Source organism: Drosophila biarmipes, chromosome 2R (assembly GCF_025231255.1).
Source record: "Drosophila biarmipes strain raj3 chromosome 2R, RU_DBia_V1.1, whole genome shotgun sequence".
Lineage (NCBI taxonomy): Eukaryota > Metazoa > Arthropoda > Insecta > Diptera > Drosophilidae > Drosophila > Drosophila biarmipes.
In genome coordinates, this window is record NC_066615.1 from 12,069,390 (window position 1) to 12,200,061 (window position 130,672).

The 130,672-nt window shown below is 44.9% G+C and overlaps 14 protein-coding genes across 21 annotated transcripts; 8 read left to right on the forward strand and 6 right to left on the reverse strand.

The window, feature by feature from the left end:
* Positions 1–301: 301 nt before the first annotated feature.
* On the reverse strand, positions 302–10,477 carry LOC108030283 (protein suppressor 2 of zeste). Of its 2 annotated transcripts, none has more exons than XM_017103112.3 (6): positions 10,181–10,477; positions 7,403–7,625; positions 6,687–6,942; positions 6,355–6,595; positions 2,413–5,758; positions 302–437 (listed from the first exon to the last, which is right to left on the reverse strand). In XM_017103112.3, exons 2-5 carry the CDS (start codon positions 7,572–7,574, stop codon positions 2,420–2,422), a joined length of 4,008 nt encoding a protein of 1,335 aa, XP_016958601.1. In that variant the 5' UTR covers positions 7,575–7,625; positions 10,181–10,477; the 3' UTR covers positions 302–437; positions 2,413–2,419. The 2 variants fall into 2 exon arrangements, with proteins under 2 accessions (XP_016958601.1, XP_016958602.1); XM_017103113.3 differs by lacking the exon at positions 10,181–10,477 and adding an exon at positions 9,767–10,161.
* Positions 10,478–29,972: 19,495 nt separating this feature from the next.
* Positions 29,973–45,049, forward strand: LOC108030267 (polycomb group protein Psc). Its single transcript, XM_017103090.3, has 5 exons — positions 29,973–30,899; positions 32,569–33,436; positions 36,576–36,666; positions 40,558–40,761; positions 40,887–45,049. Exons 2-5 carry the CDS (start codon positions 32,629–32,631, stop codon positions 44,533–44,535), a joined length of 4,752 nt encoding a protein of 1,583 aa, XP_016958579.1. The 5' UTR covers positions 29,973–30,899; positions 32,569–32,628; the 3' UTR covers positions 44,536–45,049.
* A 12,754-nt stretch (positions 45,050–57,803) lies between these two features.
* Positions 57,804–59,250, reverse strand: LOC108030425 (uncharacterized). The gene is made up of 4 exons (XM_017103311.3): positions 59,130–59,250; positions 58,477–58,868; positions 58,246–58,407; positions 57,804–58,178 (listed from the first exon to the last, which is right to left on the reverse strand). Exons 1-4 carry the CDS (start codon positions 59,134–59,136, stop codon positions 57,879–57,881), a joined length of 861 nt encoding a protein of 286 aa, XP_016958800.1. The 5' UTR covers positions 59,137–59,250; the 3' UTR covers positions 57,804–57,878.
* A 1,293-nt stretch (positions 59,251–60,543) lies between these two features.
* Positions 60,544–62,578, forward strand: LOC108030348 (uncharacterized). 2 transcript variants are annotated; one of them, XM_017103213.3, is made up of 3 exons: positions 60,545–60,681; positions 61,069–61,101; positions 61,627–62,578. In XM_017103213.3, exons 1-3 carry the CDS (start codon positions 60,678–60,680, stop codon positions 62,481–62,483), a joined length of 894 nt encoding a protein of 297 aa, XP_016958702.1. In that variant the 5' UTR covers positions 60,545–60,677; the 3' UTR covers positions 62,484–62,578. The 2 variants fall into 2 exon arrangements, with proteins under 2 accessions (XP_016958703.1, XP_016958702.1); XM_017103214.3 differs by lacking the exon at positions 61,069–61,101 and having other exon boundaries at positions 60,544–60,681.
* Positions 60,544–65,047, forward strand: LOC108030347 (uncharacterized). The gene is made up of 2 exons (XM_017103212.3): positions 60,544–60,681; positions 63,134–65,047. The coding sequence occupies exons 1-2, from the start codon at positions 60,678–60,680 to the stop codon at positions 64,534–64,536; spliced, it is 1,407 nt and encodes a 468-aa protein (XP_016958701.1). The 5' UTR covers positions 60,544–60,677; the 3' UTR covers positions 64,537–65,047.
* A 2,120-nt stretch (positions 65,048–67,167) lies between these two features.
* Positions 67,168–73,196, forward strand: LOC108030274 (multidrug resistance protein homolog 49). The gene is made up of 8 exons (XM_017103100.3): positions 67,168–67,289; positions 68,048–68,204; positions 68,271–68,464; positions 68,525–68,770; positions 69,077–70,638; positions 71,070–71,518; positions 71,635–72,243; positions 72,311–73,196. Exons 2-8 carry the CDS (start codon positions 68,097–68,099, stop codon positions 73,058–73,060), a joined length of 3,918 nt encoding a protein of 1,305 aa, XP_016958589.2. The 5' UTR covers positions 67,168–67,289; positions 68,048–68,096; the 3' UTR covers positions 73,061–73,196.
* Positions 73,197–74,384: 1,188 nt separating this feature from the next.
* LOC108030253 (multidrug resistance protein homolog 49) lies at positions 74,385–82,338 on the forward strand. Its single transcript, XM_017103072.3, has 8 exons — positions 74,385–74,492; positions 76,057–76,180; positions 76,248–76,441; positions 76,502–76,747; positions 78,378–79,939; positions 80,217–80,665; positions 80,803–81,411; positions 81,479–82,338. Exons 2-8 carry the CDS (start codon positions 76,073–76,075, stop codon positions 82,226–82,228), a joined length of 3,918 nt encoding a protein of 1,305 aa, XP_016958561.2. The 5' UTR covers positions 74,385–74,492; positions 76,057–76,072; the 3' UTR covers positions 82,229–82,338.
* LOC108030254 (pre-mRNA splicing regulator USH1G) lies at positions 82,302–85,898 on the reverse strand. Of its 3 annotated transcripts, none has more exons than XM_017103074.3 (6): positions 85,710–85,898; positions 84,161–84,236; positions 83,931–84,074; positions 83,648–83,869; positions 82,567–83,565; positions 82,302–82,499 (listed from the first exon to the last, which is right to left on the reverse strand). In XM_017103074.3, exons 2-6 carry the CDS (start codon positions 84,181–84,183, stop codon positions 82,334–82,336), a joined length of 1,554 nt encoding a protein of 517 aa, XP_016958563.1. In that variant the 5' UTR covers positions 84,184–84,236; positions 85,710–85,898; the 3' UTR covers positions 82,302–82,333. The 3 variants fall into 3 exon arrangements, with proteins under 3 accessions (XP_016958563.1, XP_050743278.1, XP_043947935.1); XM_050887321.1 differs by having other exon boundaries at positions 85,704–85,898; XM_044092000.2 differs by lacking the exon at positions 84,161–84,236.
* On the forward strand, positions 84,273–85,081 carry LOC108030255 (uncharacterized). The gene has a single exon (XM_017103075.3). It carries the CDS (start codon positions 84,399–84,401, stop codon positions 85,014–85,016), a length of 618 nt encoding a protein of 205 aa, XP_016958564.1. The 5' UTR covers positions 84,273–84,398; the 3' UTR covers positions 85,017–85,081.
* Positions 85,899–86,298: 400 nt separating the features above from the next.
* LOC108030420 (DCN1-like protein 3) lies at positions 86,299–88,641 on the forward strand. 2 transcript variants are annotated; one of them, XM_017103307.3, is made up of 5 exons: positions 86,299–86,531; positions 86,582–87,089; positions 87,163–87,300; positions 87,363–87,696; positions 87,753–88,641. In XM_017103307.3, exons 2-5 carry the CDS (start codon positions 86,915–86,917, stop codon positions 88,108–88,110), a joined length of 1,005 nt encoding a protein of 334 aa, XP_016958796.1. In that variant the 5' UTR covers positions 86,299–86,531; positions 86,582–86,914; the 3' UTR covers positions 88,111–88,641. The 2 variants fall into 2 exon arrangements, with proteins under 2 accessions (XP_016958796.1, XP_050743696.1); XM_050887739.1 differs by having other exon boundaries at positions 86,299–86,517.
* A 289-nt stretch (positions 88,642–88,930) lies between these two features.
* Positions 88,931–92,052, forward strand: LOC108030363 (uncharacterized). The gene is made up of 5 exons (XM_017103232.3): positions 88,931–89,326; positions 89,395–89,552; positions 89,638–91,210; positions 91,275–91,414; positions 91,474–92,052. Exons 1-5 carry the CDS (start codon positions 89,259–89,261, stop codon positions 91,647–91,649), a joined length of 2,115 nt encoding a protein of 704 aa, XP_016958721.1. The 5' UTR covers positions 88,931–89,258; the 3' UTR covers positions 91,650–92,052.
* Positions 92,053–92,841: 789 nt separating this feature from the next.
* LOC108030319 (zinc finger protein GLIS2 homolog) lies at positions 92,842–94,721 on the reverse strand. The gene is made up of 2 exons (XM_017103162.3): positions 94,237–94,721; positions 92,842–93,703 (listed from the first exon to the last, which is right to left on the reverse strand). Exons 1-2 carry the CDS (start codon positions 94,629–94,631, stop codon positions 92,959–92,961), a joined length of 1,140 nt encoding a protein of 379 aa, XP_016958651.1. The 5' UTR covers positions 94,632–94,721; the 3' UTR covers positions 92,842–92,958.
* A 4,494-nt stretch (positions 94,722–99,215) lies between these two features.
* LOC108030320 (uncharacterized) lies at positions 99,216–100,035 on the reverse strand. Of its 3 annotated transcripts, none has more exons than XM_017103164.3 (2): positions 99,552–100,035; positions 99,216–99,473 (listed from the first exon to the last, which is right to left on the reverse strand). In XM_017103164.3, exon 1 carries the CDS (start codon positions 99,960–99,962, stop codon positions 99,552–99,554), a length of 411 nt encoding a protein of 136 aa, XP_016958653.1. In that variant the 5' UTR covers positions 99,963–100,035; the 3' UTR covers positions 99,216–99,473. The 3 variants fall into 3 exon arrangements, with proteins under 3 accessions (XP_016958653.1, XP_050743672.1, XP_050743673.1); XM_050887715.1 differs by having other exon boundaries at positions 99,548–100,035; XM_050887716.1 differs by having other exon boundaries at positions 99,533–100,035.
* Positions 100,036–100,325: 290 nt separating this feature from the next.
* LOC108029866 (eukaryotic translation initiation factor 4 gamma 2) lies at positions 100,326–109,748 on the reverse strand. The gene is made up of 4 exons (XM_017102355.2): positions 109,728–109,748; positions 103,236–105,928; positions 101,247–103,084; positions 100,326–101,190 (listed from the first exon to the last, which is right to left on the reverse strand). Exons 1-4 carry the CDS (start codon positions 109,746–109,748, stop codon positions 101,012–101,014), a joined length of 4,731 nt encoding a protein of 1,576 aa, XP_016957844.1. The 3' UTR covers positions 100,326–101,011.
* Between the last annotated feature and the right edge of the window lie 20,924 nt (positions 109,749–130,672).

Consider the following 130,672-nt stretch of genomic DNA (forward strand, 5'->3'; position numbering starts at 1 on the left):
ACGCCAGCGCTTTTGATTATTATTCTCCTCCTCGCTTCGCTCGCTCGCTGTCGCGCTATTGGATTATTTATTAATGAGTTTTGTTGCTGGCATTTTTGAAATTTGCTTGGATTATTTATTTAGTCGCGTACTAATTCGATTGCAAATGTTTGCTCATACGTATGCAAATGATGCGGCCTCCCTATGTGTAGATATTGCTTGGCGTTGAGTGTATTTCGGATTAGTTCTAAGGCTTACGATCCATGCTACTGATTAATTAAATTGCACTTCTTCTTCGGGAGCGAGGTTGGGGAACTTGTGCTGCAGGTGTTGGATTTACTCATCTCTGTTCCTACGCTTTTGTAGTTATTCTTCATCGCCTCGGTTGCTGTCGGCATTCTGCAGATTCTCCAGCGGCGCCACAAGATACATTTGCGTTCCGCACAGCCAAAGAAACGCTGCAAAAGAGACGAAAAAAGCAGAGAATGAATGAAAATGTTATTCGCCTTTCTATGGGTGAAAATACAAAATGATGTAATGACTCTGCCCGGCCGATGTTCATTAAAAGGCCAACCAAAACGGAGAAAAGAAAAACACAACACGAGGGAATGCGCTAAACCAAAAGCCGAAATACTACAAAAAACAAAATGGAAATTAAAACAAGAAAGTATCTGAAAGTCGAATGGCACGACTATAAGATACCCAGGATCTTAAATGTCATTTGTTATGCTACTATACCTTTCTTAACAGTAATTCGATTAACATTAGTTTTGGTATACGAAATTGTCACGACTATAAGATACCCACTACTTAAATGTTATTTGTTTTACTAAATAACTTTCTTAAAAACATTTGATTAACATTATTTTTGGCATATGGGTAGATAGGGGTACTAAAAACATGTTCCGCCAAAATAAATTCCTATATCATCAAAACATTTTCTTGTTATCATATCATATTGATCAAATATTCGAAATACGTTGGGGTTTTGTATGGTTTGTAGATAAACCTATAGTTTACAATGTACAATAAAATGTTAGATGGTATTTGTTGGATTGTGATGATTGAAAATAAGATTAAGATTTTCAAGTTCTATGGGCCTAATAGTTCCATTTCTTCAAACGGACGAGTTTAAATAGCCTATGTCTGATCGTCATGCAACTTTTTGGCCTGTAACAAACATAGAAACGTGTTCAATATACCCGTTCATTCGATTAGCGGGTATACAAGAGTCAAACCTCAGTGTAGTAACGTCTAAAATAAAAGCAGAGCCAAAGAGTCGTATGAATGACCGACCACGACCGCTGCCGAGTGACGAGCGACAAACAGAGCGAGATAGCTGGACGGTGAGGGAGCGAGAGGGGCAGAGAGAGTGCTGGTACGTAGCAGAAGATACATTATTTGTGTATAATGACTACTTGAGAAAAGCCAAAACAGAAAATAAACAGAGACACACACAACAACGATGGCAAGAAAATCGAGGCAAGGAAAACGCAAAACACGAAATGTAATTTGTATAATTTGAGTCTCAATTCCATCAAGTGTGGGAAATGCGCCAAAAAGAAAAATTATATGGCCAACTCATAAAGGAAGTGGTAAGAAAGAGTGGGGGAAGCCAAGAAGAACGGGCCCAGTTGCCGGGTTCAAGAAAGCTGGCTCTAACAAAAGAGTTTGCTTTGCTAATGTAGCGTAGAGCTTGAAAGGTCACAGTAGATCGTTAAAAGGAAAAACAATTAAAAGAGGAGAAAAAACTTAGGATCGGTCGAGCTTATTCAGACGATAGCAAAGAGGTTTATATGTGAAAATAGAGCAATTAGCAAATGATGAAAGCATAAACTTATGTTGGTAAAGATCCAAAAACCAAACGTTATAACAAAGAGAAATGGGGTATTTCGGTAAAAAGATAAATATTACTTGAAGTTGGGATCTAGTGTTAAAGAACTAAAGAGAAGTCAAGTATCTATATTAGGGAAATCCAGAAATGCCTCACTTCTTTAAAACATTATTTTATTAATAAGAATAATAATCGAGTTAATGAAAGCTAAGTTTAATAAGAATAATAATCGAATTAATCAAAGCAAAGTTAAGTTTTACAAACTTGATAGTTTAATAAATTATTCTCAATTTAAGGGTTTTTTATATGATTTAAATTGACCATTTAGAATGACAAAACCATAAAAATAATTCAAGCCAAAATGTGTTAGATTTTAAAATATATTTTGAACATATTTTTCAAATTAACATTAAGTTTTTAAGTAAATCATTTAGAATGACAAGACCAAAAAAGAATCAAGAAAAAATTCATGTAAAATTTCAAAACATATTTTAAAAACATTTTCCAAAGTAAAAAAGCTCTGGTAATAATCCAAGAGTGAAAATTGAACATAAATTTCCCAAGTGCTTAGCCTAGATATAGCCAAAAGTGACACTCACCTTGTGACTAAGCGGAACTCGCCACCGGGGCATTGGCAATCTTGGCCAGCGACTCGGGGACGCCGGAGGGCATGGGCAGCAGGGTGCTGGCCGCCGAAACGGTGATGGCCGTCTCCTTGGCTTCCGCCCGCGAAGCCGCTCCTCCCGCCGTGGTCGTGGTTTTGGCCAGTTCCGGCGACTTGGCCGCATTGCTGCTGAGCACCGGGGGCGCCTCCTCGGCGAGGGCGGCGGCCTTGGCCTCGGCGCGAATATTCAAATTGGCCGCCACCTGGTCAATGGTCGTGGCCTTCTTGGTCATGGCCCGCGGCGAGGTGGCTGCACTGCATCCAGAGTTGCTGCTATTGCTGCCAGTGCTGCTGGTGGGACTGAGCAATCCCGGATTGCTTGGGCCCCCCGATGTCTTGGGCTTTTCCTCGGCCCGCACAGTCAGTGGTTTGCTGATGGTGGTGGCCGCTGCTGCACTGGAAGCCACCGGCTGGTTGCGAAAAGCCAAAGCCGAGGGATTGGGTATGCTCCTAACCGAGGCATTCTGTGGTCTCACCAAGGCATTGGCACTCTTGGGTTTCGCGGTGGAGGCGGTGGTGGTGGTGACGGTGCTACTACCACCACCGTTGTTGTTTCCACCGCTGCTCGCCGTCTTTATGGAGATCTTCTCCCTGGACGTGGCTGAATCCGAGAGCATATGCAGATTCTGCAGATCATCGCAGCCGTTGCCGTTGCCGTTGCCATTGCCATTGCCGTTTGAGTTCGAGCCACCACCCGATGTGGTGGTCGATGGTCCACCATTGCTGTTGGCGGATATGTTCTGCTTGATTTTGTTCAGGGCTGCCTCCAGGCTGTTGCTCGTGCTGTTGTTGTTGTTGTTGTTGTTGTTAGCCGCGGGCGGTGATGTGGGCGCCAATTTGGCGGCGGTGTTCCTGCCCGGGTTAGCTGATAAATCAAGTATATCGGCATCCTTGGCTGCCCCGGCTGCTCCTGCTGCTCCCGCCGTTGATGTTGCGGTTACAACGGCCTGAACTGCCGGCCGAAACTCGCGCAAACTCGTTTTCGACTTGTCCAATGCGGCAGTGCCATTGGTTTTGCCCTGGCATCCAGCTGGCGGGGATTTCTTTGAATTGGCCTCTGCCTTTGGGCTCGACTTTGATGGAAACGAGTGTGGAGCTGCGGCCGTGTTGTTGCGCAGATTTATTAATGCAGGCGGTGATGTGCGATAAGCGTTTGAGTTGGAGCTAGCGTTGGAGATGGAGCCGGCGTTGCTCTTGTTCCTTTGGCTGCTAAGCGCAACTGACAGCGGCGGCGACTTGACAATCGCTGGAAACGTGGTCATCGGCATGGGCATCGGCATCGGTGGCGACTGGCTGGTCCTCTTGGCCGCACTGTGTCCCGGTGGCTTGGGCAGAGCCGCCGGTGGTCCCATCAGACGGCCACCGGACGTCGCCGGCGGGCTCAGGGGCGGCATCGTTAGACTCTTACCGCCCGCACCTTGCTTACCTGGCGGCAGTCGCACTATTTCCAGGGCAGGCACATGGCCAGTTGGCTCGGGGAAGGCATAGACCGACGGCGTGGCTCTGGGCCTAGACGTAATCGTCACTTGAGCGGAGCTGGCCAGGCTTAGGCTTAGGTTGGCGGGGCATGTTGGGGGCAACGTGGGCTTGCTGCCCATTTCGGGGCCATAGGAGCGTATCTGAGGATTGGGCAAGAAGGCGGCCGCCGGCGTTTTGTGCATCTGCATTCTGGCCGCGTAGCTGGCCATCGCCTGGGCATGGCTCATCCTGGCCTGCTTGGCCGCTGGATGCGATTCGTCCAGGGACAGGGAACGCTTCGGCTGCTTGTTGGCCGCACTGGCGATGGAGCTGGGTGTGGACAGGTAGCGTTGCATGTGGTACAGATTCCGGTTGGCCGGCACTTCGGGCACCGCAAAGTGGCCGCTGTTGGGCTTGCGATTGTTGTTGCTGCTCAGCGGCGGCTTGACGGAGTTCGTCTTAGCCAGGGTCGGCTGTGCCACAGGCTGATGTTGCTGTGGCTGCTGCTGTTTGGGCTTTCCTGCCACCGTTTGCGGAGCAGTTGGCGCTGTGCTGGGGGTATAGGCCTTGAACAAACTGGGCGGCAGAGGTGGTGATGTGGGCAAGGTCAATTCCTTGGTTTTTGGCACTACCACCTGCTGTTGCGGCTGCTGTTGCTGCTGCTCTGGTTCCGTTGTGGGCGTGGGCGGTGGCGTGGGTGCTCCACCCACCACCAGGCTGCTAATGCTCCTCGCCTCCTCGCCCAACGTGCGATTCAGAGCCTCCGAAGTGCTGGTACCGTCCAATTTCAGCTGCTGGAGAGCCAGCTCCCCGCTGGCCAGCGAATGGGACCTCTTTAATTCCAACTTGTGATTGGGCTTGGCCGTGATCTTCACCTTCATCTTGCCATCCGTCTGCGAGGAGATCTCCGCGTGCAACTTCTTGCGCTTACCATTCGCGTCCTTGGGCTCCTTGGAGTGCTTCTTCTTGCGCTTCCGATGGGAACTGGATGTGGCTGTGGTCGAAGTACTGGCGTCGGCAGTGCCCAAGCTGCAGGTGGATCCATTGGTAGAGCTCGAGCACGAGGACATGGGCGAGGCATTGGGACTGTATTTGCTATCGGGATTGGCGGCCACACTTTGAACCAGGGGCTGCTCAATGGGCTTCAGGCCGATGTTCTTGGCATAGGTCTCCAGGTCGAGTTGTTGGACCGAGGTAGACGACGCAGAGGTATCCTCCAGTCGCGGACCCGCCGACATGGGCATGCTCAGCTTGCTCTTCATGCTGTTCAGCTCGATCTTCAGCTTGGGCAGATGGCCCGCTCCGACGCCCTTCCGGTTGGCCGTCTTCAACTCGAAATCCTCAGCATCGACGTAGGATTTGCCCAGTTGCGAGGGGGGAATGCTGACCACAATGTTCATGTTGGCCTCCAGAGGCTGTGGCTCCCGCTCCCTCGGCAGGAGATCCGGCTCCTGTTCCGGCTCACTTTTAACCTTCGATACGGCATAGTCGCTGTACCGCATGTCGTTGCTCCGGAGACTCTTGAAGGTGCTCACGGGAGACTCGGGTTCTGGCTCCCGTTTACTGGTGGCCACACGCTTGTTCTTCGACGAGGGCGAAACCTTGGGCGACGTCTTGCTACGCGCCTTGGAGGCGCGCGGGGAAGCGGCGTCCATTTCGGATTCCAGGTCCTCGGCAAAGGTCACCGATTTGGCCGACTTGGAGCGACGCACCGAGTGCTCCGGTTCAATGTCCTGGTTAATCCTGGATAGGTTGTTCTCATCGTTTTTTGCTCGCTCGTTCTCGTAGAGCAGAATGCGGTAGCAGAAGGCCATGGGCGATTGCTAAACGGATTCGCAGGGGGAGAAAAAGATGGGAAAAAAAGGGCAGGTTGACAAGGGTGGAAAATTGAAAGTGGACATTGAACGCTAAACTGCCGGCACAATTGGATTGGGTTTCCCCTGCCAAAATCTATCGGGTAATTGAGATAAACCACAAAAAGGGACAATGGACCGACCCACACAGGGGGAAAAAGGGCGTATTCTACACTTAATACTGACCAAAGATGGATCGGTTTTTACGGTCTGCTCTGGCAGCTGCTGGAACACCGCAAATCAGGTTCTTTTTAACCCCAGTTCCCTTCGAAATGCAACGAGTTTAAGATTGGCAATAATTTTACACATTCATTTTTTTAATGGTGTTTGTACTAGTCGATTCTATAAGCATTTATATGGGTTCATATCTCTTATACTTCAAAAATTAGTAAGAACCAAGTCTGGTTTCAACTGGGATACATCTCTACAATACTTCTTATCGCTATAAGCCCATTAAAAAAATATATTTTTATCTTCCTAAACAAAACTGACTGATTATCCGATAGATATATTTCCACTTTTTCGCTCTGTGCAGGGGATAAGTATGATTAAAAAACATCACTTACCCTACTCCAGTTGTAGCAGTATCCCACGTCCATCAGCGTGAAGTTGGAGGGCAGCACCTCGTCCTCGTACGTCACCTCCACCTCGACCAGCTTGTTCTCCGGCTCTATGTTATACTTGGAGCAGAGGAAGCGTTTCAGCAACTCCACCCGCAAACCGGCGGCGCACTGCAGGTAAATGGTGGGTGGCACCTCGCCAGGACCGCACTGGTGCAGCATGGCAGGATGGTATTCCAGGGACAAGCTGTTCGATGGAGAAGGTGGAGAAGAAAGCACAAGTGTGGCTTAGCTCAGCCCATCAACGCTTCACAATCCCCCACGCGATGGAAACTTACCTGACGAGTTCCGAGGTGGTGAAGAACTCCTGCTCATGTGTCGCCTGCTCGTCCACCAAATCCTCGTGCTGCTCCTCGAAGTCGGCCAGCTCCTTGCACTCCCTTTGATAAAGACCCGGCACCAGCTTATAGATCAGCGATCGCAACGTATCGTCCGACTTCAGGTTTAGTTCGCTGATTTCCTTGCCTCCGCTGGCCTTGCAGTCCGGACAATAGACCGTTCGCAGCAGATGTTTCAGTATGCAACTGCGGCAATCTGTTGAACGAACGGAAGAGGATATAAATAGGGTTCTGAATGAGATAGGAATATAGGTATGGCAACCTTTTATTACAAAGATAAAGTATCCTTGACTTAAGATATTACGTTCTAGAGAAGTACAACTGTCCGCTAAGGTTAAAAGATACATACTTCAGGATATTGTATCTCAAAAGGAACCAACTTTAAACAGAAGTTATATATTCAAAGCAAAATTATAAAATTTTGAATATTTCCATTAAATTTATAAAATAAAAACAAAAATGATGAATTTTAATGTTACGATATAATAGAAGTGATCAGGGATTTATAAATTAAGCTTTCCATGATCAAATCTGTTGCTTATTCATACAATTAAGATAAGTATTGAACCATTCATGCAGAATATTCAGTTAAAAACTTGCTTTAAAGCAGTAAGAATATACTTTTTAGATTGGTTATAAAGGTCAGAACAACTTACAGGTGTGGTAGCAATGGTCCACTGTGGTTGGATCGATCATGTAACCGCGACAAAGCCGGCAGGTTATCAGATCGTGGAACTGCCGCACATCCCGGCATGCTGGCGATGTGGAACCCATCTCCGAGTGCTGCGCCCGCGGTTCCGCCGTTTTGTGCGTGATTTTTAGGTGCATATTTGTGCCTATCCCTCAATCCTTACTCGTAGTAGCCTCTTTCCTGGGGTCCTGCAAGGGGAGACCAAGACTGGGGTTAGGGGGCGGCGTTTCCATGTATGGCATGTGCTCAACAAGTGACGGGTGACAACTGATGATGGCTAATCAACTGTTGGGGTCTCCTCGCAGCGACGACAAAGGCGGGCAGAGAGCGGGCACAATGGCGAAACAAAAAGTAGGGAAAAGACACGGCACTGTGAGAACCAACAATCCCATCGCCTAGCCATCGTCACATCGTCATCATTGTCATCATCATCATCGCTGTCGACATTTGTGGTTGTGGCTCGTCAACAAAAAGCCACAGAGGCAGATACATCAACCGTGTATCTGTATCTTGTCCCAAAAGATATGGCAACGTCAGCACACTCGCACAACACAGAAAACTTTAGACTAGTAAGGCAGCCATCCATATCCATGAATCGGAACAATGTGCTGCGAGCTTACAAAAATATGAAAAAGAACACAAATGTAGCAACTCGCCTGGGGGGTGGGGGGCTCTGGGAGGTGGGGTCTTTGGTCTTTCGGACGCCCTTCGTGCCACAGGGGGCACCTAGCCGAGAGAAGCCGAGGCGGGCCGAGAGAAGAGCCCAGAAAGCGGTGCGATGTGCACTCGACGGCGTACTTGAAGCTAGTTTTAGCTTGGCGCCCCTTCTCCTCGGCTCTTCGGCTGCTCGGATCTTCCGACCCCTGCCCACTTTTCCCCCGTAAAACTACGAAAATTACGCTTTTGTGCCCTGCACACCAGTGGAAACTGAATTTCCATCATTATGGCGATGCCCTGACGATGATTACGAGTTGATGGCAGCCGAGAGTTCAGGGCAAAGTTCAGGGCATTGTGGATCAGCAGGTTGTTCGGAGAGCTCGCTGGAGAAGCAGGAATAGTCTGAGATTGGAAACTTTATCCAAATTTTAGGTGTACTTCCGTAGCGAGTTCCAAAACTTATCATATTTTTGTCTAGCTCAGTTCCCTTTTTAGATTTTTAGGTATCTTAAAGTAATATTATTGTTTTCCCAACTAAATTTGTTAGAGCTAAATGAAATGTGTATTGATGCATGAGAAATTAACATTTTAAGCTAATGATATTCATAATAATTCTATGAATGGTTTAGATGAAATATGAAAATCTTAAGATTGCCTTTTATGAAGTACGAGAAAAAATGGCTTTAACTTATTGTTTCTGTTTGATAATGTCCTCAATTTTCCCGAAACTACCTTTGTCCGTATAAACTCCAAGGACTTCAAATTTTATACGGACATGATAGGAATGCTTGTAAATTATATATGATGGGTATTCTAATCATTTCTATGATGTATATAGCTCTGTATTCTATATTCTTCTGTATTGTATATAATACAATTTAATATTGTAAAAATATTCCACCCTATTATGTATTCCCAAACTCAGTCAAGAAATTTGATATGTCAAATTGCGACATTATTATGCATTACAGCGTGCATTTTTCATTACTCAACAGAGTGTTTTGCAAACAGAACCACCTATTAATCCCAGAGCCACCCCGAAAAGCCGCCCACTTGCATAGCGCAACCAAAAGTCGCATCGCTCGCCCATTTTTTGTCTCCGGTGCCTTTTGATGCTTTTCGCCTGCCGCTCACGCGAAATTGGCACGCAAAGCGGAGAGCGCGAGGAATGGGGAGCTGGGGGAGGGAGGTAGAAGGGGGAGAGCGGAGGCTGTGCTAGCAAAACAAAAAAGCAAACAAAACAAAAACAAAAGGCCGAGCGGCTCGGACTGAAAAGTGGGTGGCATGGGTGGCTTGGGTGGCTTGGGTGGCTTGGGTGGTGGGTGTGCCGACGCCCACTCAGCTGGAAAATGACAGTCCAACATTTGATGACGCTCTGAAATTGATGACGTCGCTGGCGAGCGCTTTTCTTGATTTTCTTTAGCCCGCTTTCTGTTTATACGCCGCAATTTCGTAAAAGGCGCGCACTTAAGCACACACACACACTCGCACACATGGTCACAGCTTGAAAGTGTCGGCAATAACAACAATTACAGTTAGGCCGGCACGAGCGCCCGCAGGGTGGTTACACACACATGTACACTTTCTCTCCCACTCTCTCTCTCTCTCTCTCTCGCTGCGTCTCCCCCACGAACACACACACGCAACAAGCTGACGCGAAGAAGAGACTCACAAAAAAAGACGAAAACATGGAAGAAAATGCACGAAAATATCGTAACAGCACTGGGGAACGATTTTTCCGCGGCCGCGTCCAGAGTTCAACTGAAATCCAATTCGAAAAATCCAAACCGCCACTTGCGCTCAATTCGCCGTCGCAGCGAGAGCGCACGACACACACAAATTTGTATCTATTCGCCGCGGCGAGAGAGACGAAGTCGGCGACGACGACGACAAACAAACTTTCTACTTTTGCGCGGGCGCAATTTCGCCGCTAGTCGTCGTTTTCGCCTCACGACGAAAATTCCAATACGCGGCGAGAATAACACGCACGCACACCAGGGCATTTGTGTTTACAAAATTTTCACCCATACACACACACAGAGGGAAATTTTCTTGTTTTTTTTTTTTAATTTTCCCGCATACGTACTCAAAGCAATTGCGTTGTTACTCGAAGATTTTTCCTCTATGGCATTTTCCTCCTGGATTTTCCATTAAGCTTAATCCATTTGCCGACACCCACACACACGCGCTTTCGATTACTCCGCTGCTTTTCCTCTTCTTCTTCTTCTTCCGCCACTTCAGCTGCTGTTATCGATTTCTCGTACACGCACAGATTTGCGCTGCCTCTCTGTCGCACACTCTCGCGCCCTCTCCCTCTCTCACGGTTTTGAGCTCGCGCCGCGAAAAATGTTGATTCTCCGTTTCACAAAGCGTTCGTCACGAAAAGTTTCCACAGACTGATTCTGATTAGACCTGCTGGCGCTGTCGCTGCCCAAAACGCGCTGCTCGCTCTCTTCTACGCATGAGCGCGAGAGCGAGAGAGCGACACGAGGCGGACACGAGAGAGGCGCACGAACAGAGCCGAGAGAATAATCAGCCGCTGGCCTACCGCAGCGCTGCGCGAGCGGGATGGCGCGAGGGCGCTCGGCAACAGCAGGATGTCTCCCTCGCACTCCCTTGAACTGGGCCCACGGTGCGACTGTGTGGGTGGCGGCGTTCCTAATTGAATCCAACTGTCAAATGAGCGGGATTAACGCACATATTCGTATGTATGGATGTATGTATGTAGTGTGGCCGTGTATTGGCCTTGGCGGTTATAATTAGCGCAAAAATGCCCGTTTTCGCCGATTTCAGATTTTTTCCCGTTTCGGCCTGCGCTGGCATTTCATTTTGTTGGAGTCCGCGGAGAACCTGTTTTTGGCCATATGCAAAGTGCGTTCGCTCGCCTCATTTGCCGCCGCCACTCGGTTTTCCGCCCAAGAAAAGGGGAAAAATGCCAAAAGGCAGGAAAAGCAAAAAGCGGCCACGCAAAATTTGCATTTCAAAGGACTTTGCCATTGTCCTTGAATAATTTGCAGCACGTCTCTCACAAAATGTTTCATGCTCGCCTGTACGTGAAAACAAAAAGGGGCAAATTATGGCCGAGTATCACGTTGGATCGAGTGACGAAGACAAATGATGACAGCAAGTCCGTGATGTGACGCCCCATTGGCAACATTTCGGCAAAGGTGAATACATGTATCTGCACACATATCATTTTTTATAACAATTTTAGTTAAATTGTCCTATTACAGTTAATAGACCCTATAAAGTATGTACAAATCAAGTCGAACTATAGCCATGTCCGTTTGGCATTTTCTCTGTCCGTCCGTATGAACGCAGAGATCTCGGAAACTATTTAAGCTGCAAAGTTGGTATTAAGATTGCAGATTCTAGAGGTTCTAAGACAATAACCTGTCCGGCGACCACAGTTTTGTTTGATTTTGTAAAATTGGAAGAATCGTGTTTTCATAATCAATATCTTTATTCATAACAATATTTTTTTAAATCGGTTAATCCATTAAAATACACGCTAGGTGTCGTTGTTTCGGGGTGTTTAATATTCGAACGCTCTCTTTGCTGCTTGCATATCACCATATCCCTCGGTATCTGATAGTCGAGGTCGTCGACTACAGCGTTCTCTCCTGTATAGTAAAAATATAAGATCGATACTTTTCATTCAATTCATAGATACTACATACCTGCTTGATACTCTGCCGATATAATTTAATTGAATTAATAAGGTTAGTTTATACATGTTTATACGATATGCTACAAATATTTACTCGAGTGTAATTGTACTTATGCGTGAAGGGTCTCTTAGAAACGTCACTGTAGCACAGTAACGAAGTCAGACAAAATACATAAATATACAGAGGAAATAACGTAACAATACCCGTTTGATATAATCTCTTCCATTTTTACATAACACAATCTTTATATCAAAACGATACAAATTCGTATCAATATAACACAATATCAAATCAATTGCAAGTGTTCATATGAATTCGTATCAGACTGATAAGAACACTTAAAAAATGTATATATTATTTATAACAAAAGCCTATTGTTCTCATCAACGAAAACAACAAGCTAACTATAAGAGGGAGCAAGAGGCGAAGCATTTCGTGGGGTCTGTTGTTCAGCGCGGTACTCAGATGAGTTAAGAAAATACCAGAAAAATACCAGATTTAGTACATTTTGATTGTCGCCGTTTGCCGCGGCCCTGTGTTCGTTCGGAAAAGGTGTTGAAACAAAAAATTAGAAATGGAAAGAAAATTCCATAGCGCCTTCAGGAGGTCATTGAAGAGAAAGAAGTTAAAATCGAAATTGCCCCTTATGGTGGGACTTGAACCAGAGGAAGCAAGAATAATACAGGGCGAATCATGCTTTCTTTGCGTGGCCACTCTCGGCTGGATGGTGGTGCTTCCTGTGGGTCCTGTAGGTTTATTTATCTTTACTAGGCTTTAGAAAACTGTGGGTCTCTCGGTTGTCATGAGCGGCGCTATGAAGCGGCAATGGGGTACAAGTGGTGTTTTTTTCAGCCTTTAGGTTGGAGGTATACATACATACACGAAAAATAATTTTGATTTTAAATTAAGGCAATCCAGTTTTGATGCCTAAATAAAGCTTTTATACACGCGTTTGCAATTAGATGATAACACCAACTTAAACATAAATAACCAACCCACTAATATTGATGTCCAATCTGGTAGTTTTCGAGGAGTTTTACTGGTTACTTATATATTAAAATAGCATGTTAAATTTGCCAGCTAGTATGTAACATACCCTTTAGCCATGTTCCCCCGTTCGATTAAACGCTCTTAACGTGGAACCGATAAAAGCTAGACAGTTGAGACTTTGTGTTGTTTTACCTTTCTAAGAATTCTAAGATATTTATAGAATAGTTTTTTAACTGCAATCGATGGGTTTTAATGGTAATTTGTACTTTAACGTAGCAAAGAGTGCTTATTTGCGTACCTCGTCAAGAGGTTTTTTGCTTAGTTAGTTTGTATATATAAATGTATAATCTGTATTTGGGTGTTATAAACTAATTGATGTATTTAGATTTAAGTGCTATATTTCAGGTCACTTAGTTTGTTAGAAGCTTTTAAATAGCTACGAGCTTCAGTACCTAGTTTGAAAACGAAACTAGTTCTCGTGGTTGATTCAAACCTGAAAGATAAATATAAAACTTAATTTTTTCGTTGTCTTTCTTGTGAATATTTGGTTAACCAAAGAAGTAGAAAATAATTAGAATAATCATTGGAAAATATTCTTTAATTCTCTATTTTGCAGGTTCACTCACTAATTGAGTTTACAAACATGAAGTGTGAGTCAGTAGACTCAAATCTGCGGACCGGACCTTCAAATACATAAAGGTAAAAGTTGACCTCTTCAAAGTTGCCATATCCAGGATAAAGGCATTTTTAACCTTTTACTTATAAGCCTTTCAATACTTTATTTTAACTTTTTAAATGCTGTTTAGCTGACATTGGCCTGTATCAACGATGGAATGGTTATAAGCCCTTTCTCTATAATATAACTGTAGATGATTTATAATTAGTTCCACACACCTCCGACCCTAGCACGATTCCTTTATTTGCTAAATCCTTTGAAATAAATAGTCAGATTAAACCACTTTTTTTCCATTGAAATATGTTTTCATAATATGAACCAAAAAAAAGAACACCAGACATACAGAATAAGCGTTAGAAACATTGTTAAAATTGTGCTACGCAGGAATCCCTAGAATTTGCATGTCTAACTCAAAGTTAGATTTTCCAAGACCTCAGCGTTCATTCGGAGAGGCAGGCAGACTGATGACACGGCTATATCGATTCGCCTAGTGATGCTGATCAAGAACATAAATATATGAACATAATAGGGTACAAAACTGTATCTTCTAACAAATAATCAAACCGGGTATATTAATATATAATTAACAAACAAATTTTTACATTTTCGTAAGATTTCTTAGATTATTTTTATAGTTGCGCACTAATTTGATTACAAATGTTTGCATTAATGATTTTTATAAACGTTGGGCAATTTTCACTATTAAATATTGATTTTTAATAGATTTTTTTTAGTGCTATCTATCTATAGTACCGCTAGCATTCGTTAGGTGCCGTTAAGCTGGCATCTATAGTGTGTGCACGCTAAAGGAAATGCTTTTGAATTTTCTTTTAAAACAGAGTAGTGGGTATCTGTTAGTAGAAACATCGACTATAGTGATTCCTCTTGCTTACAATTACTTTTTGAAAAGTAAAAAATATATAATTGAAACACAGCTCGGATAATAACATAGGTCATCCAGTTCATTTTGAGCATGTATTTGCCTTCCGGAAAAGGTAGGTGGTTTATCATCTCTGTGGAAGCCTTATCCACCACAAGGTTATGCTAAAGCGGTGATTTAGAAATTAGTAAAGTATATGTTTCTTGAAGAAATTTACTTACGTTGTGATGGTTCATATTGGAGAACTGTTTAAATAAATTATAAAAGTGTATAGTTACTGAGTTGGATTTTAGATTCATCAAGAACTATAACTATAACCAGGTTCTTGAAAAAGCCATTGCCAAGCTTATAAGGCGCCAAGACCACCTGGATTGTGCTAAAAAGGGTTTAATATTGTGAAAAGAGTAATATATAGAGTAATATATATCTTGATACTTTAACATAGGGTATCCGAGTTTTGTAGAGATTTACTTTAAAAGAATAGTACCTGTAGGTCCTGTTTAGCGATTCTAGACGACAATACTCAAAATTGCAGAAGTCCTTTTCCACAGCCTCGCACTTGATATTCTTGAGCTCGATTCAAGTATGTACCTTTAAAATAGAGCATGTCGTTATGTTTTTGAATAGTCATAATCGTAGGAACCCTGTATCTCTACAACTAATTGGCAGCCAAATAAAATATTTTCCATTCCAGTCAACATCGCAAATCGATGAATCTCTGGTAACTGATGCATGTAATACTTTTTGGCTCGGAGCTACCGGCTGATCATCAGAAATATACTGATTGGAACGCTGATTTACTAAATTTTGATTGTGATTACTACAACAGAACATCCCTAATTGTATTGGTTATAAAGAGTGCCAGCACATGTTGCATTTATTATGTAAGCTTAGATCATTAAAGAAGTTCCACTGTAATGTGTAGGTAGGCATTTTTAAAGAGACAAAAAATAAAATTTTGTATTGATCAGAATGGTTTAAAGAAGCGAAAATAAATGATATGATTACCAAAAACAACACTTAAAAGGGCGCATAATAGCAGCAGTAAAGATATACATGTGTATTCCCCTGAAATAAATTAAGCATTTCCGACCTTTTTGCGTCCGCTTGGCACTGCTTGACCCCTCTGCTGTGTCATAATTTTAATAAACCCATCTCAGTACGCCTCGGCAAAGCGATTACAAATGCTGTCCCAAAAAGCGAGCTGCAGTGGCACCTACACCTACCCACGCGGAACGGCAGACACACGTTGCGGCTGCGGGCGAATCCTTTAGAATCCTGTGGCAAAATGAATAATTAATGTTGCAACTGCTCTGTGGTTTTGTACGTGCGGTTACCAAGTACAAACGCAAATACCCGGCGGTTGGGTGGGTGGAAATCGGGTGGCCCGATACTAATTGCATTTACGGTTGCACGGGCTTTAAAAAGGGGGCTTTGGGTGATTCATTGACCTTGCGGGAGCTTAGAAAGTAATTTACCATCGGAAACAAATACCAAATGGGTTTCAATTGAGTCCATATACAGTTCAGTGCTGATGGAGTTTACCACAAAAATAATAGAAGGTGTCACCAAAAAAAACCCAAATATGGATGGGAACATGTCTATTTCGAAAGAACGCTTCCTACGCATTACTTTTTACGTGAAATGCACAGTTTAAGGAAACAGGTTCTTAAAAAAAAGATAATGTTCCTTTTTTCTCATATAAAAGACATTATTTACCATCGGAAAGAAATACCAAATGGGTTTCAATTGAGTCCATATACAGTTCAGTGCTGATGGAAAGAAGGTATCCAAATATGGATGGGAACATGTCTATTCCGAAAGAATGCTTCCTGCACATTACTTTTTAGCATGAAACAGAATTAGATTCTTAAAAAAACCTAATGATTTCATCTTTTCATATAAAACTGAATTACTAAAGTTATTGGTATCACATATTTGTAACAAATGTAGTATTTTAATTTTTAAAAATTTTAAATTTTATGTTTTATTTAAGAACTACTTTTAAGATTGAATGATTTGGGAGTCTACAAACACAAAAGGTTATTATTTCAAAGGTCGAAAGACCATACTTTTTAATACTTAACCAGACTTACCCAAGAAACCCTCGTCCCAATAGGAATAATTTTGACAGGTGCACTTATTACGCGGCTTTATGGCAATTACTTTCTGCCCGCCCACTTGGCAACCCACCCTGCCGCAATTAGTCGGCAAATGCAGGCTCAAAGTGACATTTATGAAAAAAGAAGGGAGCATAATTTATTTGGCCGCTCATGTGTGCGAGCGAGAGAGGGAGAGAAGCGGAACTGGAGTCGCAAAAGGGGATTTTGTTAGGGGTTTGAAAGATGAAAGATTTGCATTGCCGCACTGAAAACATGTACTTTTCCCACTAACCCCCCGAAAAATCCGCAAAACTTTTCTCTTCGGTCTCGGATTTTCCTTTTTTCTCGCCGTGAATTCGTAATGAGCACTTGCGGTACACGATAATGCGGGGTATAGTGCCTGTGCTTATTCCGATTTCGAATCCGAGTCGAGTCTCGGCGCTCGAGTGCAAGATACCGAAAGGCAAAACAACAGCCGTCGCTCACACAGATACACACGCACACACTCGCACTCCCATGTTGTGCTCACCGTATATTCGCCTGTGTTGGCTGCCTTTTTGTTGTTGCCCTGGCTCTTGCCACTCGTTCATCGTTCCATTTACAGCGCCAGCATGCCATCCACAGCACAGCACAGCTCAGCACGGGCACAGCATAGCACAAGCACGAAAACAGCGTGCCCCGTGTCCAATTCGGTGGTGATGTTCGAGAAACTCCCAATCCGGTTTAGTATGCTTCTCAGTATTGACTTTTTGTGATTGTTTTTGAGTAAAAAATTGAGCAGATAAATTATACTTGTTTTCTTATAATTATTACTTGACATGCATTGCACTTTTAAGTATCTATTGAATTGTATTATCTATTAATTATATTTCAGTGTTACAACCTGCGAATTCTGAAATTTTGGTTATGCTTAGACAATTGCGATTTTGGTAGGACAAAAGTTCTTAAAGCCCACTGTTATTGTAATCTGAAAAGCTACAGCAAAGCGAAAAAATCTGTTCTCCTCATCAACATCAAGTCAGTGGGAAAACCCCACTTAATATCAAGAACGACTTAAGCTTGTATAAGAACATTTTTGTGATTTGAAGTAGATTCGATTCTAAGGCACAGTATGGCTTTTGTGTCATAGGTCCCCAAAAAGTATGCACTTTTTAACAAACTGGCGAATATTTGAATTTTTCATTTTATAAAATAATAAACTGGTATTCATTAAAGCAAAGATATAATCATCAAATGTTTGTATGTAAGAGACGTATTTTTAAAGAAATATATATATATAAATATATATATTTTTAATCTATCAACAAAAATACATTTAAATAAAATACATTTAAAATAAAAATATAACAAATTCGTTGTGATTACAAATAAAATTTTAATTATTTTCTTTTTTCTATAAAATATTTAAGATATTTATTTAAGATTATACAGAAATTTACAATAGAAATCCACAATTTATTACAACTTTACTGCCATTTCCAACTGGGTCCTATGTTTTTCTCAATTCGCTTTGCGTGACGTGTCGGCTGGGGGAGGGGAGGAGTAGGGTGGTAGTTGCTGTTGGGCCAGGGGGCGGGGGCATGGGCTTTGGTATTGGCATATTCTCTGCCGACGGCGGCAGCGGCGTCGCGTCGTGCGCAAACATGGCGTTGCTTTTGCTTTTGCTGTGCCTGTTTCTGCTTCTGCTTCTGCTGCCTTCTGCATTGCTGCGCCAAAAGTGCGCTGCCACACACACACGGAAAATATTTACTTTTGGCTTGCAGGCCGGCCAACCCCCTCGCCCAGCACCAGCCCACCCCACCGCACCGCTCCCCCCGGCGAGCGAGGGACTGCCGGGGAATATTTACATTTTGATTGGGAAACTGCTGAGGCTCACTTTACGGCTGCACTGGTGTGTACGTGGGTGTAGTTTAGCATTCAGCTCTTGTCGTTGTTTTTCTTGCTCCTCTTTTTCTCCCCGTTCGCTTCGATTCGCCCCGCGCGCGTGTGTGTGTGTGCGCGCTATCCGCTTTGTCCAATTATAATTTGTTTCGATTTATCACACGGCGTTTTATTGAGACAAGGCAGCACTGCAGCAACAACAAACGGTGCCTGGCGAATGATTAATTGCCGCCGAGAACCGAAACGCGATAATCTTATGACAATCGGCCATCTATTTGTTACGCCGAATTGAGCTATTCCAAATATTTTCCCAGCGGATAAGCCGCCTTGGGGCAGATGCAGCTTACGCAACACTTTCGGTTTTGGCTTGGCAGAGAAATATTTGGGCACTTACGATCTCTGTCTGCCATTTTAATGGCTTTGCAATCGCTTTTTATCGGGTTATTACGGGTTTACTCCTTGATGTTTGCCTTAAAAGGCTATAAATGAATTTAAATTACTACCGTAGTCTTAAAGTATCTATTAAATAAACCCAAAACCTAAGCTTAAAAGGTATATATATCATTATAGCCACTAAACCAGCTTTACAACCACATTTTTTAATTTTTTTTAAATTTTTAAATGAGATTTTGTTCTAAATATCAATGGCCATCTTCATGTCAAAAATTGCTAAATTCTGCCTATTCAATAAAAAGTTATAAGCAAATAAACTGTGCAATCTTGGTTTCTGTCTCTTTCCTCCTTGTATCTCTTTCTCCATCACACTCGCCTTGGCTGAGTAAGCTGATCGTCGACTCCTTATCTTCTGCTTTTTTATTTAAGTGATAAAGTCCTTCAAGTTTTGAAAGGTTTTTTGTTTCGAAATTGGGCTATTTTAATCTCAGCAGTACAATAAATGTATCTACGATTTAGAAGTGAGTGAATAATCAAAGCTAACTTATAGTAGCACACTTCTTAAAAGCTTGTTTCCTTTAAAATTGTTTATCTGGGGCACTACAAAGGTATTTTGAAGCACTTGCCGACGTAGGTCTAAGGGTCTGATCTTAGGAAAAGTTTTTTCAAAACCTTTGGTTTATTTAGATAAATCATCGGTTTCCTGTGGCAACGAGAAATGGAATTATATCGAGAGAGATTAAGACCGTTAATAGACATGGTTACTTTTTTGCTATGATACCTTTGTTTAACTTTTAGAAAAACCTTATAAGCAATAAATTTGTTTTTAGGCTTTTACAGGCTGGCCACCTTAATAATATCGCATCAGTTTCTTCTTGTTTGAATGCCAGATGTCCAACTACTCAAGCTGAAAGCTTCAACAGTTGACCAACGAGCAGTCGAAAACGTATATTTAATTTCCTCCGACGTCCGACATCTGCCAATCCTAATTTGCCAAGCGTGTTTCAGTTAAACGACGGTTCTAAACCTTTTTTCGAGGCGTCCTAAAATTGAATAGAAAGACCGTAAAAGCCCGAATACTTAGTGGGAAATAAATGAGTTACTTAAAGCACTGATTTGTTGTACCTTAAACAAAGCAATTACTCCCTGCCAACGGGCCTGTTTGCAGCCATTATCGAAGGGAACCTGAGGATCCGTGTAACGACAAAGCAATTTTTCATAATTATTGTGTAATATAATTTGGTTCGCCTTTGACAACCTGCGGGATTTGTCACACCCCTCAACTTGGGCGACCGGTCGCTGGAAAACCAGTCGCGACTTTTTGAAATTATGTCACTAATTAGTTTACGCCAGCGATGTTCCGAAGCATTTTAAAGAGGGTTTCGGTGGGTGGAAATTGAAATATGCCAGGATGATGGGGGTGAAAATGAGAGCGACTTTTCCCCCCAGCTTCTGGTCGTCGGCCTTTCCTTCCCCGGGGATATTGCGAAATTTGCAATTTAAGAGCTCAAATTGTTGTTTGTTGCTGCAGCTTAATCTCTGACGCTGTTAACTTTAAAATTCCAATTAAAGTGGATTTAAATTGCTCGCACAGCAAACAGGCCTTCGTCGGGCTTTTTGCGAATGCGCGTCGCCGAAAATTTGCATAATTATGGGCCAAACTTTCAATATAAAATGCCCAGTGACTCGATTCCGCCTTGATCAGCATTCAGACTCGGCCCGCGTGGCTCTTGGCCCGGCTAATGATAAGTCAAGAGGAGTGGGTGCGGCTCACGGACTTGTTTTCGAATAATGGCGCTCATAAAAACATGCCTCATGAATAAATCCTTCATTTGGATGAAAATGTAGCCCTAACAGAGCTTAAAATTATTTAATTTTCTTAATATTTGGTAGTGGTACTTGTGGTAATGGGTACCCTTCTTAAAAAGCATAGTCTCTTCGTCTAATTTTATTTATAAGTAATTTAATTCATAAGTAAAAGTAAAGTATACCTATTTTAAAAACTACTTCATAAATTAATCACAACCACTAATACTTTCCTGTAACAACACCTCAAAAAACTTTCTTCTCAAAAAATGGGCTTCGGATTAAATTTGATCCGATTTGTTGGTTGAATAAATCGATAAATCGTCGGTTCCGGTGATATCAAGATATTAAATTCTTGTTGCAATTTTTCAGATAAATATTCTTATTAAAAATGCTTCGAATAGTTAGTTGTTTTATCCTTACAGAGAGTAAAATTATGTTCGTAAAAGACTTTAGTAGATTTCTGTTTCTATAAAGTATTTGTACATTATTTAGCATGAAAGAGGAGTTCATTTAGACACTGGCAAGACTAGTTTAAAAGTTTAAAAAACTCGATTTTTTTAGAGTAAAAGCTATCGATATACGATATGATGATGTACAGATAGTTTTTAGGCCCTTTACTTGTAGAGTATAACTTTATATTGTTGACGTGTAGCATGTAACAGGTGGGAAGAAGTGTTTCCGACTCTATAGGGTTATTTGTTTGTAATAGGGTCTCTAACAGAGTCTGTACACCCATGTCAGTCTGCAACCATATAAAAATACTTCTTAAAGCATACAGATTTTAAAAGTTCTAAAGCATTTTGTTTCATAGATAGCTTCCTACATGCTAGTTATTTAATGTTATTAATAACCAAGTTAAGTCAGTAGTATCCTTACCATCCGTTGCAAAGGAACTTTATTTTAAAGTGTTCAACGGAATAAGAAAATAATAACGAGTATTGATAATTGGGCAGTCGAATTTTGACATTGAATTTGGATTGAACTTATTTATACATTTTACCATCTATAGTTCATTTTGAAAAGTTCGTTGTTAGACAAAAATGAAGAAAATTAGCTCTTATTTAAACGAAACCCAAACCACCCTCTCTGTAAATTCCGCCTGATTTTTTCTGTTTAACCCTTAGGACGCCTATTCAAACCATGTAATTGAAATAATCCTCTTACTTTCAATGTCTCTTGATTTTGGTTGAAAAAGGAAATCTGCAGTTGTCGGAGAGTTTGATTGCCCTTCATCGTTACATGAGGGGTCTTATTTATTGTTTTTACCTTCTCGGTCCCGTGGTGCATTAAAAGTATTTTAAACAAAAAGAAAACGGATGTAAACATCAAGTTTAGTTTTAAAGTATTGTTTTGATTTTAATTTAGGGAAAATTTTAAGAATACGATATGGATTTGAATTAGTGGCTTATGAATTATCGTCTTGACTATAATGGAAATCGAAATTAGATCATATTGATCAGCCTCACGAAGAGTCGATCATGCCAATCTGTCCGTCCGTCTGTCCGTCCGTATTGACGCAAACTTGTCCCTCAGATTAAAAGCTATGGGAATATAACTTTTCCAAAAGTGGTCAGAATATGTTTAATTTTGTTGTTTCTGATCATTATTTTATTTACCCTGGGGTACAGAATTATTTTATTTATTTTATTTTAGAGTGTAACATTTTGTTACGAATATCGATTTTTGTATGAAAGAATCGGACGACTGTATCATAAAGGTGTCCTAGGAACTAGCATTCTTGTTGTTACATCTAAGTTTTAGTTCAAGCAAATAACCCTTTGCTTTACGGGAATTATGGAGAAATATGTATATATTCTAACAAATATTAATTGAATAAATACTTAAGCGGTTTTGGGCAACTTGAAACCTTTAAGTAAATAACATTTTGCCAAACTGACAAACAGAAAGCGTTAATGGATGGCAAACAAAACTTATGAATATGTCGAAATCATGCGACCGAAACAAATGACAAATGATGTTAGTTTAAAAACCTGATATCTCTCGAGGGCTAGCGCAGCAGTGTTTCCCAAGTTTGTCTGAAATAAGCTGGAGCATTGATTTGTTTATTGCGATACTCCCGCTTTGATGTTGCTGCGCACATGAACACGTGAGTCAATCGCAAGGAAGTTGCGAGTAATTCAATAAGCCCTTTGCCGGGAAGTTCATCGCCGTGCTCTTAGTTCCCGCGAAGGTTAACATGCCGCCGCTGTCAAATCCGGCAAATTGATTTTGCATCTTTAAGTGCGTTCCAATCCGCTTTCAACTGTGAAATGGGCTGGCTGCCTCGCCTTACGGCCTCCGTCCGCCTGCCATCTCAAAGTTCCGAACCGTTCTCATTGATCCGCTGCCGGATTTCCTTTACGCGTTGCCTCGTATCCCCAAAAGCCCCAGGTTTTCCCCGCTCAACCCAAGCCGTTTCCTCTTTCTGGCAAAGACATCGCATAAAATCGGCGTGAACATAAAAAGTTGCACGACTTGGAGTGAACTTTGGCTCGGCTCGTTCAAGTTTTTAGGTAACTTTTTCTGTTCAACTTTGGCGACTTGTATATAAGTTTGAGTGTTGGGTATGGGTAAGAGCACATGGACGGCGAGCAAGGTAAATACAGTCGAGGTTCTTGAAGTCCACCTCGAACAAATATTGAAAGATCATTTGAAAATTTCAATAGCCTGGGAAAATAGATTTTGTTCCATAAACCCTAAATCTTTGCTGTCAATATTCGTTCTTCCCTCTGCTTATTCCGTTCCCTCTCAAAATTAATCAAAGATACAAGCTTGCTTACTTCAATTTTTATTATTATTCTATCGCTATTTTAATTTATAGGCATTGTCACAGATTTGAAAAGGTAGTCAGAATTGTAATACTAAATTGTAATGACAATATTCTTGGAAGCAAGGTAAATTTTCGGTTAAAATGTAAGACACCAAGAAAACACGTTTTATAAACATATATAGAGTACAATTTTAATAAATATTGTTAAAAATAAGTACTTAAAGGAACCTCTCTTTTTACACATACTTTGAAATATTTTTCGAACTCCATTCTTAAAAAAAGTTAAATTCGAATTAGTCCACACAGCAAGATACGAATATTTTGCATATTTTTGGTTGTTGAGATTATTTGGTGCTCAGATTTAAGGTTTCTAGAATGATGGGCTCAAACATTAAGCTTCGATTATGTTCCATGAATAGATTTAGACATAATAATTAGTTTAAGGTAATCGTATCGTATCGGATCGTATTTTTACACCATCTAATATTCCAAAATGTTTGTTTTGGTTTTTGTATTACTAAATAATTTTTATCTGAACAAATTAATTTTTCGACTACGTATCTATTTACTTTATTATTTTAAACAAAGTAAGTATTGAAATTGCACCTTTTATTAGTGCAAAATGTATGTTTGACTTCTGTAAACCTGAAGGAAAAGGTATGAACTTTTTATCTAAAGTATGAATTTCTCCTTCATCTGAAATCAATCCTAAAGTTATTATTTTGAAACAAGTAAATATTAAAATTGCACCTTCAAAACTGTAAACTAGTTGCTTTGGCTTCTGTAAAACGGAGAGAAAAGGTAACAGGACAGCTGGAATGAATGGAACTCGGCGGCAGTTAATCAAATAATTAAATATGAACCTAAATATTTTTGATTAATTGAGGGCCGGGGTCCGGCAGGGCGGGCAACAACAAGAACAGCGGCGGCTACCTTTTGTTTTCACACAGCGCTCAGCATGAAAGCGTCGCTGCCGCCGCCGGCGTCGCAGCCGACGTCGCTGCTGGCGCTGGCGTTACCCAACCTTTTGGCCTCCCAGTCTCGAATATTTCGGTCTTATTTATCGGACCCTCCGCTTTGCGCTCGTTTCCGCCTTGCTGCCCGCATTCGTTGCTGCTCTCTTGCGCGCTCTCCCTCCTCCACTCTTCGCAGGCGCCAGAGACCCTCATACATAAATACATTTCGGAGTTTGGCTTTGCTTGCCTTTCGCCTTATGCTCGCTTGCTTCTCTGCCTCTCTTCACCGCTCTCTCGCTCGCATATGGCTTCGCTCTGCCGGCGTTATTTTGCCCTTCTCCATTCCACACATCTTCGTGCCCTCGCTGGCAACCAGTTTGCTATTGTACGTACATGTATGTATGTATGTACTGCATGTGGCCCGTTCCGTTTGGCCGTTTGTATATCTAACTGGCATCTCTGGCAACCTCACTTTATAATTCCAACATTATTTCGCATTACGCTGTCCCTATTCCTGCTTCCCTTCTGCCTATTCCCTTCTATCCCATCCCCCGTTTTCCGACCGGGAAAACTCGTGGTGCGAGGAAAGTGGTGGCGAAGCGGAGGCGAGAAAACTCATTATTATGCTCGCTGCGACGAAAGCAGCAGAAATTCTGACTCGACTGTTGGCCTGTGTGCGCGTAGATAAAAGCAAAGCAAGGCAATAACAAATGGCAGGGTTGTCGAGTGGCGCGATTAGATGGGGGTGTGAGGTACATTTTTAAGGTTGATATATGAATTAAAAGTTTTAAAAATAACATATTTATTCATATGAAAAAAAAATTGTACTAAAATATTTTATACTACCAAATAAGTTATTCCGTTTAAATTTATTTATGTATTTAATTTTATATATATATATAGCAAATGCATAGCCCGCATTTGCCTAAAAAGTACAAGTGAGTCGACAACCCTGCTCGCACTATTTGCCGTTTGCTAGCACATACAGATGCACCTTTGCACATACATACTCTCTACCGCACACACACTCACTCCTCTCCTTCTCTCTCTCTTCACCGATGGCACATTAACATCTGCTGTTGCGTTGCTTTTGCTTTTGTGGCAATTGCGATGCGATGATGAACACGATGATTATGCCGATGCTGCTGTTGATGCTCGTGACGTCAGAGCACTGCGTATTGGGAAAACTCAACTGGCAGAGAGATAGCTGCGTATGTACATCGATACATACGTGTATGTACGTGGCTGCGAGTTGTTGCTATTGCTTTCGGCATGCGCCCTGAATGCACGACAACAACAACGAATACGAGTACGGTCTCAACGCTTGTGGGGATTCGTTTTACGCAGAAGGAGGAGGCGACGGAGGGTGAGGAACGAGGGGAGAGCGAGAGAGAGGGAAACGAACGAGTGGCGACGACGGCGGCACACAAATTAAACTTAAATGCCCCCCATTCACTTGGGATGCTGCTACCGGAGTTGCTGTTGTTGCCCCAATCCTACTGCTTGCTCTTGTTGTTGCTGTTGTTGCTGCTCCCCTTGCAGTCGCCCGATTTAGTTGTTGTTGCTGCCGCTGTGGACACGACTTTGGCTTGGCTTGCTCTCGGTTCCACCGTCTTTTCACTCAGCGGCTCAAGACGACAGTGGAGCTTCAGTAGCATGGACGGATAGATCTCACATGGGATATGCAGAGAACTATAACAAATCTGTCTTGCTTTTCATTGATGTTCAAAAGCCGTCACAACTTTTATTGCGTAATATTTACACTATAAAGTCAAAACATTGGGTTTCCCTTTTGCAATCTTCAGTAACTCTGAAATACCACAAAATGCAAAAACTAAATAATATTAAAGTTTACAGTATTTTGTGTACACAGAAAATGTATACTTTAAATGCAAGTCTTCAAGTGAATAGAACATTTAGGTTATTTGATATTTTATTTTTTATTTAAAAATTATTTGATACTGTTTTCCAAGGAACTTGGGAAAATAAACTTATGTAAAACTAACAATTTTTAACCACAAATGTATTGATTTATTTTAAAATATTTTTTGTACGATCTTGTACTTATGAAGTATCTAAAGAGTAATTCCTGGAAGTTTGCTCAAAAATAAACTGTTTTTAAAAAGTTATACTTTAATATTGCTCTACAACTTGAACCTATTTTTAAGGCCTGACATCGAAGCCCTTATAAGGTACTCTTATAGAGTAAAGTATGTTAAAAGAAATCAGAAACAAAGTCAAAGTTACCCTTCCGCCCCGCTGTTTCATTTCAAATTGCGATTAGTTTGCCCCTGGCTGGTCAGACTGTAGTTTATCTTTCCCCAGTTTCCACGACTTCGACTCCAAGTCCGAATCCGAGTGCAAGTCCGTCGCTTTATCGCATTTATTGCTTCATGGGGTCTCAATTAAGCTGTTAAAACCAGTTGGGGCAATCTATTGCCGGGCATTAAAGCCAATCAATAATTTACGGCTCGGCTGGCGGAGTGGCAAAGACCAGTGTCGTCCGCTGGACAGGATGAGCTCAATCAGCCGCCGATGACGGCGGACTTAAGATGGCGACCGCCCGAGAGGCCAACCTGCTCCGGCTATCCAGAATCCGGATACAATCCACTTCCACATATGTACATGTATCTACACATTCGCCTGATGACGAGCGCGCGCTTGATGATTCCGCTCGGGGATTAGCGTCAGTTCGAGTGGTTCTAATTGCCCAGAGAGACGGATAGCTGATGGCGAATGGAACTGATACTCCTGGTGTAGCTGGTACCGGGGAAACTTGGGCAAAATCGCGGGACATTCAATACACGTAATAAAAACCAGCGGGGAGTCCGAATTCTTCATCCTGCCAGGGAAAAACTAAAGGGGAGGTACAGAAAGATCGGCTAATTGGATTTAATGTCCACTATTGGAAGAAAAAGTGACCTTTAAGGATATATTTCCCATCCTAATATGGATATAATCAATTTTTTGAATATTTGCGAGAGTAGAAAGCATTAAAAAAACACATCGAATAACACACCCTCGAACTTTTGTCATGTTTTTGTAATCCCTGAACCATGTACTTTCACAAAACTTCTTTTTACTTTCCAACTACAATATTTTGATCTATCTCCTGGAATTGAGTTACAAAAATCCGTCAAAAAACTTCACGTTTTCTGAAGGGATCTGACTCGTTTTTAATATAAGCAACAAAAGTTATTAGTAATGAAAATTTTGTGCTTTCCTTAAGTTTAACATTCAAAGTATGACTTAATTTTAATCTTAATCCTAGAATCCAACTTATGATATTTTGATTAAGGTTTCCTCAAATCAGAGAAATATAATATGTTTCGTAAGTTTACAGAGAAAATGAAGCCGTTGCATGAAACTTGCGCGCAAAAGGTATAAAGAAAAAATTCTATAGAAATACTTTTAAATTATTTTTTTCCATTAAAAAAGTAATTTTGCGCTTTGGATTTGGACAGAACAAATCATAAGCGTTTATTGTTTTTCAAACAGATTTATTTTCCCTGTCATTCTAAAAAAGTATCCTGTTTTTGTCATAATCTAATGATAAGTTATAAAGTAACCCTTTGAAAATTCCCAATAAACCATACAGTTCATTTAATCATGCAGCATAAATCACATTTTAAGTAGACAAATTCAATCCTCTTAAAAGTATTACTCATTCAATTTCATTATCACATTTTGTTTCTGATTCATGAGCTTGCGAACTTATCGCATTGGATTACTTGAATGAGTCATGAAATTCGATTCAAAACTCCTGAAAAGTGGATCGTTATCAGATTCATTCGCAACCATATTTGTTTTTTTTGCAAAAATGCTTGTTAAAAAATTCTTAATAAGTATGATCTGTAACGGTGGCTTAATTATGATTTTGTTGGATTTTTCGGAACAATTTTTGGAGTTAGCAAGCTCTTTGTTTTTATTCGTTGCATTTTTGAATTTAGAAAGTGTCTTATTTTTTGTAATTTTTGATGTTTTTGAAAGAAACTATTGCCTCGAATGTGCATATTAACATAAGATTGACAAATCTAAGAAAAACAACTTGAGATAATAACGCTTTAAATTATTAAATGATTTATGCCTTTCAGCAAAAATACCAAAAACTTTACATCGCTTCCAACATATATAATTTCCTAAAAACAACACAAACAAGAAAACAAACCCATTTTTTCTACATATGGCACCCTTCCTTTAATGGGGCGATTCATCCATAAAAATTTGCCTTTTTTACTAAAATAGAGGCATTCGCAATTTTTGTTTAAGTCTCCCATGATAGACAGTGACTTCTTTAGTTGGTTAGATGTCAAAATGTCTTGATAAAAATTAGTCCTCTTTGATATTTTATATTTCTGTATTAAGAACTAGTTCCAAAAACAAGAAAGTATATCAGAAATGTCTTGGGGATATAAACAATCTTTATCGTTTAACAATAAAGGAAGAAGGACAACAATATTAGTATACGAATTCTTAAGCATATTCATAAGAACGTTCTTAACTTCTCTTCTGAATCAACACCCACGTCCTCAGTGTTGTTCTAGATGGGGGATATGGAGGATACAATTAAATATGTATTTTGTTCGAAATTTTAATTATCTTGTACTAAACACATTTTTTGTATGTCCCCTTCACAACCAAATCCTAAAACGGCTTATGTTTTGTAGTGTTTAAAACCATAATTTTTAACGATTTTATCTACAGATTATGGATCGAGTCTTCTAAGCCCAGCAAACAATTATATTTGGAAGGGTAAGTATCATCAGGATCTTATATACATGTGTTTTAAAGTAAAAGTACTCCATAAACTTTGTTTTCAAAAACGTTCATATTTTTACTTTAAAGCCTACTTTAGTTTAACAAGCGGATGAGAAAACGGTTCTTGGAGTTGCAACGAAATTCGAGTCATTAAATGCTAAAAAATAGGTACTTTTGTATACATTTGTAGCTTTGGGAGACAGTGATTGTTGACTGTTTATAAAGAGTTCCCTTGCAAATTTCTAGATAAACATGGAAGAATCTTTTAGCAAAAGATACACGATACTCCCACGGACAAACTCATTATGCCGCTACTTTGCATGGAAAGTCACGGTTCGTTTTCTCTCGCAATTTATCCGTTAGATCTGCATTGTTACGTTACGTAAGCCCCAGCGTCTAACGGTTAATTCGCCAAGACGGAAACGAAGTTGCTGTTTTTATTGTTGTTGGCCGCCACTGATTGGAGAGCTCTCTTGCGCTCTCATTGTTTTTGTTGCTTCGCAGCTGTTTGTGGGGGGCAAAAAGGAAGAGCCGAAGGAAGAACAGATCCAATTTGGAGGCGTAAAGTGCGAGAGAGCGAGAGGGGTGCCGGTACAGCCGTACGCCTACGTGCAAATATGCGATTGCTGACGGAAATTGCAAGTTGCGATTGCACGGGCGCTATTCTACCTTGTTTGCACATGGTCTTATGTGCTTCAAACTGTTTGTATATGGATAAGAGGCCGAAAGAGTCATAAAACCTCTGCCATTTATGTACAGCCCTTTTTCCTCTTTCTCCTTCTCCCTCTTCGCCTCTTCCCCTCTTTCAATGCGTTTGTACATACAGCCACGAACAAAGAAACGGCTGGCAAAGCAGAAAAAAGAAAAGAGCCAAACGCCAACGCCGCCGCCGACGGCGACGCCAACGCGGGCAGCGCCCGACGAAGTGGCGACCGAAAACAGAGCCCGGCCAGAGCGTGTGCTTCAGTTCAAAATTTGCCTTCAACGAGAGGGGTTCGCCGACGCTGTGCGGAAGAAACAGAGCGAGCAAGCGAGAGATAACGCGAGCGAGAGCGACGCCCCGCAACGAGAGCAACAAAAGAGCCGAGTGCGTGCGAGCGAGACAGCCCACGAACTGTCCAGTGAGAGGCCGGCGAGAGCGAGACGGCCGATCGGTGTGCGAACGAAAAAGAAAACAAAGACACTCGCCCAGAGCAGTTGGCTACCTGCCTAGCCAGCACATAAGCGTGTGTGCGAGTGCGAGAGCGTAAATAGCGGCCGACGCGGGCAGAGTACATAGACGAAAAGCAGCGTGGTCGTCAGTCGGAAAAAAATACCCAAAGCGAACGGACGTGTGCGGTCGGTTGGTCGACACTCTTACTTTTATCGCAAATCAACCAAAGTGAAGCGACCACTAAAAATAACCGAGCATAAAACATGTGTTCACATTGCAACCGCAAGCTCAAAGCTTAGGCTGGCAAATAATACTACAAATAAAACGGGAAATTTGAAAGTAAATTTCCTTTGTGCGAGCAAATGCCAAAGCAGCAGTAACAACAACAAGCACAACAACGTCGGCTGCCCTATGTACGACGCGCGCGAGTGTGTGTGTGAGTGCGCGCAGAAAACATAGAGCAAAGCATAATACACAATAAAGGTGCCCACGAAAGCAGAGCAGCCGAAAGTGCCAGCGCGTGTTTGTGTGGTTAGCTGCCTGCAGTTTGGGCTTGAGCAGTGAAGAAGTAAAAATAAAATAAGAAATAAAGTGAAGTACAGTGCGAAGAGAGGGGGAAAGAGGGGCGAAAAACGCTGACTCAAAACTCTGTGGATTATTTACTCGGATTATTAGCCTGCCATTGGATTATATATGTACGCAAGGCGACCACCGCGATGCCAATTAACTGGCTGGATTATTAGTGGATTAAAAATTGGATTCCGAGGTAAATGACTGGCGTTTACCAACACTGCCCGCGACCGGCAGCTGTTGCGCGCTCCTCTCTCTCCGCTGTCTCTCCCCCTCTCTTTGTTGGCCCCAACAAGTGAGAATTTCGATTGGACACACGACAGTCGCCTGAAAGGGGAGCAGGAGGAGGGAGCGGAGTGTGTGCGACTGATTTTTACAGCTATTTCATTTTGCAACGTTTTCGTTTTATGTTTACGTTATGTACTCGTTTGCTTTGAATGAAAGTTATGTGCAGGCGTGTGTTTGCGAAAGAGGAGATAAAGCCGCAGTCTCGGGTCTGCATTCTCCGAATTTTCGCCGTTGTTGTTGTTGTTCATTGTCACAGTCTCGCGTTTCCCTTCTTTCTACTTCCCTTCGCATCCCTTCTCCCATTCCCTCTCCAACCCACACACACACACGCACACCGCACTCAAATGAGAAATTCCGCTGCTTGCGTTTTTTTTTTGTTGGTGTTATCCTTTTCATGTTGGTACTCACTCACATCTTTTTTGCGCGCCAGAATCCCTGAGATCTTAAAGCATGGGAATGGGTTCGAAAAAAAGGGTAAGGGTTCTCTCCTCTTGCATAACACTTAAGAGTGGTGTAAAAGGGGATTTAAAGAGCCTGCTGGCGGCTCTTTTTCGCCCTCTCGCATACTCACTCATTCATATTCCATTCAAATTCATATTCATTTTCATTTTCATCTTCTCCACACATATAATCCGCAGAGTTGGAAAAACTTTTTCGGAAAAGTTCGCCGTACGTACCTTGGCTTTTTACTGGCGCGTTGATGCAAAAACAACTTGAAATTGTTTGAAATACACATTTTTACGCCCCCTCCTTGCACGTACTTGGCATCTGGTTAAAACTCCACTCGGCTCCGTAATAAAACAAAACACCCCCTGCAACTCCTTCCCGCCCTCCCCTGTTCGCTCCCCCGAGTGCTGTGCATTTCAATATATTCGTATTCGACGTAGGCATTCCCATGGCAACTACAGCATCCATTATCGAAGGCCCCGCATCCATCGGATGATTGCAAATAATAGCTGGCAGATTGCTTTATGCCCGGCGACTCCTTTCAGTCTGCTGCTCAGGTCCCAGAAGCTTTAATTCCGGATGCCAAGTCTGCTTTTAATGTGTTTGGTGATATCTTTGGGTTCGATCATCAACTAAACTAACAAGAAATGTTAGAAATGCATTCCTACGATAGACATTTCTCGGCATAAAAATTAAGAATAATTTCTTAATTTCAGTTTAATTTAGTCGTAAAAACAGTAAATTCCGAAACGATCTATCTTGTTAGATAAAGAAAACATAGTATTATCAAACGACCTACTACATGAAAACTAATTCGCAAAACGACATGCAAAAGAAAAGATTGCGCTACACAAAAGTACGATCCCAGCGAGTTCATTAACTCGACAAGTTTTCCCAGAAAGCGAACATTTCCCCTGCCCCCATTATTCTTTTGTACAATTTTAAGACCGCGGGGAGCGAAGCTTTAAGCTTTTCCCCACTTCAGCTTATTGCTTTCCGCGCTCAGCCGCTGATTTATTTATAATCTCCAGCACACTCTCCGCCCGAAGTCGCTTTTCATTTTCCATTTCCCATTTTCCATGCGCTTTACTCGCATTTAATTTCAACTTGTTCCATTATCTATTTTGCAGATTGACGCTTGTGCGAAAAACAAAAGCGAATTTTAGCAGCGAGCGAGTATTGTATCTACTATGATGACGCCCGAGTCGAAGGCAATATCGCCAGCAGCAGCGAAAACAACAAAAGCAGCAGAGGCAGCGGCGGCAGCGACAACAACCATGGCTCAAACACAGCAGAAGTCGCAGTTGTCAACGTTGGCAAAGGCAACAACAACAGAGGCGGCAGCAACAACGACCACTAAGGTGGCCAAGAGCGTTGTCAGCAATGCAAATAGCAATGGCAACAGTTCCGGCAAAAAGCTGGCTTTGTCTCAGAAAGCAGCCACAGCAACAGCAACAGCAACAGCGGCAGCGACAACTGCGGCAGCAACAACTAATGATAAAATGCAAAAGCAACAGCAGCTAAAGCAGCAACTTTTTGCCGCCTGCAGCATTAAAGTAAAAAGTGAAAACACATTAGCAACTACTACAGCGGCTGCAACAACACTTGCCACCGGCAAAGCAGCAAAAACAATATTAGAAAACAGCATCAAGAAGGAATCGACGCCTCCGGGAGCGGAGTCCCTTGAGAACGCCGCCGCCTCCTCCTCTTCATCATCCTCCTCCTCCTCCACCTCCTCCTCATCATGTTCCTGGTCCACGACCAGGAGAGCTCCGTCCGAGGATGCCAGCAGCAATGGGGGCGCCTCCGCCGACGAGGAGAAGACGGAGGAGGACCAACAGGCGGCGGCGTCTTCGACGGCGACAACGACTTCCGATTTGGCCACAACTTCAAGGCCACGCCCCGTGCTCCTGACGGCCGTCAATCCGCACATCATCTGTCACCTGTGCCAGGGATATCTGATCAATGCCACCACCATCGTCGAGTGCCTGCACTCCTGTAAGTACATCTCCCTGTCCTAACTAACCCAGCTCGCCAGGTCAGTGACCTTTAAGCAGCCGAAAGTTGCCAAGTCCTTACAATTCTTTCTGCTCTACTCCCACCTCGCAAGGGCTCTAATTCGAAACTACCCTATTAGAGGAATGAAAACGTTGTCCTTAGCGCCCAATTCCCTTCACATCAACTGATGTAAAAGAAGAACTTGAAGAGATTAACTGGTGCTGGATCTTAGTCTTTAATGAAGGGCTTTAAATTGAAAAATAAGTTTAAGTTTCCATGGGACAACCGATTGGTATAGGGGGTTAAACATATAAACCCATGCATCTTTGACTCTGAAAGATATATAAGATTTTCTTTGGCACTGGATTTACTTAAAAAGGTCTTCACAACCTACAACAACCTTTTAAGAACTTATAAATATAATGATGCCCATAATATGATAAGATTTAATATAAAATGATATGATATGATATAATATAATATAATATATATTACTATGATAGGATATGATGGTACGATATAATATGATATGATATATAGTACCATGATAGGATATGATGATATATGATATATAACATATATATGATATTATTATATACAATGATATGTAAATTCCATTCAGTCATTCGAAATTCAGTTACCATCCTACATTATCCTTTAAATTTATGCCGTAGATCAGAGATTGAGATACTTGGACTTAATCTGCGGCTTGTAAATTCCGTGCAATGGCCAGGGATTAGACGATGCCAAGTTGCAGCGCCTAATCGCTTTGCCTTAATTAGAATGCCAACTGCCGACTTGGGCACCCCGCCAGCCCCTCACCCCTCAGCCAATGGCAAATACCAAACACCGAATGCCCATCCAAGTCCCAGCCTCCGCCTGTCTAGATGCTCTGCAAAATTGCCTAGACGCGATGAGTTATGTTCGCTTCGGGGGGCGGGGGAGTTCGCGAGGGGAGGCTTTCCTAGGGGGAGGTGGAGGAGTGGGCGGGGCAGGCAGTGCCACAGACGACACGCAGATGTTGCCGGGCGATAAGTTTGTGGGCACATTAATGGTCCCGGCCGCGGAGTACTTAGCGCGATTGATTGAGAAACTGTTGAGGCGGCGCAGGGCGAGAGATGATCTCTTCGAAGCGACCCCCTCCCCCGGCTGAAAAAACCCCGGATGCTTTATCAGCGACACAGATATTAACACAACATTAGCATTCAGGCGGGGACTAACTGCCATAAAACTAGCGAATGCGGCCATACATCACCGGAGACATTAAAAGTTCCCCCTTTTGCGGCGTAAGGTTAATTTTCCATTCAAGCGCTCCTTGTTCCCCGATTTTTTTTTTGCCGTTCGTAAATCTGGCAACCAATGTGTTGATAATGGACACTGGATACATTTGGTCAGGCTCATTTAAATCTGTTGGCCGGCAGGGACAAAACGAACCGGGGGCCCAGACACAGAGATACATGCTTACGTATGTAGAGCACCCGGGAGTCCCATCTAACTGTCAAACGAACCGAACCGAACAGGAGTGGGGACTGCGGACAGAGGACGGTGGACGATGGACGGTGGACTGTGGACAGCGGACTGCTTACTGGTGACCGGACGGAGGGACCTAGGACCGAAACTGGGCACCCAGACCCAGGCCAACCAAAACCAAAACCAAAAGCAAAGGCAACGGCAGAGCAAACCAAAGCGAAAACCGGACTGTGGCAGCAACAGCTGCCTTCGCAGGGCTCACTGCGAGAAATTTAGGGTGCCTAGAGGGTTTTAAATTGATACATAATATGATAGAATATACAATATATAAAAAAAGCAGTGATAATAGCTAATTCATGTATTAAAAAACTTATAAACCGATTACTGCATGCTTCCTTTGCGCGACTAGTATGTACACTGTATGTGTGGCGGTAGAGAACAGGCAGAACTATTGGCTATGGCCTTTTAATGGAAGCCTTTCACTTTCTGATATTGAGAAAAGAATTTGTAATGGTGGTCTATGTTCTTCAGATGTATCTAAGGCTTAGTAATTTATATTTTAATTATTTTGAAAGTGGTTTTTGAAGTATTTAAAAATGGTATTTAAATGCTATACTCGTTTTATTGATAGATATAAATTAAAAGCACAAAAACTTTGGCATAATATAGTAAGCTATTGTATTTAGGAGAGTGTAGAAGTGTGTCGATATTGAAGTAGTTGTACGATTATGTGAAAGATTTAGTGCGGGATATAAAACAACATAAATAAGTTATCTTTTTTACTTAATATGGGACTTCATTAACAACGACTAAATTAAAAAAGATGAACTAAATAAATCTGATAATTAGAACAGTGTATAAAGACAAGAAGTTAGTTGAGTTGGGATTTTTCCCCAGTGTTCTGATGCCGCTGCAACTCCTGCAGAATGCTGGCCGCTGCTCTTCCCGTCCGAGGCCATTTGGCGGGCAGTAACAACAATTTTTTTGCTGGCTTGCACACGCCACCACCCCACGCGCCCGAAAACTGCCAACTAACCCCCCCGGTTTTCCTCATCAGTGCGAATTTTTCCTTTTATTTCGCTCTCCCTGTGTGTGTGTGCTGTTTTTTTATTATTATTATTTCGGCATTGGAGCAAAACTGACGGACAAGCGTAACAGGCGGCGGGCCAGCTTGGACTGACTGACTGTGCGACCCCCTGGAAGTCTGTCCCTCGCTCCTGCCTTGTATATACAACCCCCCAAGCCCCAAGCCCCTGCTTGGTCTGCAGTTGGGTGACAGTTGTAGCGGGCAGGATATCCAGGGGAAAACTGGGGAAAAGTGGAAGAGGCCAGGGGTTGGGGGGCGGCTACGCAGACGGAGACACTGGCATTGACATTAAAGTCAAAACAACTTTTTTGCAGCACGGCACGGCACTCACTCCGCCCTGAAGGCTGTGTTTCCCTGTTTCTGTTTAATGTTTTCCCTTGCAACGTTCTTTTGCCTCCTTTTTTGGGTACGTGGGTGGGTGGTTTGATTGCGTTTCCTTGCCACTTTGTGGGGTGGCGGAATCGAATCATCGAAATCTGTTGAGTTTATTTATTTCGAATGCCGCCGTGTGCATCGTAATTTGCCTATTTCGCTGCCAAAGCCCTCTAATTTATACTCGTTTTTCTCTTCTTTTTACTTCAGTCTGCCACAGTTGCCTCATTAATCACCTGCGGAAGGAGCGCTTCTGCCCGCGCTGCGAGATGGTCATCAACAACGCCAAGCCGAACATCAAGTGAGTATGCAAGAGCCCTTTTCCAAGTATCTGAAGCTGTAGCTGTAGCTGTGTATCTGTGTAGCAGCAGTAGCAATCGTCTGCCTTTGACAACGAGCGATTAGATGATAGATACATAATGCAAGGTCGTGGGCTGCCGGGGCTTCCCCCAGGTGCTCGAGATTGTCTGTCTGAAAGTAAGTGGAAAAAGCAGTGCCAAACCTTTCTGACAGGCCCAAATGGGGCTTTAATGGGGAAAGCTGCTGCTGCGACGGCTGATAAAAGGGAGCCAAGTAAATTATTCAAGTTCTTGGCGAAATGGTCCCACTCAATATTTGATGTGCCGAGCATTCAAAGAACGAATCACAGGCTTTTCACGGCTTTCATTAATCAATTTGGCTGCTCTTTATGATCTGTTTTTCATAACCAGTCGGGGGGAGAACATATTGATTGAGGGGAAGCTGCAGAACATAATCTTTTCTGGTATCAACACTTATTAAAGCTCGATAAAAGCGGAATTAAAACACCCTCAAATGGAATACTTAATCCCAGTTTTGTCCAGAGTCAAAGGGCCAATTGTGAATGACGTTTTCCTGGAAGCTTTCTTCCTATTATATGATGTGTCTGCCGACTAATATAATCAGAAAATCAGTACAAGATTAGCTTTCCTTTCATTTTCCCGCCTCTTTCCCAACCACAGACGTCACGGACCGTGGCGACTCGCTGTAGCTTATAGCAATTTTGTCTTAGATTGATTTTCCCCAGGGGGAAAGGAAGGCACTCCTGAACCCGAGTAGTTTCTTCCTAAATGTTTCTCCACTTGGACCACACAACTTTTGGTATCTCTGGTGGATGAGTGGCGGCGGTGGTGCCGCCAAAGTTGGAGGTAAACGAAAGTTGATCAAAAACCTTTGGCCCTTGGTGTGGGCCCCAGAAAGAGCCTGCTCCTGGTCTCATTTTCCACCGCTGCGAGCAAAGTTTTCGCCTGTGGTTAACTTTATTTGACGGAGCCCAGGCATTTTCGGGAATGTCTAACTGTCTCGTCTGAGGCACGTTTCAATTCATTCCATTCCATTTCGCTGGGCGTAATGAAAAACACGTTTCACGTTCCGAGAGCTGAACCAGCGAATATATCTATTTAAGCCTTGGGCCCCCGAGCAGCTTTAATGGGAGTCTGTATATAGAGAAAACCACCCGCTGGCACCCCTCCCAGCCCCCTTCCTCCTCCCGTAACAAGTGGCACGTTGTAATCGCTGCCACACACAAAGAGATAATGAATACAAATTCAAAGAGCGGCGATATCGTTGGCACAGGGCTGAGCAAATGAAGACCAGGTGAGCAGGTGAATGAATGAACCTTTTCGGGCTGCCGACCAAATGGTGTGAAGTGGTGCCCTATGGATTGGAGCCGGTTACACGGAGATAAAATGACGAGCTACGCATCAAGTCCGCGTACCAACTTGCACTGGTCTATAGAAAATGGAATTACAACCTTTGACTTGCATAGTTTTATCTTGAAAAGCTGAAATTCTGTGTATTTTGCACTGTTATTAGTGTATGTAATCAAGTTTTCTAACAATAATAGCCTTTGGTTATGTAAAATACGGACAGCATCCTTCAGATTTGAGAAGTTATTTCAATTTAAAGCACCTAGTCTGTTTAGATTGTCCAAAAAACCACCTCTGACCATTCTTTTTCAGTTTATCTAACTGAAATATTTGGTTTCTCAATATTTATGATGCTGGCAAAGCAAACATTTTCAGTTCTGGGGCTAAAAATTCCTCTTATGGATCTGTTTCAATAGCGTAAGATGAACAATGGATTTCCGAGAATCATAAAGATCTGAAATGTTTGATTAAGTTAGCTTGCTGGTCATAGTTGGGATCCTCGTTTCTCGCCGTGTAGATATAGAGCCGAAGATATAGCGGGGATTTCGGTGGGTTCTACAAACAAGTGCCCTTTGTATGCCGCTGGCCATGTTTTCCATGAATTTTTAGTGGTACTGTAGTGGTAGTCCCGGGTCTCCAATTAAATTTATTGCAAAAGTTTATTGTTTGGCCCACCGAAAGGCGGAGAGGCAGGAGCAGGAAAGGCGGAGAAAGGCGCGGCGGGAACACAAAAGAAAACTCGCTCAGTTTGTCTTTACAAAGGTAAACACAAAACAACAGCGCTGAGAGAAAAGATGAAGAAAAAATAAATGAAATGAACTAAACCCAGAGCTTGAAAGTTTCAACAGCTACAGCTCGAGCTCTTTTGTATGTGTGTCAGGGGCCGGCCATGTTCTTATTGCTTTACAGCCCCCAAAATCATCTGATATAAACTGCGAAGAGGCCAGAGAGGAAAGAGCAAAAAACCAGAAGTATAAAGAAACTGCAACGACACGCATTTCCAGGAAAACCGAAAACAAATCCAAGTGCGGCTGAGATAATTAACGGGCGGGTCTTGCGCCGGCCCGAGTTTGCCGTCGGCCAGAAGCAACGACGACTGGCAGCAGCTGACAACAACAAGCACGAGTGCGAGCTGGCCAAGGGAACTACCATGCCATACTACCACTCCGTGCCACTCCATACCGCACTATGTACCATAATAGCAACTGGGCTGGGTGACAGGCGCGCGAGGGAGAAGGAACGTCTGGCTTCTGTAGGATGTCTTTTTTCCATAATGTTTCCTTCATCCTTGCAACTGGCATCTGAAAGTGGCAGTTGAGGGGAATACAAGTTGCTCTGGCCCAAGTTTGATCGAGTTATAAAAAAATGGGCAGCAAAACGGGTTAAAACTCACCAAGTTTTAACGTTAATTGAGACATTAAACTAATCATGAGCTATCAAAGCTGACTTTATTTGTAATAGGTTAAACGGTGCTAAAACATATGATCTAATACCCCATAAAATATTTATTATAGATTAGGGTGTTCCATGGTAAAATTGAATAAAAGGTAAACCTTAAGGTAGACCTTAACATAGTTACATTGTCACATTTACAAGGCTTTTTTATATTTCATTATTGTACCCATAAAGAAAACGCAGATAAAACACACTGTTTAAGGTCCTATTATCTAGTTAGTGTTTTGGCATCCCGCCATTACCTTAATTAGATCAAACTCCTCTTTATCACTCATCTCCAATTTCGTAGTTAATTAATACGACTGTGAGAGGATGCTCCCAAATAGATCGATTGGAGATAGCCTCCCGGCAGCGATCGATAAATTTACGGCCCGGGGCTATGTAAATGAGAGCCATTTCATTCCCAGATCCCGAGATCCCGAGTCTCCGATGACTCGGCCCTACCCTTACCTAATTCCCCGACCTCCTCCTCCTGCCATCGCCCCGCTCTGTTCTATTCAAGACCTTTTTCGGTCCTCGTCTTTCGTTATTTTGGTTGAAATGATTGAAGTGAGCGCCTGGCTGCCCGGGGCCGTAGATGTATTCAAAGGCGTCTTAGGGCCAGCGTTGCTCGGTTCCCGTCTCAGATGGTGACCGTGTGTGAGTATCTGGGGGAAACCACCACCACACCATCACCACCACCGGGAAGCACTATCACCACTATAGCATCGTCACCAGCGCATGCCAAGGAATACCTAGTCGTCCGTCCCCTCCCTTATTTTTTGTACGCTTTTTGTGTTTGTTGCGTGCCATTGAAGCAATAGAAAATTGCATCTGCCGCCTAATTTGTACAGGCTGGTGTGTGCCTCTCTCTTTTGCTCCCGGGGCAAACAAAGCCTCATTTCCGCGCCAAGGAAGTCGCCAGTCCTGGTCGCCCCGACTCCTTGGCTTCTGGGTACGGTGACTTATTCCATTTCCCGGCCTTTCCTTTGTCTGCGTTCCATTTCACTGGGCCCGATGCATCTTCTTCCCCCTGAAAACCCTTAAGACTTGCCATTCCTAATCCGTTTCGTCATCTTCTTCTCCTGCAGATCGGACACCACGCTCCAGGCGATTGTCTACAAGCTCGTGCCGGGCCTCTACGAACGGGAGCTGATGCGCAAAAGGGCCTTCTACAAGGATCGGCCACAGGAGGCGGCTTTGGCCACGCCCGAGCAGCGGGGCGATGACACGGAGCATCTGATCTTCAGTCCCTCGGACGACATGTCGCTCTCGCTGGAGTACGCAGAACTAGGGTATGTATCTTAATGGTTTAGCTAGTTTAGGTTTCTAAAAAGTGATATATGCCAAGAGGATAGACCGTTCTGTTATGACAGATTTACTAATCTATGAATATCATCCCCCCTATTCTCTTCCTCAGCGAACTGAAAGCGGATTCCGAGTCCGAGTTGGTGGACACACTGCGTCCGCGGTACCTTCAGTGTCCGGCCATGTGCCGAGTGAGCCACCTGAAGAAGTTCGTGTACGACAAGTTCGAGATCGATGCCCAGCGCTTCAGCATCGACATTATGTACAAGGTCAAGACAATCGTGCTGCTGGACTACTACACTCTGATGGACATTGCGTACATCTACACGTGGAAGCGGGATGCACCCATGCGGTTTTACTACCGAGTTTATGAGTCGCCGCAGCCGCTGGTGAAGCCCGCTCCTCGCCGAGTGCTGCCACTGAAGCTGGAGAAGGAGGACAAGGAGAATCAGGAACAACAGCAGCTGGCAGTGGAAGCAGCCGCTCCTCAGAAGGCGGAACTTGCTCCTCTGCCCGAGGTTCAGGCTTCGATTAAAGTGGAGCAGCAGGAGGCCATCAAGGAAATAGTGAAAGAGGTGGTCAAAGAGGCGACGACTGCACCACCATCACCCACGACGGAGCCACTCAAGCTGGTGATCAATCGAAATATGCTGGAGAAGCGCGATAAGAGTCACTCGCCGCAGACGAGCTCGAAGTTGTCCTCGAAGAATTCCCCCCCTACGCCCGTTTCCTCACCCTCAGAGCCCAACATCAAGCTGAAGATCGATCTGTCGAAGCAGAACAGCGTGACCATTATCAATATGTCTGATCCTGAGCGCAGGGAGATTGTGAAGCCGCTGAAACCCGAGAAGGAGTCGAGGTCCAAGAAAAAGGACAAGGACGGTAGTCCGAAGTCGTCGAGCAGCTCGAGTTCCGCTTCGAGTGCAGAGCGCAAGCGCAAAAGTCCCAGCCCCCTGACGGTTCCTCCGCTGACCATTCGCACGGAGCGCATCATGAGTCCCAATGGCGTGAGCACCCTGAGTCCAAGGGTCACCAGTGGAGCTTTCTCCGAGGATCCCAAGTCTGAGTTCCTGAAATCCTTCGCTCTGAAGCCCATCAAGGTAAAGGTGGAATCCCCGGAGAGGATGATCAACAGCAGGGCCATTACCCCGCCTTCGGGTGCCTCGCAGCAATTACCGTCACCCAAATCCAAGGGTAACTTGGACGATAGCATGCTAATGAAGCCGCCCAGCTGTATGCCGCCAAAATCGATTGCTTCCTCGAAGAGGAAGAGCAAGGACCCAGTGAAGGCGGTGTCCAAGAAACCGAAGCTATCGCCCCCACTCCCGACGGTGGACTTTAAGATACGCCTGCCTGCCACCAATGGCAATCCTCCCGCATCGGCGACTCCCAAGATAGAAAAACCTTTGATGCCGCCGCCGCCCAAGCCACCAATGCTGGCTCCCCGCAAGATGTCCACCTCCTCCCAGTTTGCCACGCCTCCCTCGCCCATGCATCATCATGGCGGAGTGCAGATGTCAGCTCCTGGTAATCGGACGCCCATTGCCAAGCGTTATCAGCCCATTCTGCCGAAGGCTTCGCGTCCAAATCCGTTCGCCAATATTCCAAATGATGTCAATCGCTTGCTCAAGGATGCCGGAACCGAAATAAAGTCGATTGGTGGAGGATCCGGAGAGAATACTACACAGAAGTCGCATGTGTATGGGCCCAAGAGCGATACAAAGATGGGACCACCGCCTCCGCCAGCAATCTCCGCCAATGGAACCGCTGCCCTTCAGGGTAACAGGAGCCTGGGAAAGCAGGGAAGCAACTCGCCGATGTCGGGCCCCAACAAGAGCAACAGTGCCAACAACTATCTGAACCTGGCGCTGTTCAATTCCAGCAAGTCCAAGGGCAAGGAGGCGCCTCCTGGCTGCCGCACTCCCATGTACACGCCCAACTCGCCCATCTACTCGCCCAGCTCGCCGCAGTATGTGCCCAGCTACAATATCCCAACGATGCCCACCTACAAGTACACGCCAAAGCCAACGGCAAATGCCGGAACTGGAAGCGGCGGTGCCGCCAGCTACCTGCAGAATATGCTGGGTGGCGGCAGTGGAGGATCTCTCGGTGGACTGTTCCCCTCACCGCCCACCAAATCCGATCAGAATACCAATCCAGCTCAAGGAGGCCCATCTGCGGGAGGCAACGGCAATTCGAATGGCAATCTCTACCTGCCCAACGAAGATGCACCCGAGAAGCAGCAGGTCAAGGTCAAGTCGCTGCTCAACTCATGCAACATCAACATACCCTCTTCGCTCTCGATCACCATCTCCCGGGACAATGGAGATCCCTCGTCGCCCAGCAATGGCCAGCATCCCAAGCACAAGAGCCCGGTTAATAACTACATTGAGATCGTTAAGCTACCCGATCAGCCACAGGATCAGGCTCAAGCCGCCAAGGAGGCTCAGAAGCGACAGTCGCCACCTGTTGTAGCTCCCGGACCCCTGCCCGCAAAACTGCCACCTCCGCCGCCATCAAAGGCTATTCCCTCGCCGCAGCACCTAATATCGCGCATGACGCCGCCCCAGTTGCCCCAGGTGACCACCCCTCCGCCGCCAAGTGCTCCTCGTGTGATCTCTCCACCGAAAACATCACCTCCTGCCAATGTCGCCAAGGGAACGCCCTTGAAGGCAGTGCTTACGCCCACGCAGGGTGACAAGAAGACACCCAGCCCGGAGAAGCGGACTGCCGCCCAAATGGGTAGTCATTCACCAACGGCCAGTGAAAACAAGTCGCCCAAGGGAGGAGCAGCAGGAGGAGCAAATGCGGGAGCGGCCAGCCAGAATGGAGATCCTGCGGCCAAGAAGTTCCGCCCTATCCTGCCCCGCCAGAATGCCATGCCTGAGCTGGCACCCAAGCTGCCAACGCTGGCTCCTCCGTTTGGATTCAACCCACCACAAAATCCGGCCACCGCCAAGAAGGTGCCACCTAGCAAGAAGTCACCGAATGCTGCAGCCACTGGCCACCAGCAGCCTGGTCAGCAGAAGCTAGCTAACGGAGGACCCCAGCAGCAGGCGCCCCAGAAACCCAGTCCGCCACAGAAGAACCTACAGCAGGGTAAAAAGGTGGCGAAGAATCCGACGCCACCGCCTCCATCCCTGCCGGGAATGGGCAAAATGTTGCCCCACCCCGTCATGCACGGCCAGAATGCCCCGCTCAGCATTGCCTCCAGTGCCAGTGCTGCGGCAGTCGCCTCCGGAAAACTGGACCTGACCAACTTCATCAAGGAGAACCTGATGAGGGTGCAAGCGGCGCAGGCTGCCCAGGCGGCGGCCGCTGCTAACCAGTCTAATATGATGTACAACTTTGCCCAAATGGGTCACATGTCCCCGGCGATGTACGGCTACCAGCAGGCGTATCTCATGGAGCAGTTGTCGCGGATGCAGCGCGCCGGAAACGAGGTGTTCAACGATTACCTGCAGAAGCTGCAGAGCGCCGCCGCCACCGGGGGTACAGGCGCCGGAGGACCGGCCGAAGCAGAACTAAAACCGATGCTACCCACGGTGACGTTGCCCAGTCCGGGTGCCACTCCGCCGGCAGCCAGCCCCAAAACATCGCCTCTGCCGGTAGGAAAACTTGCGGCAGCGGCGACGGCGCCCCAAACCAAGGGGAACAGCAGCAGCAGTGGAGCGAGTGCACGGCCACAGACGGCGGCCACTGGCACCAGCGGGGCAACAGCCTCTGCCGCCTCCTTGCCACCGGCCACCAAGAGCAAGTGAAGGAGCGGAGTCGCTGCCACTGCTGCAACCCCCCACGTAGCTCTAATTAATTTTTAAAGACCTTGTTTTAGTTATTCATTTGCGTTACCCGTTCGTTCGTTTGGGCCTTATCAGGGCCCACGACCAGAACCAATTCCTCGCCCTAATTACGGTGGCACGAAATCCAACCCCTGCACCTGGGGGTGGATTCTGCTCACCCAAAAAATGTTACGCATCCAGCCGAGCGTAAGCTGCCCCTGGTAGTGCGCCAGTGCTCTGTAAATATATACATTAAACCAAGCAGATTAGATCTAGACTAAGCACTGATGTTGAATTGTATTAACAAGAAGTATAAGAAACGGAGGATAAGACAGCGATTCAGAATCGAAATAAATGCAGATATACGAATTATATTTATTCATTTCCGTAAGCTAAGCTAAGCCTAAGTGTAAATACCAGCTGTAAGATACCATTTTGTATAATCTGTACTAAGCAAAATCAAGCGGAAAAATAGAAATCTAATTTATGCCAAAAAGTCGACGTCTTTTACTGCCACTTCCTGGTTCTCCGTGACTTTGGCTGGGCTCCGCGCACACACAGATACGGGCTCGGACAATGGAATGGCCCAATCCCAATGCTAATCAACTGGCCAAGGTCAGAGGGCGACCTTCCCCGCAGACCGACCGCTGCGTTTCAAGCGTTTCGAGCGTTTCTAATCTGCCAATTCCCTCTGACTGTCTGGCGGCAAAAAAAGTAAATGTCAAAATGTCTTTAAAATGAAAAATGTCCGAACATTTTGAACATCCGACCGTTCGAACCGTCGGAGACAAAGGGAATAAAGATTATATTGGGTTTCTCGCCTGCACGGATGCGAGCCACGGAGCCGAGAAAACGGACGGGATGGCTGGATTTTCACGATGTCCGTTCGAAAAATTCAATAAAAACGATTGGAAATTCTGTGGCCTTTGTTGTTGGCTCGCCCTTTTACCTTTTCCTCTCCTTTTCTGCTTCTTTTCTGCCGGTTTTTGCAAAGTTTCCGATTTCAAAACTGGGCAATTTTCACGAATGTGTCCCAAAAGAAAACCAATCCGACGTCTCGAATCTAATTCGTATAATGAATGTGATAAGATAGAGGCACTCGGAGAAGGGATGAAAGAAACGTATGTCGAGAGGGGTTGAGATTAGGTGAAAATTGCTCTTCGCCCCGAGAGATTTATGCTGCACATGCGGTATGCGGTGGGCGGTATGCGGCAACTTGCGAGGGCGGGCTCCACTTTGCTCCGAAAACAATTAACGTATGATGCCCCAGAAGGAAAGTTATCTTGGGGATCATCATCTGGCCTCCATAATTTATACGATTGTGCGGTTTAAGCCGAAAACTCCAATTACAATAATTAAAGCTCTGGCGCAAAGTTTACCTTCTCTCGCCCGGCGAAAAAGGAGAAACCACACGAGCGAGCCCCCAATTTCCACCTCCACCTCCACTTTTCCACAGCCCGGTGCAAAACGCCCCAAGTGGGCAGGGCCCATGCGAAAACCAGCTTAATACGAGCGGCTTTTAGCGCATTAAATGGGCATTTATAAATCACTTGGGGAAGTACGAGTGCGCGCTCTGAAGATGCGAAAGCGGGCAACGCAGTGGCAATTACAAATGCAGCACTTCCCTCAGGTAGCCCGTGGTCCTCACACGTGGGACACTTCCCATATGCTTTTCGGTATAATAATAATGAATATTACATTTCAAAGGCCACGCACAAGTCATAACTTCATCCTCGAGTGGTGGAACACATGCGTAGAACGGACCTGAGTGTAGGGCCACAAAGTATCTACTAATGCTCGCAGATGGTTCCCCAATGTATGATTAATCGGAAGCAGCAGCAACAAATGCTTAACACATCATTTGGCAATAAATTATTCAGCTCTTCGCATTGTTTACTTCGGTAGTTAAGCGGTCGAAGTTTTCTACGCTCTATGGCCCAAAAGCCAAAATATAAAAGGAATTTTTTAGAGCAAATTTTCCCTATCATGGTAATAGTGAACCCTATTCGAAACAAAACATCTTGATTGAATGAACATCATTTTAACCTTTCCCAATACTGTTTGATTTAAAATGATTTTTCACCATATTTTTAATTCTTGAATAACCCAGTTACATTTATCATAAGTCAATGGTAACTCCAAAGTAAGTGACATATTTCTAAATATGGTAACAAAAGAAATTTTGGGTTTATAATTCTCAACTGGTTCTAAAAATCCCAGAATAATTTCTATCAGTTCTTATAAAGGCATTTAAATGGTTATCAGCGGTAGTCCCATATTTTTGTGTTAAAAACCATTTTACTTATGAAAAAAAAACTGATTATAATTACCCGTTTTTCGAGTTTTCATAAAGATCATGTCCTTAAGGGCTGTCCAACTTTGCCAATTTTTGACATCCTTAAGCGCGCAACCTCTTCGTGATCACAGAATATGTCAACAGCTCTTATCTAAGAATTAGTAATAGCTAAAAAACATAATGCTTATCTATGAATTCTCCAGAGAGATCAATCTCTATAGGCTTTAACAATAAAATTATAAAACAAATTCAAATGTCCCAAAAGCATGACGAATGAATGAACTTCCGATATTACTCATTTTTCTACACCAAGTACATTCTGCACATCGGAATTCCCGCTTTGTCAGCTTAAGAAAAAAAGAGTTTAGAAATTCCGATTTAATTCTATAATCATTTCGGTTCTCGAAAGCTGTCGCCAATAGTTTTTCAATCAATTAGTAATAGAAAAAACTGGACTGTTTGCCATCAATAAAAGCGGAGCCAATAAATCTAGCGGACACTTTGAGGCTCTCACTTCACAACATTCCGGTGCCTTCAACTTGTTGATGCTAACTTAAATCTCTTACTGCTGCGTTTGAATGAATTAATCCAGTTCAGTCGGCTGGATCTGAAGTGCCTCACCGGCAATTTGTCGTTGACATTGGAAAACTGGCGCAGTTCATTGACAGCCCGCCTTACTTTGTGGTTCCTGAATGTTTTTCCTGGCCCAAGGGCATAATTAAATTCACTCTTGGCTAGATTAATGGCATAAGGGAGCTTTTAGTGGTGGTAGAATATTGATTATGCGCTTCATGAAAATATTATATTACTGTGGTGCACAGATTTTTGCGCTCACTAAAGAGATTAGTACGTATTTTCCTTACAAGAATTGGGTTTACTTTAAAGAAGAAATTGAAAATAGTATAGTGTTTTGCCTACCAAACAGATGCTTGGTTCTACAAAGTTTGGATATACGTGGGATTCTAGTGGTTCTGATGCAGCGCAATCACTCATTATCGTTAGACTCAACTATTTTAATATCTATACCCGAAAAATATTTCAAATCGGAGCATGTACTAAAAAGTTATAAGCAAATAATAAGTGAAACCTCTGAAACAGCTGATTTGCTGCATGCATATTTCCATCTCCCTCGCACTTTATTATGGTATGTTTTAGAAGGGAACTACAATAGCGAATTATTTGAAAACCTACACTTGTAAATGTCAAAATTTTCAATAAGGATCAGCGACCTTTTAAAATAATATAAGCAATAGTTTGGTATTAAAAACTTAGTTTTGAGTTATAGTTATAAGGACTGGAATATGGTTGTGATGGTTATTCCTTTCTAAGATGACCCCTGGTGTACCCAACTAATTAAGCATGCCCAAGATTATGCTTTTGCCCTACTAGAATCTAGACTTTAGGAACTCAATCAACAAGTCAAGTGGCACATCGATCATCCATCAGTCACTTGTAGAGTTCGCCATCGACGGACAGCCGTGTGATTGCTAATTAAATTTCATCTGCCGAGCACTTGAACTTGTCGTTGTCGTCGGCCCAATTTATCGCCATTATGTAACAAATGCTAAGCACATAAACTGCTGTTTAAGAGCAGCGAAAACAAATTGCCATTGGACGCAGAACGTGCTGAGTTTCTGGAGCGGAGGGCTAAACTTTTTCCCAGCCGAAACTTTTGTTTCCAAATCAATTAAAGCCAGTTCTTGGCAACTTTTCCCCTCGGCTCGTTTCCATGTGTGTTGCAAGGAGGCAAACGGGGGCAAGCCGCTCAGCACAGGTTGTCCGTGTAATTCCATCTGAATTCATTAATCACAAACAGTTGGCCAGCGGAACTGGCGGAGAATATGCATCTGATCAAAGCAACTGCGCCGAGAAAACTAGAAAACTGGGAGGATCGCTGGTTTAGATTGATATTAATTTACCCGATGGTTGGCCGCTTCCTGCTTATTAGAGGAAAAGATATCAGTTACCAGATGACAAACCAAACACCCCCCGTTTTTGCATTTTAATTGCGTAATTTCGCAAATTTGCTTAGTAAGTGTCAGTGTCGGTAACACTTTTCTCGATCTGCCTGCCGTCACTCGCTAATTCAATTCATCAGTCCATGATTCGGTCGTGTAATCAAATAAAATGCCAGAATTAAGATCCAATTAGTGCTCCATTATGAATATGGATGGCCGCGTCGTCCGCAGCCCGAGTCTCAAGTTGTCCCGCTCCCTGTTGCCTTATTTTTTGCGTGCCTGACAAAAAATGCGAATCCCAAAGACCGAAAAAAAGTATCAATTTACCAGCGGTGGTGGCGGGCAGAAGGAACGTTGCGTCAAGGAGACGCCGGAGTTCTTCGATGGACTCAAGACAAGGCGAAATCAACGAAAATCCTGAACCGGAAACAGGAATAATAACTGCGAGAGTGCACTGTGGGAATAAGGGTAGCCCAAACTGAAGCGTTGCATTAAAGGAGTTCTCTCCATATAAGAACGTCTTTACAATGATGAACCATTTATATTTTTACGTTAACTTAGATTTAAGAACTTTAGTTCAATCCTTTCTTTACAGGGATTCAGATGACAACCTATCATTAGGTTATGATTTGTTTTACATTTTTAAAAGTTCTTAAGGTTAAGAACCAAGACTTGTGAGTATTTAGATAGATAAATAGATATAGATAGATATTTTCACTCTTTTCATTCATTTCAGAAACCTTTACAATAATCATTCAAAAGATTTGATATCTTTCCTTGTTTTTTTTGAGTTTTGACAGAAACCTTTATAATAATCATTTAAAACCTTTACTAGTCCAGGTTTTTCTTTTAAAGAAAATCTTTTCTTTGATATTAGGATCTTTAATCAACCAAAAGAACAAAAGTTTCTTATTTTTTCATTATTATTTCACATTATTTCATTATTAAATCTTCCATGCATTTTAAAATAAAATGGTACTGGGTAAGTCTTGACCATTGGGAACTTTTTCCTTTCTTTTGTTTTTGAGCTTTTCAGGACCACTTTCCCGCAGTGCTTCGATTCGGGGAACTGCGGGAGCAATAAGTATTATTCTTGGTCGGGGCTTACCATTGAGTGGATCTGAGGACTGCGGAGAATTGATTGATTTGAGTGGGGCAGGGCTGCTCAATTGTCTCAAACTGGCGGAGACTTAGCTTTCATTTTCGTTGGGCAAAACGCTGGCAAATGCTTAAAAGTCACTTTGGCAAGACAAATGAGTGGGGTGATGGGCGGTTGGGGTGCTGGGGTGCTGGGATGTTGGGATGTTGCCTAATGGCGCCAGCTTTGGTGGCTGTTGTAATTAGTTGATTACACAACTGAAGCGAAGCTCCACTCGCCGAGAGGTTTTTCTGTTTGCATTGCAAATGAAGTTGCAACCGTCGCCTGGGTGGCGCTTCCAGGGGCTCGAGGGGGCCAAAGGGTGCTGGGTGGGTTGCTTTGGGTGGCTTGCCATTCCGTGTGGTGTGGTGCAAAAAGCTGATGCTGAGACAGCTGCATGACATTGCTATTTGCACGCTGCTCAGCCGACTGAACGAGTGAGTTTTTCCCGTTCCCCTGGCCATAATGATGTCGAGTGTTTGGTCGAGAGTCCACACAAGCGCAAGGAATACGGCAGAGTACACAAAGTACTTGTGCTTTTTCTTGCGGTTTTATGTACCTTACAGCCTCTATAACCCGAACTTTACCAGGTCAAATGTTCTGTAATTTGCAAAAAAGAAGAGGAAAGTATGGTGTCCGTTTTCCCAGCTCAAACTGTCAACATCTTCAAACATTAATCTTTTAAAACATTTTTATAAATTTTTTTTTTTAGAAATAACTTTTTTAAAAGAACATAACTTTCTTGTTTATTTTTTTTTTATTTTTCAGTAAGGTAACGATATAATATTCTTTAAAATTTCATTATTATTTTTACTCGAGAAAATTTTGTTAATAAATTACTTTTAGCTTTAAATTTTGTGTATTTATTGAAAAACCTGAAAATATTCTTTGAATCTCAAAAAAAAACATTTTCTGAATCAAATTTAAGCGATTTTAAAGAAAATGGCTTATTACAAATAATTATGTTTCATTAATTTGATTTACTATATGTTAGGACTCAAACTATATACAACTAGAATTAAATTCTCGATAAGGGCTACAAAAATAAATAAATAAACCTTTGTCCCCAGATGATTTTTTTTCTTTATTTATATTTTTTAATTAGAAAAGATTTAAAGGACACGTTTTGCCACTTACGATACACATTTTTTTATTTCATAAAAAAACGACAGTAGTAAGGGTCTCCCTTTTAAAACCCTTTTTTTTAAGAAAATAATATTTTTAAATAAAAAATAAAAGAGGTCTGTATTTTAAGGCCATCCATGGACGTAGGACTGTGCTTACGCAGGAGCGACTCATCAACTTGGGCTCAAATATTTTTTTGTGGGCCCTGCTTATTGAATTATCAGCATGCCGCAGCGTTTTGAAGGGCTGTTTTTGCGGGGTGCGGTGAGGGGCTGGGGCTTCTGCGGCGACTATGTGAACCACTCAGGCGAAGCCTGACTATGTACTGCGTATGTACAAAAAAGCCTGAAACCGCAGTGACGAAGGCAGTGACGAAGGCAGCGCGCAGCCAGTGAGCCGTGCGGCTTACATAGGCGATAAGCACGCTCGCAAGCGCACACAAAGATACAAATATACAATGTACAATCTACACACTCGCCCGCCCACTTGACGTCCAAGAACAACAAAACGGGCTGGGGGCAGGGGCATGGAGTTGGAACCGGGAATCCGAGCCCAAGGAGCTGCAAGAAGGGTGCTTTTGGCCACTGGAGCGGCAGAAAGTGTATGAAGCTTGTGGAAGGGAAAGGAAGCAGGCGGCAGCGGCAGCGGTACTGCCAAAGGCAGCAAATGAACCTAATTTGGTAGCGCAGCGCACACAGACTTCTTAGCCCATGTGCAGATACTTATGTATCTGAGGGCAGCAACAAAGGGCTGCGTTGGGCTGGCAACGCTCATTAAATACTCTTTCGGCCGCCGATTTCGTTACGTTACGTGCGGACATTGGATGGGAATTTAAATTGGTAATGCGACCGTTGCCGAACTCTTGGTCGCTCTGGTTGTTGGTGCCGCTGCTGCTGCTGCTGCTGCTGCTGTTGCTGCCTTTCAACGTTAACGTCCTCGACACTATCGCACACTTGAGCACATACCTACAAGCGTACATGCAGCTACATATGCACAAGCGTACCTACGCCGAATGCTGTACATGGCACTTTGTACATACAAAGTCGCATGTGCCTGTGTGTGCACAGCAAACTGCAAGATACAAGATACTCGACCAGGGGCGGAGTGTCCGGGGGTTCGAGGCTAAGGGGGTGGAATGTCACCTTCGAAATAAGGGGTGGGTATTGAACTCTGATCAGTGATCACTCTGAATTAAAATTTATTTCTAAAAAATCTTTTTATTGTTAATTTAAAATTTAAAAAAAATTCCAAAGAAGTAGTTTGGCTTTTAAAAATATATCAAATTAAAAAAACAGCTTAACTTAACAAAAAATAAAGCGAAACAGATTCACAAATATTTTTAATTTTACATTTTTTTATTTAAAAATAAATAATTATAATAAAAACATATTTTTGTAAAACTCAATCCAGTTATAATTAATATATTCTTTTCTTTGCACCTAAAGAAGGTTCTAGAGCAACCCCTCTTAATTTGACCCCTCCTGCCTGCGCCCCTGCCAGCACTCAATGTCCCATGCCCATGCTTCATGCTGAAATATGTATTTTCGAGGCGCACAAGCTGCGCACATAGAGCCCTCGACCCCGTCCCCATCCCCCTCCTTCTCCTCCACCTCCTCTCGCTCTGCGTTCCACTCTGCAGCACCCCTCCCACCCCTCTCCGTAGAGTATTTGCTTCTGGCTCTCCGCCTCTGCTTCTGCCTCTGCCTCTGCCCTCGCTCTGCCGGCGTCGTGGCTGCCTCGACCGCTATTTTTATGTACCAGCACAAATACATGCACATAAATTGTTGCCGTGGCAAAGGCGGCAGCAGCAGCAGCAGCAGCGGAGGCAACAACAACTTTCTGTTCCTGCCACATCCACGTTGGACAGAAAAAAAAGCGAACAGGGTTGCATGCAACATGGAATGGACATGGACATGGATGGTTTTCCTTTCCTCTGCTCCCCTCCTTCGCTCTCTCTCTCCGCCTATTCCTCTTTGCTCCGGCCTTTCTATTGAGCAAAGACACTCTCTCCCTCGCTCCCTCCCTTTCTCTTTTGCCCCCTCCTCTTCCGCCTGCGCTTCCGCTGCAACGCCGCTGCAGCGCCGCTTGTTGTTGCTGCTGATTCACACATTTCTAATTGAATTATCACGCGGCAGATGAGAAGTATGTACTACATCACTCTAACCCTCATTCGCGCCCGCTGCCCCGAAGTTCCAGTACTTCCAAACCTATTTTTGGACTCCGAAAACTAATTAGAAGAAGCGCAGTCGAAATCTTCGCTCGGCGGCTGCACTGGCAGAAATTGGAGCACATAGTGCGGGATTATAATGGAAGCAGTTAGAACAAAGATATTTGATTTGATATCAGTTTTTCCAAGTTAGTAAAATCTCGATCATACATATACCATCATTTTTTAAATTACTATGGTATTGCCTTAAAGATTGCCTGGGTAGCTAGCTACACTGTAAAAAATATAGTTATTTTAAGGCCTGAAATTTAACATATTATTTTTGTGGTTGGATCAATCAATTACACGGCAAAAATAATTATTCGTATAATAAATAATATTTATATCTGTTAGAACACTCCCTAAACCCATATTTTAGGAATCACCTTGTTAGAAAAGGGTTTTTATAATAGCTCTTCGGAGAACGCCGCAATTTGTTCGCGTGTACAGCCTCACTCGCTGCCTGCGCCGGCGTCGCTGCCCGGATCGACGTAGGCGGCGAGCGGCGGGGTTTTAAATTCGAGAAAGGTTTTCGGTTTCGGTGTCGATTTATATACCGAAACGCCCATCGCCGGGCGTTTAACAAAAGCCTCTCATTTCCATTTTATGTACGTTTTCAGTCGTTCGCTTTGCCCCGTCGTTCGCCAACAAGGCAGGATGAAGACCCCGCACCCCTCTCCGAAGGGAAAAAACCCATAGGACCACGTCCTAGTGCCGTCGCAGCGTCGGCGGAGCGAACCCTTCCCTTCGCGCGGCAGCAGAGGCAGACCGACATCGAATCGCACTTGGGCTTTTCAACTAATTGTATCGCCTTTTGTGGTACATAGCCGTTTTCCCCTATATACTCGTGGGCATATGAAAAGCGTACATGCTGGAAGACCCCGTCCCCGAAACGGCTTCATTCGTTGCCAGCTAACCGCTGGGCCCGGCAAATAGATACAGATAGCGAGATGCCGAGATACGGATGCGTTTATCTGGCTCTGGCGCAGAGGTTCAGATACTGTGACAGCCCAGAGGCGAAATTTTGTCATTCCTCGCGTCTGCAGAAACTGATAGTCGTCCCGTCCCCGTTGTTATTGTTGCCTGGGCCCCGGAATGCCGAGCATTTTCCCAGTTATTCCGAGGGTTGGCGGCAAAAAAGCAGCCAAAAGCGAAGGAAGCTGGGCTTCAATGGGGTCTCCGATAGCATCGGAGTTGCCTTTTAATATCTCTCCACTGGGTCTTCACTGGGACTTCACTGGGACTTCAGTGGGACTCCACGTGGATGGCCGGATTACGGGCATGTGAGTGCGCTTCCCTTGCAATAGCAAAATTAAATTACAAGAATTTATATTGGCCGAGCGGCATGTGGCGAGGGTGGGTAGCTCCGTGCATCCCAAACCCCACATATATGGCTTTAAAATTATGACTGTCGTTGCGAAGTCTGAAATTGACAGGGAATGGAAGAGCTGGTGCGTGTACTTGGGGTGTCGTGTCGGTTGTTCAAATTGAACGAGTTGAACAGGAAAGGCTGCATCCACAGCCAGGTAAATTTATTAAATTGGTTTATTTAATCTTAACCTGCGTTTTATTTGAGATGCATTTTCCCTTTCATTTCTGTTTACCAAAGCCTTACTGTAAGTTGGATCTTACCTCAATAATATTTTCGGTCTATAGACGTTATATACCTATTTGGTAAAATTGAACAATTTAATGGTTAAATGGGCATTTTCATCAACGATTTGATCCACGAAAAAGTTACTCTTAACGTAATGGTCTCTATACAAAAGAGTTTTGCACCAAAAGAATGGGCCCAACTTAGTGACCGTAGTTTAAGACCAATTTTTACTCTTACAACCGAGGTTTTGTAAAGGTAATTTGAAAATGGATTCATTTAATAATGACGTATTTAGTATTTTATATGTTTATAATATACAAATAGCTTGCGCTTATCTTCCAGAAAGTTTGGTTGTATCTTAAGGAACTTGCAGAAGATACTTACCTATGCTTTAAGCAATGACCTTGATGGACAGGATGCTACAGCCCATTTAGAATTTTATGTTGTGACAACAATACTATTGTAAAATTAACGTAATGTACTATTTATTTTTGGTAGTTAATAAAGATGGTTGCCTGCTTTAAACGCTGGTAGAAAGTAAACTTCATATCGAAACGAGACAAAATGTATTTTATTCGGGATAAAATTCTCTTCGAGTTGAACCCAAAAAAATTTTAGAGAGTTATGATTAAACAACCTAAAAACATTTAAAAAAAATAGCTTTTTTAATTTGATATATGTTTTTTTTTTTTAATTTCTCACTTTTTGTTCAATCTTATTAGGCTTTTACTAGAAGCTACACTATTGAAAATATAATATTTTTGGTTTTGGTCCCGCCTCACGATATATGTATGTATGCACACTTCATGCGCTTTGGCGAAATACTTCTACCAGGCATAGTATGACATATATTTAATTGAAATAAATTTGAGAGGACTGTTGAAGTATATAACAACAAAACCAAAAAGTTTCATTTCAATCGAATATTTCCTTCCTTACCGAAAAAAATGTTTGAAGCTTCTAAAGCAAGCTCCCCTTTAACTACTTACTAGTACCGAAACCAAACACACCGATGACATAAACATTAATATTTTAATAGTGGCTTAAGTATTTGAAAACCCAAAACAAATACATACAGCACTTAGTATTTACATATGTAACTATCTAAATTGATCAATTTGACAATGAAAATTATATTAATATATTAAAAAAGGAAATAAAAACAGGAAATATAACAATTTAAAACATTTTAAGCTGTTAATTGTAAAACAATGGATTCCACTTTTATACATAAAGAAAAAAATCTATTATATTATGCAGGTCTGTCGGGTATATTAAATGAAGCAATCATTTTCTTTCCAGAACTTCGACTTGTTTTTGTGAAAGTCAGCTACCGCCTGCTTACAAGTTTTTAAAGTTCAAACTGCTTATACAATCTCGTCTTGAAATGTTTTCCATGTAGTTATAACCTGTTTAGGTGGAAGCGGAAGAAGCGACGGCATTTTCATGGCCCAGGTAAGCGGCCTAAGAACCTGTTTGCAACGCGAACATTTTGTAAAAGGTTTTATGAAGTAAAAAAAACAGCAAAACTGAGTTTTTAACTTTCTACTAACTTACTTATTTTGTCAATGATGTTAAGTAACGTTTATCAAGTAATGCAAAATAATACGTTTTATAAAGAAGGTACCGCCTCTTCTTGGTATCTTGCCACATCCAGTTGGCCACGTCCACAAGCCGAGGAACTTGCCACGCCGCGGAAGGCCAGGCCAATTGTGTTGCACGTATGGGGAGGGCTTTACTTCCAGTTAGCCAATAAAAACAGCCGCTCTATTCCGACCAATGGCAGGCGAGCAGCGAATGCGAACGCGAGTAAGAGGGAAAGCATGCGCGAGAGCGAGAGAAGGCGACAATGTGCCACTTGGAAAACAACGAACAGATACCAACAAAAACGAAAATGTTGCTGACAAATACAAAGGAATGTTGCGCAACATGCTGCGCTGCAAAGTAAGCTCTATGTAATTTCCATTTTATTTACTTGGCATCTACACCCCCTGTAGAGAAAGAAAGCTCTGAACAAGCCTGGACCCAAACCACAATTGAAAATTTTAAGAATTTATATTTCTTGATTTAAGAACTACTGCGTGTCACTAGCAAATTTAGATATTCCGTGTTTCCAAGTTTTATTCTAACCTCAGGATAAGAAATCGGAACTCAGAGTTTGAATCCTGCTTTTGTCGCTTCCATCTGAATATTACAAGTTAATTCGTTAATGACAGTTTTTATTAGACTTAACCAGTACTACGATAAATACATATAAATTAAATTAAATCGATTATAGTAAACAGTTTTACGATAAACTAAAGTGCATCGCTTGATTATTAATACCCTATTGAATTTTAACTTGCTTATCAACTGGATTTATATTTTTTTAAGCATATGGCTATTGTTGAGCCTGGGTCTCTAGCAAAAATTTCAATAAAATATATTGAAGTTATTTCTGGGGAATTTGTTCTAGACAGCCCAATTTACCGACTTTCTCAACACACTGAGCTTAAATAGCTGTTCAGCTAATCAATGTAAAATATTAGTAAATTTTGTTATATTTCCTTGAATTATATATTCTATAATTTTATAGACAACTTCATAGATTGTACAAACCTGGATGCATCTGCGGGACAATCTAAATTGTTGGGTATGTCACGGGAAAACCCTATTCTTTTGGCCGTCCAAGGCAAGAGCTGCAATGGGCTCCAACAGCTCTGAGATACTTTTGGCACTGAGCACTCAACGGATTACCGGGAAGGATTTAAAATGTTACGCAAAAACTTTATTCGATTACCGCCCAGCAATAAGAGTATTGAATAAAATGTCCCTGACCCAAATTCTGTTGTATACGGATATAAACTTGTCTAATTCTGAAAGTACGGACGATAAGGTGGGCTTATATAATATAAGCATAACGTATTTTCCCCTTGAAACATGTCGGCAGGTTCAGTGGAAGAAATATTTAATGAAACAAGATGAGCTATAAATTAGTGGGCAGACGAAGCGGGCGCGGGGGCAGCTTAGCCCTTGACCAGGACCTCGTAGTGGTCTAGACGGACCTCCTCGCCGCCGAAGGGGATGTAGAGGCAGTGGTGCGACTGGTGGATCTTTCCGGGGGTCAGGCTGCCGTGGTGGTGGGCGCGGCCGATGAACAGGGGCTCTCCGTCGGAAGTGCGGCCGCAGAGCACGGCGTTGCCGGGCACATTGCCGTGGCTGTCGTGCACCCAGCCGTATCCGTAGCCGGCCAGCAGCTCGTAGTCGTGCTTGACCACCTCACCGCCTCCGTAGGGCACATAGGCACAGCCCTTGTTGGGAATCACCTGGTGGATACAAGCGGATACATATGTATTTTAAGGGGTTTAATCGCTGTCTTTTCAAGCCACTCACCTTGGCTGGCAGCAAGTCGCCTTCGTGGTAGGCGCGACCCACGTAGATCTGATCACCGTCAGAGTCGTGACCGCCAATGACTGTGCCGGGCACAATGCCGCGTCCGGAGGAGGCCACCCAAACCTCCGGCTGGACAAGGACTTCGTAGGCCTCCAGGCGTTCCTGAAACAGCAAAGGAGTCGTTACATTTTGGGGATCGTCCACAAGTGGCGTTCGATGAGTTGGACCCACCTCCCTTCCGCCGTAGGGGATGTACAGGCACTGGTGCGAGGGGTGCACCTTGCCGGGCGTGAGGCTGCCCTGGAAGTAGCCGCGACCCACGTACAGGGGCTCACCCTCGCCGGTCTGGCCCACGCGGATGGCGTGGGGCGGGACGAAGCCGCCGCTGGCCGGGATCCAGGAGTAGTGGTCGCCGACGAGCACCTCGAAGTCGTGCTTGTTGATCTCCTCGCCGCCCCAGGGCACGTAGGCCTGCTGCTTGCCGGGCACAATCTTGGCCGGCAGCATCTCGCCGTTGTGGTAGGCGCGGCCCACATAGATGGGATCCTGGTCGGAATCGTGGCCAGCTAGGATGGCGCCAGGTGGCAGGCCTTCGTAGACGTTCGAGCTAATCCAGGTGTAGTCTGCAAGTGAGTGGTGTAAGTGGAACAAGGTTAGATGTGTCGATGGGTTAGCTCAACTAGGAGGCCCAACTGTACCCCATTAATCAGACCCACTCTGTCTGTTTTGTTATCTAGCCGGGTGTGATATCGCCGGATCTGCGGAAAGCTTCCAAAGCTCCCAGGGATTTGGGCTGTCAGGTGAGCGGAGTATCGATGACACCTCGGCCAATTATGGCACCCAGTTTTCGCAGGAATGATCTTAGTCACTAACTACTTTCTCACCTCCCATGTTGCTTTTGAGTGTGTGTTCCTTGCTTGATTTAGGTCTGGAACGTGGTGGTATATGCTCGCTGGCTCCGCTCTGTTCGGGCTGAGTTTAACGACTGTTCTCCAGCTGCACAACGCTTGCGCCTTAAAAGCTGTTGTGCCGTCTTATCAGTCGCCAGTGTTAACCGACTTTGATAAGATATCTTAGTCACACTGGCTTGGACTATGAGTACATGTGTGTTTCACAAAGGGTTCCTCATATTCAGAGGGGGGTTCGTCATTGCGACCAACTGACAGGTGTGCCAGATTGGCGGCTGGTTAATTTAGCAGTGCCAAAACAATTTAAATTTCGTGTTCTACAGGAAGGGCAACGACAATTTCTCAATCGATCTTAAACGTATATTTGTCTACTGCATACACCTTGCTGTTTTATCTATGAGAAGTTGCCCGCGAATCTTATCGCCGGCAGTCAAAAATAAACTTGATCAATACGTTCGTAAAAAAGTATATGTACACGTATGTTGCTGTCCATGGATCAACTTCAAAGTTAAGGAATGTACTTCTAGAACAAAAATAAGTCCCAGCATGTCAGCAGTTACGGAAAATATTTGGAATATGAATCGATATTGGTTTTACAGGTCGGAAATCAGCTGACTTTCAATTTTATGTGCATCTATGCGGAAAAAGACACTCCTTTTCCCGACGAAATAAGTCAATTGCTATGAACTTTGTTCATATGACAATCATAGGCGCCATGTTGACTCAGATTTTTATAATGAGAAAAACGTTTCATGAATGTAATATAGAGGTTATTGCCCTTAAAGACAAATATTATTAATGGGAAAAGTGATATCCACACAGAGAAAACAAAAACAGGGTCTTAAGAAGAAAAGTACATACAATCCTTTGATAGATTTTGAATTACCAAAAATGTCCTTTCATTGTAATGTATTTTAAACAAAACCTTTAAAATTGTAATTGTATATACGATCCCTCATTATAATCCTTCGGTCGTGGAAGATTTTCCCAAGATCACTTGGTGTGGATGTTTCGGGTGCCGCTTATCGACACTTCACCGGGGGATTTTTCGAAAATTGGCGCTTCTGGCAGGCGTCATTTTGTTTATGGGTTCACTAAATTGGGGTTCCACCTGTTGAGTGCCAACAACAGTATCGGCAGCAACAATGTCCACATGTTTCGCTTTCCTTGCCTCTAAAAGTACCGCCGGTTTGGGGTAATGATTCATTCTCGATCGATAAAGGGAACGCTGTTCTGGAAATCGAGCTTTCGAGACTGGAAGTAAATGACGGAGATATCATAGACCCCAATATCAGTTGCACTTGTTTTGCAATACAAATACCAACTGATAGATAAAAGCTCGCCGATAAGAGGCGGTGACAAATCGGTCTGGGTCTGTTTTTAAACGCCAGGCTACTCGGATCCAACGTTTTAGTGAAAAGTCCAACCTCAGTCTGTGCAGACGCTTCGTGGAGGGATAAAAAGCAAATATTTATAAAATAGAATTTACCGGAGGAATAACCCCTTATCTATAAATTACACACAATGGGTAAGTCGAATGAGTAAGCGCTGAAAGTGGCGAAAAAGTATCTCACAGATTGCCAAATTCACCTGCAAAATCAAAGTTAGTCCAGGAAAAATCGAATAAATTGTGCAAGCATGTGACTCAAAAAGAGATTTTAAAACATGTGTGTTAAAAGAAGTTCTAAAAAGGTTATAAAATATTACTTTTTTAACCTGTGAATGCCTTTAAAAATACCAAAACTTCTATTAATTGCTGAGGTGTAGATAAAACCCTTTTTACGGTCGAAAAAATACACCTTTCTGACCACTCGAGGTGGCTTTATTATTTTTTCTCTGTGTAATATACCGAAACCCCTTGCAAAGAGCATTGAGTGACTTTTACGGTTCTCCGCCTTTCTTTGCACTCTTCCAGGCGCCGTGCAGCCAGGAGCAGTTGTGACCGTTGGTAGGACGAGTGCAGTGAGCCCAGGGTGAAACCCTACGCCTCTGTGAACCCCCTAATCCCACTGATCCCCGCCCCAGACCACCCAGACCCCACAAACCGAACAGCAAGCCAAGTAGCTACACAGAGAAAAAACTGGCAGAGTATGGTTTCCAATGAATAATTTTAATTTTATCTGGTAAATTAATCTGAAATAAGTTCTTTTTACTATTTTTAATTATATGATGACACTTAATCTGTAGCTTTTTAGAACGACCTAATTTAAGCCTTCTTGCCCACTTTTGTATTAAATTTAAAATACTTAAATAGTAATTGGTTAAATATTTATAAAAAGTAATTCTTAGTCAGAAAAAGTAGTATCTTAACTAAATGACAGCAGATACATTTTGAAATCCGAGCTCCAAGCTCCTTAAATCGATAGACCTGGAAACCATTTCCCAGCTATACTCTCAGTTTTCCCTCTGTGTACAGGTAGCTTATCTTATCGCGTGGTGCCAAGCTTATCGCCTTCCGCCTCTCTCCTTGCAGAAAACACCTGGGTGCACTCGTCTCCCTACGCCCCCCTGCCCCCTTACGCGGTGATCGGTGGCCACGACTCGGACCGCACGCCCATCTATGTGGGTCGATCCTTTCACGAGGGCGAGAACCTCCCGGCCAAGGTCATTCCCAGCAAGGGCTGCGCCTACGTGGCCTACGGCGGTGCGGAGCACCAGAAGACCCACTACGAGGTGCTGGTGGGCCAGGGATTCGCCTGGGTGCCCAGTGCCAGTGGTGGCGTGCCCCCCAATGCGGTGAGGAGCGGCACGACCCGCACCGGAGAGCCCCTCTACGTGGGACGAGGACACCACGCGGGCAGCTTGTCCGTGGGCAAGGTGCACCCCTCGCACGGCTGCCTGTACGTTCCCTTCGGCGGCCAGGAGGTGCGCATCAACACCTACGAAGTGCTCATCAAGCAGCAGCACGATGTCTGGGTGCCTGCCTCGCCCAGCTACACGCCTCCGGGAGCAGTGATCGCCGGACACGACTCCGATCGTACACCCATCTACGCCGGCAGGGCCTTGCACGAGGGCGAGATGCTGCCCGCCAAGGTGGTGCCGAGCAAGGGAACCGCCTACGTCTGCTTCGGGGGATACGAGTTCCAGAAGCCCACTTACGAGGTGCTCACCGGATGCGGATATGTCTGGGCCCATGCCGGCCACCATATTCCCCCCAACGCCGTCTCCACGGGTCGCGCCCGCAACGGAGAGCCCCTGTACTACGGACGGGGTCACTACCAGGGAAGCCTCACTCCCGGCCTGGTCTCGGCCAGCCAGCGCTGCCTGTACATCCCCTACGGCGGCCGGGAGATCCGCATCAACTCGTACGAGATCCTCTGCAGGCAATAATCGCCAACGGAGGGGATGCCCATAAATACCATATGCATTTAGCCCAGATCAAACTGTAATCGCACCCAATAAACCGACTGTCAACACCCAAGAAATCTGTTTACATTTTCCGCGTCCTTGGAAACTTATCAAATCCCTTATCGGGTATTTATAACTATGCATTTATATGGTATTTCACATCTATTACAATGCATTCTTAATCTTCAAGTACATTTATTGATTGGTACTTTAGTAACCTAATAAATTACCCAATTATTGATTGCATCAGACGAATTTTACGAATTTATGACATAAGATAAGATGGTTTTGGCGCCTTAAAGTAATCCTAACTTATTATAACCTCTAAGAAGGCAACTTCTAGTTATACCAGTTAAAGAACTCATCTTTAAGGTCCAAGCCCATGTGTACATTGGTAGACATAATTGATTTTTTGTGTCAAAAAAGATAGATTATACGTTCGTACTTATCAAAAAAGAAATCAATTAAAAAATACTCATTCATTGTCATAATTTTGGGATATAAGTAATGTTTAAAAAAAGTATAAGTAAATGTTTTAACAAATGCTTTCGGCAAAAGAAGTACCTGATTTATTTTTATTTTTTTAATGATGTATTAGTACACTTACTAACTATTTTCTCTCCCCTTTCCAGCCTACAAGTGGGTGCAATCTTCGGCCTACTCCTCCCTACCCGAGGAGGCGGTGGTGGGCGGCAACGATGAGGACGGCGCCATGATCTACGTGGGCAGGGCGGAGCACGAGGGCGACATGTTGGTCTGCAAGGTGGTGCCTAGCAAGCAGCTGGGATTCATTTCGCAGCGGGGCGAGGCCCTGCCCAAGGACATCTTCGAGGTGCTGTGCGGCCAGAACCTGGTGTGGATCAAGTGCTACGATCATGTGATCCCCGAGAACGCGGTGCTCTGCGGACGCACTTCGCTGGACCAACCGGTGTACATTGGACGTGGTCACTACGAGGGTCACCTGATCATCGGCAAGATCTCCTCCGTCCACCGAGCCCTCTTCATTGCCTTTCGTGGGGCCGAACGTCGCCTCGATTCCTATGAGATTCTTGTGGAGGAGCGCCGAGTGGTTCCGGGTTGGCAAATGCCGCCTCCACCGCCCCTAGAAGAGCCGGAAAAGTGCCCGCTTACACCGCCGCCACCACCTCCTCCGCCGGCGATGGCTCCCCCCCTGGCTGCCAAGCCGTATCCATATCCGGATCTGGCTGCCATGCCTTTTCCCTTGACCGACAGGCCTCCGGCATATACACCCACACCGGATCCACTGCCTCCGGTGGGTGGTGTGATGGCGATGCCACGACCTACTCCAACACCGCCGGCCGGAGGAGTCCTAGTGATGCCACCTCCGCCTCCTCCCCCAGCATCTTTCACACCCGCAGAGGTTTCTGCGGCGGCACCACCACCCTTCGTGGCCGCAGAGGTCACGGCAGTATCCGTTCCCGTAGGACCATCGTTTACACCAGCCTCCACCTATAACCCATATGAGGCAGGATGCTCCTCCTACACTCCGGCTGAATGTGCGGGTGCTCCAGCATATGATGCCTATGGCTATGGCAACAGCTATGACGTCTGGGTATCCGCTGAGCCGGGATACTATTACTCCCCCGATGCCGTGGTTGGAGGTCACGACAGCAACATGGAGCAGTTGCTTGTGTGCAGAGCCTACTATCGGGGTGTCCATGTGCCGGGCAAGGCGATTCCCAGCCGGGGATGTGCCTACATAGCCCACGGAGGCCGGGAGATCGTCGAGCCCTCGTACCAGATGCTGGTGGGCAAGGGCAAATACCACTGGGTTCCGTCCTACGGCGGAAACGTTCCTCCCGGAGCAGTTGTGGCCGGAAGGACCCCGGGCGGGGAGCCACTTTTCATTGGGCGGGGTCACTACTGCGGAAGTCTGACCCCCGGCGTGATTGAAACCTACAACCGGTGCCTGCAAATCCCATACGGAGGTCAGGAGATCCGGCTGAGCAGCTACGAAGTCCTGGTTAGGAGCGACATTTTTCACGGACAGCAGGCCATCTGCTTGGTGTATTGAAGGGAACCCATAATACGTAAACTGAAATCCGAAAGCAAACCATCCAAAGAAATAATACTATACTATACTAATGTTAAGGAACTGTTAAACTGCTAAATATTTCATTTTTACATTTATATCAACTTAATATGGCAATGATATTTATCTCTCTATATTTCATCTCTCTATCTATCTATCAATCTATCTATGTATCTATGTATCTATCTATCTATTTATCTATTTATCTATCTGTCCATCTGCTAATATCTATCTACATAGCTAAAGTTCTCAAACTTGTTTCCCAGTGCAGCTTCCTCTGAAATACCAAAGAACTAACCGGAATCAAAACAATACCTGTTTAATCTTAATTAGCAAATAAAAGTATTTATTATTTTTAACCCACCGAGTTACTTGTGCACTATATACATTTATTATTTCACTGAACACCTATGTTATTATCGCTTTGAAAGTTGCATATGATAATCATTACGTTCTGTACTTACTGTGTTATTTATTAAATGACTTGCGTTTAGATATTATACTTTGTTTCGGTTTGGGCTTAAAAACGGTTTTTATCAAACAACTTGTATCTTTACTGCAGCCTTACTGCATCTTTTCAAGACTTGCATGCTTTTTGATAAGTGCTGACATAATTTTAAGAAAAAAAGATACTTACAAACTAAATGCCAGCAGTACATTGAAATAAATTAAGAATAGTGGGCAACTCTATAGGTACTATAGTACTAGTAACGCGGCATTAATGTTGGTTCTTTGGGTATCTTGCGCCTCTTTTCAGCTATATAAAAAGTATAAGCCAACTGTGATTAACTAAAGCTACTCATAGAGTCGAATGCTTCCAAACCTTATATGCACCGCCATAAAGCCCAGATTTCTTCCGCTTACCCGCTAAACTACAATTAGTTGATGTTGACCAACCGATCTGCGGGCACGGAAGCCTAAGGTCAAAATAAAATTGTATCACGTAGAGTATAAAAGGCAGTTTAATGTGCGGAATTAAAAACGCCGTGTTTCCAGCAAAGAACGCGCTTGAAACTTCCTTGAACCCATATGCGGTCTCTGATTAGGCCAACAGGCATTTCCCACAACTACCCGTTATTGGTCAACACAAGATTTCTTCAAAACGAATCTGGTTTTTTCGACGCCAACACCAGGCGAAAGAGAGGGGAGAAAAAGAGAGAGCAGGTAAGAGTAAATACGACCGCCGACGTCACGACTTGTTTTCCGAAAGTACACTGGCAGAAGAGGATGGTCAACTATGGTCAACTTATGACATTTTTTAAAAATATATAAAATATTTTGTATTAGATCTTAGGAAATGCTAAACTATATACCTAGTCTTAGATGAAAAATTCAAAGTCTTTATTAACATTGTTATAACATGCATCATTATAGTTTAGTTTAACTGTTGTAAGTATCTAAAGTCTTAAAAATAAGCTGTTTATACCTAAGATTTTTAAGTCTTATCAGTTCCAAAACGTAAAAGAGGAAATACAGATCTCGCCAGACGAAATGCATCACTGATATGATTAAATTGGAACACATAAAATATTAATGGCTTGCGAAAAAACAAAGCCGAAAGTCAGATTAACAATATACTAAACTGTTTGCAATTGATTTTGTCCCACTCACCCCTCACATCTATAAATATGCACGAGTTTCAATTATAAAAATTCGGTTAACTAGAGATAACACAACCGAATCAAACCAGGACCGTAACCAAGAGAACATTTTTATGGGTTCGATTTCAAGAGCCTCCACAATCATTTCACCAGCTGATCGCAAATGGTCGAAAACACCAGGCCGAGCCGCAATTATCTGTTCGAAAACCTTGTCTAAATTGGCCACAATTCGACTTATCTGACTTGCTGAAAAACACATCACTGCGCGGGATGTGTTTGTTGCTCGATAGAAGCGCACATATATTTTATTTGACTGCGGTTGTGGGCCATACGAGCGGGCCTTACAAGCGCCGATTAGATTGGCGAAGAACTCTTCGGAAAGTTTCCAATTCCGCCCAATCATTTCGCTTACAGAAATGGTGAAATCTTACGCATAAACAAGCCAATTGAATATATTTGGATTGGGGAAGTCGCTGGGCAACGTGGGAATGCCGCCACCACGCTTCCACATCCAGGTAGTTCACGGCGCACCTGAGCGGCGAGATGAATCACGGCCTTCGCACGCGATACAGATACAGATTTCTTCTCGGTTAGTCCCCCGATCTTACGAATTCTCCTTAAAAACCTCTCACGAGGGGAAAACCATGCGCGCAAACGCATTACGCTGAGTCGGCTTAGTCTGGGCCTTAAGTGCGCCATCTGTAGATGCAGCTAAGAGTAAACAAATACCGGTTACGAGACTGATAACAGGCGAGCGTAACGCCGAATCGATGGCACCTATCTAATCGGTCTAATCTGCATTACCTGGCGCAGGTAAAGAGCTCTTTGGGCCGCCACAGGATGGGGCCAGGAACCAGTATTGTCCGTTCGCCGGCCGAGAGGCGGGCGGTGGCCAGGGCAATCCCGATTAGCCATGCGGTCGGGTTTATGGCCGGGCCGAGGCCCGAGATTCTGGGACCGAGCTGTCTTCGCAACCAGTCGAGTGGAGGGTTGGCCAGTTCAGATCGCGCACTCGTCGGCTCCAGACGTCTCCTGCACTTGCCAGTGCTGAAAGGCCAGAGGCGACATAGACTCCCCAATCGATCGCGCGTTCTGCCAGTCACTTAAGAGTCCCCGAAGATCAGCACGTGCTAAGTAAGTGCCGCACGGCAGGTGAACTTTAATTGAGTTGTCGAGGAACTCTAATGAGTGGTACTTTCTCAACAAGTGAATCAGATGCAATCGAGAGTATCTAAGTGCTGCTAGGGGCGGGCACTACCCACTTTCGCGCGGGCCGCTCACAATTGACAATCGCCTTAAACAAGAAAATATCTCGCTTTCCAATTGCGCTTAATTTATTAATTTATGGACGCTTTTTTTTCTATTCGCGCAATCGAACTAATTTCCTTAAATTGACTCGGGAAAATTGTTTTTGCTGATTAATCAGCCCTTTGCACCGCGTTTAATAAGTTCTACAATATTGTATGTAATATAGTATTAATTATCACACACTTAAGCGTGATAAATGGTGCCACAACTATCTGTAGTAATATTTTTAATGGTTTATTAATGAGGTATTCCCAAGATATTAAGATACATTCATTTCCATTTAACTAAGTGCAACAAATTAGTCTAACAGAGCAAGCAAACAGACTTTTATGGAAATATGAATTATAAATAAATATGAATATACTTTTTAAGATGATCTAAGGACGTGCGGATTATAAGTTATGATGGTGGTCTGACTTTTATAGCTGCTTTGATAGATAAAGCACAGCAAACAAATGGGCATGTCAACGGTTCTTGTGCCTGAATGCTTTAATTGACGGACTCTAAATTATAGACCCCAATTCAAACGAAAGATATGAGGCCAGCGCAAAGTGTCGTTTACTGATTGCTTACTTTGTTCTTAGGTTTTATTGCTATAGCGATCATATAGATACATAACTACAAGAAGACACAATGGTGAAAAAGGAGGAATCTCGGCTTCCTCAGGCTGGTGACTTCCAGCCAAAGCAAGGATCGGTCCTTGGCGAAGGCACCACCAAAAAGTACAGCTACTTGGATCTGGTGAGTAGTGATTGTACCTGCTTCTGTGTGAGCATGCCCTACATCCCTTTTTTCTCGGCTACATAGTTCAGATACTCCACTGCGTGTGAGCGCTGCCTGTTCGTATTCAGTCTGCTGGTGGCCACAGGTGCGTCAGTGTTCATCCCCTACTTCATGATCATCTATGGAGAATTCACATCGCTGCTCGTGGACCGCACGGTGGGCGTGGGCACATCCTCGCCCTCCTTTGCCCTCACATTGTTTGGAGGCGGCAAGCAATTGTAAGTCAATTTAATGGAGGAGATATCCAGGATAGCTTAGTAATGCCATATTTCCTGCAGAACAAACGCCAGTGAGGAGGAGAACAAACAGGCCATCATCGATGACGCCACAGCCTTTGGAATTGGCAGTCTTGTGGGCTCCGTAGCCATGTTCCTGCTCATCACAACCGCCATCGACCTGGCCAACAGGATCGCCCTCAACCAGATCGATCGCATCCGAAAGCTCTTCCTGGAGGCCATGCTGCGACAGGATATAGCCTGGTACGACACCAGTTCGGGCTCCAACTTCGCCAGTAAAATGACAGAGTGAGTTTCTACAGATACATTAAACCCGCAGGTGTTACTTGATCCAAATAATTATAATACCATTATTATAATTAACCAGAAGTTATATCACTAGAATATTCATCAGCAAACTACAAACCCACTCACATTAGCATTCTGATTTATTATAATCAACATGCTTTATAATGATGGGGCTAGTTTGTGATTACACAACTAAAAACGTAAGAAGTTTTTTAGGATGCACTTGAGATTATTAAAATAATTCATTATTTATTTTTTCATTATAATTTTTATAATGTGTCCTTGGTTTTTTTTTACCCCTTTCAGAGACCTGGACAAAGTCAAGGAGGGCATTGGCGAGAAGGTGGTGATTGTGACCTTCCTGATCATGACCTTTGTGATTGGAATTGTGTCCGCCTTCGTCTACGGCTGGAAGCTCACCCTGGTCGTCCTCAGTTGTGTGCCCTTCATCATCGCAGCCACCAGTGTAGTGGCCCGACTCCAAGGATCACTGGCGGAGAAGGAACTGAAGTCCTACTCCGATGCCGCCAACGTGGCCGAGGAGGTCTTCAGCGGTATTCGCACCGTGTTCGCCTTCAGTGGTCAGGACAAGGAGAAAGATCGCTTTGCAAAGCTACTTATTCCGGCAGAGAACACTGGACGCAAGAAGGGTCTCTACTCGGGCCTGGGGAACGCTCTGTCCTGGCTGATCATCTACCTCTGCATGGCCCTTGCCCTCTGGTACGGAGTCACTCTTATCCTGGATGAGCGCGATCTCCCCGACCGCGTCTACACCCCAGCCGTTTTGGTTATCGTCCTTTTTGCTGTGATCATGGGTGCCCAGAATCTGGGATTCGCCTCTCCCCATGTGGAGGCCATAGCCGTGGCCACGGCTGCTGGACAGACCCTGTTGAACATCATCGATCGTCCGTCGCAGGTGGACCCCATGGACGAGAAGGGAAGCAGGCCGGAAAAAACGACTGGACACATTCGCTTCGAGGGCATCCGCTTCCGCTACCCCGCCCGACCAGATGTGGAGATCCTCAAGGGTCTCACCGTCGATGTGCTTCCGGGTCAGACGGTGGCCTTCGTGGGCGCTTCTGGGTGCGGCAAGAGCACCCTCATCCAGCTGGTGCAGCGGTTCTACGACCCCGAGGCGGGCAGCGTCAAACTGGACGGACGGGATCTGCGCACCCTGAACGTGGGCTGGCTGCGCTCGCAGATCGGAGTGGTGGGCCAGGAACCGGTTCTCTTCGCCACCACCATTGGCGAGAACATCCGATACGGAAGACCATCGGCCTCCCAGGCGGACATCGAGAAGGCGGCGCGAGCGGCCAACTGCCACGACTTCATCACTCGCCTGCCCAAGGGCTACGACACCCAGGTGGGCGAGAAGGGGGCCCAGATCTCCGGTGGCCAGAAGCAGCGCATTGCCATTGCCCGGGCACTGGTGCGGCAGCCGCAGGTGCTGCTCCTGGACGAGGCCACATCCGCCCTGGACCCCACCTCCGAGAAGCGGGTGCAGAGTGCCCTGGAGCTGGCCAGCCAGGGACCCACCACCCTGGTCGTGGCCCATCGCCTGTCCACCATCACCAACGCCGACAAGATCGTCTTCCTCAAGGACGGCGTGGTGGCGGAGCAGGGCACCCACGAGGAGCTGATGGAACGGAGGGGCCTTTACTGCGATCTGGTAAAGATCACCCAGCGGAAGGAGGCCACCGAGGCGGATGAGGGGGCGGTGGTCGGGCGACCTCTGCAGAAGTCGCAGAACCTGTCCGACGAGGAGAGCGACTACGACGAGGAGGATGAGGAGGAGGACGAGGAGCCCGAGCTGCACACTTCGGCCAGCTCCAGGGACAGCGGGTTCAGAGCCAGCACGCGACGCAAGCGTAAGTACCAGAAGTCAGAAACAGAATACACTTCAGAAGTCAAGTATAAATACCAGTAGTCGCCAGCCAGAACAGATCATAAATTCTGCACTATGGTTTTGGCAAGGCGGCGGAATGATGGTGGCAGAGAAAATCTGTGTCCCATGGCCTACACACGACTCTTCTGCTGGCAAGCACTGATCTATACCATGGCTAAAATTTCGTATTGGTTGCACTCAATTGATAAGAAAGTTAACTTCACGTTCTTTACCCTAATTAAAAACATTTAATACCATTTATTTTAAAAACAAGCTCATAAAGTAAAGATTTAATAATTTGTATTCAAATCTTTCCTATGAATTTCAAAGTTATATGCCTTTCTTCGAATACACCTTAAAACACGTTCTATAGCAACGCTTTTAGTAACACAACGGAACCCATTCTTTTTACAGGTCGTTCGCAGCGTCGCAGCAAGAAGAAGAAGCAGAAGGAAGTGGTTTCCAAAGTGTCCTTTGCACAGCTAATGAAACTGAACTCCCCGGAATGGCGGTTCATCGTCGTGGGCTGCATTGCCTCCGTGATGCATGGCGCCACCTTCCCGCTCTGGGGTCTCTTCTTCGGTGACTTTTTCGGAATCCTGTCGGACGGTGACGATGATGTGGTGCGATCCGAGGTCCTGAAAATATCCATGATCTTCGTTGGCATTGGCCTTCTGGCCGGATTGGGAAACATGCTCCAGACCTACATGTTCACGACGGCTGGTGTAAAAATGACGACGCGGCTGCGAAAACAGGCCTTTGGAACGATCGTGGGCCAGGATATAGCGTACTTCGATGACGAGCGGAACTCGGTGGGAGCCCTGTGCTCACGACTGGCTAGCGATTGCTCCAACGTTCAGGGGGTAAGTTCAAGATATATTGTAGCATACTTTTAGACACCTTAAAAGGGATTTGATAAAACTATTGCGTTATATTCCCATATTTATGCAATTATATAACCATTTGTTTATACTTGTAGGCCACTGGAGCTCGTGTGGGAACCATGCTACAGGCTGTGGCCACTCTTGTGGTCGGAATGGTCGTCGGATTCGTCTTCTCCTGGCAGCAAACTCTCCTCACCCTGGTCACCCTCCCATTGGTATGTTTGTCCGTCTACTTGGAGGGTCGCTTCATCATGAAGAGCGCCCAGAAGGCCAAGGCGTCCATCGAGGAGGCTTCACAAGTAGCCGTCGAAGCTATCACCAATATCCGAACGGTGAATGGTCTGTGCCTGGAGCGTCAGGTCTTGGACCAGTACATCCAGCAGATCGATCGTGTGGATGTCGCCTGCAAGCGCAAGGTTCGCTTCCGTGGTGTGGTGTTTGCTCTCGGACAGGCGGCTCCTTTCCTGGCCTACGGTATCTCCATGTACTACGGTGGAATTCTGGTGGCAGAGGACCGAATGGACTACGAGGATATCATCAAGGTGGCCGAGGCGCTGATTTTCGGTTCCTGGATGTTGGGACAGGCCTTGGCCTATGCCCCGAATGTGAATGATGCCATTCTATCCGCCGGACGCCTGATGGATCTCTTCAAGCGCACCTCCACGCAGCCCAATCCGCCCCAGAGTCCGTACAACACGGTGGAGGTGAGTCCACACTTAAAGGATTTCTATCTCTTGGTATTCATATGATTTAATCCACTTGCCTTTTCAGAAATCCGAGGGCGACATTGTCTACGAGAATGTGGGCTTCGAGTATCCCACGAGGAAGGGCACCCCCATCCTGCAGGGCCTAAATCTCACCATCAAGAAGTCGACGACGGTGGCTCTGGTGGGTCCCTCCGGCTCGGGAAAGTCCACCTGTGTGCAGCTGCTGCTCCGCTACTACGATCCTGTTTCGGGATCCGTGAATCTGACCGGAGTGCCCAGCACGGACTTCCCGCTGGATACCCTGCGCTCCAAGCTGGGCCTGGTTTCCCAGGAACCCGTGCTCTTCGACCGCACCATTGCCGAGAACATAGCCTATGGCAACAACTTCCGCGACGATGTGTCCATGCAGGAGATCATCGAGGCTGCCAAGAAGTCCAACATCCACAACTTCATAAGTGCCCTGCCCCAGGGCTACGACACCCGGCTGGGCAAGACCTCGCAGCTCTCCGGGGGCCAGAAGCAGCGCATCGCCATCGCCCGCGCGCTGGTCAGGAACCCCAAGATCCTCATCCTGGACGAGGCCACCTCGGCGCTGGACCTGGAGAGCGAGAAGGTGGTGCAGCAGGCGCTGGATGAGGCGCGATCCGGGCGCACCTGTCTGACGATAGCCCATCGCCTGACCACCGTGCGCAATGCGGATCTCATCTGCGTGCTCAAGCGCGGCGTGGTGGTGGAGCACGGCACCCACGACGAGCTGATGGCTCTGAACAAGATCTACGCCAACCTCTACCTGATGCAACAGGTGGCGGGCTAACTCAGCGAACTGGAGTGATAACCATTAGGCTTTAATTTACTAATAGTAAATTACTATTTACATTAGGCTTACAAAACGTGTTAAAGTATTACGAAAAAATAGTATAGACCAAGAAATAAAGTTTATTGTATCAATCCCAAGGACTTAAGGTCGATATCTTGCTTCTGGAATGGTCTCTTCTGGCCCCTTTCCGCTTTGCTGACTTGGACTTGGACTTGTTTAGAATGGTTAAAAATCAGGGTGTGCATAACGGGATTAAAAAAGGGGGTTTTGGGTTGGTCCTCTAAGGGTTGGTCTCTAAGACCAATCTTTCGGCTGCAGTTCTGTTTAGTTTTTAACTATTGCGTACACCCAGAAACAAATCAAGTTCTTCTTGCTAGAATCAACTATTTGCAGTGTCAATACATCGCCAAGCGAGTATCCCGATCTCGGGAACAAAATACAGCAGAGCCCATTATAAATCTAGAGATGTTTGTATTTCAAACAAGTACTATCTATTATTGATGTAAAAAAGTTGGAGGCATATTTTAAGGACGAATAATTCTTAAAGCAGTATACATGTATTGCGAGCTGAGATTGGTACTGGTGGTAGGAGAAACTATAATTGGAACCTGAAAAAGGATAATAGAGATATGATATTACGACTTACCAGTCACGGTAACTAACACCGACTATTATATGTGCCTTATATGCTAAGCACCACCCAGAAAAAAAAACTTGGAAATTTTATAATTGTGCTTAAAATATTAAGCATGAAATGGAAAGCTCGTACTTGATATTAGGGGCTTACTTTTCAGTTACCTCAATGTTTGTAAAGTCGAGGTCCAAACAGCGTAGGACCTCTTACCTGCCATTTCCAGCCGCCTTGGCACTGTGCTTTTAGGTGTCCACGGAAAGTTTTCAGTTTCGCCCAATCATTTTGCCTACAGATATGATGGAATCTTACGCATAAACAAGCCGATTGAATGAATTTGGATTGGGGAATTCGCTGGGAAACGTGAGAATCGAATCGTCGAGATAAGTATCGGTTTTCCCACGCGATACAGATACAGATTTCTTCTCGGTCAGTCCCCCGATCTAAGTAGCCGAGCGTATTGCCGAATCGATAATCGTTCTACTCTTAGCTAGAGCTCGTGTGAAGCTCTTTTTGGGTTATTACAGGAAAGTGCCAGGGATCAGTATGGCCCATGCGGTGAAAAGGCAGTCCCGATTAGTTATACGGCGGGCTTTATGACCGCCCGAGACCCGAGATTCTGGAACCGAGCTGTCGTCGGAACCAGTCGAGCGGATGGTTGTCCAGTTCAGATCGCGCACTCGTCGGCCTCAGACGTCTCCAGGTCATCGCTGTGCTGAAAGACCAGCAAGCTATATAGATTCCGATCGCGAGTTCTATCAGTAATTTAAGAGTTCCCAAAAGATCAGCACGTGCTATGTAAGTGCCATGTAGCAAGTGAGCTTTAATTGAGTTGTTGAGGATCTGTAATGAGTGATACTTTCTCAACAAGTGCATCTGATGGAATCGAAAGCTGTCCAAGTGCTGCTGAGGAGCAGGCATTATCCACTTCCTTGGGTCTTGGATGCAAGCAGTTCCAATTAACAATCGCAAAAAATGATAAAATATCTCGCTTTCTAATTGCGGCTAATTTATTAATTTATGGACGTTTGTTTCTGATCGTGCAATCTAAAATTCACTGGGGAATACTGTTTTTTATTATTATTAATCCCTTTTCTTGGCGTTTAATAATTTCTACAATATTTGGGTTAATACCTAGAGATAATAGTCTTAATATTTTCGGTATATAATTCACAAACACCAATAATAGAAAATGGGTTCAGTTTCTTAAAATACGTTTACAACTCCATGGAAAACTACAGCTAATACAAAAACTTCCAAAAGAAAACGCTAAAGTCGCCTCGACTATCAGATACCCGCTAATCAGCAAAGAGTGCGAGGGAGATGGAGATATGCATGCAGCAAAGCTGTTTTTTCTCTGCACAAAAATTTCTAGAATCTTCGAGGTTATTTTCATTTTTCTTGGTTTTAAAGTGTCATATAAGGACGGACAGACCGACAAAAAGCGATAGCTACTCAGACTCGGCTAGTGATCCTGATCAAGAATATAATTATTTGAAGTGGTCGAAACAGCTTTCTTATATCTGTTCTATCTAATATTTCCTTTAACTCCACGAGGAACTACCATAATAAAAGTTACCACTTGGCAACAATACTTAAAGCAGTTAATATAAAATTACTAACTCAACAAACAACTGCTCTTATTACCCCTACACCAAGAGAAACCATAATCAACTGCCCTTTATTATCCCAACATAGAACAGAAACCTTCCACTCAGATAACCCAATCAACGCCTTCGCAGACCCAACAAACGAAAATGTAAACAAAATTGCCACTACACATTAGTGAAATAGACCCGCTTTGTCACCCCAGACGAGCTGAAACCCTTAATCGCCATTGCTCTACCTTCCAGACTTTTAGTCGGCATGTTAATAAATAAATACATTTTTTTGGCAATCTCTTTAGTAACTTTCCTAAGATAATTTTTTTACAATTTTGAATAGACTTACTTTTATAGCTGATTTGGTAGATAAGGCACAGTAAACAAATGGTTCTTGTGGCTAAATGCTTTAATTGACGGACTCTAAATATAAGACCCAAATCTTTGTAAAACTAAGGTATCAGGGCAGCGAAAAGTTTTGGTAACTGTTTCTATGCTTCATTCACTGATAAAAGAAAAAAAATCGAATGCCTTCATATTCAAATTAAATACTTTTTCATACATTTGGGGTCCTACTTACTTTTAATATGATAAATTTTATTTATTTACGAGGTTTTTTGTTTTATTTTTATATTATTTGAAGTGTTCTTACTTGGATTCAAAAATTGTTCTTATTTGTATCGTATTTTGTATTAAACATTATGTTTTAACACCCGATCTTGTGTTTAACATGCAGATACTATTATTATATATTTTATCAGAGAATAAAAAATCACAATGGGAAAAAAGGAGGACTCCCACCTGCCACACGCTGGTGACTTCCAGGCAAAGGAAGGACCAGTCCTTAGCGAAGGCACAACCAGAAAGTACAGATACCTTGATCTAGTGAGTTTTGACTAAGTCCGCTTCTGTGTAAGGATGTTCTACATCCCTTTTTTTCTCGGCTACATAGTTCAGATACTCAACTGCAAGCGAGCGCTGCCTGTTCGTCTTCAGTCTGCTGGTGGCCACCGGAGCGTCCGTTTTCATTCCCTTCTTCCTGATCATCTACGGGGAATTCACATCGCTGCTTGTGGACCGCACTGTGGGCGTGGGCACATCCTCTCCCTCCTACGTACTCACAATGTTTGGAGGCGGAAAGCAGTTGTAAGTCCTTAAAACGGAGTGGATATCCGGGATAGCTTAGTAATGCCATATTTCCTGCAGAACAAACGCCAGTGAGGAGGAGAACAAACAGGCCATCATCGATGACGCCACAGCCTTTGGAGTTGGAAGTCTTGTGGGCTCCGTAGTCATGTTCCTGCTCATCACAATCGCCATCGACCTGGCCAACAGGATCGCGCTCAACCAGATCGGTCGCATCCGAAAGCTCTTCCTGGAGGCCATGCTGCGACAGGACATCGCCTGGTACGACACCAGTTCGGGCTCCAACTTCGCCAGCAAAATGACAGAGTGAGTTTCCCACAGATACGTTCAACTTCCAGGTGTTACTTGATCCAAATATTTGTGATACTATTATTATAATTAATCAGAAAACGTGGCAGTGCTACTTATTCATATTCATTTATTCACTGCAATACAATACAAACAAATTAGCATTTTGATTTATTGCAACCAACATGCTATATAATGAGTTTGACTATGCTTTTGATTACACAACTGAAATTGCTAGCAGTTTTTTGGGAAGGCACTCGAGAATATCTAAAATAATAAACATTTCAGTTCCATGATAGTGTCCCAATAAAGTTTAAAAATCAATAGATGTGAGACTTAGGATTGTGTGCATGTCATAACGTCCAAATGGGCGATTTCTCATATTATTTTATAATAATACATTTTAAGGCTAGTTAAATGTCGTGGCTTGCTCCTAAACTTTGGTATCTAGTCGATAATAATAAATGATAATAAGGTGAAAAATTATTAAAATGATTTTCAACTGTCTGCAGAGAATACGGACAGAATCATAGAAAGTTTTTTTAAGGATTAAAGATTTTTGATGCACGTTGTTCAAGGTTCACTCATAAGCTGACTAGAATTTTCTTGTTTCCCAAATATAAAAAAAATGTAGTAGGACAAAATTGACTTAAAAAGGTACTTCTCTTATGGGTATTCTCATATACTCTGTAAGTATTTTAAAACAGTTTTATAGTAAACAACAACACCTTAAAAACAAGAAAGGAAGTTAACTTCGGCAAGACGAAGTTTGTATACTTTTGCAGTTATAAAAATAATCAATAATTTTATTAAATTGAATTCGAAATTCTTAAAAATATAAAAATTTATATTCCCAATATTATAAGACAATATGTAAAAAAGCCCCAAAGCTGTTATTTGTTTCACATTAATTCCCACCAATTACCCGATCGTTCCTATGGCAGCTATATGATATAGTCGTCCGATTTTGATAAAATTTAATTCGAAATTCAAAACCAAATAAAAAATGCTATTTCCAAGCGTATGAGGTTATAAGTTTAAAAAACACCGAAGATATAATTTTTCAATTTAATTTTTTTTTTTATTTTACCACTAATTTTCCGATTGTTACTATGGGAGCTATATGATATAGACGTCCGATTTTAATAAAATTAAATTCGAAATTCAGAACTAATTTAAAAATGTTATATCCAAGCTTAGAAATTTATGTGTTAAAAAACACGAAAGATATAATTTTTTTTAATTTTTTCCCCGATAGTTCCTATGTGTGCTATAAGATATAGTTTTCCGTAGAAACGGACGGACAGACGGACGGACAGACGGACGGATAGATGGACGGACAGACTGACATGGCTAGATCGACTCGTCTTGTGACGCTGATCAAGAATATATATACCTTGTGGGGTCGGAAACGTCTCCTTCACTGCGTTGCAAACTTCCCTCTGCAAGGGTATAATGATAATTTTTAGTGGGCGGTATGACACTCCAAAAAGTGTCTTAACGCCAACGGGCGTTCTGGACTTTATGACCGGCACACAAACATTTTCGTTAACACTTTTATTCCAAACTCATTTTAATGGTGTATAGTGTTGTACATTCTTCGGTCTTTTTAAAAGTATTTCGTTTTTATTTCGACTCCTAAAAACAGAGACCTGGACAAACTCAAGGAGGGCATTGGTGAGAAGGTGGTGATTGTAACCTTCCTGGAAATGACCTTTGTATTTGGAATTGTGTTTGCCTTCGTCTATGGATGGAAGCTCACCCTAGTCGTCCTTAGTTGTGTTCCCTTCATCGTCGCAGCCATGAGTATGGTGGCCCGACTCCAAGGAACGCTGGCGGAGAAGGAACTGAAGTCCTACTCCGATGCAGCCAACGTGGCCGAGGAGGTCTTCAGCGGGATTCGCACCGTGTTCGCATTCAGTGGTCAGGATAAGGAGAAAGATCGCTTTGCTAAGCTACTTATTCCGGCAGAGAACACTGGACGCAAGAAGGGTCTCTACTCGGGCATGGGAAACTCCCTCTCCTGGCTGATCATCTACCTCTGCAACGCGCTGGCCATTTGGTATGGAGTGATTCTCATCCTTGAAGAACGTGATCTCCCTGATCGCGTCTACACCCCAGCCGTTTTGGTTATCGTCCTCTTCACCGTCATAGTGGGAGCCCAGAATCTCGGCTTCGCGTCTCTCCATGTGGAAGCCATAGCCGTGGCTACGGCAGCTGGACAGTCCCTGTTCAACATCATCGATCGTCCGTCGCAGGTGGATCCCATGGACGAGATGGGAAGCAGGCCGGAAAAAACGACAGGACACATTCGCTTCGAGGGCATCCGCTTCCGCTACCCCGCCCGACCAGATGTGGAGATCCTCAAGGGTCTCACCGTCGATGTGCTCCCGGGTCAGACGGTGGCCTTCGTGGGCGCTTCTGGGTGCGGCAAGAGCACCCTCATCCAGCTGGTGCAGCGGTTCTACGACCCCGAGGCGGGCAGTGTCAAACTGGACGGACGGGATCTGCGCACCCTGAACGTGGGCTGGCTGCGCTCGCAGATCGGAGTGGTGGGCCAGGAACCGGTTCTCTTCGCCACCACCATTGGCGAGAACATCCGATACGGAAGACCATTGGCCTCCCAGGCGGACATCGAGAAGGCGGCGCGAGCGGCCAACTGCCACGACTTCATCACTCGCCTGCCCAAGGGCTACGACACCCAGGTGGGCGAGAAGGGGGCCCAGATCTCCGGTGGCCAGAAGCAGCGCATTGCCATTGCCCGGGCACTGGTGCGGCAGCCGCAGGTGCTGCTCCTGGACGAGGCCACCTCCGCCCTGGACCCCACCTCCGAGAAGCGGGTGCAGAGTGCCCTGGAGCTGGCTAGCCAGGGACCCACCACTCTGGTCGTGGCCCATCGCCTGTCCACCATCACCAACGCCGACAAGATCGTCTTCCTCAAGGACGGCGTGGTGGCGGAGCAGGGCACCCACGAGGAGCTGATGGAACGGAGGGGCCTTTACTGCGATCTGGTAAAGATCACCCAGCGGAAGGAGGCCACCGAGGCGGATGAGGGGGCGGTGGTCGGGCGACCTCTGCAGAAGTCGCAGAACCTGTCCGACGAGGAGAGCGACTACGACGAGGAGGATGAGGAGGAGGACGATGAGCCCGAGCTGCACCCTTCGGCCAGCTCCAGGGACAGCGGGTTCAGAGCCAGCACGCGCCGCAAGCGTAAGTACCAGATGTCAGATACAAAATCCATATTATACTGATATCATACGAAATCATTGATTAGAATTCTCCAGGATTCATAAATATAATCATTATTGTATACACTATATAATGCTGTGCTATTCAACACGTTTATTAGGACAATAATTTAATCAAATTCCTTAAAAAAAAAATAATACCAAAGTTATCCCAAAGATCACTTAAAATCTCTAAAATTAAACCTACGATTTTTTAATAATTGCATTAAATAACGCATTGGAACCGATTCCTATTACAGGTCGCTCGCGGCGTTGCAGCATTAAAAAGAAGGAAAAGGAAGTGGTGCCCAAGGTGTCCTTTACACAACTGATGAAACTGAACTCGCCGGAATGGCGTTACATGGTGGTGGGCGGCATCGCCTCCGTGATGCATGGCGCCAACTTCCCGCTTTGGGGTCTCTTCTTCGGTGACTTCTTCGGAATCCTGTCGGACGGTGACGATGATGTGGTGCGATCCGAGGTGCTAAGAATCGCTATCATCTTCGTTGGGATTGGCTTGATGGCCGGATTGGGAAACATGCTCCAGACCTACATGTTCACAGCGGCTGGTGTTAAGATGACAACGCGGCTGCGAAAACAGGCCTTTGGAACGATCGTGGGGCAGGATATAGCGTACTTCGATGACGAGCGGAACTCGGTGGGGGCCCTTTGCTCACGACTGGCTAGTGATTGCTCCAACGTTCAGGGGGTAAGCTGACATGGAAAGTCGTGTTTTCATTCTATATAAATATTGTAGCATACTTTTAGATACTTTATCTAAGGATTTAAAATAACACTAGAATGCAACACCTTATGTGTCTAACAGCGGCTTTTACGTTTTTCCAGGCGACTGGAGCTCGTGTTGGCACCATGCTACAGGCTGTGGCCACTCTTGTGGTCGGAATGGTTATTGGTTTCGTCTTCTCCTGGCAACAGACGCTGCTCACCCTGGTCACCATTCCATTGGTCTGCTTGTCCGTCTACCTGGAGGGTCGCTTCATCATGAAGAGCGCCCAGAAGGCCAAGGAATACATCGAGGAGGCTTCCCAGGTAGCCGTCGAAGCTATAACCAATATCCGAACGGTGAATGGTCTCTGCCTGGAGCGTCAGGTCTTGGACCAGTACATCCAGCAGATCGATCGTGTGGATGTCGCCTGCAAGCGCAAGGTTCGCTTCCGAGGCCTGGTTTTTGCCCTAGGACAGGCGGCTCCCTACCTGGCCTATGGCATCTCCATGTACTATGGTGGCATTCTGGTGGCTGACGATAGAATGAACTACGAAGATATGATCAAGGTGGCCGAGGCGCTGATTTTCGGTTCCTGGATGCTGGGACAGGCCTTGGCCTATGCCCCGAATGTGAATGATGCCATTCTTTCCGCCGGACGCCTGATGGATCTCTTCAAGCGCACCTCCACGCAGCCCAATCCGCCCCAGAGTCCATACAACACGGTGGAGGTGAGTCCAGACTTAAAGGATTTCTACCTCTTGATATTCATACGTCTTAATTCGCTTACCTTTCCAGAAATCCGAGGGCGACATTGTCTACGAGAATGTGGGCTTCGAGTATCCCACGAGGAAGGGCACCCCCATCCTGCAGGGCCTAAATCTCACCATCAAGAAGTCGACGACGGTGGCTCTGGTGGGTCCCTCCGGCTCGGGAAAGTCCACCTGTGTGCAGCTGCTGCTCCGCTACTACGATCCTGTTTCGGGATCCGTGAATCTGACCGGAGTGCCCAGCACGGACTTCCCGCTGGATACCCTGCGCTCCAAGCTGGGCCTGGTTTCCCAGGAACCCGTGCTCTTCGACCGCACCATTGCCGAGAACATAGCCTATGGCAACAACTTCCGCGACGATGTGTCCATGCAGGAGATCATCGAGGCTGCCAAGAAGTCCAACATCCACAACTTCATAAGTGCCCTGCCCCAGGGCTACGACACCCGGCTGGGCAAGACCTCGCAGCTCTCCGGGGGCCAGAAGCAGCGCATCGCCATCGCCCGCGCGCTGGTCAGGAACCCCAAGATCCTCATCCTGGACGAGGCCACCTCGGCGCTGGACCTGGAGAGCGAGAAGGTGGTGCAGCAGGCGCTGGATGAGGCGCGATCCGGGCGCACCTGTCTGACGATAGCCCATCGCCTGACCACCGTGCGCAATGCGGATCTCATCTGCGTGCTCAAGCGCGGCGTGGTGGTGGAGCACGGCACCCACGACGAGCTGATGGCTCTGAACAAGATCTACGCCAACCTCTACCTGATGCAACAGGTGGCGGGCTAACTCAGCGAACTGGAGTGATAACCATTAGGCTTTAATTTAGTATATACATTAGGCTAATAGAACGTGTTATAGTAATACGAAGAAATAGAATAAATAGGCCAAGAACTACAGTCGACTGTCTACGAGGGGGCCGGGGTTGGCCAGGGCGTTGCGTCTCTCCTGGATGGCGAAGGTGAGCTTACGGAACGGGCCCAACGGCAAGCCCAGGGACTTGAGGTCAGACTCCGTGAGGAGCATTAGTGTTTCCAGGTCGATCTCCTGCTTCTGGAATCTGCCATGGAAGAGAAAAATCACTAAGAGTTCAACAGAGATTTAGAGATCCTCATAGGATTACTCACACTGGCATGTATTCTTCCAGCGCCCAAACGGCCAGAAACCTTTGCAAGGCACTACCGGCGGCCTCCCGATCGTCGTCGTCATCGTCGCTGTATATATCATGGCCACCGCCCTCGGAATCCGTATCATCCGACAGGTTCAGGTACAGGCGGCCCTTTCCACCGCCATTCCTTGGCTTTGGGGGATTGCTGCCCGCGTTCCGCATCGTGGATGTGGAACTGGTGTCCGTGTGCAGTTGCAGCTGACTCAGGGCAGCGGTCACGGAGCGCCGGAAGGCTATGCTGCCCAACATGGTGGGTCTGTCGAACAGTCCCACGGGTCTCTGGAGGGTCACCTCCTCGCTCAGTTCCTGGCTAAGCTGGCCGTCGCCCAGGATATCCGGTTGGGAGAAAGAACGCGCCAAGGCCGTGCTGTAGCCACTGCGGTTGTCATTGTGATCCGGCTCATCGGCCTCCATGCACTCGAAGATATCGGTGATCTTTCCCCGCTTGCCGATGCTCTCCTCGTTCGAGCTGAAGGTGCCCACGTACATCACTTCGGAGTCGCGCTGTAAGCCCGTCAGCGAGGTAATGGTCCGCTTGCCATCCGGCTCCAGCTCGCGCACCTTGAAGCCTCCATCCGAGTCGCCGGAAAGCTTCGAGTGTGGACACGTGCTGCTGTGCTGCTTCTGCAGCTGCGATGGTCTCTTCTGGACTGTTCCCGCTCGGCTGGCTATGGTGGAGCCTCCGCTGCTGCTGCTTCCACTGCCCACCAGATCGCTGAACTTCGTGGGCCCCGGCTGAGGAGGCGGATCCCTGGGCGGCTTGTTCAGGTTGCCCTGGCTGGACCAGATCTTCTGCTTGAGGGTGGACAGCATGTTGCCGGACTTGCTGGTTCCGCTGGGCGGACTGCGGTCGGAGTAATCGGTGTCCTGGCGCTGCTGCTGCTGACGCTTCATGTACTCCCGCACACGCTTCTCGCAGTTCTTCTCGGCCAGCTCCTTCAGGGCCTTGGACTTCTTTCTGAAAATTACAAAATTAGTTAGTAAATCAGTTTAACAGCCCTGAATATAACTAATTGTTATTAAGTATCGCCTAGGCTTACTTTTCAGTTGCCTCAAAGTTTGTGAAGGCCACATCCAGATAGCGCAGGATCTCGTCCCTGCCATTAATAGCCGCCAGATCCTTGGCACTGTGCTTGTCGATGTCCAAGGCATAGATGTTGACTCCGAATTTGACCAGAAAGTCAACGCAGTGCAAGTGGCCTTTGGCCGAGGCCAAGTGCAGGGCTGTATTACCAAACTGATCGCATTTGTCGGGGTCACCACTGTCATACATACAGAAAAGCTCAATCAGTAAAGGTGGACCCTAAAAAGACCGAAACCTACCCCCTGCCACACAGCAGACGCAGTGCATCCAAGCGGCCCTCGAAGGCTGCCCACATGACCGGCGTCATGGAGTCACTGTCCTTGGCATTCGTGTCCTTGCGCGTGACTGCAGCCAGCACATCCAACAGCCCATCTTTGGCGGCCCTGAAAAGAAAGAGATCCACAGGGTTAATTAGTCTTGTGCATTCCGTGGGCGATAAGATAGAGCCAAATTAATGGCATGTACTCACTTGTGAAACCGATCCGAAGACATTCTCGTCGGTGTTATCTTTCAATCAGGTTGGAGATGGAAATTCTGAAACCGATCTGAAGGGAATCGAAGACCGTATGAATAGGCTTTTCATAATATTTCCCAATCTTTCCCATCCCACATCTGAGATACATACACATATAGGTCACATAACCCAACTTGGAAACTCAGACACATTAACACACATTCCTTGTTGGCTAGAACAGAGAACAGTAAAGATGCCCTTAGAGAAGCTGTCCCCTGAGCTGGGTAAGATGAAAATCTCAGACCACCCAGCCGAAGGAATCAAGTTCAATGTTCTGGATACATCTTCGGGTTGCAACAGCCTATTGGAGGTTTCAGGAGTTAGGAAACAACCGATGAAGCAGAAGTTTCTGCTCCGAAGACCTCGTGTCCACTGTCTGTATGGACAAACTCGTGCTGATGGATTAGATTGGGTTCACAAAAATGTTACTATCGAGAAGGATGCGGAGGAATCCAACTGGGTGAACATTACGGGTAGGAATAAGGTTTCTGGCAACGCGTATGACGTTAAGGGCCTGCTAAGCGAGTGCGAAAGTATTTCCGAAGTGGTGTCCATTGACTTAAAGAAGGTTAAGGAGGCATATCAGGAAAAGCTTTATCAGATCCCCAAAGCTTCTAGGTCAAATGCATATGACTTTACAAGCATGATAAGTGAATGCGAAAAACTGGAGAAGGCTCTTCAATATGAAGGCGCACATCCTCCGACCCAGAACGCCGACGAAGTGAATGTCGATGAGCTGTCCTGCTACCTAGAAAATATGGCCAACATACCCAAGAAGCTGTCGGCCATGGCCGAAATGATGTATACCTAAGGTTCAAAATGGGGATGGTGACTTATTAGGTTTCCAAGAATAAACGAAGCTTGCATATTTTGTAATTTTGGGAGTCAAACTAATTATTTTTAGGAAGTGATTCGGGGAAAATGTGTTTATTTTTTTTTATTTTGTTGTTTTCTAACTTCTAAATTTGATATTCTCAAGCATTTCTACATTATTTCTGAGAGGTCTACATAGTACTTATCTAAGATATTACCTCTCAAATAGATAATATATTGTAGATCGTCAATCTTTTTCGGTAGTGAATGCTTTATCTTTTTGAAAGTTGTATATGAGTTAAATGGTGTTCATTTTGATATACTTTTTTCACATTATATTTTTGCTTATGTCGACCGTGGTTAGGCAATTAAATTGGGCTCGAAGATGGCTCAAATTACCCCTTAAGCAGATTTCGTTTTGCCCTTTTCCAGCCAACTGCTACCAACGTTCACACGTTGTGGACTAATAATCCGAAGACGAAAAAGAAAAGTGTAGCCGAGGCCGAAGAATCACAGGCCCACACTCACGCACACAGAAATCATTACCCATGTACTGCACACGACGGAGTTTGGCTTACATATCTAGCAAGCAACTACCAAGTTCAGTCAACCTTGCTGGCTGGCTTTTGAATTGCCCAAAAACAACCGAAATCGAGGCAGTCAACCATTTACCACGGATACACACACTCACTTCCAGTTTGCCGACCCGGTTCAAGACCGCTTTTCCAGTGCAGGATTGGGATTTTCCCACCGCGGCAGCCTGACACTTTTCTTTTTAGCCAACCGAACCGAAAGTTTCTTCTGCGATCGCCAGAATATGCACGTATGTACCAGTTACCCGGAAGCACTTTCTACCGCTCCGACTGCATGTTGTTGAATGAAATTGTTAACTTGGCTCAAACTCCGGCGCTCACATTACGCACAGTGGGCGTATAGCGGGAGTACTTTTCACCAACTTAGATGAATAAAATATTGTGAAAAATAAATAAATAAAATAAACAATTAATAAAATATTTATTAACATTTAATGCTATAAGCATTCTTGAAACAGTAATTAGAGAACAGTTTTAAAAAAAAAAATTTTTTGATTTAGCTCCTATATAGTAACCATGACCTTATTGTTTTCATACATTTTTAAAACCATAAAGTAACGTATTTATAAAAAATTTAAATCATAAATTTTTAAAATTTGAATAGGAGTGATTTTTGGGACCACTGTGGCTCTCTCTCTCGCGATAGGGCATTGCCAGCCTGAAATAGTATCGCCCACAACCACTCGAGAGCAGTGCAGCCCTGGTCGACTCGTGCAGCCCTGGTCCGAATGCCCGTCAGAAAAAAACAAGTGAAAAAGCGAGATAAATCACATTTTAAAGTTGCACCAAATTAATGTTAGACAATCGTCGTGAGCACGGGTGAACTGAAAATGTGAATGAAAACAGCCAGTGCAAGAGACGAGCGCGATTCGGTGGCACTTAATGCTGCAGTTGCAACCTGCACATGTATGTGTATACGCGTGAGTGTGCGTTTGCGTAGGAGGCACCAAAATAACAACAGCAATCGCAGTGGCAACAAAGAATCGGAATCGGAATCGTACTCGTACTCGTACTCGGAATCGCAAGGGCCACTACCATATGCCAGTCCGCGGAGAGGGAATCGCAGTGCCAATGCATAGTCAGTAAATCCCCAAGGAGCCATAGGACCAAACCTCACATCCACGCCCCCCACCCGAAAAATCACAAGTTCCAGCAGCTAGCAAGCCAGCCAGCCAGCCCGCCCCTCAGCCCCACAGCCACAGCGAAACTGGAAGCCAGCGCGTGCTCCTGCTAGGGAGCCAGCAACTGCAGGTGGAGCCGGCGGAGTAGCTCGGGCCTGGTGCACCCAGCACACGCACCCACTATGGGCAATTGCCTGAAATGCTTCCAGTCTGCCGCCGAACAATCGATGCCAACGAACGCCGCGTCCCCCAACTCACACAATTCCAATTCCAACGCCTGCCAGACGACCACCAGCCTTGCAAATTGCTACGAATCGGTGGGCACTAATCCCAATGCCAACGAGCGCTGCGCCCTAGGTGGGTATTCCATAGCCAGTGGATAATTATCCAAAGTCTAAGAACCCTCTCTCGTTTCGCCCGCCCGCTCTAGAAACCGATGAACTGCTCTCCAGCCGAACTCCACTCAAGCCAGCAAAAGCAAACAATTGTGATACTAAGCGTAATAGTTTTAAGTCTTTAGGTTTGCTTAATGGCAGTGCGCCCACCATGAGCGATATCATAACAACTGGTGAGTCAGCGCAGCGGTCGTGCATTGTTACAGTACTCATTAAGTTTTGTATAATCAAATAGCCGTCAAGGAATCCATGGAGGTGTCGCAACAGACGCTGAACCAACTGTTCGATGTGTACAAAGATCCGGACGACGAGGACATGATACTGACGGACGGCATCGAGCGACTGTGCAATGACCTCAACTATCAGCCCGATGAGTTCGCCATACTCGTCCTGGCCTGGTGCCTGGATGCCTCGCAGATGTGCCGCTTCACCAAGGCGGAGTTCATCGAGGGGCTGCACAAGATGCGGGCGGACACAATAGCCAGCATCCGGGTGCGGCTGGAGCAGACGATCGAGATGCTCAAGGCGGACGCCGAGATGTTCAAGCAGTTGTACCGCTTCACCTTCCGGTATGATGATCCCACTGTACTGCAGCACCGAATATAACGATGATCTCACATTTCAGCTTTGGCCTGGAGCCCGACCAGCGCGTCCTCTCCCTCGAGATGGCCATCGACCTGTGGAAACTAGTGTTCACTGTACAAACACCTGATCTCTTCTCCAACTGGATACACTTCCTCGAAAAGCACCCGAATATACGCCGCATACCGAAGGATACATGGAACATGTACCTCAATTTTACGGAACAATGTGATATACAAAATTACGACGATACCGAAGCGTGGCCCAGTCTCTTCGACGACTTTGTGGACTACGAGAAGAACCGGGCCCTGGTGTCGTCGGGCATCCACGACGATGACAACAACAACGACGATCCCCTGCAGAGCCACGTGAAGGCCGAGGATCCGGGTCTCGTGTCATAGTGCAAGCCTGCAGTCTCTTCAGGGCCAAGCAACGTTCAACTCGCCAATAGAAATTAAAGAATGTACATTTTCACCTTCACTGACGACTCGCTCTCTCTCTCGCTGCTGCTTAAGTTCCCCCTAGAAAGCAAAGAAGAAAACCCTTAAAACACCCGTGGCCACTGAAAACAAACGATGCGGTGCTGGCGCTGCTTGAGGACGGACTCCAACTGCCATCATCAGCCAGCTCTTGTTATTGAGACTGGACAACATTCTGGCCGGAGCAACAACGGACGCATTTGTTTATGTAATTAAAGACTTATCGACAAGAATTTCGGAAAAGCTCAATCATTGGAAACAACCACATGTGTATATAACTAAATGACTTGAAGGCGGAGCAGAAGGCAGACCGTATAATACTTAGCAACTAATTGATGTATTATTTTAAACAAGATTGCAACCTTTTATGGCACTTAACTATTTAAATGCATACAATTACATACTTAACTGTAAGTAGTGGATGTGAATTAAATAAAAGCAACTAAAATAGTAGTTGTAGAGGCGAATTGATTGTGATTGGCAGTTATAGGGATGCAAATGAGGTGCATTTAAGTGGAGATCACAGTAGAATAATTAAATAGTAGGTAGACGAGGAATGTAAGTGTGTGATGGCGCAATTAAATTTGCAATTATGGGAACTCGATCTTAATGTAGAATATTTACATAGATTCAGGTGGGCTGCATTCAAATTAGGCGCCATTCCTTGCGCCAATCGATAGCTTTATCGGCAGACCAGTCCGATAGCATTTTCTCGATGCAACCGTGCCACATACGTATATAGATCACCGCAGCCCTGGTACCTTGAATTGCTATTTTTGCCTGATAAAAATTAACAAAAATCACCGCGCACGCAGTCAGCTGCCTACGATTAAGTGTTGAGTGGATCCTGTTCCCCGCCACCCTTGACCTATTCGTTGCCAAGGGGAAACGATAGCCGTGCGCCGAGCGGTGGCCAACCAGTGATTCACGGCGTTGACATTGAAAAACAAATGCAATGCCAGCACAGTGGGCGTGAGCAGCGGAAGGGAGGAGCAGTTGCCAGGAAGGGCAAGGATTCAGCGCAAGGACACGGTCGATAGGAGCAGCTGCCCCACTGACCAGCGGCCACGATGCCCTGCGAAAGTTGCGGAGTGGAATTCACGGTCTTTCGTCGCAAGCGCGCTTGCTTCGACTGCAAGTGAGTAGCGAACATGAGAAGTGCGTCCCAGATTTCGGGGAATCACCGCGTTTCTTTCCTCCCATTAGACGCTACTACTGTGCCAACTGCATTGCGTCCAGGCGCTGCCAACGATGCTCTGTTTTCGCCCAGCGTCCTCTGCTAAAGACAGATCTGCTAAAGCTCAAACCCAAGGACCTGATTTTCTATCTGCAGTCCAAGCACATCTCCACTGAAGGCTGTCTAGGTGAGTCACACATCTGGGGGTCGCCCAGGAATGGAGGAGAAACCTCTAGTATATGAATATAAATTAAACCCGCTTTAATCCACAGAGAAAGAGGAGCTGGTGGGCCTCGTCCTCACCCATGTCGCCCAGGTGGACAGGAGCCGCGGCTCGAACGCCTCCTCTAACAGTCCGGGTCGTGGCCAGGCCAACCCCATCGACAGCATTAAACAGTCGTGCCAAAATTTCTTCTCCAACCTGAGCGACAACATAAGTGATTCGCTAGCCTCGTTTGACTCGAAAGCCCCTGCAAAACCGCCGGAGAGCAGGCAGCCGGAGGCGCCCTCCCACATCTTTGAGCAGCCGCGCGTCTCCACTCGTGAGATTCCCACTTACGCCAGTGCCGTAAACGGCGGGCCAGAACGCGTCCATGTGCATCAAGGAGCAGCCACCACCATCACCAATGGGGGCAGCCAGAGCAGCAGCAGTCCCTCGACTTCCACGCAGGCATCGAATAATCGCGATGCCAGCAGTAGCAGCCAGGCCCAGGCGGCCCGTCAGGACGAGGAGGAGGATAGAGATGAGCATGAGGAGGCGCACAGCAAGTCCGACTGCGAGTGTTCAGACGATGAGATTATGGCCACGTTCAGCGAGCGCGTGTCACTGTCGCTCAAAACCGACACCAGTGCTCGGGTGGTCAATGCACCCGCAGCACCCAGTCCCACAGGCCAGGTGGCTGGAGATGGTGGACCTGCAGGCACCACAGCTGCTAGTCCGGGCTGCTCCAAGCCGGGCTCGAGCAGCTCCAAGGCGGACGCCTCCTCGCAGTCGAGCTTTGAGGAGCTGGGCGCAATCGGTGGCATCTCTGACGAGAGCAAGGCCACCACGGACACCAACAGCAGTCACCTGGATCAGTGGCAAGTCCTCGAAGTGAACAGAATCGAGGCGGTGGAGGAGACGCCGACCACCAGTGCCGCCGAGGAGATCTTGGAGGTGACGCTGCGCTCCAGACCAGCAGTGGAAGGCGAAGAAGGCCAGGCGGGCGAAAGCACTCAAACCGTAAACATAGAGCAGCGTCCGGCCAATCCAAGTCCAGCGTTGCATCCCGCCGTGCCGCAGCGCGCAAAGAAGGTGACCCGCCGACGCTCCGATGGTTACTTGAGTCGTCGCTACCACTCTAGCGATGACGAGTCCCCGGTGGCGCCAGGTGGACCTGGTCTCAGCCTGGGGCTCTCGACCCTTAGCGAACAGCCAGAGCACGGCCTTCACGCGCACTCCCATCGCCAGAGCTGCCAGCGCTGCGGTAAGAACAAGACAAACATCCGTCGCCATGTGGAGAAAATGCGACGCCATCTGGAGAACTCGCAAATGTCCGAGGAGGACATCAAGAGGGAGCTGCAGGAGTTCCTTACGTACCTGGAGCAGCGCACCAAGTCTGTGGAGGTCTCCGACGCCGACAGTCATGCGGTGTCTCCTCTCAGCGTGGACGCAATCAGCGTGGCTGCTGGCGGCAGATCCCCGGATATGCCCATTACGCCGACCATTGAGTTCTCGCCCACGCAGGATGATGATATCCGCTGGGACGACGACGAGGGCATCCATGTGTATCCGGCACCGTCGGACTTTGAGCCGACCGCCGGCATTGACTCGCGTTTCGTCAATTTGGAAGACTTTGAGGATTTGTAAGTGATTTATTGTCTACTTATGTAAATCCAAAAGTGATTTCATGCCTCTTTTGACCTACAGAAAAGACTTGGAGAGTTTGACGGTGAAGCAGTTGAAGGAGGTGCTGATGCTGCACCGCGTTGACTACAAAGGCTGTTGCGAGAAGCAGGAGCTGCTCGACCGCGTCAGCAGGCTGTGGAAAACCATGCGTGAGTGCCCAGGTGAGCTTTGGACTTTATCCCTTAAGTTTGCCCTACTAATGCTCGAAATGTTTTTGCAGCTGTTGAGAAACTGGCCACGGACGAGCTGTGCAAGATTTGCATGGACGCGCCCATCGAGTGCGTGTTCCTGGAGTGCGGGCACATGGCCACCTGCACGAGCTGTGGCAAAGTGCTGAACGAGTGCCCGATTTGCCGACAATATATTGTACGAGTTGTAAGATTTTTTAGAGCGTAATGAACCGGCTTATGGTGACTGGACATGGTGCTGGCTGGGCGCGCACCACGAGCACATCCCGCAGGTGGGACTGCAGCGTATTTGTTTCCTTAAACGACGCGAGTGCAACAATAATATTAATTTGAGTAATTTGTTTCTACTGTGTAGTACGTTGCCAGTATATATGCGTATATATATAGTGAACACCCTGATACCGCTTTCAAAGTGTATTTATCTATTTCAAATGTGAAATACTTTTGCTATTTATTTTGTTTGTTCTTGTTGTTTGTGTAAAAACGAGAGGTTATCTAGATCAACTAACATTCCTATAAGCCGCAAAAAAGATTAAATCTGTTAATAACAGTTGTGAAAAACTCGTCTAGATTCGCATTTAAACAATAAATATTTTCAAATATGCAGCATTCTGTGGGCCTAGCCATTCGAAATGGGGATTTTCCCCGAAACACAGGGCGACTAGGGGTGTAAAGTGTTATCGAAGGAGATTAAGGTCTCGTGGTACTTTCCAATTGGTTGTTAGTTCAAGGGTTGCATCAACACGTTGATCTTTATTTAATTTTGAAAACTAATTGATTTCTTTTAAAATTGCCAATCGATTCGTTTTTTAAGTCACGATTTTTTAAGTAATATTTGGTTGTTAATTTGCTCTATAACTTAAAAGCCTTATGGTCGACTTTTGACCACTCCACATTTTTACCATATGTTCAGAAAATTTTAAATCAAAGAATTAAAATTAATCTGTTAAAAATAGAGGCAATGCAGATCTTGTTAAGCCAAAAAATAATTTTTATAAAAAATTTATTTTTCCTATTTTTTTCTTATTACGTAGCAAAAGATAATGATAATTATTGTTTTTTTTTTTTTGATTTTACGATCTAAGCGATCTTAGTCTCTCACTTTTAAATGCATTAAGGAAGACTATCCTATATTCCTTTTCCTATATGCCGAGTTTGTAAAATATTACCCTGTATAGGTTGGATCGGACTTGCAACCTAACAAAAGATTAAAAATTAATACACATTAAAAGGAACATATTTCTAGGAAGGAAACAAAGAAAAGTATTGTGTGTATTTCAACTTAATCATCATAGCAGTCGGAATTCCCGGAACCACTATCAAAAAAGGGAAATTTCCCACTCTCCCCAGATCCCGCTCCATTGATAACCCCATGCAGTGACCATGCCAAACTAGAGCTCTTCAAATACAACAGTCTTTAATCAGGTTAAACAGTAATCTAGGTGTAGTGACAAGAGCTGGGGACCAGCGCAATGACTAGATGGGGAAGAGAGACGAGGGTGAACCGGTGGGTCGGTTCAAATTCTGTGGATGCGCAGGTCCAGCGGCGACTCCACGTCCATCTTGACGAAGAAGTCCTCGCTGCGGAGGTAACTGTGCTGCCGCTCGTTGAGCCAGTAGCTGGGAGAGAATTCCGCATCCGGCTTGGGCTTCAGCGAGTAGTCGCTGGGCTCGTTGTTGGAGTCATCGTAGTAGCGGGCGGAGGAGGAGGAGCAGGTGGACTCCGCACTGCCGGCGGCCGGTAGACATGTGAAGGCGGACTCGTTACTGGCCTCCAGGAGACAGGGGGCGCTGGGCAGGCTGAGGGGCTGGCTGGCGATCAGGTGAATGCTGTGCTTGAAGGTCTTCACGTGCTTTCGCAGCGAGGAGGGATCCGTGTAGCGCTTCTGGCAGCCGGGCACTTTGCACATGTACGGCTTCTCCATGGAGTGGGTGCGGGTGTGCTTGAAGCGGTCCGAGGAGTTGGAGTACGCCTTCTGGCAGCCCTCGAAGCTGCACTTGTAGGGCTTCTCGCCGGAGTGCGACCTGATGTGGATCTTGAGGTTCTCCGCCCGCGAGAAGGACTTCTCGCACAGGTGGCAGCGGTGGGGCTTCTCCTTGGTGTGGGTGCGGGTGTGGACGAGCATCTTGTAGCGGGCGTTGAAGCCCCGCTCGCTGCGCTGGCATCCCCGCCAGCGGCAGTAGTAGAGTCCGTCTGTGAGGGAGGCGATCGCATGTCGCTGGGTCACGTGCTGCGCCAGGGCCTCCAGTGTGTCGAAAACCCTGCAAAAGCAGATAATATTTCGGGTTAATAGGGAAAAACCATGCTGATTTTCTTATCATATATGTTTTATCCGAAATCTTAGACTATCCCTTTGTATTATTCCTATCAATTTGACCCAATATCATATTATTATCGCAACTGGTTTATCAGAAAGCTCAGTCCAACAGTTCAACAAATATAATGCGTAATCAGTTTTAATGGAAAAGGAAGCTGTTTAATATATTTCACTTTAAGTATAGATGGTATAGGCTATTAAAAGTGACTCAGCTATGTTAATTACCTTATATATGGTATTGGCAACAAAAGAAAAACTGTACTCATTAAACGTAGCTCATATTTTACCATGTATATCAACGTTTTTTTTTAAAATATTCCTTTATGGAACACATTTTTCAAGCAAGATCCTCTGGTAAGTTTTAAAATAGCTTTTTTACTGATACTGTATTTTTCCTTATAAAGACTACTTCAAAACTGATGATCTGTTTGACTCACACTTAACCCCCAGTAGCTCTATATTAAAGCCGATCCTCACCTGTCGCAATCGATCCAGTTGCAGACGAAATCGCTGGCGGTGCCGCACTCGCTGCCGCTGCTGCAGGACTTGCTGTCCTCCTGGAACTCCACGGGACTGCGGCAGAGGTCCTCCTGCTGGCCGTGGGCCTTCATGATCACGGACTGGGTGCGCTGGCTGTATCCGTATCCGGCGACGGGACGCGGCGGCGTGATGGGCGGCGTGGGGAACCTGATGTGCTGCATCTGCTGGTGGTGGTGCTGCTGCTGGATGTGGTGATCCGCTAGCCAGCTGCCCGAATCCGTGTAGCCAGCGATGTATGGCGGGGTGTTGAACGGCGTGAAGTAGCCCACGGGCGGCTCGTAGATGCCTCTGGCCGGGCCGCTGTTGAAGATTGACTTTTGTACTATATCCATGGTGTGGTGTGGTGTGGTGTGGTGTGGTGTGGTGGCTGCTGATCGAGGAAGTAGTGGTTGCTCTCGCTAACGCGCTTGCCGATCGAATGAGCCGCTCGCCTGCAGACGTTCGGGTAATATGCGAAACTCGGCCGGCGATAAGGGGTCGCCCAGACGGCACGGACAGGGAACGCTTATCACCGCCGAAGGCTGCAGACGGGTCAGGCGGAGGGGGCGTGGCGACGGGGGAGGTGGGAGGTGGGAGCCCGGCAGACGGAACCAAAACACTGGAGTCTAGGAGAGCAGGTGCGTAGCAGACGGAGGCGGTGGAAAAAATCCACTGGGGCCAGTGGATCTGGGGCAAAAGCACACACTACGTGAGTGGGACTCCGTACGGGAGGGCACGGTGGCTTCGGGGTGGGGTGCCTGGGGGCGGGGGGCTGCGGTCTGGGCCCGCTTATCAACGCACAAGTGGAAAGCCAGCCAGTCAGCCAGTCAGCCAGTCAGCCAGCCAGCCAACATATGTACCGCGTGCATGTGTGCGCCCGATGATCGCTCTTTGGGGGGCAAGCGTTATCGCCCGGTGCCGTCTGCCTGACTTGCACTTCGTACCGCGTAGCGAATTCCCTGCAGCCCCGCCCTGCGCACCAGTGCGCCCCTCCCGATCCGAACGCCACCCCTTCGCTCGCACAGGTGCGTCAACATCTGGGGCCTCGGAGAAAACTGTGGGTAGTGTGGTCGGGAAAGCGGGGACCACTTCTAGACTATAGACGAGCTTTCACGACTAAGATTGCCTTTCTAGAACCAACAAGCAGACTCCTACAAGATCGCGTCGCATCACTTCCACAAATAGATTTGTTATGTAAACAAAGCCAATTCCATGGACTCAAGGGAATTGAATTAATTTTTTTTAGGTAGTATGTTAAAAGTATAAAAAGGTTTCCATAAGAAATAGCAAGGCTAGTATCCATGGATAGGGTCTACAGGATGAATGTACCTCAAACAAAACCTTAAAGTTTTTAGAAGTGATCATAAGATAATAATAAAGCAGTAGGACTCCAAATTTGTTGGGGAAAATATTTAAAGAAAATCATAATCTTACCTATAATAGTATACCGAGAAAACTGTCTTTTTGAATGATTTGTATTTATATTAATAAACAGAAAGCATTTCATCCTTATCCTTGCAAAAGAAAACCCCATAATGAAACGTTGATCACATTCCCTGAAAGATCTTTAGAAAATATCTATCTTTAGACATATCTAATTGCCCTAAGGATGAAGGCCTTGCTAATTTTAAAAGTAGGTCTTGTTCATTTATAGGTTTATTACATTTGCTGGGATAGCAAACTTCCCAAAGGTATGTCTGAGCCCACAATCCCGAACCCTCGTCCCACGGCTGGGTTCGCCCGCCGTTTTCACCTCAGTGTGTGGGCGCTGCGTCTGGGGGCCAGCGATAAGGCGGCTATCTCAGGCCAAGTCAACAAACACGGCCACATGCGCCGCCCGATATCTTTTTCGGGCCGCAACTTTCTGCGCCATGACGCGAATGGCACGACGGGAAGCGGAGTTGCGCTCTGCTGGGTGGTGGCTATCAGCTATCAGCTATTAGCTATCGCCGCTATCAGGCGGCGGCGGCGCTGTCTGGTCCCGTGAATCACTGGCGGAGCAACCTTCGCTCCACCTTCGGGCTGCGGAGCGCAGCCAACCCCCGCGGCTCCCAGCGATCCAACCGATCCCACGTAATCCGCCGAATGCACGGGCCAACGAGTGGGGTCCCGGGCTTACGTAAAGACAACATGACATCAGGGACTTTGATAAGCCCTTGCCCTCTATCAGCAGAGCGACAGGTGGACGCGAACGTGGACGCGGACTCATTGCCATTTCCCAGCTCCCAGCTCGCAGTTCCCAGTCCCCCGCCCAGATGCCCAATCATGATTTATAAATAGATAGGGGGTATAATCGGACCGCAGCCCGCCGTCCGGTACAGTCGCGCCCGGCGAGGTCAGTTCAGCGGAATCTTCCGAAGCCCGGCCTTGGCTTCGCCGCAGAGACCCGTATCGCTAGCCAAAATCCAAGGCAGGCGATGAAGGACCCCGGGCGCAACCTATTTCTTATGTCTTGTCCACGCTTAAAAATGAGTAGAGCAAAAAATCCGGATTTTCTGGCTGCCTGGGTGAACTTTGTATGGCGCGAGCGACTGTCGATAAGCCAGTCCCCAATCCCCGGCCCCCTAGTCTCCCCGCCTCCCCGCCTCCCGAACCCCCATCGATCCGAGCTTAAAACTCGATTCCCCCCCTCGGACATGCCAAAAGTCCAGAAGCTCCTCCGGACCGCTGATAAGCTGAGCATTCCAAAAGGAATGAAGTGCCAACGAACATTGCGAATTTCTGGGGGATGGCAAAAGCGTGTGCGCTTATTAATTTTCCGTGGTTCGAAGCTCGGCGTAAATAAAAACAAATCGGAGCCCAACTGGGCGATCCGGATCCATCCGGATCCGCAGGGTGCAGTCCGCCGGGCGAAGTGATGTTCAATATTTCTATCAAATTAACAACACTCGAGCGATAACCGGCGGGGTCCGGATGGCTGGCAAAGGTTGCCTGCTCCGATAAGCCCCGCCTGGGATCTCCTATGCGCTCCGCTCGCAGCCCATCGGATCCAACTTGGGCGTGCGCCTGAACCGAGGCTTTATCGCCGAGATGCACATTTGCAGTGGCCGCCGCCGCCATCACCGCCGCCGTGGAGAAGGGTCCACTCGAAGACCAGGCGGCTTATCGCCGCGGTGGAACCCACTGGGAGCGCTGATATGACTATGCTAGACCCGCGGAAGGCTAATTACTTTGTTGCCGCCACCGACAGACTTCCAAAGTCCATGTACCACGGCCCGGCCAGTCATCATCCCACGGAGCAGGGACATGCCACCGCGGCATGGAGCACCAGCACTCGCATCTCCCAGCCCTATCCATTTGCCCCAGATGGCTGGCCGTCGAATTCGGCCGACTGGGATCTATTATTTATAGGGCGCTTATCGCCAGACAGCGCTGTGATATGGCCAAAAAGGAAAAGTTATTAGCCAACTGGGGAACCGAAAGCAGAAAGTCGGGGGAAAAAACATTCCAGACATTCGTGGGAGCCCACAGACCCACAGACCGGAGCGCAGACCTACCGGCAGGGGCTCTATTTTTATACCCGTTCAATGGGTGTTGCTATTTAGGAGCGATATGCTATTGTTTCTGTTACCACTGCTGCTGCTGATACGCCTGACAATATCTCGTCTAGACTGGGCATTATTATGAGAGGCTAATTTTTATTTGTTTCGTATTTTCGTGTTGTTGCTTTTCTATTTTGAAGTTTAGCGGAAAAGTTTCAATGGCACATCCATGCGGTAAGATCCCGCGACACTTACACAACGCCGCTGGGGGCTCTTTCGCGATATACGACTGGCATTCTTGGCGGGGGTAATTGAGGCGCCTTATCAGCCCTTCTGGATTTACGATTGGCGGGCAGGAAGTGAAGCCGCACTTGCTGTCTGAGAATGCCGAAAGATATAAGGTGTACGAAGGTATTCCAGTCCATCAAACATGGAAAGAATGTGAGCAAGGTACGCTTCTGTACTGGGCTCCAGAACCATTCTGAAAAGTTGCCCACTCATAGCGTGGATATTACGGATATCACAATCATTGAAATTGGAATATCAAGCAGGAAGTGACTCGAACGTTTAGCCCTCGTCCATCCAAAATCATGAAAATTATTATAAGGGATGATTTCCAAAGGGATAACAGAGTGCTAATAAAATAGAGTATAGTAATAATATCTATAGTCCCTCTCCGACTACTAACAATTCATAATTTTTATATTGTCTATAACCATTATTTCACAATAAGTAATTGATTAAGCTTAAGCGTATCGACACCCAAGAAACAAAACATATTATAATATTATCTACCACATGGTACTTGACCGTGTCACTTGTGTTACAGATGGTATAGATAGACTAATATATCATAATTTCTTAATTACCTAATCCAATTTAATTCTATAATTCTACAGCTCTTGGACTGACATGTATAAATCCAAGTCATTTTGATTTTTGCTTAAGAAAGATCGTTAAGAATGATAATTGCTCAAGTCACTTGAGGAAATGTCCAGTTCTTTGATACAGATACGTTCACAATGAAAAGGCAAATAGTCGTTGTGCCAGTCATCACTTAATAGCCAGGATCGTTAACTAATTGAAACAGATTGCTTGACCAACTAGGCGTGCGCCCATTATTAAAGATCTAATAAAGTGAATATGACTTTAGAAGTGGGGTGGGTAGGTAATCTCGATGAAATGTTATTAAAAATGAATATCTTTCTGCACGACTATTTACTTTTTTTACCAACATAACCTTTGTGTAAATTAAGCGAACTGATTGACTAACAGAATACATTGCAATCCCATACCCATCCTATGAAGCTATTGGTGCAGCCGAACTGACCTTCAAAGCACTGGGTGGTGGGGCCGCTCGAAGAGCATGCGGGCGGCACGCGATCACTCCCACGGCGGGTGACCTCTCCTTACATCGAGCACCGCTATCGCGACACAATTGATAAAGCGTTCGAGGCGTCTGTAAACTTACTTAGGGCAATAAATTTATTGTACAAAAATCGTTCTCAGCGATACACGTTTAAAGTTCGCGCTCACTCGGCCGCCACATGACGTCTGAGCGGAGATCGGGAACCGGAGATCCCAGATAGTGAGTTGGTGGAGTGCGAGTGCTGCGCACGGGGAGCTGTGTCCGTGGGGTAGCCGCCGGTCCCCGAAATAGATATGGTAGATGGTGATGGTGACCCCCACGCGGCGCCGTGTCATCGGCGGGCCCTGTGTGCACGTGAACCAGAAATAAGCATGAGCCGCAGGTTAAATTTATACCACACCACCACTCTAAGTAGTACCCACTCAGGCGAAGTGCTCCAGATGGTCGTGCATGTAGGTGACTAGCGACTTCTCGAACAGCGGGCCCACCAGTCGGTCCAGCTTGAGGTTCAGGCTCACATAGAACTGCCGGCTGTAGCGTTTGCTCAGCTTGGCGGCCAGCACCGAGGAGTCGGTCTGCCCATGTCCGCCGAGGATGGTGGAGGATATGGCCTCGCTGCTGGCGGGGCTGCGGGAGGGCATGGCCACCGCTAGCTCCTCGAAGACCTCGGACTCCTTGGGATTCACTATGAGCAGGGTGCTGCCCTGCATTTTCAAGGCGCGCACGGTGAATTGCGAGGGTCCCGCCTCCAGGTGGACGCAATGGGAGGTGAAGAGACCGGAGTCCTTCGCCGGTGCAACTCCTCCGGCCTCTAAGGAAGCTACAGGCTCCATTTTTGAGGAACTTCAGATATAAACAAGAAAAGTTTACGAGGAAAACAATGAAATTGCAGATTTGACCAGTGCTGCCAGATGGTTAAATTACGTTTCAAACTAACCATAAATTCTCCCAACGATCGTTTGTTTTTAAACAAATTAAGGGAAAATTCCTAATAAAAGTATGGAACTCTTGTTTTAATAAGAATATAAACAGTAATTGTTTAATTAATATTTGATGACCCAAACGATTTTTGGCAAACTAGCGCCAAATGACCAGGGCTGCCCAATTGCCATACATAGCAATCGATAGGCAGCTGCAAAAGCCTTTGGCGCCAAATTCAAATTTTCCCTCTTCAAACCCAATAAAAACTCCTTCGCTTTCGCCGTTCGCAGTGTTGGTTGCATTTATTAAGGCTCTATGTAGTGGGCGAGATTTTAATGTTTACGTTTGTTGAGTTAAAATACATATATACGATATTTTGTTCACAATTACATTCAGATTTTTTCGCTCCCTTCTGCGCGCGTCGATTGGGCTGTTTTCATATAATGTTTACGTTGTCGTTTGATTTGACCTACTTAATTAAATACACAATCGGGGAAATATGCGAGAGTACCAAACAATTGAAATTCGATTTAAAGATCAGTTCCGGTTGGTATATGTAGGAAAAAAAATTGTAGTTGAAATTCACTAGTTATGAGTTAGACTTGAGAAGTCAATGGTCAATTGTAATTTACTAATTTCGCTGGCGATTATGACGTATGGATTAAATATAGTTTATGCTTGCCGTCTATTGCGTTTTATTTATTGATACTTGGTTGTTAAAGTTCTTTGAATTTGTTGGATATCAAATAATTTTGATTAAATGTTTTTTTGTTGTTTCTTCTACTATAATTTGACTAAGATTTGCAACCGCGATTTGAAACTTCCATCAGCTTTTCTTATTTCTTGTTTGATTTTTTTTTGTTAGTTTTGTTCTTTTTCATCATGTAATCATTATCGATTTGTGAATAAATATTGGAAGTGATAAACATATAGCGTTGTTGTTATGCGGGACTGGTGCGTCCTAATCCTCATCGTCCTCTGATTCGGCCTCCTGCAGCCAAGTCAACCAGGCGTTCACTTGGAACAGCGCAGATCCTTTGCCTGGATATTTGTCGGAAATCTCCTCCTTCCACAAGACGAATGCCTCCTCCTCGATAATTTCAGATTCGTAAAGATATTTGAACCAACGACACAGCATACCTTAGGCAAAAAACAATCAATGAGTATCGAAAGGAAGAAGAAATATTAGTGCTTACCCTTGGGGAAATTCTCGTTGTAGCAGAACGTCTGCAGGGCGTAGAGGGCCATCAGCTGCAGCTCGTTCTGTCCCAGGAAGGTCTGCAGCATCTGGCTGTAGTTCTCCAGCAGCTGCTGCTCCTTCTGGGTCACCGACTTCTCGGGGTGCTCCTTGGGGTCGATGTTGGCCGCCAGCGTCGTCTCCTTGGTCACGTACTTGACCACCACGGTCATAAGGGCTTGGATGAAGCCCGGGTCCTTGTAGTACTTGTTGTCCACGTTTGCCTTGACCCACTTGTAGAAGTTGTTGGGGTTCGGGTCACTCTGCAGCTGCTTCAGCATCTCGGCCTGCACCTTCAGCAGCGGGTAGAGGAAAGACAGCTGGCGGTCCTCGAGTATCTCGGCCAGTCGCTCCTTGTTGCGGTCCGACTCCGGCAGACTGTTAATCAGATCCACCTTGCTAGCCCGGAACTTCTCCTCCAGCGCATCCTTGCCGATGACCTTGACCAGCTGCTGCAGCACGAGCAAGAACAGCGGATAGTGCTGGCCGTTGTCCGTGAAGTTGGCGATGTCGTTCAGCTTCAGCAGGGCCGGTTCGCACACGGTCTTGGCCAGGACACTGGCAACGAGAGACGCAATCCGTGGATTGAGCGCCTCCCGCTCGTTCATCTTGTTGACCAGCTGCTTGAAAACCTCGACCACGATGTTCGACTTGATGTTGGACTGCTTGCGCAATGTCTGCAACAGTCTCACGACGCGCTCCAGATAAACATCGTTGACACGATCCAAGACCTCCATCAGCAGATTGAGGCACACATCCTTAAGCGACTTCTCTGGCAGCTTCAGCTCGAGGAATCCATCCACAAGCGCTGTAAAGCGATCTGGAGTGGGCGCAGGTGTAGCGCCATCCTCCTTTGCCTCCGAATCTTCAGCCGGAGCATTCTCCGTTTCCGCTGCCTTGACCTCACTATCATCCTTCACCTCAGCATCCGCTTCCTCCTCGTCGTAGTAGAAGTTATCCTTGAAGTACTGGCTGGCCTTCTTGGACAGTTCCTCCTTGTTGGGGCCCTTGTCCTTCTTCTGCTGCTTGGCCGAGCCATTACCGCCGACCGGGGTGCTTGGTCTCTCCGAGGAACCACCATTTTTAGCCTGATCTTTGCCGTCGTGCGAGCCCTTTCTGGCCGCCTGGCCCTCGCTCTGGTCGCCCAGCTTTTCCGCGCCCGATCCAAAGTTCGGCGATGAAGTGGTGGCCTTCAGGCCCCTCTCGTGCTGCGCTCCCAGCAGATTTCGGCTTTCGGCGTATTCGGCAGATGGTGTCGACGAGGGACGCGCTGGATTCATCAAATGGGAGGTGGGCGTGCCCAGCATTGGGTAGTGCGAGTTCGACAGCTGACTCTGATCCTTGCCCTGCGAGCCGCCTTGGTTGTTGCCGCCGCTGCTGTTGGGCGGTGTGGACATGGGCAACGTGGCCGGGAACTTCTGGTTCTGGGAGGCCGCTCGGAAGAGCAAGGAGTTGGCCGCCGGGCGCATTTGCAAGTTCTCCACCGCATCCTGGTTCGTGGTGATCAAGTTGCGTTTGAACCGCGGTGCCAACTCCTTGCTACCCAGCAGCTGATTGCCCCCATACTGGCCGTCATTGCGATCCCTGTCGCGATCGTTGTTCCTACGCGAATCATCTCTTTCTCGGTTGTTGGAGGAACCTCCTCCGCCACTGCCGCCTCCGTTCTGGTTGTGCTTGTTGTAGCGATTGCCGTAGTTGGCTCCGCCGCTGCCGCCTTGGTCGCGATCCCGGTTGCGATCGCCACGATTGTTGTACTGGCGATTGTCGCGATCTCGGTCTCGATTGCTGGTAGCAAACCTAAAACACAAAGATACATGAAATCGTAGGAAATTCCTCTTCTCCTTTCATCCTCCTCCTAAGCCAATAGATAATATATTTTAAATGGTTTTCCCAAATAAACTACTATGCTTTTCCCAACTAAACCCACATTACAATCAATTATACTCACGGCGAGACAATCGGAGAAGCTCCCGTGACACTCAGTCCGCTAAACATGTCATTATAGCCGCCAGGCTGGATGTTCAGATGGAACCTATTCATCCAGCTGTCCGAGTCGCGATCGTTGTTGCGCATATCCCTGTTGCGATTGGGGAACGGGGTGCGTATAATCGAGTCGTCGTCCGAGCGTATTTGCTTTATGGGGACGGGGCCTTCGGTGGTGCCCAGCTTGCGCGGCACCCAGTGGTTCTGGCGCAGCTCGATGACGTCCTTTAGCATGAAGCGTATCCGCGGTGGATATTCAGATGACTTTGACCGACGTTCAAGCGTCTCGAAGTACTGGTTCATCAGCTCTTTGCCCTGTTCTGAATCCAGATTCTTGCCGCAAGTCTTGAGCAGCTGAGCCAGGCATTCCATGTCCTCGCACATTTCCTGCGCACCGGCCGTACGCTTCTTCTTCTTGTCCAATAGCTCCATGATGCACTGATGCAGCACGGTCTTCGACAGCATGTCGAGCTTGTTGAGCTCTCCGATGAACTTGACGTTGCCGAGCATGCGCTGTTTGGCCAGATGGCGGCGCTCCTCCTCGTCGGCCTCATTTTCGGGCGGTGGTCGGTTGTCGTTCTCGTCGCGCTTCAGTCGGTTGTTGAACTTGTCGCGACAGACGGCGATCAGCAGGCGCAGGAAGGTGCACGAGTTGTTCGGTTCCTTATCGAATGACGGGGCTTCCTCGGACAGTCGCTTGCAGAGCTGCGCGTACATAGACGAGTACTTCGGCTCGTCCAAGGCCTTGTCGAAAATCAGCAATATCACGCCGTTCAGAATAACAATTGAGTTGAGGTCCAGCTTCAGCAGTTCATCGCTCAGCTCCTGGAACTTCTCGGGCGTTAGCTTGTTCAAAATACCCCTCACGCGTCGGAAGACGGCGTCGTTCTTTTCGCTCTGGGTAAGTCCATGCTGCGGACGCAGCGACGGTGGTATCCAGCGTCCGGTGATCGGTGGCGGAGTGATTGCCTTGCCCGCCTGGGAGCGCTCCTGCCGCTCTTGCTGCTGCTGCTGCTGTTGCTGGGAATGCGGAGCTGCTCCTCCTGCTGCCGCCGCTGATCCGGAGTTCAGAGAAATGTTCGAAGAGTTGGAAGTGGAGTTAGAGATTTGGGCTGAGGCATTGCCGTTGCGAAGAGTGGGCGTGCGACTGGCCGGTGCTCCGCCGTAACGATCCGCCTCCGACCTGCCGTAGCTGCGGGGTCCTCCGCTCGCTCCTGCCCCCGATCCGCCTCCTCCGTTCCGCTCTAGGCTGTTGGTGTTGTTGTAGCGCTGGTGCGACGGTGAGTCCTCGTAGCTGTCGCGGTAGTTGCTGCTGTAGCCGCCACTCACGCCTCCATCGTTGCCACCGCGCGAAGGCCCGTACGACGACTTGCTGTTGTTGGTTGAGCTCGCTGCAGATCCGTTGTAGCCGGATGAGGAGTTGGAGATGCTGCTGTTGCCGTTCCCGTTGCCGCTGCCGTAACGTGGCTGTGGGCCGTTGCTCCCATTGCCGTTCTCGTAGTTGCGGGCGGAGCGATAATTGCTGCCACCACCGCTTCCAGAGCCGACTGCCCCAGATCCTCCTCCTCCTCCCTGGGAGTTCGAGTTTATTGATCGATTGTAGCTGCCATCGGAGTTGGAGTGATAGTTGCTGCGACTACCACGATGCGCTCCGCCTTGCTGGTCCTGCTGCTGCTGGTATCTGCCGGTGGAGGAGCCGCCGTTGTAGCTATCGGAGCTGCCGGTTAAGCCTTGACCCAAAATGTCACTATTTTTCGAATAGTAACGCGACGACGACGAGTCACCCTGGTAAGATCGTCGAGGTCTTGGGCTCACCTCACTATCGTGTTGGCGAATTTTGGCGGAATTCTTGCTATAGCCAGTGGAAAAGTGTCCGGTCGATCCACCAGATGATCGGCTGCCGTTCCTGCCGCCCTCGCTGTTGCCGCTAATGGCCGGAGAACCTCCGTTGCCGCCGGCGCTCTTGAAGCCCGAGCCGTTGGAGCCGCCCTTGCGATAGCTGCCGCCTCCCTGCGAATTCGAGCCCGACGATGGCGAGGAGCCCTTGTCGATCTTCACAAGGTTCTTGAGGTTGTTGAACGTATCGGTCGCTGTGGTGATCGGCAGGAGATTGGGACTGGTGTTGAGCAGGGTTTTGCCGACCGTGGGTGTCGGTGGGGTTTGGCCACCGCAGCTGACGCCGATAACGCCGCCGCCTCCGCCACCACCGCGATTGGTTGGCTGCTCGTAATTGCGCTCGATCTCGCTGGGATTGGCCGTTATTACCAGTCGTAAATCGCTGCCGCCGCCGATGCTCGTCGTATCACCGGTGCTGGTGCCTCCCTCAATGGTGATCGCTTTACCGCCCCGGAACTGATCTATGATGACGCCTGCCTGGTGCCCGTTGGTGACTCCGGACCAACGCTGCGGACTGTCGTCGTAAGAGTGCAAAAGGGGAGCGGCGTCGTACGTTGATAGAGGAATGGTGGATGCTTTTCTGGATCGACTCGGGGGCGAAATGGGTGCGTGCGTGGTTGGCACGGAGTGGACTCCTCTTGGCGTCTTGTCTGGTTTCCCCGTCTTCTGGGGATCTGGATCCGGATCTGGTTGTGGTCCGGTGATCCTGGTCTGGTCGGTGCTTCTGATCCTGCTGATCCTTGGGACGAAACGCACACAAATCTAACACACACACGCGTACGCACACACAGACAAGTGGTTGTGGATGGTTGGATATCCGTCAAATGGTCGAGATGATATTGCTCCTTCCGATCTCTTGGATGCTTCCTGGCTAGCTCCTTTGCTTAGAAGTCACAAGTCCTGCGTGGTAACACCTGGTATTGGTCTCTCGTTACGTCACACTGGTATCGCCTTGCGCTTAGGGAATCCTGCAGAGAAACCGGAGGTGGAAACAGGAGAAGCCGCAACCGTGGCAAGTTAGTAAAAAAAAGAGATAATAGGAAAGACTAAAATATACAGGTTACACGAAAAATAAATCTAGGACCAGACGAATCAACTATACTGCGTACAATTGTGACAAAACTACAAAGGAAAACTGATGGCGACGACGTGCCAGTGAGTGGGATTATTTATACGACCGTAAATTGCAAATCTCGAACGATTGTTTTTGTTTACACTCGATTTTACAGCGGATAACAACAATAACAGCACCTGACGGGCAAACTGGAAAATATGCATTTAATGGAAATAACCTCGGCGAGCACCTTCAAGTTTATTCCACTCTCTCCGCTCTGCCCCACTCTCTCTCCCGCCAATTGAAACGGCACTGCCGCATTCTCCCCGCTCAAGTGTGTGTGCGTGCTTGTGGCATTGCCATCTGAGCACGGCAAGTGCTGGGAAGATTCTAATTAATCACAGGTTTACTCAATGCCAACTGGCTTTTGGCCGTTGCCTAGCAATTTATTTTGCCCAGTTACTTTCGCTTGATTGACTCATCTGTTATGGCCTGCAGTTCTTTGTTCCCGCTTTCTTTGTTTGGAGCACTCTCTCCCCGCAAACACCAACAGACGCACACACTTGCTCGGAAGAACTAGAAGCTGCGTCGGTGTGTCAGTGTCCTTTCTTTGTGTTGGGGCTTATGGCCTCAGCTTTGGGGATCTCTCTGTCTCATCTCTCCCCCTTCCCCCCCACCGCTTTCCAGTCGGTTAGCCCCATCCCGCTCGCACGCGATGCTGGTCTTCTGCGCCATGGAATTAAAGTCCCTTGACCCCGGGAAATAGGCAGAGGCGCAGCGCCGAGGGGTTGCAAGCGCTGGCTAGCTGAGTCACTTTATTCGCTCAATTTGCTTGGCTTAATTGATTGGCAATAGGACGACGAGTCTCGACCCACCCTGCCCGGTGTCTTTGTCCCTGCAAGGGGTACATACATACGGTTGTGGGCCTGCAATAATGCCTTCTTCCGCTGGGGCACAGCCGAACCAAACAGCCCCAATGCGAAAACCCACCCTCTGCTGCAGTGAGGCGTCGACCCCGACCCGAGAAACCACCCCCCTCTGTCCTTCTGCGCCCAGACCCAGTTGTGGATGATTTTGACCTCAATTCGAGCGTTCGGCTCTCGGGCACAAGTGTTTGTCGCTGTCCGCATATTTAACTGGCCAAGTGGCACACCCACATTGCAAAAAGTATTTATTTTTTCGGGGGCTTTCAAGAGCAAATATCTTCGAAAACAAAAAAGCCCATTAAAAGGCACTCAATTTCCCCAATAGTGACGAAAGCAAGGCGAACAAAGTGCACCCACACAAGCACACACCACAAGTGTGTGCGCGTGTCTGTGTGAGAGATCAGAGAGCATCTGGAAGGCACACGCCAAATGTGAAGCTGGGAAAATGGAACGAAAATGAAAAACTCCAACTTCAGGGGTGGGCCGCCTTCCAGGGGACAGGGGGACGCACTGCAGATAACTTGAACAGCCGCAACGTCAACAGCATTTGAAATTTTCCGATGTGCCGCCGCCATTTTGTGGCATAAATATGTGTACCTACACACACTCGCATACGGACAAAACTTTCTTTGTGTTTTTTTCGGAGTGATTCATTTGATTAACCTTTTGGTTGGTGCTCTTTGTGGCTGCTTATTCTTGAAAACGAGTACCACGCCTGAGTGACGAAGGCGTCTGGCGGCCCCTCGCACTTTTATTGATTTCACAGCTTGACTTTTTCGCCGTGAAGAAACGAGGACGTGCACACAGGCACACGCTTATACACACACAATCTAATCGGTTTTCTCTCGCACATCGTGGAAAATTTCTAGGCTAAAACTCGAAAAACCCACCTGCAGCTCAGCAGGCTTTGTCCTTTCCCTTGGGGCCCACCTAAAAAACTCTCGCACAGCCTACTTTTTTAATTATTTTCACTAACCTTTACTTGAGTAATTTCGTATAGCGAATCACGCAAAGGTTCCACGAATAGAGCTGGAACAAAAATCGATGTTTGTATGGTCTTATCGATTAGAGATGGGAAATGTGTATAAAATATTTATATATCGATGTTTTTCGATAAGTATTCTTATCGTTATTTTTATTCGCGGAGGTGTAATTTTTTCAATATTGAATATTTTCTTTATTTATTTTTTTGAGTGAGGAAACAAGCTTTTTGTAAATTCCTCCCAGTTTCTTTTTGAATGGGGTATTTTTTTCAGTATCTGTCTATAGTCAGAAACTTTTGCTGGACAGTTTCTTTTCTTTTATTAAATGGTTCACAAGCCAGCGAATGCGAGTGTAATTAATGGATTCATTCGTGTTGTTACCGCCATGTAACTTTAATTGGTCAAGAAAGTCTATGCAGCGGTCAAGCCCTTCGAAATCCAGGTTTTCGTGGCTCGAATATTCAGCCGGGTGACCATGCCAAAACAACCAACTATTTTATTTTGGTATTTAAGCAACTCTGCTCCCAACCATATATCGCTATCGATAAACCCACAGCAGCTATCATCAAGAAGTTGTATCATTTTATTTCATTCTCATCCTGGACCTGGACCTGAAATGTAAAAATGGAAAGTACAATTTTTCATTATCTTTCTGCTTGTTCCGCATTTAGGGCAAAATTGTTATTTTCTCTTTGTTATTCCATTTGTTTTATTAGCGTATATATTTCCTCTTTAAGTCTCTATTGCATTTAAATATTATAATTTGGGCTCGCAGGGAATTTTGTAAAATAAACTAAAGTGTTGCATGTCCACTAGCGAAGGATGACCTAAACTTAAAATACGCCTGGCTCTGGTGCATCTCCCGTACTGGGGAAGAGACGCAATTGGCGGGGGCCAAGAAGAAGCCCCAGCGCCGAACTAAAAGGGCACTGCTACTTGCCTGACATGTGGCGACCAGGTGACTTCTCGACTCATTTATGCCAACAGGACAGGTGCTGGGAAGGCAATTTTATGCTCAGTTGTAAACTGTACGACAATTTAAAATTTTCCCAGCCACCCGAAGAAACAAATAAATAAAATCTACAAATTTAGAAATTACAAAAGCTGTAATAAGAGGTTAATAAATGTCTGTGGCAGTAGGAACGGATCTTCAGTTCCTTACTAATTGTCACGGCATTACAACAAATTACCTAATTGTCCATCTATATCTTAAGGAATATATATTTTATTGCTAAGAACTCAATTCGAGCGTGTTCTTCGCCATTTTTCGTTAGGGAAGCCAGTTGTAAGCATTTTACCTGTCGAATTAATTGGGTAGGGAGTTTCGGTGACTTTTGCTGGACAGTTTAGTTTTACATCAACATTTCCACTCCTGATCAACTTGGTGGGATGAATTTACGATGGAATAGGATAGGCACTTCAGCCGAATATGACCGACGAATGAAGAAGCTTTGAATTTGGTGGCCCAACTTCCCCAATAATTTTGATTTCCGAAATGGAATTTTACCGAAACTGTTTATCCTTGTGTTATTCATTTTTTTTAATTGATGGTTCAGCCATCTTCAGCTTCAAAGAGCCCACCATTGCTAAAAACTCACTTCGAGCGCGTTCTTCGCCATTTTTCGTTAGGGAAGCCACCTGGTCAGCTGTTGGCATGATTACCTTTTCACTTTTGATCATCTTTCTTTTATTCAAATCGCCATATTTCGTTTCGGAATTTAGTTAGTTTAGAGTCAGAACATTACACATTTATGCAATATGAATATATATTACACCCGGAGGTTATTGGCTTTCTTCCTTCTCTTTTTAGAATGTTGGCACTGCAGGTGCGTAGGAAAACTTCACGAAGAAGACTGGTAGATATAAGCTTATTCTGAAACCGTGGTGGAGAACTTGGGAATATTTCGACGGCTCAAAAGCATATCGAGCTAGTTCGATTGCAAAATAGGTCGGAAAATAGTTTAATTGGAATAAGTGTGAGAAAACGATTTCAGCCCGCTAAATTCAAAATTCTCCTCCAAACCTAGTTTAAACAAGGGAGTTAACTACGGTAACTGAGGAAATAATTTTTTTTAATTTAATTCGAAATGCTTAAAAATATAAAAAATTTTATTCCCAATATTATAAGATAATATGTCAAAAAGCCCCAAAGCTATAATTTGTTTCCCATTATTTCCCACCAATTATCGGATCGTTCCTATGACAGTTATATGATATAGTCGTCCGATTTTGATAAAATGTAACTCGAAATTCAAAACCAAATAGAAAATGTTATTTCCAAGCGTAGAAGGTTATAAGTTAAAAAAACACCGAAGATATAATTTTTCAATATTATTTTACCACTAATTTTCCAATTGTTCCTATGGGAGCTATATGATATAGTCGTTCGATTTTGATAAAATTTAATTCGAAATTAAGAACTAATTTAAAAATTTTAAATCCAAGCTTAGAAAGGTATATGTTAAAAAACACAAAAGATATAATTTTTAAAAAATTTTTTCCCCGATAGTTCCTATGGGAGCTATAAGATATAGTTGTCCGATCCGACTTTTGGAAAAGTTTCAGCCCGATAGCTTTAAAACAGAGGGACAGTTTGCGTAGAAACGGACAGACGGACATGGCTAGATCGACTCGTCTTGTGACGCTGATCAAGAATAAATATACTTTATGAGGTCGGAAACGTCTCCTTCACTGCGTTGCAAACTTCTGACTGAAATCATTATACCCTCTGCAAGGGTAGAAAAATCTTTACTTAACTTTATCCAGATATTTTATTATTTTTCTTTATTACTTTAATTTTTAGAACTCAAAATATTTTTCCTTTTTTTTGCAACTGGAATAATATTTGGTTATTATTGTTATATTTCCTGAACCATTATACTAATTAAATTATTAATTATGAATTGAAAAACCAACTAACAGCAACTGTTGGCCTGTGTAGCCTAATTTAATTAGATTTCAAACACGTAATAATAGTAATCAATTAAAATAAGCATCAATTGAAAATTGTTAGCACCCTCACTTTTTATTTGAATTCAATTTCAATTTTTTAATTTCGAAACAACCAATTCCAATTATCAAAAGCTTGTCAAAGTAATTAATTAGCTCATCTAGCTTTAGAGACCGATTTTGAATTCCGTAGTCCCATACCATAAAACACAGGACATTACTTTCAACAGATTGTTTAAATGTGTATTTAAACATAATTTTGCACGTTTTGTTTAGTTTATAATTTATTTTTCCTTAAAGCAAACAAAATAATTTATAGGTTGCTAAGTTGATATAATTAAAGTATCCTATCCATTACGAAAGTTTCCCCTACCATTAATTTATCTTTGCCTAGATCTTGTTCATAATAAAAACTAAAATTGTATTTAATTACAATTAATTACCAAAGACAGTAAATTAGGTTGGGCTCGCTGAAATTTTCCATGGTTTTCGTCAACATTTATAGGGGGTATAATTTTTGTTAATTGAAATGACCGATCAGTGACAGATATAGTTTAAATATTGGGCCCGAGGACAACAAAACAGCCCGTGCCCTAGGCCGCACTATCGCCCCGTTTGATAAATGTATTTCCCCGGCATTAACAACCCTTTTTCCCCGGCTCCTGGATGGCTTTCCACACACTCTCGCACACACACCCGCTCGGCAGGATAACCATGAAGAACTGGGAGACCGAAGAGAAGAACAATTTAATTAGTGATGACATGTTGCCATTTAATTTTCTTGTAAAAAGCGTAATTAAAAATGTTCGGCTCGCAGCTGGAGCTACCGAAAGCGTCAAGGTGGAAGGACAAGGCGGGGGCAAGGGTGGGGGTACACTCAAAGGCAGAGGTAAAGGCTAGGTAAACAAACCCGGAGCGATCATATATCGGTAGGTCGGCGATAAATCATATTGCGACTGCCTCCGGCGCATATTAGGCCCTCCTAAACGATGAGATAATCTATGGTCGCAGCGACAACAAAATGCGGCCACCGGCAATAAATTTGGAAAATACAAAACATTCTGACAATTTTCCGTGGCCGTGTGTGTTTGTCGGCTCGAGACTGTGAGTTGGTGAGGTTGCGAGTTTGTGAGACTATCCCGGCTGTCCTGGCCACATCGGCCCGGGGGACAAAGGCCACAGGACACAGCAGTCACGTCAACACTTTCAACTCTTTGGGCTGCCTTTTGTTTCGCCCTTCGTCGTATCCTTTCGGCAATAAAAATTCCGTTTGCTATTTATCTTGATTGTCCCCAAGTCGCCATCGCCATCGCCATCGCCATCGCTATAGCTTCAGCTATATGGCCCCATAGTTGGGTTTATGTGCAGGACCTAGTCCAAAGTGCGGACACTTGAATGTTGGTCGCCGTCGCGATGCCTGGACATTTTTTGCTTAATGAAATGTACATAAAACTAAATGAAATTAAGTTTGTGGCGTGCTCGTGCCAAGTCCGACGGCCCCCACCATCGCCACTCTGTGTTCTAAGCCTTAGCTGCGTGTTTATTACCGCGTCGGGCATAAAATGCAAAGCGCCTTTACCATTTCCGCGCTCAAAATGGCCGCCAGCGAACCCTTTTCCTGGAAATCCCCATCGTCCGCTTCGCATTTAAAATTAAAGTACTCGAACAAGGGGGCGGCAGCGGCGGCAGAAGCTCATAAAGTCGAAATTAAATAATTTGTCTTCTTAATTTTCAAATAAATTCTTCATCATACGAGAAAAGGGAGAGCCGCGGGCCGGGGGAAAAACAATTGTCAGTGGCACTAAGCACCCCTCGGCAGAAGAAAAGCCGACCGGATGATGGCAAGTGAACTCGGCCAGCCAACCAGAAGCGTGGCGAAATCGCAACCAGCATCCCCTCGCATCCGCAGGATAAACACTTGAGCAGGCGAGTTTTATTAAATTCGACCTACGCCACCCCATGAATATCCCTGCGTATCCTTGCAGCCCTCGCGACAGTTTTCGTATTGTGTTTTTTAATATGTTGTTCCTCCGACCGACCGAACAACCGACCGACCGTCTGTCTGTCTCGCAGTCACCCGGCACAAATAATCGTGTACACCATTAATCCTTATTTCACGGCATTGTATCGTCCTTCGTCCTTCGCCCGCCCTCCCCCCGCCGGCCCAGCCGCCTTGAGCATCCCCTCGCACAAGGACAAGTGGCATGTAAGCGATTATCGCAAGGATATCGGAGGATGCGAGGGAAAACAATAAATGTAAAAATAAATAAAAGGGTGTCAATGACTTTTGATAATAGGAATGATTGCCCAAAAATGCTCAAACAATATTCAATGCGAGTGTGCACTGCGAGAAATTTGAGCTGGGACTAGCTCCTTATTATAGATTAATTATTTTAAAGTTATAAAATGAATTTATATCAAAATGTAGAAGAAACTCTCCTGCTTGTAGAATAAAGCATTTTTCCAATGACTTCTCTTAAATTTTAAAGGTTTTCCAGTACTTAAAAAAACCTCTTTACTTAATAACAATTTTTTATCGCGACGCTTTCGATTTTTTCGATAAGTACACGATAGTCCCGCCGATTATTTCGATAGGCACCCAATAGTCTCAGCAATACCTTAAAAAATTAACCGTATTTCGGTAGACACCCGATAGTCCCAGCGATAGCTTTTTGTGATTATTTCGATTATTTCGATATACACCTGATAGTCCCAGCGATAGCTTAAAAACCTATTTCGATTACTGCCACTCGATAGACTCAGCGATACCTTAAAATGATTAATTCTACTTCGGTAGACACCTTAAATGTTGTCGATAATTTCGATTACTTCGATAGGCACCGATAGTCCCAGCGAAAGCTGAAAATGATTAATTGACCGTAGCACCAATGGAACTCTGCGCCCAACTTTCTGGCAGTGCTGATGAAATCTCGTTCCAAAAAACCAATAAAGTCCGAAGACAGCTTTCGGCAATCACAAAACGATTTGGCATACACGCACAGCCCCGTGAGCCCCGCCAGTCCCCCGAAGCGCCCAATATTCACAGGGCCGGGGCGCTGACTCTATATATCTCTCTTGTCCTTTTCAATAGTTTCAGCACGCTTTACGCTTGGCCTAATTGCCGGATCCGGATGAAGCTGCCTGGCTTTTCCCCCGTCCAGGACCTCCGCCTCCGTCCCCCCTCCCCCAGGCTCTGTGCTCCGACAGGAATGTCGGACTTTTCGACATATACAAATTTCGGCTATGCGACTGGTGGGCGGGGCTGTGAGCGAAATGAAAAATGACAACGCAGGGTCGTCCAAAACGTCGAGTGGAGTGAAGTGGAGTGAAGAGGAGTGAAGTGAAGACCGCACGCACTTCTGGCAGCAGGAGCGGAATCAGGACTCTGCGTCGTCCTGTCCCCGTGATCCTTTCGCTGCACATCCTTTTGATGCCGAGGGTGCGAAACGTTTGAATGCGAAATTAAATGATAAAAGATAGCAGTGACACACGCACAACGCACAACACACAGCCCACTCACACACAGCCCACTGGCTGAAGGTCGAGCACCTGTTTTATTAAAAAGCAAATAAGAGAATTTCGGTCCTGGGGTGGGGGTGGTTTTAGGGCAGGGGGCAAGGGAAAAGGACCACCGCAGACAGCGGAGAGCAGTGCGTCTGAGGCATTGTTAATAGTCGGATGATGTGGATGGTGATGATGGCAGTGGTGGTGGGTCCATGTCCTAGATGAGCCGGATGCCCCCTCCTCGTCCTCGGCCTCAGTGCTTCGCCCCTCGCACATACAGCACTCCCTGCTTGCGGACTGTCAAGTGGTTGGCGTAGCATAATAATTGTGCATATTTGGCTTTTTAATAAAATCTAATCGTCATGGCATCAGCAGCTCATGGACACCCCGGCCTCACGCGGAGGGGTGGCGCAGGCCAAGGTTGAGGGGGCGGCAATGAAATTTTAATTAAATTTAGCCAAACAAACCCAGTCGAAATGAGGGGCTTAAGGGGGCATTAAGCGTTCGATATTGATTGAGCACCGCAAATGTCTGTTGCGTTATGAAATATGGCTGCAATGACCAATTACCTCTATTTATGGCCAGCACATAATCTTCGCTTTCCCCGCAAAGCGAGGCCATCTGAAGGGGAGCTGAGAGATGGACAAGTTTGCTGGAAATCCAGGCCAACACAGTCGACCACGGACAACTAGGACCATCGAGATGATCTTCCTACTATTTAATTTTAAATATTTATTTGGATATTTGTCTCCCAAGTTGTAAGTTCCTAAGTTATATTGAAAATATCATATTATAGGTCTTTAAAATCGTATTGTTTACCTAATTGAACCCAAGGAAGTTTGGATGTCAGACTAAATGAAATGCCAAACATGAAACTTTGCGAAATGAAATTCTGTTTTTCTTATGGAGGGGGACACTGCCAGCAGCCCAATAACCCAACAACCACACCGGATACTGCGGCAAACGTGATGATGCATTTAAGATTCTTCCGATTGGTCATTATTGTCTGGCATTTAATGTTGGCCTCGTCTTCGGCGGACGGCGTTTTTGATTGATCTACTCATTGACGTTGCTGCCCCATCCACGCCGCTCCACTCGGCACTCCACTCCGGTCCACTCCATCCTGCCCCTGCTCCCCGGAGCCCTCCCCTTGCTCCGCCGCTCCCTGGACTTCTGGAGAAGGAAGGGGCCAGCAGACGCAGATGGCGGCAGTCGATAAGCGAAGTGGCGAGCGAGCAAAAAGTGCAATGGCGTTGACAAAATGGATGGTGGAAGCCAAGGTTGCGCAAGTGCATCCTCTTTTTTTCGGAGGATCGCGGTTCAAGGGGGCAGCTACCGCACGACTTGATAGAGTTGTACAGCGAATAGATCGCGAGATCTTGCGATTTTATGGTTATTGTCATGGAAATGGCTTATTCAGGGATATAGGAAAACATGTGGGTTTAGTGTCGAAATCAAAAGATCGTTAAAGGTATTAAGGTTTTAAATTCAAGACAGAGTACAGTTTTAGGTCTGTTTGTTTTAGTAAAATATTTAATATAGCTTAAAGAAATTTAACGATCGATCCGATTCATTTTAGAAGTAAAGACAATATTTTTTAAATATCCTCTTTTATTTTAAGAGTATTTTTATAATTGTTCCTATATTTAGAAACCATTTTAATGGTTAAAATCTGTCATAAGGAAATGGAATGTATAAATACCAAATAACCAATTTTTCTAATGACTATAAGAACTCTGATGGTTTCTCCCCCTCCAGCTTAAAGTCCCTCTCTCTTTCACTTAGTGTTTCCTTCTCTTTCCCCGAATAGACGAAACTGATCATCAAAAATGCCCGACGTCCAAAGCGTTTTGCAACTTGCCGCAAAGGCAGGAGCAACAACAACGGCATCAGCATCTTGCAGTTGCATACCCCGGCGTACACAAGAGGCATCCCCCCTCCTCACTCTGCACAGAAAATAATTTTGTATAATTATTAATAATTGTAATTAATTTTAATGGCTTACGTACTTAAGTGTTTCGGGACTCTTTAAAACGATACTGGAGAGCTCAAGTATTGTGATATATTCTTAGATTCTTACGTGATTCATTTTTATTATAACATAGCTGCCATTAAGAACGAAATATCAAATAAAAAATAACTTAAATTGATCCTTGCACACCTGAAAAGATATAAGAAAATCTAAAAGAAGTTTCTAATAAGGATAGCATTCCACCAAATAATTTTTTTACTAACTTGGTTTTTTGCGTGACTCATAATATCACATCAGAAGTAACAAATTTGTAAATGTAATTTTTCTTAGTGCACCTCTTTCCTGCAAGATATAGAGGGACGGGTGCGGGGTAAACGTTTCCCAGGCTCTGGGATCGGGGCTCGAAGCGATCGTGCGTCATATGAATGCCTCGTGTTTTCTGCAGCTCCTCGTCGATGTCAAGAAACAAATTTGGTGGCTACTCGTTCTCGATCTCGTCCGTTCGATCGTTCGATTTGGGAGCAGGATCTGGAAAGTACGGGCCGGGGGACCGTGTGGGGTTGGGGGCTCAGGGGCTCAGGGGCCTACGAGGCAGAGACACAACTGCTAACAACTGCATTCGATGCAAGTCGAAGGCACCGGAGAGAGACAAAAACAACTTAAAAGCATTTCGCAGTCGAGCCGACGCAAGACTTCATCATCTTTGTAGCTGGAAAATGGGGGAGGGGGCACCAGAGGTGGGGTCCAGGGGCTGGGAGGTGGGTTTTCAGAGGTCCGGGGGGCAGCAATTTAAAGCCGCCGATCGCAGTTGCTTGCTCCCCGGCTCGTTGGCCATTTTGCCGACGCAGGGAGATAAGAAATTTCGCGATTTGCTTGGCAATTGGGAAAAACTAGAAAAGCAACAATTTGATTACCAGCACGGAGAAAAAATAGGTGAAATATATCTATTTTTATTGTTTACGCATTATTTTGCTAAATAAATTGCAAGTGCTGGATAGTCAAGCTTACTTGAAATACGTTTCAAAAGTATAAAGCCTTACAGATACTGTGGTTCAGCCCCTTGAAATTTATGTATGCTTAAGTTTGTTAGATATTATCTATAATAAACTTGTATACACCTTTAATAAATAAACAAAAAAACATTGGGTTGAAAAGGGCTACCTCCTAATAAAGATGTATCTACATGTATCTACATATATCTATCATATCTCAAACGTATTTCTATATATGATACTATTTATATCTAACATATATCATACATAATCGATTATATATATATCATATATGACTCCCCGCCGGTTCCTTGAATTATCATTTTTTCACCTATTTTCGAAGTATTATTTGGCTGTTTAAGCTATAAGATAGTTTTCCGCTGTGCAGCCCCTGCGGCCGATTCTTCCACATGTTCTGGTTCTTCTGGGGAACCCGCGGGATAGGAGGAGCGCCTTATCAGTGGGCCGCTGTCCGGGCAGTCGCTGCCGGATCGTGTCCGATACGGGGTCTTAGGATTCTCGTCCTGCCGCTCGTCGTCGTCCGCTCCGCATCCTGCTCCGCTTCCCGGGACTCCAGAGATTGGCCATCGGCCGGCTTTGTCTTTGTGCCGCCGAGAAACTTGGACGCTGCACGGGCTTGCCGCAGGCGGCGGAGAGCAGCAAAAACGCACCGAATATCAGGGCCAAAGCGGAGACTGCAAAACAGAAGCGCGCCCGGAATGTGAAAAGTTGGTTCCCATGACTCCATCTCCCTGGGACAAGGCGCTGTTCAAAGACACCGAAATTCATCGTCTCCATCTTCGCTCCATGTAGCTTTGTAGCTTTTGTTGCCCTGCGTTGCCGTTCGTGGGTTTGTCTCTTCCGTCGCTGCCCGTTTTGTATTGTATTTGTAGCTCCGGTTTGGGACTCCGTTCCCCAACTCCCCAACTCCCCACCTGCCCTCACCCCAGCCCCCAAGACCAACCCCAACCATAGGACACAAACACCCCGCCCACCGCTGCTCACCTCGCGAGTTGTTCGCTGTTTATCAGCGATTTGGAAGCATTCAACACGCTGTTTGAACTGAACATAAAAACATATTGAAACATTTGGCATTGCTGGCGATAAGGAGCGGTGGGAAAGGCGGAGGGGTTCCGGGGGTTACACGGTGAAAAATAACCGACCTATTCCATCTAACCGACCTAATCCTAACTCTATAAATACTACCATTAGTAGGGTTTTTAAGCTTGTAATTTACCTACAAGTCTTTTACCAGTTCTTCTAAAACTAGAGGTTATGAAGAGGGCGAAAGATATTTTCGTAGTATTTCCAGTACAAATACCTATAAAATAGATCGATTCGATGTTGAGCCGAGAACGGTTCTTCTCTAAAATAGAGATCGATCCGATGTTTAAGCCCAGAACGCTTCATCTCGATATTGAGATCGAACATTCTCAAAATCCCGTTCGCAAACCGAGAAGATTTTTATGTCGAATTAAAGAGTTTTAGTATCAATTTATCTTGTCTTACTTTTAAGATCGAAAATACTGAATAACGGGTTTTTCTAGGAGTGTAGAAACGAAAAATTATGCACTTATAGATTAGCAGGTAGCCGAAACATTGAAAATCTATTTACAATGAATATATATAATGAAAGTGTTAGCGTTTTTACGTGAATAGCGCTTTTTTATACCATGTTAACCTAAAGTACATAATTTAGAGTTTTATAATGAGAATTACAATTTTATTTAGGATAAATTATTATTCCGATTCGTGAGTCAAAGCTAGGGTTTCTTAATATTACAGTCCATTCGAGTCGTAAAATGGCAATATTTATGTGGCATTTGAAGAGAAACCAACCCAAAAGCCCCTATAAAGTCAAAGCCCAATCGATGTAAGGATGTATTTCCGCCAAGTGCAGGAACACTCCGTCCTAAATGGGCACTTGAGGTGAGAGTGCCTTGAGGATGCGACCGGAGTCGGGGGTTTCGGGTCTGGGAAGGCCTAGCTAGCATACTTCTGTGCGCATTCGCGTCTACCTCAAAGCAAATACTTCGAAAACATTTTCATTACTCCAATTTGTCGTCGTCATCTTGGCTGCTTGGCGGGTGTCTGGCTCGTTGGCTGATTTGATTGTCCCATCCGCCATTCATAACTTTCACGGCGGATGTGGAAAAGCGGAAAATCGCAGGCGGCAGCCGGCACGCGGCCAACAGGAGGGGAGGGGAGCTGCTGTGTTTACCCCGGTAATGAGCCCTAAATTACCTGTAGTTGCCATGACACCGGCTTAACCCCTCCCCGAGTCCCCGGCAGTTCATCATAGTGTTTGCCGCCGGCACCTTTCACTTTACATTTTTTTGTGCATTTAATTTGCACGGCTGGGCAATCGAAAGTTTGTCAAGCTCTTCGCCTGGGCGGACATTTGACCTTGCGGAAAATGCAAAAAATATAGTGTCGGAGGGAATGCCGCAAATAGGGTTTATTGGTGGAAAATTGATGTTTTTAGCTTCCGCACACCAGAAGGTCAGGTTAAAAAGGGCGAACACTGCGGCTGGAAAAGCGGGGAGAGGGATTTCCGCCTGCACTCGGCAATTTATTCAGTGCCATTTTCCCTTGGCATCTATAAAGTATATTCACGGCATCTATTGTGATTTGTGGGCTAATCAATAAATCTAAAAAATACAGTTAAAGCGAAAATCAGCTCTTTTCTTCAAAGGGAACTCATTTTATAGTTGGAAGTGTTTTGGTTTCACGACAATGATTGACTCTATTTTAAATTAATTTTAGAAATGATGATGATGAATGAATGAAGGGATTCTTCAGACATCACACATCATCACAATATGGTCTTTTAGAAATGCACAGGGAAAATCAGAAAGTTTCATTAAATTATATTTGTATACTCCAAGACAGTTAACATTTTCTTTAGGTACAATATAGCTGAAATTGTGAAAGTACTTATTTTTGATACCACGCTGTCAGATATAGAAAATATACTGGATCACATCTTAGACATGTTTATAGAGAGAGGACTAGTTTGAGAGATGCACGGACAGCACTTTAACGATTTTTGATTGTAACGACATTAACAACTCCGAGCAACAGCAAGCCGAAGTTTTATAAAGAAGCGTAAGTGTAGTAATAAGTACAGGTAATATACCTAAATAATTAAGAGCCTTACAACTGGCATTCCATCCCTGTATACTATGTATTTCGGTTTTGTGATCCAGCCCTGTATTTTTAGTATCGCTAAGGAAACAGAAGAGAAAGCACTCATTTTGGTAGCGTAAAGGTACTTAATAAAGAGAGGTATATCATCTATATATATATGATTTTTATATAATACTTTTTGTAATGACAAACAATTTTTTAACAAAATTCTTTTGGGAAATTGCTTTTTCAAGCTTCAAAAATATAAAGGATAAAGTGAGCTTGAGATTTCTTTTATAAGTAGTTTTGGTGGAATGTTTAAGTTTAAGTAAATCAATGAAAACAAATCCTACAAACCCCAAGTAGTGGAGTGCCAAGACTTACTGTCCATTTGAGCTTGGCTGAGACCATGTCTAAAAGGTTAATTATCGATCCAATTTTCAAGTAGTTCACATTACAGTAATAAGTACATGAATTCGTCAGAGGATTCGAATACGGATGTGGAACTGTACTGCCGATCCTACATGTTTCAGGATTATTTTGCGTCGAGCCAATAAAATATGGTATTGGGAATATAAAAACCAGTTGCCTGCGATAGATAAACAAGTTGAAAATATAATAAATTTAAAAAAAATCGTGAATTTCGCTGATTGGACTCATGGGACGATCAAAAATATCCTGAAGGCGTTCGTCCGTAGGTGAGATTGAAATTTTTCCAAATGTTTACTTTTATCGCCTTCTTATTGAATCGTTTATATTTAAAAAAAATGTAATAAATATGAAAATACAATTTAAAATTAAAATTTCTGACAAGGTTCGCCAGGGTTGTTGGCAGAAAAAAGGAAATGAAGTGAACTACCGCATTCCCAGATAAGAGAGTATCGCCCGTTCGTGCTGGCGAGGTATCGTGTTCATTATCTTAACATGCCCAGGACTACTTGCATATTCGAGGCAAATGCCAAACGCGACCAGGCATCAATTTCCACGGCTACAGCTGCTCCGGGGATTCCCCATTCCCATGCCCATACCCATTATTCTGGCGTCCCGTTCGCCGTCTTCGTCCGCCTCATCCACGACCACATCCTCCACTTCGACAAACGAGGCGAGTGCTGAAAAATGCAAATCAAGTTTCAAATATTTGAACAATAATATTTGTGGAATGCCACCCAAATTACTCACACAGTCCGAGGGAGGAAGAGGACAGGGTCGAAAGTGAGAGCATCGGGCATCGGGGATCATACATATTTAAAATGTCGCGTGCTGTTAACTTTTGAAATGCCAAAAATTAGGGGAATGGAACGGGGCGCGGGAACTCAGGCCCATATACATTCTAATTAATAGCGGCCTGGCTGAAGGCTCAAAAGAGGAAGTGTGCGGCATACTCAAAAGGCATTAGAAGCGGCCTGCTCGTATAAACCAGATGCTGATCCGCCGGTCGGTGGTCCTCGCATTTGGAGCTGTCGAATGAATGCATTATGCATATGGAACGAGCAGGATGTCCCTCCATTTGGACAGCTTATCGCAACCGAAACGGCTACCGATGTCCGTCGCTTGAGTGCCTGTGGCTGTGTCTCTGCCTCTGTCTCCGCATCCATGGTGCACCTTTCCAATCCCGGCTTCAGTGCGACGCAGGAATCCCCAGGTGCCGCTGGCCTACCTGATTTACCTGGCCACCGGGGGCGCCGGCCGGAGTTATCGACGACACATTGACAGGACATAATCGGCACACTTGTAGCGGCTTATCTTAATTGCTACTGACCTGCGCAACGTTTCGAGTTCCCAGCTCCCAGGGAGCTCCACTTCCAGCCACGCGGAGGTTTCTCAGGTCCCGCGAGTTATTTTAAATGCGTTTTTCAAGTGCTTGTCTGTTCGAGAGCGCCCAGTATGTTACACTGGAGGAAAGTAATGCAAGGAGTGCTCTGCTTTATTTTCAAATAATACTATGAATGACAACTGTACAACATAACAAGCATTTGATCTAACTTTTAAGACTTAAAGCAGCGATACCTTATAATACTTTTTATTATATGACAGTTTAACTACGTTTTGTTTATATATCTTATCTATATGAAAAATAAATTGAATCATCAAATATGATGTAGCATTTGTTAGACAGAATAGTTATAAATATATAATTCGCATTAGATAGGTTGAGTTATGAGCACATATCTGAAAAATAAAATTGATTAAGAATAAAAAAACAATTTATAAAGTATACTTCTATCTAGCTATCTTTCTATCTTTTGAGCTATATAGCTATCTATTAATCTAGCTATTAAGTTATCTATGTATCTATTTATATATCTAGCTAGCTATCTATCTAGCTATCAATTTACATAGCTAAATATCTATCTAGTAATCTATCTATATATTTTCCTATCTATCTATCGGTTTTTTCTATCTATCTATCTAGCTAGCTTTCTATCTATGTATCTGGTTATCACCAATGATTTTATCGGTTTTTTCTAGCTATTTCAAATGAATAAATTTCCAATAAATAAACTATTGTTCTGTCTGTATTTCTCGGTGTGTGTCATAATATTTTGCATATTTGTTTGTTAGCTGCTGCCGCTGCTGGCTTTGCTTTTCCTTGCCTTTCCCAGCTTTTCTCTTCTTTTCTATTAGTTGGCATCTTCGCATTGCGCAGCTGGGCGTTTGTGGTCATTGCTAATTAAAGATTATGCGCTGCGCGTGTCCCCGATGCATTCCCGGGATCAAATGGCCGCTGGCCGGGCTACCAGTTGGGTGGCAGCTCTACAATCCGCTGGATACCTGGCCATGTGGATAGGGGCATAGGTGGACTCTGGCCACTGGCCACTGGATACCCGTATCCATCGAGTGCTCTGTAAATGGCTGTGGATTGGCGATTGCCTCGGACGTTGCTTTTGTTTTATTCCGCAGAAGTGTAAATTGCGGCTCAATGTGCGAAATTATCATTACCATATCGGGTTGTCAAGAATTTTAACGGCCATTTGTCCGAGTGTGTGTGAGGGCGAGAGTGTGTGCGTGTGCGAGTGTTTGAGTGTGTGACAAACGCAAGCTCATGTAAGTGCTCTCATCGAGTGGATTTACGTGGAAATGCAAGTGCTCCCCTCTCTCTCTCTCTCTGGCGATCCCCCCTTCTGATGGATGGACCTGCCACTCACCCGCTCACCCGCTCACCCGGTCTCCCGCTCTCCCTCCCTCTCGCTCTCGCACAGGTGGACACCCAATATGGCTATTGAGTTATTCACTTTGACATGCCGGCAGCAACGACAGTGGCATTCCACTCCATTGTGAGTTTCGCCGGGTTTAAGCCGAAAACTGCAGCTGGAATGCGTATTAGCAATAACAGGGCGCATATTTCATGCACTTTTCGTTATTCGGCTCCTCTTTTTTATTCTTGCCTATGTGTGGTTTTTCGGGTGTGTGCTTTATAGGTGGATGAAGAATTATGACAACATGGCATAGTTGGTGAAAGTATTTAGGAGCGACCTGGCGGTTGCATGCCCCACCGACATTACACCCCATCCTGCTCCTCCTCCCCCCTTAGATTTTAATTACGCCCCTTTACGGAGGTACACGCATATAGTTTTCGGCAGGGGTACGGTGCAGGGGGCAGGGGGGCGCCAAAGCTTAAGGTCAGCTGCGAGTCCTGCGGCAGAAGTCCAACCCTTGGCAAAAGATGTCTGCCGCAGCCACTGTGCTGCTCACTCTCACACCGATACGCGCACTCACACACGCACACACTCTGGAAATAAACCGGTTTCCTGAGAGCAAGGGGTTCAACCTCTTTGGGGCGGAGACTTGAGCTTGCTCCTGCTCTTATCTCTCTCCTCGCTCCTCTCGCTCTCTTTCACGCCAGGTCTGAAGTACACTACTGTTGTCTCGCTCGAACGCAGGCGTAGGCGTGGGGGCCAAGGTGCAGGTGCGAGCGGGAAGGGCGACTTCTTCCGCTGCTGCTTCTTCTTCGTCCGACTTCTGCCAAAATGTTACAATTGCTCATGGGAGTAGTTAGGTGGGTGGGTGGCGAAAGGCGTGGGCGTTTGGGGGGCGATCTACGCCACCCCACCCTCATCTCGCTCTCCATCGATTCAGCGAAGTGAACTGCATTTGCGGCACTTGCACTTGAATGCATTTTAAAGCGCCCGTAGCAGAGAGCATAGCATATTTTTCCACCAAATTTCAACAATTTCAACAATGCCCCGTCCATTTGCCGTTATGAACTGCATACATATGGCCGAACATACCTATGTGTGTGCATGTGCACATATGTACACTCACACATAGGAGCGAATTGCAACGACATGCCGCTGTGTGTGCATTATTAACCAAATATTTTATATTCATCTCTCTGCTGCGCACTCTGCTTCTTGCTTTTTTACCGCATTTTCATGCCGTTTGCCTGTCCATGTGTGTGAGTGTGTATCTGTGTGTGCTCGTGTGTGTGGCTGTGAGAATGTGTGTGGGCGGTGCACAGTGGATTCCCTTTTAATTAACTCAATTTCATGGCATTTCCTCCTCTACGCTTCTTTTTTTCCACATATTTCATATCCTTTCCGACGATGTGACGTGATGTGTTATTACCACATCTTGCATTCTTTTTGTGAATTTGCAATAATTGCCCGGCAAATGCAAGTAAAACAACGCATTATCAATAAAAATTAACCCCCCTTCGGGTTTTATCAATTGAGTGTTGAGGCGCATATTTCGGTTAAGCATAATTGAATACTACAGATATTAACTACCAGAATGTACAATACATTGGCATGCACGCCAGCATGCCAGTTGAATTGTTTTAAATATGATATTTATTCATTTTCATCATATACTATATGAAAATATATTCTTGATCAGGAAGAAAGGCAGCTATCGTATACCAAAAGAAAGGGGTGAGTATGAATTTAATAGGTGTCAAAAGTATACTACATTACATTGAAAATCTTATTTGATCCCAAGTATTGTCTGTATTTTGACAACAACCGAAAGTACTTCGATACCGATAGTGGGTTTTGACACTCTCAGGAAAGGTAGTGAGATTGACCCATAAGAAAGGTGTCTCCGATACGATAAACTAAGATAAAAGTATCTGAATTTTTTAGTAATGACGTACGCGTTACGACAGAATATAAAATTGTGATCTATAGTAAAATGATACTGAATTTAGAGGTTTTGCTTCCATAGAAGTTATTTTGAAAACATGCAGCAGGACTACCATCAGTAGTTTTTAGATCCAGCAGATAGATACATTTATTTGCTTCTTACAAGATCCCGGGATTTGCTAATTTAGAGTAAAATAAAAATAATATTAATACGATTCAACACTTTTACTTTCCCAAAATGTTAAATGGCAACTTTTATTAGATATCCAATTAATCCTAAAAGGCGTTACGGGTATCTTACAGTCGAGACTATACCGTTCTTTCCTGCTTATTTCAGTTTCGGTTTTCAATTTGTTATAATAGACTATGCCACACGATTCGATGACTAAATATTTAATATTTAAACTCTGTCTTTTCTCATATAACAAGATAAAATATTAAATCTCGTTTATATATAATTTGTATCTTACAGACTGTGAACGGAACTGGGAAACTAAAGTACGAAGCCCTATTAGGTATTAAATTAAACTTCAAAGAAATCGAATTAAGTTGAGCAATAAGTAAGTCCCCACCACACTTAACTAACAGGACTTACGCCGGGCAAATTAAATTTGATTGCGCGGAATATTCCTAATACAGTTTGTTCATCCACCGGCTGCCTCCCCATTTCCGTTCCTCGCAGACAGGAGGAGGCCTAACCCGGATCCAGAACCGGAGCATCCTTTGCCAGGTCAAACTAATAAACTTTCCTTGTTTTTTCCCTGGTTTTCCTTGGGCCCGCAGAAACCTCATCTCGTCTGGGGCCCTTTGTCTTGGGTCTCTCCGGGTGCCCCGCCTATAGATATAATTGCTGTTTAAAGGTCCTGTGGAGTGAACTGAGCAAGTGCAAATGCAGCTACCGACTTCGAGTCGAGCATTTTTGTGAATTATTTTCCCATTATGAGCAGATTAAGTTTATTGTGCGGCCATTGGCGGAGCGCAAGGAGGCCTGGCAACGCGGGGGATTTTCCATTTTCCATCTGCCCTCGGCTTGGGGGTGTGCGAAATCAACCCGACATCTTGGCAGGATCCAAGGGAAATTCACTTCAACACATACAAGCACACAGAGAGCTTTGTTTAGAGGTCCTTGGGAGCCGGAGCTAAATTGAAAAGGACCAAAAGGGGAGACGGCAGAACGGAGGAAAAGTATTTTAACGCGGTCTGAATTTCAAAAGTTTGCCAAGGTAGAAGCGCTTCAGGCAACAATGGAGTTGGGGCATCACTTGAAATTCCCAACGATTCCCTTTGAAGCATTTCGTTTGTATGCAAAATGTTGTTTCATAATTCTCATTCTGTTTTCTTAAACGTGTAAATTAGAAAATACCTCACAAAGTCCACCGGGAAGTCGAGCGGGGGGAGCAACCAGATATTTTACACACATTAATTAGAATATCAATGGAGCATTTTTCCCTTGTCTCCGCTTTTGGCCCCGATATACAGGAAATGTCACCTTGTCTCGGGACTTTTGGGATCTGTTTGGCTCCTCGGAGCCGAAGGACTCCAATGGGGCACAGACAAATAAATCACAGAGTAAACGCCACACAAACTGACATGACCGGACCAACCTACCAGCCAGTCAAATGGAAAGCAGGAAAGTGGAAAGGAAACCGACCAGATGCACATGCAACCGCAGGCAGCCCAAAATGAACCCAACAAGCCCGGGGGAAGCCGGGGAAGTCGGTGCATCGGGGAATCCGGATTGCGGGCAGGAAAATGATGTATGGATTTTTTAACGCCGCTGATTGTCTGCGCAATCGCCGGAGCCACATGGAGCCACAATCGCATCCCAGCGAACAGTAGCTCTCGAGAGGAGGATACCAAATTTCAAATCCAATGCCTGTTTCCAGCGCCGTAATCAGCGCCGCATGTGGGGAGCATCGGACGAGCCCGGCAGACCCGAAAGCGGACCCAACATGTGCTCGAAATGTGTTCATTCCACGTTAATTATAAATTGATTTCTGCCCTCGTGCAAGCCAGCCAATATCTGCACTGCATCAAAACGATTTGATTTTCTTTATGATGTTGATATAAGTTGTACTACTACTTGTATGTGCTATAAGAAAATATAATCGAATTGATGGTATGACTTAATTTAAAACTATCTTTACTTCGAGGAAATTAATGCAAAGGATTTCATTCAATTTAAGCCTTACTTCATAATTGAAAACCAATTTGATTTAATCTATTCTTTAATTTGTACCTAACCTCATAAAAAATATAAAAATATATTCTTAATATTGCTATAATATTCCATACTCTACGATTTTCTATTTATTTTCTTGTAAAAAATAGATATTTCAATTGAATTCGAAAAGTACCTCCTAAAATATACTTAATAATGCATATATACCAAAATTTCACTACTTTGTATGTGCTATAAGAAAATATAATCGAATTGATGGTATGATTTGATTTAAAACTATCTTTACTTCGGGGAAATACATGCAAAGGATTTCATTAAATTTAAACCTTATTTTATAATTGAAAACCAATTTGTCTTAGTCTATTCTCTAATTTGTACCTAACCTCATAAGTAATATTAAAATATATTCCTAAAATTGCTATAATACTCCATACTCTACGATTTTATATTTATTTTCTTGTAAAAAATAGATATTTCAATTAAATTCGAAAAGTACCTCCTGAAATATACTTGATAATGCAAATATACAAAAATTACTACTACTTTGTATGTGCTATAGGAAAATATAATTGAATTGATGGTATGACTTGATTTAAAACTATCTTTACTTCGGGGAAATACATGCAAAGGATTTCATTCAATTTAAGCCTTATTTTATAATTGAAAACCAATTTGTCTTAATCTGTTCTCTAATTTGTACCTAACCTCATAAAAAATATTACAATATATTCTTAATATTGCTATAATATTCCATACTCTACGATTTTCTATTTATTTTCTTGTAAAAAATATATATTTCAATTAAATTCGAAAAGTACCTCCTGAAATATACTTAATAATGCAAATATACAAAAATTACTACTACTTTGTATGTGCTACAAGAAAATATAATTAAATTGCTGGTATGATTTGATTTAAAACTATCTTTACTTCGGGGAAATTAATGCAAATGATTTCATTAAATTTAAACCTTATTTTATAATTGAAAACCAATTTGTCTTAATTTATTCTCTAATTTGTACCTAACGTCATAAGTAATATTACAATTTATTCCTAAAATTGCTATAACATTCCATACTCTACGATTTTCTATTTATTTTCTTGTAAAAAATAGATATTTCAATTAAATTCGAAAAGTACCTCCTGAAATATACTTGATAATGCAAATATACAAAAATTACTACTACTTTGTATGTGCTATAGGAAAATATAATTGAATTGATGGTATGACTTGATTTAAAACTATCTTTACTTCGGGGAAATACATGCAAAGGATTTAATTCAATTTAAGCCTTATTTTATAATTGAAAACCAATTTGTCTTAATCTGTTCTCTAATTTGTACCTAACCTCATAAAAAATATTACAATATATTCTTAATATTGCTATAATATTCCATACTCTACGATTTTCTATTTATTTTCTGGTAAAAAATATATATTTCAATTAAATTCGAAAAGTACCTCCTAAAATATACCTAATAATGCAAATATACAAAAATTACTACTACTTTGTATGTGCTACAAGAAAATATAATTAAATTGATGGTATGATTTAATTTAAAACTATCTTTACTTCGGGGAAATACATGCAAAGGATTTCATTCAATTTAAACCTTATTTTATAATTGAAAACCAATTTGTCTTAATCTGTTCTCTAATTTGTACCTAACCTCATAAAAAATATTACAATATATTCTTAATATTGCTATAATATTCCATACTCTACGATTTTCTATTTATTTTCTTGTAAAAAATATATATTTCAATTAAATTCGAAAAGTACCTCCTAAAATATACCTAATAATGCAAATATACAAAAATTACTACTACTTTGTATGTGCTACAAGAAAATATAATTAAATTGATGGTATGATTTAATTTAAAACTATCTTTACTTCGGGGAAATACATGCAAAGGATTTCATTCAATTTAAACCTTATTTTATAATTGAAAACCAATTTGTCTTAATCTGTTCTCTAATTTGTACCTAACCTCATAAAAAATATTACAATATATTCTTAATATTGCTATAATATTCCATACTCTACGATTTTCTATTTATTTTCTTGTAAAAAATATATATTTCAATTAAATTCGAAAAGTACCTCCTGAAATATACTTAATAATGCAAATATACAAAAATTACTACTACTTTGTATGTGCTACAAGAAAATATAATTAAATTGCTGGTATGATTTGATTTAAAACTATCTTTACTTCGGGGAAATTAATGCAAATGATTTCATTAAATTTAAACCTTATTTTATAATTGAAAACCAATTTGTCTTAATTTATTCTCTAATTTGTACCTAACGTCATAAGTAATATTACAATTTATTCCTAAAATTGCTATAACATTCCATACTCTACGATTTTCTATTTATTTTCTTGTAAAAAAAATATATATTTCCATTAAATTTGATAAGTTCCTCCTGAAATATAATAAATAATGCAAATATACAAAAATTAGCTGTTTGAATTAGAGATTATGGATTTTAAAACCAACCTACTTTAGAAAGAAGTGACAAAAAGTATTTAATTTATTAATGGAAATACAAAACAGAGGGCTGGTTGAATAATATATTAGGGGCTTTAAAGCCAAACCACTTAAGTAAAATGTTAGAAAAAAGTCTTAATTCATTTAAAATTCTTCTTTAAAATATTTAAAACCTATATTTGCCTGATATCTGTATCTTTAACTTGAAGCCGAACCGCAAGAAGACACTCAATTTT

Coding starts and splice junctions, on each gene's coding strand:
- LOC108030283 (XM_017103112.3), bottom strand. CDS start 7,574: ATGCACCTAAAAATCACGCACAAAACGGCGGAACCGCGGGCGCAGCAC. Junction 6,943..7,402: donor GGACCATTGCTACCACACCT/GTAAGTTGTTCT, acceptor TTCGTTCAACAG/ATTGCCGCAGTTGCATACTG. Junction 5,759..6,354: donor ACTGCTACAACTGGAGTAGG/GTAAGTGATGTT, acceptor GAATCCGTTTAG/CAATCGCCCATGGCCTTCTG.
- LOC108030267 (XM_017103090.3), top strand. CDS start 32,629: ATGATGACGCCCGAGTCGAAGGCAATATCGCCAGCAGCAGCGAAAACA. Junction 33,437..36,575: donor CGTCGAGTGCCTGCACTCCT/GTAAGTACATCT, acceptor TTTTTACTTCAG/TCTGCCACAGTTGCCTCATT. Junction 36,667..40,557: donor AACGCCAAGCCGAACATCAA/GTGAGTATGCAA, acceptor CTTCTCCTGCAG/ATCGGACACCACGCTCCAGG.
- LOC108030425 (XM_017103311.3), bottom strand. Junction 58,408..58,476: donor TCCCCTACGGCGGAAGGGAG/GTGGGTCCAACT, acceptor TTGCTGTTTCAG/GAACGCCTGGAGGCCTACGA. Junction 58,179..58,245: donor GCGACTTGCTGCCAGCCAAG/GTGAGTGGCTTG, acceptor TGTATCCACCAG/GTGATTCCCAACAAGGGCTG.
- LOC108030348 (XM_017103213.3), top strand. Junction 61,102..61,626: donor AGGAGCAGTTGTGACCGTTG/GTAGGACGAGTG, acceptor CTCTCCTTGCAG/AAAACACCTGGGTGCACTCG.
- LOC108030274 (XM_017103100.3), top strand. CDS start 68,097: ATGGTGAAAAAGGAGGAATCTCGGCTTCCTCAGGCTGGTGACTTCCAG. Junction 68,771..69,076: donor TTCGCCAGTAAAATGACAGA/GTGAGTTTCTAC, acceptor TACCCCTTTCAG/AGACCTGGACAAAGTCAAGG. Junction 71,519..71,634: donor ATTGCTCCAACGTTCAGGGG/GTAAGTTCAAGA, acceptor TTATACTTGTAG/GCCACTGGAGCTCGTGTGGG.
- LOC108030253 (XM_017103072.3), top strand. CDS start 76,073: ATGGGAAAAAAGGAGGACTCCCACCTGCCACACGCTGGTGACTTCCAG. Junction 76,181..76,247: donor AGTACAGATACCTTGATCTA/GTGAGTTTTGAC, acceptor TCGGCTACATAG/TTCAGATACTCAACTGCAAG. Junction 80,666..80,802: donor ATTGCTCCAACGTTCAGGGG/GTAAGCTGACAT, acceptor ACGTTTTTCCAG/GCGACTGGAGCTCGTGTTGG.
- LOC108030254 (XM_017103074.3), bottom strand. CDS start 84,183: ATGTCTTCGGATCGGTTTCACAA. Junction 83,566..83,647: donor AACTTTGAGGCAACTGAAAA/GTAAGCCTAGGC, acceptor TGTAATTTTCAG/AAAGAAGTCCAAGGCCCTGA. Junction 82,500..82,566: donor CTGGAAGAATACATGCCAGT/GTGAGTAATCCT, acceptor CTTCCATGGCAG/ATTCCAGAAGCAGGAGATCG.
- LOC108030255 (XM_017103075.3), top strand. CDS start 84,399: ATGCCCTTAGAGAAGCTGTCCCCTGAGCTGGGTAAGATGAAAATCTCA.
- LOC108030420 (XM_017103307.3), top strand. CDS start 86,915: ATGGGCAATTGCCTGAAATGCTTCCAGTCTGCCGCCGAACAATCGATG. Junction 87,090..87,162: donor CAACGAGCGCTGCGCCCTAG/GTGGGTATTCCA, acceptor CGCCCGCTCTAG/AAACCGATGAACTGCTCTCC. Junction 87,697..87,752: donor TTGTACCGCTTCACCTTCCG/GTATGATGATCC, acceptor CTCACATTTCAG/CTTTGGCCTGGAGCCCGACC.
- LOC108030363 (XM_017103232.3), top strand. CDS start 89,259: ATGCCCTGCGAAAGTTGCGGAGTGGAATTCACGGTCTTTCGTCGCAAG. Junction 89,327..89,394: donor CGCGCTTGCTTCGACTGCAA/GTGAGTAGCGAA, acceptor TCCTCCCATTAG/ACGCTACTACTGTGCCAACT. Junction 91,415..91,473: donor AACCATGCGTGAGTGCCCAG/GTGAGCTTTGGA, acceptor ATGTTTTTGCAG/CTGTTGAGAAACTGGCCACG.
- LOC108030319 (XM_017103162.3), bottom strand. CDS start 94,631: ATGGATATAGTACAAAAGTCAATCTTCAACAGCGGCCCGGCCAGAGGC. Junction 93,704..94,236: donor AACTGGATCGATTGCGACAG/GTGAGGATCGGC, acceptor CTGCTTTTGCAG/GGTTTTCGACACACTGGAGG.
- LOC108030320 (XM_017103164.3), bottom strand. CDS start 99,962: ATGGAGCCTGTAGCTTCCTTAGAGGCCGGAGGAGTTGCACCGGCGAAG.
- LOC108029866 (XM_017102355.2), bottom strand. CDS start 109,748: ATGGCGAAGAACGCGCTCGAA. Junction 103,085..103,235: donor GCTTCTCCGATTGTCTCGCC/GTGAGTATAATT, acceptor TTTGTGTTTTAG/GTTTGCTACCAGCAATCGAG. Junction 101,191..101,246: donor CAACGAGAATTTCCCCAAGG/GTAAGCACTAAT, acceptor TTTTTGCCTAAG/GTATGCTGTGTCGTTGGTTC.